Raw genomic sequence first — 144,179 nt, forward strand, 5'->3', positions numbered from 1 at the left:
TCACTACAGAGTGTGGTGTATTCACTACACAGTGACAGAGCGCGTTGTAGTCACTACACAGTGACAGAGTGTGGTGTAATCACTACAAAGTGCAGTGTGCAGTGTAATCACTACAGAGTGTGACAGAGTGCGGTGTAATCTCTACAGGGAGACAGAGTGCGGTGTAATCACTACAGAGTGCGGTGTAATTTACTACACAGTTACAGAGTGTGGTGTAATCACTACAGAGTGTGACAGAGTTCGGTGTAATCACTACAGAGTGTGATACAGTGCGGTGTAATCACTACACAGTTACAGAGTGCAGTCCAATCACTATACAGTTACAGAGTGCAGTGTAATCACTACAGAGCGACAGAGTGCGGTGTAATCACTACAGAGTGCGGTGTAATTTACTACACAGTGACAGAGTGCGGTGTAATCACTACAGAGTGTGACAGAGTGTGGTGTAATCACTACACAGTTACAGAGTGTGGTGTAATCACTACAGAGCAACAGAGTGCAGTGTAATCAGTACAGCATGACAGAGTGCGGTGTAATTACTACAGAGTGACACAGTTTGGTGTAATCACTACAGAATGACAGAGTGCGGTGTAATCACTACAGTGCAACTGAGTTCAATGTAATCACTACAGAACGACAGAATGCAGTATAATCTCTACAGAGTGAGTGAGTGGTGTACTCACTACAGATCGACAGAGTGCGGTGTAATCTCTACAGGGAGACAGAGTGCGGTGTAATCAGTACAGAGTGACAGAGTTTGGTGTAATCAATACAGAGTGACAGAGTGTGGTGCAATCACTACAGAGTGTGACAGAGTGCAGTGTAATCACTACACAGTGTGACAGAGTGCGGTGTAATCACTACACAGTTACAGAGTATGATGTAATCACTACAGAGTGTGACAGAGTGCGGTGTAATCACTACACAGTTACAGAGTGCAGTGTAATCACTACAGAGTGTGATAGAGTGTGGTGTAATCACTACACAGTTACAGAGTGCAGTGCAATCACTACACAGTGACAGAGTGCGGTGTATTCACTGCAGAGTGATAGCGTGGTGTAATCTGTAGAGTGCAACAGCATACTGGGCAGTCCATTTGACTGGTGAATTGCAATCAGTAGATTGGGTTTTTACTTGTACATAGGTCTGACAATGAACTTGAGAGTTGAGAAAAGGCCGGACTCACAGCCAAAGAAGAAGAGGCCCTGTCCCTTGAAGGACGGCATCAGCACACTGCTCTCCTTCACATCATGCACGTAGGAGACATAGTGGTTGCTACAGAAAAGCAGGACCTTGTTGTAGTAGCGAATGTGGCTCTCTTTGCTGTGGCTATTACTGTGCAGTGTGGCGATGGGGTAGATGGTGTATGGGCAGGGCACGTTGCTGCTCTTGCAGCTCTGAGCGTTCAGATGGTAATACGCTGTCCAAACTACCTTCTCAGCCGCATAGAATGAGCTGGTGTACTGGCTGGTCTGGAAGGAGATGGTGGGTGAGGACGGTTGGGTGAAGCTGACCTGACGGATATACTGGTAGCCATTGTAGAAGGAATTAGAGGAGCTGTGGACTGAGCTGCTCTTGTCGACATGGAGTGGCGCGCTCCACTCCAAGGATGTGTAAATTCGTGGCTCAAGCTCAAGGTTGGACATATGTCTCTCTCTGTTCAGCTGTTCCATGGAGACAGAGTGGAACTCAAAGGCTTTCAGGAATCTCTTCAGGAAGAAGCTGTCATGTTCTTCATAAAGTAAAGACTGCAGTTGGATCTTGGAGAGGTCCTCAGGTGAGATCATATGGAAACGAATTTTGTCCATCAGTTCGTGCGTGAGCTCTGCTTTCTTATTATTGATAATCCAGCTCTCCACACCTTTGAACAGGGTCAGCTCATTCCAGATGACAATATCTGACCTCAGCAGCAGGGTGTTGAGCTGATCACTGGTGAGTTCAAACCATGTTGGAGTTTGGATCAAAGTCTCACAGTTCCAGGCAAAGTACTCCAGGCAGATCTCCTTCAGAAGGGGGTCCTTGGCTGCCTCTGCATAGTTGTACAGTTCCAGCTGGTGTTGGAAAGATGGGTCCTGGGGTAGGAGTTTGTAGAAGAGTTTATTGCAGTAATCACGAATAGCAGTCACACCATAGTCTGAAGCTATACTGTGGATACATTTCACTGAAGACAGGTTAATTTCAATACTCCTGGTGTAAAAATATCTGTGGGAAGAAATGGAGAAATTGTGTCAGTCTATGGTACACCAGAGAGCAGACACCAGACAATCATCTTACCATTTGCCACCTCATACCAGTCCATCACACTACTGTTGTCCATCAGACGATCACACTGTTTTTGTCCATCAGACTCCAGACCATCACTCTGATGTTGTCCATCAGACTCCAGACCATCACTCTGCTGTTGTCCATCAGACTCCAGACCATCACTCTGATGTTGTCCATCAGACTCCAGACCATCACTCTGCTGTTGTCCATCAGACTCCAGACCATCACTCTGATGTTGTCCATCAGACTCCACACCATCACTCTGATGTTACAATTTACCACTGTGGCCATTCTGCTCAATAATAAGTATACCACTTTAGATACTGTTAAGGGGATGACCCACTGGGGTGGGGGGGGGGGACCACAGTAAGGCTCAGAAGAGCAGAGAGGTGAAGAGGACAGCATTGACTGAGGAACAGAGACGAGGTAAGAAGCCTGAAGTCTTGGTGCAAATTGACACACATAACATAGGTAGAAGTGAAGAGGTCCTGAAGAGAGATTTTAGGGAACTAGGTGGAGAGCTGGAAAACAAGACCTCCAGTGTAGTAATCTCTGGATTGTTGTCCATGCCACGCCCAGTGAAGGTAAGAAAAAGGATGATTTGGCAGGTGAGTGCATGACTGAAGATCTGGTTCAGGGGGCAGGGGTTTAGAATTATGGATCACTGAGATCTCTTCTGGGGGAGGAATGAAGGTATGACCTGTACAAAAGGTATGTACCTGTACCTGAACCTGAGGGGGACCAAAGTCGTTTTGGGCAGGTTTCTTCGAGCTGTTCAGGATTATTTAAAATAATTTTGCAGGGGGATGGAAACCGGTGTGATAGAACTGAGGCTGAGGTAGTTGGTTTACAGAGGCGGTGTGCAGTGAGATTTCTAACAAGGAGAGGCTAATGATAGGGCAAAATTGCAGTCACCAGGATGAGTTGCAAAGGAAAAGACTGAGAAAATTGAAAAGGGTGAATACAGGACTGAAGGTGTTGTATTTGAATGTGCACAGTATACGGAATAAGGTAAATGAACTAGGAGCACAGTTGCAGATTGGCATCTATGATATTGTGGGCATCACCGAATTGTCACTGAAAGAAGTTATAGCTGATGGATTAATGTCCAAGGATACACATTTTATTGAAAGTTCAGGAAGAGAGGAGGAGGGGTGGTGTGGATATATTGGTAAAAAAAAAATGAAATAAAACGAAGGAACACAGGGAGAAGGAAGGAGGTTAGGGCTGAGAGGGAAAATGATCAGCCATAATGAAATGGCAGTGTAGCCTCGGTGGGTCGTGGCCTATTTCTGCTCCTATATCTCAAGGTCTTATTACTCTGCTGTTGCCCACCAAACACCAGACCAGCACTCTACAGTTGTCCACCAGACACCAAACCGTCACTCTACAGTTGTCCACCAGACACCAAACCGTCACTCTACAGTTGTCCACCAGACACCAGACCAGCACTCTACAGATGTCCACCAGACACCAGACCAGCACTCTATAGTTGTCCACCAGACACCAGAACAGCACTCTACAGTTGTCCACCAGACACCAGACCAGCACTCTACAGTTGTCCACCAGACCGTCCCTCTACAGTTGCCCACCAGACACCAGACCAGCACTCTACAGTTGTCCACCAGACCGTCCCTCTACAGTTGTCCACCAGACACCAGACCAGCACTCTACGGTTGTCCACCAGACTCCTGACCAGCACTCTACTGTTGTCCACCAGTCTCCTGACCAGCACTCTACAGTTGTCCACCAGACACCAGACCAGCGCTCTACAGTTGTCCACCAGTCTCCGGACCAGCACTCTACAGTTGTCCATCAGACACCAGACCATCACTCTACAGTTGTCCACCGGTCTCCGGACCAGCACTCTACAGTTGTCCACCAGACACCAGACCAGCACTCTACAGTTGTCCACCAGACACCAGACCAGCACTCTACAGTTGTCCATCAGACACCAGACCATCACTCTACAGTTGTCCACCAGTCTCCGGACCAGCACTCTACAGTTGTCCATCAGACACCAGACCGTCACTCTACAGTTGTCCACCAGACTCCTGACCAGCACTCTACAGTTGTCCACCAGACACCAGACCGTCACTCTACAGTTGTCCACCAGACCGTCACTCTACAGTTGTCCACCAGACACCAGACCAGCACTCTACAGATGTCCACCAGACACCAGACCAGCACTCTATAGTTGTCCACCAGACACCAGACCGTCACTCTACAGTTGTCCACCAGACACCAGACCAGCACTCTACAGTTGTCCACCAGACCGTCCCTCTACAGTTGCCCACCAGACACCAGACCAGCACTCTACAGTTGTCCACCAGACCGTCCCTCTACAGTTGTCCACCAGACACCAGACCAGCACTCTACGGTTGTCCACCAGACTCCTGACCAGCACTCTACTGTTGTCCACCAGTCTCCTGACCAGCACTCTACAGTTGTCCACCAGACACCAGACCAGCGCTCTACAGTTGTCCACCAGTCTCCGGATCAGCACTCTACAGTTGTCCATCAGACACCAGACCATCACTCTACAGTTGCCCACCGGTCTCCGGACCAGCACTCTACAGTTGTCCACCAGACACCAGACCAGCACTCTACAGTTGTCCATCAGACACCAGACTGTCACTCTACAGTTGTCCACCAGACACCAGACCAGCACTCTACAGTTGTCCATCAGACACCAGACCATCACTCTACAGTTGTCCACCAGTCTCCGGACCAGCACTCTACAGTTGTCCATCAGACACCAGACCGTCACTCTACAGTTGTCCACCAGACTCCTGACCAGCACTCTACAGTTGTCCACCAGACACCAGACCGTCACTCTACAGTTGTCCACCAGACCGTCACTCTACAGTTGTCCACCAGACACCAGACCAGCACTCTACAGATGTCCACCAGACACCAGACCAGCACTCTATAGTTGACCACCAGACACCAGACCGTCACTCTACAGTTGTCCACCAGACACCAGACCAGCACTCTACAGTTGTCCACCAGACCGTCCCTCTACAGTTGCCCACCAGACACCAGACCAGCACTCTACAGTTGTCCACCAGACCGTCCCTCTACAGTTGTCCACCAGACACCAGACCAGCACTCTACGGTTGTCCACCAGACTCCTGACCAGCACTCTACTGTTGTCCACTAGTCTCCTGACCAGCACTCTACAGTTGTCCACCAGACACCAGACCAGCACTCTACAGTTGTCCACCAGACACCAAACCAGCACTCTACAGTTGTCCACCAGACTCCTGACCAGCACTCTACAGTTGTCCACCAGACACCAGACCATCACTCTACAGTTGTCCACCAGACCGTCACTCTACATTTGTCCACCAGACACCTGACCAGCACTCTACAGTTGTCCACCAGGCTCCTGCCCAGCACTCTACAGTTGTCCACCAGACTCCTGACCAGCACTCTACAGTTGTCCACCAGACACCAGACCAGCACTCTACAGTTGTCCACCAGACACCAAACCAGCACTCTACAGTTGTCCACCAGACACCAGACCAGCACTCTACAGTTGTCCACCAGACTCCTGACCAGCACTCTACAGTGGTCCACCAGACACCAGACCGTCACTCTACAGTTGTCCACCAGACACCAGACCAGCACTCTACAGTTGTCCACCAGACTCCTGACCAGCACTCTACAGTTGTCCACCAGACTCCTGACCAGCACTCTACAGTTGTCCACCAGACACCAGACCGTCACTCTACAGTTGCCCACCAGACTGTCACTCTACAGTTGTCCACCAGACACCAGACCAGCACTCTACAGTTGTCCACCAGACTCCTGACCAGCACTCTACCGTTGTCCACCAGACACCAGACCGTTACTCTACAGTTGTCCACCAGACCGTCACTCTACATTTGTCCACCAGACACCTGACCAGCACTCTACAGTTGTCCACCAGGCTCCTGACCAGCACTCTACAGTTGTCCACCAGACTCCTGACCAGCACTCTACAGTTGTCCACCAGACACCAGACCAGCACTCTACAGTTGTCCACCAGACACCAAACCAGCACTCTACAGTTGTCCACCAGACACCAGACCAGCACTCTACAGTTGTCCACCAGACTCCTGACCAGCACTCTACAGTGGTCCACCAGACACCAGACCAGCACTCTACAGTTGTCCACCAGACACCAAACCAGCACTCTACAGTTGTCCACCAGACTCCTGACCAGCACTCTACAGTTGTCCACCAGACACCAGACCGTCACTCTACAGTTGTCCACCAGACTGTCACTCTACAGTTGTCCACCAGACACCAGACCAGCACTCTACAGTTGTCCACCAGACTCCTGACCAGCACTCTACAGTTGTCCACCAGACACCAGACCGTCACTCTACAGTTGTCTACCAGACCGTCACTCTACATTTGTCCACAAGACACCTGACCAGCACTCTACAGTTGTCCACCAGGCTCCTGACCAGCACTCTACAGTTGTCCACCAGACTCCTGACCAGCACTCTACAGTTGTCCACCAGACACCAGACCAGCACTCTACAGTTGTCCACCAGACTCCGGACCAGCACTCTACAGTTGTCCACCAGACACCAGACCAGCATTCTACAGTTGTCCACCAGACACCAGACCAGCACTCTACATTTGTCCACCAGACACCTGAACAGCACTCTACAGTTGTCCACCAGACTCCTGACCAGCACTCTACAGTTGTCCACCAGACACCAGACCGTCACTCTACAGTTGTCTACCAGACCGTCACTCTACATTTGTCCACAAGACACCTGACCAGCACTCTACAGTTGTCCACCAGGCTCCTGACCAGCACTCTACAGTTGTCCACCAGACTCCTGACCAGCACTCTACAGTTGTCCACCAGACACCAGACCAGCACTCTACAGTTGTCCACCAGACTCCTGACCAGCACTCTACAGTTGTCCACCAGACTCCGGACCAGCACTCTACAGTTGTCCACCAGACACCAGACCAGCATTCTACAGTTGTCCACCAGACACCAGACCAGCACTCTACATTTGTCCACCAGACACCTGAACAGCACTCTACAGTTGTACACCAGGCTCCTGACCAGCACTCTACAGTTGTCCACCAGACTGTTTCTATTGTGAAACTACAGAAATGTCTGATATGACGTAACTTCCGGCTCCTTCTTGAACCTTTTTTCCTCTTTTGGGTTCATGACTTTGTATTCTGGTTAACCCTTTATGCACCATATTACTGGTTTTACTATGATGGATAAGATTATTAATTTTGTTGCGTGGAATACAAATGGTTTAAACCATCCGATTAAACAGAATTTTTTTTTCAAAGTTTTCCATAGAATGAATGCCCATATTATCTTTGCACAAGAAACTCATGTGAGGAAAGAGGATAATCAGAGTTTTTTTTAGATTTTGGAAAGATCAACAATACCATTCGAATTCTCAGGCTAAAGTAAAAGGAGTTTCTATTTTTATAAATTCTTCGATTTCATTTATTCACTACAAAACAATTTCAGATCCGAATGGTAGATTTTTGTTAATTACTGGCCTACTCTGTAACAAAAAAGTGGTTATGGTTAATGTTTATGTTCCAAATGCTGACTATCCTGAAATTTTAAACATTTACTTACATCCCTTCCCAATTTAAATGACTATATGTTGATAATGAGTGGAGAATTTAATTGCTGTTTAAATTCTTCAATTGATAGATCTAAGTCTAATCAGGCACTTCCGAACAAATTGGCTACCTTTATTAATTCCTTTATGCTTGATTTTGGAATTTCAAGAATTTGGAGGTTTTTACATCCACAGGATAAAGAGTTTTCATTCTTTTCCCATGTACACCACAGTTATTCTAGAATTGACTACTTTTTTATTGACTCTCGCTTAATTCCCTCTGTTATTGACTGCAATTATGATTCCATTGCCATCTCTGACCATGCGCCCCTGAAACTCTCTATTAAATTAATGGATACACCTAGTTTTGGACAATGGCGATTCAATTCTGTATTACTACAGGACTCAGACTTTGTGAATTTCATTAAGGAACAGATTGATTTCTTCTTTTCAACAAACTCTATGGAAGAAATTTCCATTGGGGTTCTATGGGATACTTTTAAAGCATACATCCATGGGCAGATTATCTCATATTCTGCTGGACTGAAAAAATTAATTAATAAAGAGATTTGTATGTTGGTTGATAAGATTAAAGCAATTGACAAGTAATATTCTATTGCTTCTAGTCAGGAGCTTTATGAAAAGAGGGTCTAACTTCAAATGGAGCATAGTTTACTTTTAACATCCTCGATTGATAATCAATTAATTACGTCTAGGAGTCATTTTTTATTAATGGTGATAAATCTGGTAAACTATTGGCTAGTCAATTGAAATCTGCTTTGGTTGAATGTCAGATTATTAAAATTCATAAACGAGATGGAACTATGATGGTTGATCATGATGAGATAAACAAATCTTTTCAAGAATCTTATACCTCCTTATATCAATTAGAATTTCCTGATGACCTCATTGTGGTCGAAATGGCAATAAAAGTGATTTGACTTGACTTGAATTCTTAAGGAAATTTAATGTTCCAAAATTATCACCTAATGAATGCTTAGTATTAGATGCTCCTATTATGGAACAAAAAGTAAAATATGCTATTTCTTCAATGAATTCAGGTAAAGCACCTGGAACAGATGGTTATACAGTAGAATTTTTAAAATTCTTCTGTACTATACTTTCTCCCTGGTTATGTAGAATATTTAAGGATGCATTATTTATAGGTAAATTACCACAATGTCTTTATGGTGCCTCTATTTCCTTAATTCTTAAAAAGGATAAAGATCCTACTGAATGCGCATCATATAGGCCCATATCCTTATTGAATGTGGATTCTAAGATCTTTTCTAAAATATTGGCAACTACAACATTTGTAGATTGGAGAATGTATTGCCTCAAATTATTTCAGTTGGTCAGACCAGATGTATTAAAAACTGCTATTTGCCCTTTAATATTAGGAGATTAATGAATATTGTTTATACTCCCTCATCTAGAACTCCAGAATGCGTCATCTCATTGGATGCCGAGAAAGTGTTCGATAGAGTTGAATAGCCATATTTATTTAGTACGCTTGAGAAATCTAATTTTAGCCCGCAATTTATATCTTGGATTAAATTAATATATTATACTCCTATGGCTTTGGTACTTACCAATAATATAAGATCTTGTAGTGACCCACTTTCCAGCGCACTCGAACCAGCTCACAAAAGGGCGCGCACCGGCAGAGAGGCTGCCCCCAAAAAGGGCGCCAGGCCTTCTTCACCAGCAAAGGGAAAAGCCCGCACACAGGAAGGGACTGTGAATATGAGCCCCCTACAGCATTCCCGCCTGGGGAGGGTGGAAATGGGAAGGCTTAAAAGCAAGGCCACAAAGTTTGAATAAACCTTTTACACAACTGCAACTTACCATCTGCGTGTCATTATTGTAGCACACCGCTACAATTGGTGACCCCGAAGGCCCAAACGATATTCGGACCGAAGATGACTGACGCCGCATCTGTTCATGCAGTTTCGTTAAAACTGCCAAGCTTCTGGACGCTGCGACCTCACCTATGGTTCCAACAAGCAAAAGCCCAATTCCACATTTGGAAGATAACCTCGGATTCCACATGTTACTACTACATGGTGTGCTCCCTCGACCAGGAGACAGCCGCCCAGGTTGAGGAGTTCATACAGTTGCCCCCGGAGGATGGCAAATACACAGCATTCAAAGCCCTGCTCATAAGGACTTTTGGACTCTCACGGCGCGAGCGAGCTGCTCGCTTACTGCACCTGGATGGTTTGGGAGACAGGCCACCGTCGGCATTAATGAACGAGATGCTGGCCCTGGCTGAAGGACACAAGCCCTGCCTCATGTTTGAGCAGGCGTTCCTAGAGCAGCTGCCCGAGGACATACGCCTGCTGCTGTCCGACGCGGATTTCAGTGACCCCCGGAAAGTGGCGGCCCAGGCAGATGTGCTGTGGAAAGCCAAGAAGGAGAGTGGGGCGTCCGTCGCACAGATCATCAAGCCACGTGCCCAACAGCAGACCAGACCAGGCCCGGCAGCAGAACCCACAAAACCCAGAGGCAGGAGTGCGGAGGCCAACGAACAATGGTGCTTCTACCACCAGCGGTGGGGCACAGAAGCCCGCCCTGCAAATTCCCAGGAAAACGCAAGGGCCAGCCGCTGCTGATGGCTATGGCGACTGGCCATCAGGATAGCCTCCTGTATGTCTGGGACAAGCAGTCGGGACGCTGCTTTTTGGTCGACACCGGGGCTGAGATCAGCATCTTACCTCCAACAGAGATGCCCAGTTCACCTCCAGCCTGTGGTCAGCTATGGCCAGCCTTTTGGGAACACAGCTACACCACACAACTGCCTACCATCCACAATTGAACGGACTAGTGAAGTGTTTCCACCGTCACCTGAAGTCGGCTCTCATGGCCTGCCTGAAAGGGCCTAACTGGGTGGACGAGCTTCCCTGGGTCCTGCTTGGAATCCGCACGGCGCTCAAAGAGGATCTGCACACCTCGTCGGCCGAGTTGGTGTACGACGCACCCCTGGTTGTCCCAGGGGAGTTCATACCTGCCCCAAGGGGGCAAGAGGAAGAACCCGCAGCAGTCCTGGACAGACTACGTGAGAGGCTTGGTAACCTGCCCCCCCATACCCACTTCACAGCTTGGGCAGAACCCCACCTGCGTACACAAAGACCTGCAGAACTGTAAGTTTGTATTTGTACGACAGGGCAAACATTGGGCATCGCTACAGTGGCCCTATGAGGGGCCGCTTAAGGTGATCAGGAACAAAGGGTCCACGTTCGTGCTGGATATTGGGGGGAAAGAGGAGGTTTTCACAGTGGACCGACTCAAACCGGCCCATGTGGACTTGGCACAGCCGGTCGGGGCTCAGGCACCGTGGCACAGAGGCATACCTCCCAAACAGAGACCGACTCAGACTGTGGACATTGGGGGGTGTATCGCCAGTTCTGGGGGGGGGTGGGAGTTATGCGGTGACCCACTTTCCAGCGCACTCGAACTGGCTCACAAAGTGGCAGAGAGGCCGGCCCCAAAAAGGGCGCCAGGCCTTCTTCACCAGCAAGGGGAAAAGCCCGCGCGCAGGAAGGGACTGTGAATACGAGCCCTCTACAGCATTCCCGCTCGGGGAGGGCGGAAACGGGAAGGCTTAAAAGCGAGGCTGTGAAGTTTGAATAAATCTTTTACGCAACTGCAATTCACCGTCTGCGTGTCAACCTGTGCAGCAGCTTTGAGTATCCTATGGAATTAGACCCGAAGATCCCTCTGATCTTCCACACTGACAAGTCTCTTACCATTCTGCCATCATATTTGACCTACCAAAATGAACCACGTCACACTTATCTGGGTTGAATTCCATTTGCCATTTCTCAGCCCAATTTTGCATCCGATCAGAAGGCACAGAAGGGAAGGGAAAGGAAGAGGAAGGAAGTAGTAATAGGGGACTCCATAGTTAGGGGTCAGATAGGCAATTCTGTGGATGCAGTCAGGAGACCCGGACGGTAATCGTCATTTCAGACAAAATGGTAAAGTGCTTAACTGGGGAAGGGCTAACTTTGAAGGGATGAGGCAGGAACTAGCAAGAGTAAATTGGAAACAGATGTTCAAAGGGGAAAGCACAGAAGTAATGTGGGAGAAGTTTAGGGACCACTTGAGCTGGGTTCAGGATAGGTTTGTCCCACTGAAGCAAGGAAAAAATAGTAGGAAAAGGGAACCGTGGCTGACGAAACACGTGAGGCAACTTGTAAAGAGGAAAAAGGAAGCATATGTTAGATATAAGAAGCAGGAAGTAGGAGGGGCTTATGAGCAATATAGGGTAGCCAGGAAGGAGCTAAAGAAAGGACTTAGGAGAGCTCGAAGGGGACATGAGAAGGCCTTGGCATGTAGAATTAAGGAGAACCCCAAGGTGTTCTATGCGTATGTGAAGAATAGGAGGAGGATGAGAACGAAGGTGGGACTGCTAAAGGATAAAGAGGGCAACATGTGCCTGGAAGTGGAGGAGATTGGGGAGGTCCTAAATGAATACTTTGCTTCAGTATTCACAAGTGAAAAGGATCTTGATCAGGATGAGGTCAAAGTAGAGTGGGCCTGTGTGCTGGACAATGTGGAGATTAAGGAAGAAGAAGTGCTGGATCTTCTTAAAAACATTATGATTGATAAATCCCCAGGGCCGGATATGATACAGCCCAGGTTGTTGTGGGAATTGAGAGAAGAGATCGCAGGAGCATTAGCCATGATCTTTGAATCCTCTTTGGCTGCAGGGGAAGTGCCGGAGGACTGGAGAATGGCAAATGTAGTTCCCTTGTTTAAAAAAAGGTAATAGGAAGAAACCTGGGAACTATGGACCGGTGAGTCTTACGTCGGTAGTATGCAAACTACTGGAAAGGATTCTTAAGGTTAGGATCTACGAGCATTTGGAGAAGTACAGTCTGCTCATGGATAGTTAACATGGCTTTGTGAAGGGAAGATCATGCCTCACGAGCCTGATTGAGTTTTTTGAAGAGGTAACAAAAGAAATTGATGAGGGTAGGGCAGTGGATATGGTCTACATGGACTTTACATAGAACATAGAATAGTACAGCACATTACAGGCCCTTTGGCCCACAATGTTGTCCCGACCCTCAAACCCTGCCTCCCATATAACCCCCCACCTTAAATTCCTCCATATACCTGTCTAGTGGTCTCTTAAACTTCACTAGTGTATCTGCCTCCACCATTGACTCAGGCAGTGCATTCCATGCACCAACCACTCTGAGTGAAAAACCTTCCCCTAATATCCCCCTTGAACTTCCCTCCCCTTACCTTAAAGCCATGTCCTCTTGTACTGAGCAGTGGTGCCCTGGGGAAGAGGCATTTCACAAGGTCCCTCATGAGAGACTCATCCAGAAAGTCATGAGGCATGGGATAAGTGGAACCTTGGTTGTTTGGATAAAAAAATTGGCTTAAAGGAAGAAAGCAGAGGGTAGTTGTGGAAGGAAAGTATTCTGCCTGGAGGTCAGTGACTAGTGGAGTGCCACAGGGATCTGTCCTGGGACCCCTGCTATTTGTGATTTTTATAAATGACCTGCATGTAGAGGTGGAAGGATGGGTAAGTTTGTGGATGACATGAAGATTGGAGGAGTTGTGGATGGAGCTGTAGATGGTCAACGATTACAAGAGGATAAAGACAGGCTGCAGAGTTGGGCAGAAAAGTGGCAGATGGAGTTCAATCCGGACAAGTGTGAGGTGGTGCATCTTGGAAGGACAAACCAGGAGACTGAGTACAGGATTAATGGTCAATTACTTAAGAGTGTGAATGAACAAAGGGACCTTGGGGTTCAAATCCATACATCCCTCAAGGTCGCTGCACAGGTTGATAGGGTAGTTAAGAAGGCCTATGGGATGCTAAGCCTCATTAACAGGGGGATTGAGTTCAAGAGTAGAGAGGTCATGTTGCAACTCTACAAATCTCTGGTGAGACCGCACTTAGAGTATTGTGTTCAATTCTGGTCACCTCATTATAGGAAAGATGTGGAAGCTATGGAGAGAGTGCAGAGGAGATTTACCAGGATGTTGCCTGGTTTGGAGAACAAGTCATATGAAGCAAGGTTAGCAGAACTGGGACTTTTCTCTTTGGAGCGTAGAAGAATGAGGGGGGACTTGATAGAGGTCTACAAGATTATGAGAGGCATAGATAGGATGGATAGTCAGTACCTGTTTCCCAGGGCACCAATAGCAAACACCAGAGGGCATATGTACAAAATTAAGGGAGGGAAGTTTAGGGGAGACATCAGGGGTAAGTTTTTTACACAGAGGCTTGTGAGAGACTGGAATGACCTGCCAAGTATGGTGGTGGAGGCTAAAACATTAGGGGTATTTAAGAGCCTCTTGGACAGGCACATGGATGAAAGAAAAATGGAAGGTTATGGGGTAGTGTGGGTTTAGTACTTTTTGTTAAGGATTATATGGGTCAGCACAACATGGAGGGCTGAAGGGCCTGTACTGTGCTGTAGTGTTCTATGGTTCTATGGTACCTAAACTCCCTTCCTCTCAAGAAACAGCAGCTCTTCTCGTCCGCCACGTCTTCCACCTCCATGGAATACCCGCAGACATTGTCTCCGATCGAGGTCCCCAGTTCATCTCGCAGGTATGGAAGGCCTTCTGTCAAGCCTTAAGTGCGTCAGTCAGCCTGTCATCCGGCTTCCACCCCCAGATGAATGGGCAGATGGAACAGGTCACCCACGACCTGGAGGCGATGCTACGTTGTATAATGGCAAACAACCCGTCGACCTGGAACGACCACCTCCCGTGGGTTAAGTATGCCCACAACTCTTGGTGAACTTTGTCATTGGGAGGTCTCCGTTCGAGTGCTTCCTTGGGTACAAACCCCCACTGTTCTCCGTGTAAGAAGAGGAGATTGCGGTACCATTGGTTCAGGACCATATTGATCGGTGCCTTAAGATTTGAGAGGAAACACGCACAGCCCTACTCTGATCAACAAATTGAAGAAAGAAGACAGCTGACCGACACCGGACTCCAGCGCCAGAGTACCAACCGGGGCAGATGGTGTGGCTTTCCTCCAAGGACATCCCACTCAAAAACAAACATAGGAAACTCGCACCTCGCTTCCTGGGACCATTCAAGGTTGAAAGGTTATCAATCCCACAGCGGTCCGCCTAAAGCTGCCATGGTCCATGAGCGCCCACCCAACTTTTCATGTGTCTCAGTTAAAGCCAGTCTCCGTCAGCCCCTTGTGTCTCTTGGCTGAGACTCCCCCCATCGGCCTGTATCATCGACAACCATCCGGCATACACCGTCTGAAGACTATTGGATATGAGCCGTAGGGGCAGAGGTCTCCAATACCTGGTATACTGGGAAGGGTATGGTCCTGAAGAGTGTTCCTGGGTCCCCCACTTCTTCATCCTAGACCCTTCCCTCATCCAGGATTTTCATTGGGACCATCCAGACAGGCCTGGAGACTCCCATTGAGGGAGGGGTACTGTCATGGTCCCTTCTGGCAATCGCCCACCTGGCTATTTACCTCAGGAATTGGGCCTCAATCACCTCATTTGGTTCCAATCATTCCCAGGTTCCACTAACTACAAACACCTGCTTTCCATCAGCAAATGCAGTATAAAAACCCTGTGATCACAACAAGGGGCTGCCAGTTCATTGGTCGACTCTGGTGTGAGTAACCTTGTTTCATGGTTCTTAGGACTACCAGTTTTAGGTCAAGCATCGCTCCTGGATACCGTCTCCACGCTCGCTACGTTAATAATGCCTCCTGACTCTGCCTCCACGCCCATGTTTTGCACTTGGGTTATTTCCACCACCACGTCCTTGCAACAATGAGAAGCATTGATCATATGGATAGCCACAGGCTTTTTCCCAGGGATGAAATGGCTGACATGAGGGAACATAGTTTTAAGGTGCTTGGAAGTAGGTACAGAAGAGATGTTAGGGGTATGTTTTTTACACAGAGTGGTGAGTGCATGGAATGGACTGCCAGCAATGGTGGTGGAGGCAGATACAACAGGGTCTTTTAAGAGACTCTTAACATAGGTACATGGAGCTCAGAAAAATGGAGGGGTATGTGGTAGGGAAATTCTAGTCAGTTTCTGGAGTAGGTTACATGGTCGGGATAACATTATGGGCCAAAGGGCTTGCTGTAGATTTCTATGTTTCTAAATTTCTAAAATACTTATTCAGTCCTTCTGTCATTTCAATGTCCCCATTACTACGACTCCAGTGTCAATTTCCAGTGGTTTTATACCTACTCGTACCTCTCTTTTACACCATATACAGAGGCATGCAAAGTCTGGTCACCCCTGGTCAAAATTTCTGTTACTGTGAATAGTTAAGTGAGTAGAAGATGAACTGATCTGCAAAAGTCATAAAGTTAAAGATGAAACATTCTTTTCAACATTTTAAGCAAGATTAGTGTATTATTTTTGTTTTGTACAAATTTAGAGTGATAAAAAGGAAAGGAGCACCATGCAAAAGTTTTGGCACCCCAAGATTGAGCTCTCAGACAACTTTTACCAAGGTCTCAGACTTTAATTAGCATGTTAGGGCTATGGCTTGTTCACTGTTGTCATTAGGAAAGGCCAGGTGATGCAAATTTCAAAGCTTTATAAATACCCGGACTCCTCATATCTTGTCCCAACAATCAGCAGCCATGGGCTCCTCTAAGCAGCTGCCTAGCACTCTGAAAATTAAAATAAATGATGCCCACAAAGCAGGAGAAGGCTATAAGAAGATAGCAAAACGTTTTCAGGTAGCCGTTTCCTTAGTTTGTAATGTAATTAAGAAATGGCAGTTAACAGGAATGGTGGAGGTCAAGTTGAGGTCTGGAAGACCAAGAAAATTTTCTGAGAGAACTGCTCGTCGGATTGCTAGAAAGGCAAATCAAAACCCCCGTTTGACTGCAAAAGACCTTCAGGAAGATTTAGCAAACTCTGGAGTGGTGGTGCACTGTTCTACTGTGCAGCGACACCTGCACAAATATGACTTTCATGGAAGAGTCAGCAGAAGAAAATCTTTCCTGCATCCTCACCACAAAATTCAGCATCAGAAGTTTGCAAAGGAACATCTAAACAAGCCTACAACACACACAAAATGCTGGTGGAACGCAGCAGGCCAGGTAGCATCTATAGGGAGAAGCGCTGTCGATGTTTCAGGCCAAGACCCTTCGTCAGGACTCAAACAAGCCTGATGCATTTTGGAAACAAGTCCTGTGGACTGATGAAGTTAAAATAGAACTTTTTGGCCACAATGAGCAAAGGTATGTTTGGAGAAAAAAGGGTGCAGAATTTTATGAAAAGAACACTTCTCCAACTGTTAAGCACTGGGGTGGATCGATCATGTCTTGGGCTTGTGTTGCAGCCAGTGGCATAGGGAACAATTCAGTGGTAGAGGGAAGAATGAATTCAATTAAATACCAGCAAATTCTGGAAGCAAACATCACACCGTCCGTAAAAAAGCTGAAGATGAAACTGTAAAAGATGGAAATAAAAAAGGTAATCTTGTTTAAAATATTAAAGGAATGTGTCATCTTTAACTTTATGCTTTTTGGAAATCAGGTCATCTTTTACTCGTTTACTTGTTTAGCTATTCACAGTAACAGAAATTTTGACCAGGGGTCCCCAAACTTTTGCATGTCTCTGTATATCTGAAGAATCTTTTTGTATCCTCTTTAATATTATTAGCTAGCTTACATTGTAGACCACACCCTTATTTATGTTTGGGGTCTGTATACAACTCCCATCAAGGTCCTTTTACCCTTGCAGATCCTTAGCTCTACCCACAATGATTCAGCTTTTCCAACCCTAAGACACCTCTTTCTAATGATTTGATTTCATTTTTTTTTACCAACAGAGCCACACTACACACTCTGCTTACCTGCTTGTCGATAAAATGCGTATCCTTAGATGTTAAGCTTCTAACTATAATTTTTGTTTAGCCATGATTCAGTGATGCCCAAAATGTCACACATGCCAACCTGTAACTGTGTGACAAGTTAATCTACCTTTAAACGTTCAAAGGTTGATTTATTAGCAAAGCACGTTCCATATACTGTACAACCTATGCCTTCATAACAAGGGGAGTTGAGTATAGGAACAAAGAGGTCCTGCTGCAGTTGTACAGGGCCCTGGTGAGACCACACCTGGAGTATTGTGTTCAGTTTTGGTCTCCAAATTTGAGGAAGGACATTCTTGCTATTGAGGGAGTGCAGCGTATGTTCACGAGGTTAATTCCCGGGATGGCGGGACTGTCATATGTTGAAAGATTGGAGCGACTGGGCTTGTATACTCTGGAATTTAGAAGGATGAGAGGGGATCTGACTGAAACATATAAGATAATTAGGGATTGGACATGCTAGAGGCAGGAAACATGTTCCCAATGTTGGGGGAGTCCAGAACCAGAGGCCACAGTTTAAGGGGTAGGTCATTTAGAATGGAGTTCAGGAAAAACTTTTTCACCCAGAAAATTGTGGACCTATGGAATGCTCTGCCTCAGAAGGCAGTGGAGGCCAATACTCTGGATGCTTTCAAGAAAGAGTTAGATAGAGCTCTTAAAGATAGTGGAGTCAAGGGGGGAGAAGGCAGGAACGGGGTACTGATTGTGTATGAGCAGTCATGATCACATTGAATGGTGGTGCTGACTCAAAGGGCCAAATGGCCTTCTCCTGCTCCTATTGTCTATTGTCCACTCTGAAATGTGAATGCTCCAGATAGCCATGAAACTAAGAAAGAATATGCAAATTGTTCAGAGAAACATGAAAACCACTCCCTTGTACAAAAAAGAATGATTTTCTAATTATCAAACCCCAAAAACCTCCTCCTCTGCACATTCAAATTTATGCTGCGCACATTCAAATATAACACATTTGTGTTCATCCTTTTCAATTCTGTCCACCTTTTACATTGCAACTAATGCTATTGATTGCAATTTTGCTCTGCCAACAGCCTCTCCTTGCTTGCTATCTCACTATACACTGCCAGTCTGTAAAGCAACTACCTCATCCTCAGCATTATCACTCCAGTTCCCATCGCCCTGCCGAATTAGCTTAAACCCTCAAAAAGAGCTCTGGGACACTTGCCAATAAAGATATTGGTCCCCCTCGGGTGGGTGTAACCCATCCCTTTTGTATCGGTCATACCTTCCCCAGAAAAGATCCCAATGATCCATAAATCTGAACCAATGCCCCTTGCACCATTTCCTCAGCCACACATTCATCTGCAGAACTATCCTATTCTTACACTTATTGTTGTGTAGCAATCCAACATTCTTCTTTAGCTTTCTATCTAGCTCCCTAAAATCTCTCGAGGATCTCCTGACCTATCCTGCCTATGTCATTAGTTCAAGATGTACAATGCCTTCTGGCTACTCTCCCTCCCCCTTTAGAATGCTGTGCACCCAATACTAGAAATCTCTGACCTGAGCACCTGGGAGGCATCATATTATCTGAGTGTCTCTATCTTGCACACATAATCTCATCTCTGTTCCTCTGATTATCAGTCTCTTATCACCAGTGCAGTCCTCTTCACCTCTCTTCTCTTCTGAGCCACAGCACCAGATTCAGTGCCAGAGACCTGGCTGCTGTGTTCTCCTATGATAGGTTGTCCCCCTCAACAATTTCTAAAGTGGTATACTTATTTTTGAGGGCAACAGCTACAGGGGTATTCTGCACTGGCTGCCCACTTACCTTCCTTCTCCAGACAGTCACCCAGTTACATGTGCCTATAACCTAGGGCCGACTACCTGCCTGGAGCTCCTATCTATCACTGCTGCATTCTCCTGTGTGAGCTGACAGTCAAGGAGCAGCAGCTCCATTTCCTTAATACGTTCTCTGAGGTGCTGCAGCTCAGAGCAGCTGATGCAGATATGGTTATCAGGGAGGCTGCAAGTCTCCCAGAAGTCCAACATCAGACCAGATGTCAAGAAGGCTGGAAATAAGACCATAAGACATAGGGGCAGAATTAGGCCATTAGGCCCACAGAGTCTGCTCCACCATTCAATCATAGCTGATCCTTATTTTCTCCTCCTCACCCTCATTTTATGCTGTATATAGATGATTTATATGATGAAATGGTTGGCTTTGTTGCCAAGTTTGCAGTTAATACGAAGATTGGTGGGGGGGGCAGCTAATGTTGGGGAAAAAGGTAGGATGCAGAAGGACTTAGACAGGTTAGGATAAAGGGCAAGAAAGTGGCAAATGAAATATAATGTTGGAAAGTGCATGGTCACACCTAGGGGCACAGCCTGGTCTCCTTTGTGAGCACACACCGAGGAGCTGAGTCAAAGGGAGTTAACACCTAGGGGCACAGCATGGTCATGCACTTTGGTAGTAGAAATAAATTTGCAGACTCTTTTCTAAATAGGAAGAAAATACAAGAATCTGAGATGAAGAGGGATTTGGGAGCCCTTGTGCAGAGCACCCTGAAGGTTAACTTGTAGAGTTGAGTCTTTGGTGAGGAAAGCAAATGCCATGTTAGCATTCATTTCAAGAGGTCTAGAATACAAGAGAAAGGATGCGATGCTGAGGCTTTATAAAGCACTGGTGATTCCTCACCTTGAGTACTGTGAAGTTTCGAGCCCCTCATCTTAGAAAAGATGTGCTGGCATTGGAGAGGGTACAGATGAGGTTCACAGGGTTGTCCACTCCCACTCTCTGTTTTATATGGACACCCCTCTATACTGAGGCTGTGCCCTCTTGTCCTGGACTCCCCCACCATGGGAAACAACCTTTCCACATCAGAAGGTTTCAATGAGATACTTTTATACTTTACTTTATTGTCACCAAACAATTGATACTAGAGCATACAATCATCACAGTGATAATTGTTTCTGCACTTTGCACTCCCCGAAGTACAAATTGAAGTAAATATAATAAAAAATTTAAATTATAAATCATAATTAGAAAACAGAAAAGGGAAAGTAAGGTAGTGCATGTCAGGTCCAGATATTTGGAAGGTACGGCCCAGATCTGGGTCAGGATCTGTTCAGCAGTCTTATCACAATTGGAAAGAAGCTGTTCCCAAATCTGGCTGTACGAATCTTCATGCTCCTGAACCTTCTCCCAGAGGGAAGTGGGACAAAAAGTGTGTTGGCTGGGTGGGTCTTGTCCTTGATTATCCTGGCAGCACTGCTCCAACAGCGTGTGGTGTAAAGTGAGTCCCAGGATGGAAGATTGGTTTGTGTGATGTGCTGGGCTATGTTCACGATCTTCTGCAGCTTCTTCTGGTCTTGGGCAGGACAACTTCCATACCAGGTTGTGATGCACCCTAGAAGAATGCTTTCTACGGTGCATCTATAAAAATTAGTGAGGGTTTTAGGGGACAGCCAAATTTCTTCAGATTTCTCAGGAAGTAAAGGCACTGGTGGGCCTTCTTGGCAGTGGACTCTGCTTGGTTAGACCAGGTCAGGTCATTTGTGATATTCACCCCGAGGAACTTAAGGCTTTTGACCTGTTCCACCTGCGCACCACCGATGTAGATGGGGTCGTGCGGTCCGCTACTCCTTCTGAAGTCAACAACCAATTCCTTCGTCTTGCTGACACTGAGGGATAGGTTATTGTCTTCACACCATGCCACCAGGTTCTTAATTTCCTCTCTGTACTCAAACTCATCATTACCCAAGATACGGCCTACAATTGTGGTGTCATCAGCAAACTTATATATTGAGTTTGATGGAAACTTGGCTACACAATCATGGGTGTACAGTGAGTACAGCAGGGGGCTGAGTACACAGCCTTGTGGGGCACCGGTGCTCAGAGTGATTGTAGAGGAGCGCTTGTCCCCTATTTTTACAGCCTGAGTCCTGTCTGTGAGGAAGTTGAAGATCCAGCTGCAGATCTGAGTGCTAAGACCCAGGTTCCGGAGCTTAGGAATCAGTTTATTTGGAATGATGGTATTAAAGGCAGAGCTGTAGTCAATGAAAAGGAGCCTTACATATGCATCTTTATTCTCCAGGTGTTCTAAGGAGGAACGTAGTGCCAGAGAGATGGCATCTGCCGTTGACCTGTTGCTCCGGTAGGCGAATTGCAAAGCGTCGAGGTTGACCGGTAGGTTATGGTTGATGTGTGCCATAACCAATCGCTCGAAGCACTTCATAGCAATTGATGTTAGAGCCACAGGCTGGTAGTCATTCAGGCATGCCACCTTACTTTTCTTCAGCACCGGGATTATCGTTGCCTTCTTAAAACACGAGGGGATCTTAGACTGAAGCAGGGAGCAGTTGAAGATGTCAGCAAACACTCCAGCTAGCTCGTTTGCACAGGCCTGGAGAACCCGTCCCGGGACGCCATCTGGGCCCATCGCCTTCCTTGGATTTATCTTCAAGAAGGCTCTTCTAACGTCTTCCTTGGTGATGATGAATCTTGATGCCACCAGGTCAGTTTCATCCAGCTCCTCTTCTGTTCAAATCTTGCGTAGAATACGTTAAGTTCATCAGGATATTCCCAGCCTTTTCTTTGCACCCAGTGATTTCATTTAGACCCTGCCATAGTCTACTGGCATCCCTCTGGTTAGCTTGGGCTTTCAACTTGGCTCAATATTGCCTCTTGGCGCCCTTAATGGATTTCCGGAGTTCACGCCTGGATTCCGTGTAGCAACTGGTATCTCCGAACCTAAAAGCCGCAGCTCTAGCCTTCAAAAGGGACTGGACCTCATAATTCATGCAAGGTTTCCGGTTAGGGAATACCCGGATCGTCTTGCGAGACACACAGTCCTCTGTGCATTTCTAGATAAAGTCCATGACAGCTGAGGTATACTCATCGAGGTTAGCTGCCGAGTCCTTGAATACTAACCAGTCCACCGATTCAAAGCAGTCACAGAGGACCTCATCCGTTTCCTCTGTCTAACGCGACACCACTTTTGACACCGTGACCTTCTGCTTCAGTTTCTGTTTGTAAGCCGGGAGGAGTACGGCCTGATGGTCCGATTTTCCGAAGTGAGGTCGTGGTACAGAACGGTAGGTATCCTTGACTGCTGCGTAGCAGTGGTCAAGTATATTCAGGCCTCTAGTGGAGCAGGTTGATATAATATTGATATAATCTCGGCAGCGCTTTTCTGAGGTTGGCCTGGTTAAAGTCCTGGTTAAGATCCCTCTCATCCTGCGAGTACAGACCCACAGCCATCAAAAATTCCTCGTATGATAACCCTTTCATTCCCAGAATCATCCTTGTGAACCTCCTCTAGACCCTCTCCAATGCTAGCACATCTTTTCTTAGATGAGGAGCCCAAAACTGTTCACAATATTCAAGGTGAGGCCTCATCAGTGCATTATAAAGCCTCAGCATCAAATCCCTGCTCTCATATTCAACTCCTGATATGAATGCAAGGATGCATTTGTCTTCCTCACCACCGACTCAACCTTCAAGTTAACTTTCAGGGTGTTCTGCACAAGGACTCCCAATTCTCTTAGTATCCCACATTTTTGCATGTTCTCCCCATTTAGAAAATAGTCAGCACATTTATTTCTACTACCAAAGTGTGTGACCATGCATTTTTCAACATTGTATTTCATTTGCCACTTCCTTGCCCATTCTCCTAATCTGTTTAAGTCCTTCTACAGCCTACCTTTTTCCTCAACATTGCCCTTCCACCAATCTTTGTATCATCTACAAACTTGGCATCAAAGCCATCGATTCCATCATCTGAATCATTGATATACAGCATAAAAAGAAACGGCCCCGGGGATTCTCCATCTTTGCAGCATATGGAGTAGTTCGCGTTTCTAGCGGCTCTCTCTCTTTTAATATATTTTATATCCCACCAACAGATCCCTTTTAGTTCTAATGACTCACTACTTCTACTGAAGGATTTTACGACTTAATTACAATGGCCAAAAAAAGTCGTTCTGGTATTGAATTAAGAAGCAGCAAGACTTTCCCTGAAATGGAGCAAACGGAACAAACCAAGAAAACGGAGGAATCTGTTACACTAGCGGGAATATTTTCTTCAATACAAGACATGAAGTCGGAATTTGGATCGCTTAATATTAAAATTGATAAGCTGACTGGTTCAAACGGGAAGCTCGAAAAAGCTATTTCTACGATTCAAGGCTCGCTGAAAAACTTGGATTCTCAACTTCAAACACTTCAGCAGGCTACAACCCGAATCGAGAGTGAGCATGATTTATTCAAGCAAATTATTAAAGATCAAGGAATGAAGAAATCTTCGATGGAAAAGAAAATTAATGAAATTACCTCGGAACTATCTAAAATGAAGAAAAGAATGGTTGATTTAGATAGTAGAGGGCGTCGGAGGAATCTGCGTATTCTGGGACTGCCTGAAAATACTGAAGCTGGTGATCTGTTAAAATTCTTCTCAGATATGCTGTACTCACTTTTCAATGAGACTCTCGAAGCTAACCCCTTAATTGACAGAGCTCACAGAATTCCATTCTCTCGGCGTTCAGCCGAATTACGTCCTCGAGCAGTCGTACTTTCTTTGCATTATTATACGACTAAAGAAGCTATTCTTCGAGAAGCCAGAGAGAAACGGAAATTACTCTTTAATTCAACACACATTCCTATAGTTGAAGATTATCCCCTGAAATCTTTGCTGAAAGAAAGAAATATCGAGAAGTTATGAGTGAAATGTATAAATTAGATTTAAATCCCTCCCTTCGCTTTCCAGCAAAGCTGATAATTTTTCCTGAAAAATCTCAACCATTGAGAATCTACTCTCCTCACAAGGGATGGGAGTATATTAAAAACTTTAAAGTTAAGCCTACTGAATAAAATATTAAAGTTACATCGATTATTCAATAGCCAATTTTGAAGCATCTGCTGTATGAGTTGTTTATGGAGCTTTTGAGTTAAGTACATGTTATACCTTTTCACTCTCTGGTATGGGACGTGGTCAATTTAATTTTTTTTACCTTATTAATAATTAATACATATATAACTGTTTTGTAGGGAACCTTTATAGTATTGTACTTTAGTGGTCCGTGTAGGACCTGTTGTGTATTAATCTTTTTATTTTTTTTATTTGTTTCAATACTTATAGTTTTAGGGTCTGTTATATACATATATTCATTTATTTTTATTTTTCGAGAGAAAGAATATTTTTTGTAACATTATTTGCTCGGATTTATTCTTTCTTTTGAATATGTGTTTAAGCTACTTTAGCTGATTCTAAAATGGGCGTTGTTGATTATGTTTTTATTAATGTTAGACACAACATTATAGTAGTTGAATTCTGTTTGTGCCTTTTATTATGGCTATTTTCCGTGGGATTTTTGCTTTTTTTATATATGGAGCTGCAAGTTGGAGAACAGGGTCAAAGGTGATTAGTTAGCATGGGACCAGCCTATCGGTTCCTTCCTTTCTATCTACTGGGTGGGGGGAGGGGGGAAGGGTCTATTAGAGTAGGTTTTTTCTTGATTGGGCAGTTCTTTTGATGGATTTCTCTTTCGTAAATGCGTCACTCCTTCTGGTTGTACCCGCGCCTTTTGGTTTAATCTGTACTTGCGTAACATTTCTTTTATATAATATTAAACTCAATTTTAAACATGAATGTTAATAAAATTAATATAATATCTTGGAATTGGAACGGTGTCAATCATCCCATTAAGCGTAAAAAGATTTTTAAGAAATTAAAAACACTTACTGCTGATATTATTTTTGCGCAAGAAAATCATATACGAAAACAGGATGGGGATAGATTTTTTCCCTTTTGTGAAGGGCCTCTTTTTCACTCACTGTCGGATAGTAAAACAAGAGGCATTTCTATATTTCTTAGTCCCAAAACCCCTTTCGTACACTGCCAGAAAAAGCAGAATCTCCCAGTGGCCACACATTTTAATTCCATGTCCCATTCCCATTCTGATATGTCTATCCATGGCCTCCTCTACTGTCAAAATGAATCCAAACTCAGGTTGGAGGAACAACACCTTATATACCGGCTGGGTAGCCTCCCACCTGATGGCATGAACATTGACTTCTCTAACTTCTGTTAATGCCCCTCTTCCCCTTCTTACCCCATCCCTGACATATTTAGTTGTTTGCCTGTTCTCCATCTCCCTCTGGTGCTTCCCCCCCCCACCCTTTCTTTCTCCTGAGGCCTCCCATCCCATGATCCTTTCCCTTCTCCAGCTCTGTATCACTTTCGCCAATCACCTTTCCAGCTCTTAGCTTCATCCCACCCCCTCCGGTCTTCTCCTATCATTTTGCATTTCCCCCTCCCCCCACTACTTTCAAATCTCTTACTATCTTTCCTTTCAGTTAGTCCTGACGAAGGGTCTCGGCCCGAAACGTCGACAGCGCTTCTCCCTATAGATGCTGCCTAGCCTGCTGTGTTCCACCAGCATTTTGTGTGTGTTGTACACCTTAATACTACTACTGATTTGATTGGAAGATATTTAATTGTTACTGGTTTATTATGCGAGCAAAAGGTAGCTCTGGTGTGTGTGTATACGCACCTAATGTAGATAATTCTGATTTTTTTAAGAAACTTTTTTCAGAATTACCGAATCTCAATGAATATAAGCTGATCATGGGTGGTAACTTTAATTGTTGCTTAAATCTAGCGATTGACAGGTCATCAACCAATCCGTCGCTTCCTAATAAAGTGGCAGCTTGTATTAACTCTTTTTTATTAGAATATGGCCTTGTCGATATTTGGAGATATAAACACCCCAATGATAAAGATTTCTCCTTTTTTTCACATGTCCACCACAAATATTCCCGAATTGATTACTTTTTTTTAGATACACGTCTGTTAAACTCCGTTGTTGAATGTGCGTATGACATCATTGCGCTTTCAGATCATACGCCTTTAAAGTTAACCCTTAAGCTCCCGGATAGATTTTTGAAAATCTCACAGTGGAGATTGAACCCCGTTTTGTTACAGGCTCCAGCTTTTGTTAATTTTATTAAGCAGCAAATTTCTATATTTTTTGAATTTAATATAACTGAAGGAATCTCAAATCTGGTTATATGGAACACCTTGAAATCTTTTCTTAAGGGACAGATAATCTCATATTCAGCAGCCTTGAGAAAAAATACTAAAGTGGAATTGTCAGTGCTTATTAATAAAATTAAACAGATAGATAAAGCGTATTCAGTTAAACCTACTGAAGACCTATATAAAGAAAGGGTTGAACTTCAATCACAGTATGATTTACTTCTGACCTTTCCCATTGAACAGCAATTTTTTTAATGTAAAAGTTTATTTTATATACATGGGGAAAAATCTGCTAAACTTTTAGCGGGTCAGTTAAAGGCTGGGATGGTCAGAAGACAGATTTTAAAAATTCGCCGACCAGATAGAACAGAAACTTTAGATCCTTATGAAATTACTAAGATATTTATGGACTTTTATTCTAATCTTTATAAATCTGAATTCTCTGATAGTAATATCACTACGAATAGATTTTTGCAAAGGTTAAACATACCTCAAATTTCGATTCAAGATGCTGATATGTTAGACGCACCTATTAAACAAGAGGAGATAGCCAAGGCTATATCCTCTATGCAATTAGGTAAAGCTCCAGGACCTGATGGTTATATGGTAGAATTTTATAAGACCTTTCACGAAACGCTTATACCACATCTTCATCAAACGTTCACTGATTCTACATCTTCTGGGAACCTTCCTAAAACTTTTTATGAAGCACTAATTTCATTGATTCCAAAAAAAGGGAAAGACCCACTGGAATGTGTATCCTGTAGACCTATTTCTTTACTGAATGTAGATTTTTAAATCCTCTCTAAGATTCTAGCAAATAGGCTTGAGAGTATCTTGCCTAATGTTATCTCAAACGATCAAACAGGATTTATTAAAAATAGGTACTCACATTTTAATATTCAAAGATTATTAAATATCATTTATTCCCCCTCAACCAAAGAATCTGAATGTATTGTATCTTTGGATGCAGAGAAAGCCTTTGATAGGGTGGAGTGGCCTTATCTATTTCAGGTTTTGAAGAGGTTCAATTTTGGTCCAGGATTTATTTCCTGGATTAAACTGATCTATCATGCCCCGGTAGCTGCGGTTCTAACTAATAATCAAAAGTCTCCTTATTTTAGATTATGTAGAGGTACCCGTCAGGGCTGTCCCCTTAGCCCTTTATTATTTAATTTGGCTTTAGAACCACTTGCTATTGCTCTTAGGGATTCTAATTCTGTGCAGGGTATTAGAAGAGGGGATAAATTACATAAAGTTTCGTTATACGCGGATGATTTATTAGTTTACATTTCAAATCCTAAGAAATCTATTCCTTCTATGTTATCATATTTATGGAATTTGGTACTTTTTCTGGATATAAACTTAATTTACATAAAAGTGAATTATTTCCTATTAATAATTATTTTGATTATTATGATCAAATACCTTTTAATATTGACAAAAACCATTTTATTTACCTTGGTATCAAAATTACAAAAAATTTTAAAGAGCTATATAGGTATAAATTTTCCCCTTTGGTTGAATATACTCAACAGGCACTTTCTAAATGGTCACCTATGTCGATGTCATTGACAGGTCGAATAAATGCTATAAAAATGGTTATTCTACTGAAATTTTTATATATATTTCAAGCAGTTCCCTCTTTTGTTCCAAAAACATTTTTTGATAAAATAGACTCTCTGATTTTGTCTTATGTTTGGAATAATAAAAGCTCTAGAGTGAATAAACTTTTATTGCAAAAATCAAAAAAAGATGGAGGACTGGCTTTACCAAACTTTAGATTTTATTATTGGGCAATTAATATTCGCTATATTACTTTTTGGATTTATGATATAGATGACCAAGATCGCCCTTCATGGTTACAGCTGGAGGAAAATTCAGTAGTGGGGTTTTCGTTAGCTTCTTTATTAGGAGCTCCTCTTCCCTTTCCGTTCTCCAGAATAGGTAGACAAACTCTTAACCCTATTGTTAAACATACTTTAAAAATTTGGGTTCGATTTCGTAGATTTTTTGAATTAAATGATTTTTTACTTTCTAGTAATATTTATTCTAATTTCTTTTTTAAACCATCAACTTTGGATAAGGCTTTGCCAACATGGAAAATTAAGGGAATAAAAACTTTTTTAGATTTGTTTTTACAAGACTGTTTAATGTCTTTTTCACAGTTAATGGATAAATATGATATCTCTAATACACATTTTTTCAGGTATTTACAGGTTAGGAATTTCTTACATGATTTTTTACCAAATTACCTGTTGATCTGCTCTTCAAATTTGGCTTATGTTATTTTTCAGTTTAAACCTTTTCAAAAATGATTAATAGCTATCATTTATAAACAGTTAATGAATGCTCGCACCGCCTAATGATAGGGTTCAACGCTCCTGGGAAGTAGAACTTCAACATTCACTCTCAGATAACCAATGGAGTACAATTTATTATTTAGTTAATAATTCATCTATCTGTGCATGCCATATTTTAATTCAGTTTAAGATAGTACATAGGGCCCATATGTCCAAAGATAAATTGGCACATATTTTTCCTAATATATGCCCTATTTGTGATAGATGTAATGCAGAAGTGGCTACTCTAACCCATATGTTTTGGTCATGTGTAAGTTTAAATGTGTTTGGAATATTATCTAAAGTTATAGATATGGATGTTCAACCTAATCCACTTACAGCAATTTTTGGGATTTTCCCAGAGGAAGCAAGCAAAGTGTCTGCCTCCGCCCAACATGTGATAGCCTTTTCAACTTTACTGGCTAGGAGAGCTATTTTGCTACACTGGAAAGAATCTAACTCACCCACTGTTTTCTATTGGCTCTCCTCCATCATGTCATGTTTAAGCTTGGAGAAAATTAGAAGCCGGACATTTGATACATCTTTTGATTTTGAACATGTCTGGCGACACTTTATTCAATATTTTCACGTTTTAACTTATCTTTATTTATTTATTTTTCTTTATTCTTTTTGGAGAATATCCTTGTCCATGAAGGTTCGGAGATGACTGGATGGATGTGTATTTTTTTTCTCTTTCTTTCTTTTTTAAGTTTATCCTCATTTGGACTGCCCAATCTTTCTTTTTCTTTCTTTTTGTTTCTTTCTCTCATTTTTGTTTTAGTTTAGTTAGTGGGGTTTTTCTTTCTCTATCAATAAAATTTCCAATCTTTTTTTTACGATTGCTATGAGGAGTTGTAATTTCTCTCTGACCATTGTATATATAACAGCATAATATATTACCTATTTGAATTTGATATTATATGCTTCTTATCTTTAATATTGCTGTTTATATGTCTTTTATATTATCTACTTGTTAAACTCCTCTTTCGATTTGTATTTGTATATTCTTTATTTGAAAATCAATAAAAAAAGATTGAAAAATGAAAGAAACGGCCCCAACACCGACCCCTGTGGAACACCACTAGTCACTGGCAGCCAACCAGAAAAGAATCCTTTTACTCCCACTTACTGCCTCCTACCAATCAGCCAATGCTGTAACCATGTTAGTAACATTACTGTAATACCATGAGCTCTCAACTTGGTAAGCAGCCTCATGTGTGGCACCTTGTCAAAGGCCTTCTGAAGTCCAAATATACAACATTTACTACATCCCCTTTATCTATCCTGCATGTAATCTTCTCAAAGAATTCCAACAGATTTGTCATGCAGGATTTTCCCTTAAGGAAAGCATGCTGATGTTGTCCTGTGTCACCATGTAGTCCATAACCTCATCCTTAACAATTAACTCCAACATTTTCCCAACCACTGAGGTCAGGCCAACTGCTCTATAATTTCCTTTCTGCTGTCTTCTTCCTTTCTTAAAGAGTGGAGTCCAGTAATTTTAGACAGATCATTACCAATGCCTCTTCAATCTCTCCTGCTACATCTTTCAGAACCGTAGGGTTGGATTCACCTGGTCCAGGTGACTTATGTAGCTTTAGGTAACTGCACCCATTTCTCTTCCTTCACACACTATATCATCTGGCACACTGCTAGTGCCTTCCACAGTGAAGACTGATGCAAAATACTCATTTAGTTCATTAGTTATCTCCTTGTCCCCTGTTATTATTTCTCCGGCCTCATTTTCTGGCAGTCCTGTATCCACTCTCATTTCTCTTATATTTTTTACATTCTTGAAAAACGTGTTTACTATCCACTTTGATATTGTTTGCTAGCTTGCTTTCATATTTCATATTTTCCCTTCTAATGATTTTTTAGTTGCTCTCTGTAGGTTTTTAAAAGCTTCCAAATCCTCTGTCTTCCTGCTATTTCTTGCTTTGTTGTATGCCCTCTCTTTTGCTTTTACATTAGCTTTGACTTCCCTTGTCAGCCACGGTTGTACACATCTCACACAAAGACCATAACATAACACTTGGAATCATTCTCACTGAACTAACCGTATCCTAACAGACTAGGAATGGAAAAAAAAAGAAAAAGAGAAACTTACCAGATACTTACCTTGCCCAAGCCAGATCTCACCAAAGCCTGATGAGCCAAAGCCACTCCAAAACTGACCCACTCACAACAAAGGCCGTTGCACAAATCAAATCAAATTCATGGTTGATGGCTGCTCCACTTGTGCCTACCTTATCTTTATTCATCCTTCCTAATGAATCTCACTCAGTGATTGATCGCAGTCCAACTCCGTAAAACTACATTGATACTGTGCCTTTTTAATCTTAAATGTACCCAGGGGGACAGTGATGGACACCACATCCCTCCTTCACCCAGGGTGACAGTGATAGACACCACATTCCTCCTGCACCCAGGGGCACAGTGATGGACACCACATCCCTCCTTCACCCAGGGGCACAGTGATAGACACCACATTCCTCCTGCACCCAGGGGCACAGTGATAGACACCACATCCCTCCTTCACCCAGGGTGACAGTGATAGACACCACATTCCTCTTGCACCCAGGGTGACAGTGATAGACACCACATTCCTCCTGCACCCAGGGGCACAGTGATAGACACCACATTCCTCCTGCACCCAGGGTGACAGTGATAGACACCACATTCCTCCTGCACCCAGGGGCACAGTGATAGACACCACATTCCTCCTGCACCCAGGGTGACAGTGATAGACACCACATTCCTCCTGCACCCAGGGGCACAGTGATAGACACCACATCCCTCCTTCACCCAGGGTGACAGTGATAGACACCACATTCCTCCTGCACCCAGGGGCACAGTGATAGACACCACATTCCTCCTGCACCCAGGGGCACAGTGATAGACACCACATTCCTCCTGCACCCAGGGTGACAGTGATAGACACCACATTCCTCCTGCACCCAGGGGCACAGTGATAGACACCACATTCCTCCTGCACCCAGGGGCACAGTGATAGACACCACATCCCTCCTTCACCCAGGGGCACAGTGATAGACACCACATTCCTCCTGCACCCAGGGTGACAGTGATAGACACCACATTCCTCCTGCACCCAGGGTGACAGTGATAGACACCACATTCCTCCTGCACCCAGGGGCACAGTGATAGACACCACATCCCTCCTTCACCCAGGGTGACAGTGATAGACACCACATTCCTCCTGCACCCAGGGGCACAGTGATAGACACCACATTCCTCCTGCACCCAGGGTGACAGTGATAGACACCACATTCCTCCTGCACCCAGGGGCACAGTGATAGACACCACATTCCTCCTTCACCCAGGGGCACAGTGATAGACACCACATTCCTCCTGCACCCAGGGGCACAGTGATAGACACCACATCCCTCCTGCACCCAGGGTGACAGTGATAGACACCACATTCCTCCTTCACCCAGGGCACAGTGATAGACACCACATTCCTCCTTCACCCAGGGCACAGTGATAGACACCACATCCCTCCTGCACCCAGGGTGACAGTGATAGACACCACATTCCTCCTGCACCCAGGGGCACAGTGATAGACACCACATTCCTCCTTCACCCAGGGGCACAGTGATAGACACCACATCCCTCCTGCACCCAGGGTGACAGTGATAGACACCACATTCCTCCTGCACCCAGGGGCACAGTGATAGACACCACATTCCTCCTTCACCCAGGGGCACAGTGATGGACACCACATTCCTCCTGCACCCAGGGGCACAGTGATAGACACCACATTCCTCCTGCACCCAGGGTGACAGTGATAGACACCACATTCCTCCTGCACCCAGGGTGACAGTGATAGACACCACATTCCTCCTGCACCCAGGGGCACAGTGATAGACACCACATCCCTCCTTCACCCAGGGGCACAGTGATAGACACCACATTCCTCCTGCACCCAGGGTGACAGTGATAGACACCACATTCCTCCTGCACCCAGGGGCACAGTGATAGACACCACATTCCTCCTGCACCCAGGGGCACAGTGATAGACACCACATCCCTCCTTCACGCAGGGTGACAGTGATAGACACCACATTCCTCCTTCACCCAGGGCACAGTGATAGACACCACATTCCTCCTGCACCCAGGGGCACAGTGATAGACACCACATTCCTCCTTCACCCAGGGTGACAGTGATAGACACCACATCCCTCCTGCACCCAGGGTGACAGTGATAGACACCACATTCCTCCTTCACCCAGGGCACAGTGATAGACACCACATTCCTCCTTCACCCAGGGCACAGTGATAGACACCACATTCCTCCTGCACCCAGGGGCACAGTGATAGACACCACATTCCTCCTTCACCCAGGGGCACAGTGATGGACACCACATTCCTCCTGCACCCAGGGGCACAGTGATAGACACCACATTCCTCCTTCACCCAGGGTGACAGTGATAGACACCACATTCCTCCTGCACCCAGGGGCACAGTGATAGACACCATGCCCTTCATGAACCCAGGGGAATGGTGAATGTATATGGCTCACTCTGTTCAGACACTACCTAACCTGCTTGCTGCTCTTCCTGCACCCAGAGGGATGGTATGTGGACAGCACTCCCTTCCTGCACCCAGGGGAATGGGGGTGGAGAACTGCTCGCTTCCTGAACTTAAGAGAATGGTGGGTGGACACTGCTTGCTTTGTGCACCCAGGGAGACAGTGAGTGGACACCACTCCTTCTGCACAGACGCTGCCTTACCTCATCATGCTCTTCCTGCTCCCAAGGTGTGGTGGGTATGCACTGCTCCCTCCACACAGCCACTAATCTTCTTCCACCCAAGGGAATGGCAGGAGCTCGACATCTGGGGATGAATGTCTGTTGGACAACACAGGTCAAGGTCTGGGCAGCAGGCAGGAAGTGGTGATAAGGTCAAACTCTGATCAGCCCCATCTATCTGATTGATTTCTTTAGAAATACAGCTTGAAACATGCCTTTTCAGCCCAGCAACACACTGATTTAACTCCTGGGCTCATCCCAGGACAATTTTCAACTATCAATTAACCTACTAACTGGTATATCTGTGGAAGAAAACTGGAGCACCTGGAGGAAACACACATGATCAGCAGGAGGACATACAAATTCATTACAGACAGCGTCGGAATTAAACTCTGATCTCTGGTGGCCCTGAGCTGAAATGGTGTCATGCTAACTACTACACCACTGTTGAATTGTAGATAGTGAAGCAGGGTTGACGGACTAAATGACCTGCTCCAGCTCCTAAGCCTGTTTTTGTTACTTACATGATCTTGCAGGTACCAATCACTGAGCTGGCAAGGTAAACAGGTTACCTGAAGTTCATCACTGTCAACAGGGATTGAGCCTGTGTCTGGCTGTGGCTTAAAGCAGGTTTGGCCAAATCACAGAAAAATATATGGAGTCACAGTGTGAGACCCTTCAGCTGAAGTGGTCCATGCTGACCCAAGGCAATGAGTGGGAATAAAGGGAGCCTTTTCTAGTTGGCTGCCGATGACTAGTGGTGATTCTTAGGGGTCAGTATTGGGACACCTACTGATGGAATTGATGGCTTTGGTGCAAAGTTTGCAGATAATGCGAAGGTAGGTGGAGAGAAGGTAGGTTGAAGAAGTAGAGAGTCTACAGGAGGACTTAGACAGATTAGGAGAATGAGCAAAGAAATGGCAGGTGGAATACAGTGTTGAGAAATGTATGGTCAAGCACTTTGATAGAAGAAATAAAAGGGTTGACTATCAAAAAAAAAACTGACCCGCAAAGGGACGTGCAGGAGTCCCGAAAGGTTAAATTGCAGGTTGAGTCTGTGGTGAGGAAGGCAAATGCATCTGTAATGCCCCGGTTCATATTTTAACTGTTATGCTGTATGTACTTCATTTTGGCAGTTCTGTATGAGCAGTCTGTTCTGTTTTTAAGCTTGCTTGGGTTACTGTTGAAGATAAGAGAGAGGTGACCAGTTCTGGTCACCGAATTATAGGAAAGATGTCAACAAAATAGAGAGAGTACAGAGGAGATTTACTAGAATGTTACCTGGGTTTCAGCACCTAAGTTACAGGGAAAGGCTGAACAAGTTAGGTCTTCATTCTTTGGAGTGTAGAAGGTTGAGGGGGGACTTGACAGAGGTATTTAAAATTATGAGGGGGATAGATTGAGTTGACATGGATAGGCTTTTTCCATTGAGAGTAGGGGAGATTCAAACAAGGGGACATGATTTGACAGTTAGGGGGCAGAAGTTTAAGGGTAACACGAGGGGGAATTTCTTTACTCAGAGAGCAGTGGCTGTGTGGAATGAGCTTCCAGTAGAAGTGGTAGAGGCAGGTTCAGTATTGTCATTTAAAGTAAAATTGGATAGGTATATGGACAGGAAAGGAATGGAGGATTATGGGCTGAGTGCGGGCCAGTGGGACTAGGTGAGTGTAAGCGTTGGCACGGACTAGAGGGGCTGAGATGGCTTGTTTCCATGCTGTAATTGTTATATGGTTAAAAATATACGCCATCCAATTAGGTTGGATTAAGGGGAGGTTTTTCTGGTGAGGGACACTAAGGTTGGGCTTTTGTTCGAGAGGAGATAAAGAGAGAAGACACTAGAGAGAACCAGTTGTAACATACAATCTGGTAGGAGACTCATTTGTTCGAGATGGATTGTAAGTAACTTTCGGAATGTGATGCGTGCTTTCACGTTGACCAAGGTCCCAGCGCATGAGTGACAGAGAAGTTCGAGATGAGCTCCAACTTGTGCATATTTAACTGTTTAATTAGAATGGGCCCTTTTCTTTTTGGTATTCTTTACTAACCCTTCAGTTAAGATTCATAAATATAATTCCTTTAATCATATGCAATGTCCTATCTGTTATTTCATGGCATTAATGTGTAACAGGGCAGCAAATGACACAGCAACCACACAAACTGGGGTTTGGGGTGGGATTGAGTGTGTCTCAATCTCATGAATTTGGCAGGGCTGGAGGTTGTCTTCCCTAGACTTACACAGCCAAGGAAACCAGGAGGTTTCACAATGTTTGCATTCATTTCAAGAGGACTAGAATGTAAAGGATGTAATCTGAGACATTATAAAGCACCAGTGAGGCTTCAGTTGGAGCACTGCGAGCAGGTCTGGGCCCCTTATATTAGAAAGGGTATGCTGAAATTGGAGAGTTATAGGATTATAATAAATAAAGAAAATGTAGAAATGGCTGGCTGCATCAGAAAGATAATGTGTTGATTGCACAAAAAATAGCTGGGTGATGTGTACTGAACAAATTGAACAATATTTTAAAGCAAGTGGAATAGCCACTGAGAAGTGAGTGAGTTTTACTGAGTGCAGTAGGTGGAGGAGCATCCAGCACCTTGCTTAGAAGTTTAACTGCTCCAATCAAACTAGCCAGAATTAGCTCTGCTGATATTGTTATCATAATGAAAAAAATATTTAGAATCCAAACCATTGTTGATTGCAGAACACTTTAGGTTTTGTAAGCAAAATCAAGAGGAAGGGGAGTCCCTTCAGCATATGTGGCTGAATTGAAGAGGTTGTCTGAGCATTGCCAGTTCATTAATGGGCTTAAAGATGCACTGATGTTTGTGGAATCTTATAAAAAAGAATTGAAGATCAGCTCCTAACTGAAGAACAGGTATTATTTAAAATAATATTTAAAATAATATTTTAACAGCTATTATTTAAAAGAGCAGTTGAAATTGCTGTATCAATGTGAACGGCAGACAGAGACACAACTGAGTGGCAGTCAGGAATGAAAGTGAGCATGAACCAAATTGCAACGTCTGGACAGAAACCCGTCTGGCCGAACAAACTGTGTTACCGTTGTGGCAGAGGTTCACATAAACCATACCAATGCAGGTTTAAAAGCAAGACATGCCAAAAATGTAACAAAGTAGGACACAGACAAAGAGCGTACTGGGTAGACAAAAATAAATGGACTTCAGAGGAAAGAGAAAAAAATGAAAAGTCAAGTTTCAGTTTCAAAAAGAGCACTAATCTGCATGCTGTTGATGATCTCAAACATTGAAAACCTCAATCAGAATCAGATTTATTATCACTGGCATGTGATGTGAAATTTATTAACTTAGCAGCAGCAGTTCAATGAAATACATAATATAAAAAAGGAAAAAAAATAATAAATAAGTAAATCAATTACAGTATATGTATATTGAATAGATTAAAAATGTGCAAAAAACAGAAATTCTGTATTTTTTAAAAAGTGAGGTAGTGTCCAAAGATTAAATGTCCATTTAGGAATTGAATGGCAGAGGGGAGGAAGCTGTTCCTGAATCGCTGAATGTGTGACTTCAGGCTTCTGTACCTCCTACCTGATGGTAACAGTGAGAAAAGGGGATGCCCTGGATGCTGGTGGTCCTTAATAATAGAACTCCTTTCTGAGACACCGGTCCCTGAAGGTGTCCTGGGTTCTTTGCAGGCTAGTACTCAAGATGGAGTTGACTGGTTTTACAACCTTCTGCAGCTTCTTTCGGTCCTGTCCAGTAGTCCTCCCACACCAGACAGTGATGCAGCCTGTCAAAATGCTCTCCATGGTACATCTTTAGAAGATTTTGAGTTTATTTGTTGAAATGCCAAATTTTTTCAAACTCCTAATGAAGTATATGATAGCCACTTTCTTGTCCTGGGTGGTGGGGGTCTGTAATGATGGATACTTCCTTAATCACTCCTTGAAGATGCCTTGGTTTCTATAGAGGCTGGTACCCAAGATAGAGCTGACTAACTTTACAATTCTCTGCAGCTTACTTTGATCCTGTGCAGAAGCACCCCCATACCAGGCAGTGATGCAACCAGCCAGAATTCCCTCTAGGTACATATGTTGAAGTTTTTGAGTGTTTTAGGTGACATACCAAATCTCCTTGAACTATGAAATATGGCAGCTGTCTTGCCTACTTTATAGCTGCATTGATATGTTGGAACCAGGTTAGGTCCTCAAAGGTATTAACACCCAGGAATTTGAAATTGCTCACTCTTTCCACTTCTGATCCCTCCATGAGGACTGGTGTGTGCCCCCATCTCATCATTCTTTAAGTCCACAATCAGCTCTTTGGTCTTATTGATGTTGAGTTCAAGGTTGTTGATGCAACACCACTCAACTAGTTGGTATATCTTACTCTTACACGCTCTCTCCTCACCATTTGAGATTCTGCCAACAATGGTTGTATCATTAGTAAATTTATAGATGTCTTTTGAGCACAGTCATGGTTGTAGAGAGAGTAGAGCAGTGAGCTAAACACACATCCCTGAACCATGCCAACACTGATCGTCAGCAATGTTATTACCAATTCACACAGATCATAAGAAGTTGAAGATCCAGTTGCCGAAGCCCTGGTTCTGGAGATTTTTGATCAGGACTGTAGGAATGATGGTGTTAAATGTAGAGCTATAGTCAACAAACAACATCCTGACTTTTGTATTGTCCAGGTGATCTAAGGCTACGTGGAGAGCCATTGAGATTGTGTCTGCCTTAGACCTATTGTGACGATAGGCAAATTGTAGTGGTCCTTGCTAAGCCATGATAAAACAGCCAGTGAGCTAGATGGCAATGGAGGCTGAATGAATTCTTTCCAAAGTTGAATAGAGCCTATGGCAATGCCAATGATCTCAGTAACCAAAAAAAAACCGGTCTGTGAGAAAATGTGGTGACTTTAAGGATATCATCAACACAACACTATTCAATAGCCTCTGCTCAGGATAGGGGATTTGTTGCAAACCATTCTGGAAGGAAACATTTAAGCAAAACAAATATAGCTGCAGCTTACCTACAGACAGAGATAAGCCCATAAGATATAGGAGTAGAATTAGGCCATTTGGTCCATCAAAATGGAAGACGTCCAAAGTGTTTCTCACTATAAACAATCACAAAGGACTTTATTGCTAATATAGGCTTATTTTTGGAGGGGCATCTGCACGTGCGCTCTGACAGAAAGACTCCGACCAGGTGCTACAATGATGCCCAGGCGCTCAGTGTTAGCAGTAAGGATGATAAGGAGCATTAGTGGCAGACCAATTGATTCAGAGAGAGTTTTGCACAGGTTGGGGAGAAAAGTTTTAAAAAAGGACCATTTCATGGGGCTTGGTGCATTAGTGGCAGACCAATTGATTAGAAGAGAGAGACAGAGCTTTGCACAGGTCAGGGAGAAGAGTTTAAAAAAGGAGTGTTTCATGGGACTCGGTGCACCAGAATTGTGGGTATGACTGCGACGCCAGTTTTCCGTCCTGGCTGTCAGAAGTAGGGTGTCTGGGAGACTTCCAGCTTCCCTGATGGCCACATCTGTGCCAGGAGCATTGAGCTGCAACGCCTTAGAGACCGAATTAGGGAACTGGAGCTGTAGCTCGATGACCTTCGGCTTGTTAGGGAGAGTGAGGAGGTGATAGACAGGACCTACAGGCTGGTAATCATCCTGGGGCCACAGGAGACAGATAAGTGAGTGACTGTCAGAAGAGGGAAGGGAGGGCATCGACTAGTGGAAAGCAACTCTGTGACTGTCACCCTTAACAATAAGTACTCCATTTTGAGTTCTGTTGGGGAGGGGACGACCTACCTGGCGAAATTAACAGTGGCTGTGCAAAAAAATAAGGATTGTAATTTGCCTCCCAGGTGCCAGGGTTTGTGATGTTTCTGAGCGCATCCACAATATCCTGAAATGGGAGAGAGTAGCTGGAAGTCGTGATACATATTGGTACCAACAACGTAGGTAGAAAAAGGGTGGAGATCCTGAAAGCAGAATACAGGGAGTTAGGAAGGAAGCTCCTAACTGAAGAACAACTATTATTTAAAAGAGCAGTTGAAATTGCTGTATCAATGTAAACAGCTGCCTGTGCCATCCACGAACATTTGCATGGAGTTCCACTGAGGCAGGGAAAGGATGGTAGGGTTAAACTGCCATGGTGTATGAAGTATGTAGAAAATCTAGAAAAGAAAAGCTAATAAAAGGTTCAAGAAACTAGGTACTGTTCGAGCACTAGAAAATTACAAGGTTGTTAGAAAGGAGCTTGTGAATGGAATGAGGAGAGCTGGAAGGGGCCATGAGAAGGCCTTGACAGGCAGGATTAAAGAAAACCCCAAGGCGTTCCACAAGTATATGAGAGCAAGAGGATGAGCAGTGTGAGGATAGGACCAATCAGGAGCGAGAGAGGAAGCGTGTGCATGGAGTCAGAGGAGGTAGCGGAGGAACTTAATGAATACTTTGCTTCAGTATTCACCAGGGAAAAGGACCTTGGCAATTGTGGGGATGACTTACAGTGAACTGAAATGCTTGAGCATATAGACATTAAGAAAAGGGATGTGCTGGAGCTTTTGAAAAGCATTAAGTTAGATAAGTCACTGGAACTGGGTGAGATATACCCTTGGTTACTATGGGAAGTGAGGGAGGAGATTGCTGAGCCTCTTGTAATGATCTTTGCATCATCAATAAGGACGGGAGAGGTTCCAGAGGGTTGCAGATGTTGTTCCTTTGTTCAAAAAAGGGAGTAGAGATAACCCAGGAAATTATAGACCAGTGAATCTGACTTCAGTGGTGGGCAAGTTGTTGGAGAAGATCCTGAGAAGCAGGAATTATGAGCATTTGGAGAGACATAATCTGATTAGGGATAGTCAGTATGGCTTAAAGGGCAGGTCATGCCTTACGAGCCTGACTGAATTCTTTGAGGATGTGACTAAACACATTGATGAAGGTAGAGCAGTGAATGTCATGTATATGGATTTCAGTAAGGCATTTGATAAGGTTCCCCATGCATGATTCATTCAGAAGGTAAGGAGTTATGGGATCCAAGGAGACCTTGCTTTGTGAATCCAGAATTAGCTTGCACACAGAAGGCAAAGGGTGGTTGTAGATGGTTCGTATTCTGCATGGAGGTTGGTGACCAGTGGTGTGCCTCAGGGATCTGTTCTGGGACCCCTCCTCTTTACGATTTTTTTCTAAATGACCTGAATGAAGAATTAGAAGGGTGGGTTAGTAAGTTTGCTGATGACACAAAAGGTTTGGGGTGTTGTGGATAGTCTGGAGGGTTGTCAGAGGTTACAGCAGGACATTGATAGGATGCAGAACTGGGCTGAGAATTGGCAGATGGACTTCAACCCTAATGAGTGTGAAGTGGTTCATTTTGGTAGGTCAAATTTGAAGACAGAATGTAGTTTTAATGGTAAGACTAATGGCAGTGTGAAAGATCTGAGAAATCTCGCGGTCCATGTCAATAGGACATTCAAAAGTGCTGCACAGGTTGACAGTGCTGTTAAGAAGGCGTATGGTGTGTTGGCATTCATCAACCGTGGGTTTGAGTTCAAAAGCCATGAGGTAATGTTACAGCTATACAAGACCTTGGTCAGACCCCACTTGGAGTACTGTGTTCAGTTCTGGTCACCTCACTACAGGAAAAATGTGGATACTATAGAGAGAATGCAGAGGAGATTTACAAGGATATTGCCTGGATTGGAGGGTGTACTTATGAGAATAGGTTGAGTGAATTTGGCCTTTTCTCCTTGGAGCAATGGAGGATGAGAAGTGACCTGATAGAGGTGTATAAGATGATGAGAGGCATTGATTGTGTGGATAGTCAGAGACGCTTTTTCCCAGGCTGAAATGGCTAACACGAGGGGGCGTAGTTGTAAGGTGCTTGGAAGTAGGTACAAAGGGGATGTAAGGGGTAAGTTTTTCACAGAGAGTGGTGGGTGCATGGAATGCACTGCCAGCAAAGGTGGTAGAGGGAGATACAGAAGGGTCTTTTAAGACCCTCTTAGATAGGTACATGGAGCTTAGAAAAATACAGGCTATGTGCTAGGGAAATTCTAGGTAGTCTCTAGAATAGGTTATATGGTCAGCATAACATTGTGGGCCAAAGGGCCTGTAATGTAAATTTCTATGTTCTATCTCCAAAATCTCAAGACAGAGTTAAAATGATTAGATGATTATGGGCCCAGAGCATGATGCAACAAGTGTGAATTTTTAAAACCAAGCATCACTTACTGTGATCAACAATTGACATACAAGGATATAAGTGTGCCAAGAAAATTCAAGCAGTGATGGCCCCAAAACCAAAGGATGTGTCACGGTTGCGATCATTTTTAGGATTTGTCAATTACTGTAACAGGTTCCTGACAAACCTGGCCACTGTGCTCCATCCCATGAAATCTACTACAGATTGGAAAGAAATCACAATAGATAAAACAGTGTGAGGTGGCTTTCCAAAAGGCAAAGGAAATGGTGATGTCAGACAGCTTACGAAGATTTAGCATGACATCCAAACTTCTATAGAGATGTGGTGGAGACTGTTTTGACTGGCTGTATCACACCCTGGTATGGAAACACGAATGCCCTTGAACGGGAAATCCTACAAGTATTGGATACAGCCCAGTCCATCACGGGTAAAGCCCTCTCCACCACTGAGCAAATCGACAGGAAACGTTGTCATAGGAAAGCAGGGACTTCGCCAATCAGGACATGCTCACTTTGTACTGCTGCCATCAGGAAGAAGGTTCAGGAGTGTCAGGACTTGCACCACCAGGTTCAGGAACAGTTACTACCCCTCAACCATCAGTCTCTTTAACCTGAGGGGTTAATTTCACTTGCCCCATCATTGAAATGCTCCCACAACCTATGGACTCACTTTCAAGGACTCTTCATCTTAAATATTCTTGATATCTATTGCTTTTTTTTTCTTGTATTTGTATAGTTTGTTGTCTTTTGCACACTGATTGAACACCCAAATTGGTGTGGTGTTTCATTGATTCTATTATGGTTATTATTCTATTATGGATTTAATGAGTATGCCTGCAAGAAATTGAATCTCAGGTTTGTATATGGTGATATATACATATGAACTTTGATAATAAATTTACTTTGAACTTTGAATATCCTCCCAAATGCAAACTGAAAGTCTCTTGATTACAGTAGAGATAGTCCAAAGGGAAACCAATAAAGACCCCACACTGTCTCAGGTCAGTGTGGCAACTCAAAATGGCTGGAATATGCAGCCAGATTTCCAGATCACCCATTTTTCACCAGTAACGGAATGAACTTGTCCTCACTGGGGGGGGGGGGGGGGTTGCTTTATGAGGGAATTGAGAATTGCTGTACCATCCAAGCTGAAAGCTAAAGTGCTAGAGGAGCTATGTGCTGGTCAGCTAGATGTGGTCAAATCCAAAGCATTGTCTGGTGGTCTGGGATAGACCAGTAGATTGAGCAGCTTGCTATGCACTGTTTGGAATGCCAACACCAGCGCCTCTCATCCCTGGGAATGGCTTGAATTGCCCTGACAGAAGATTAATATGGATTTTGATAAACCATTCAGGGGCTCAAATTTATTTGTAGTATTGGATGCAGCAGCAAAGTGGCCAGCAGTGTTCTCAATAACCTCCACTACAGCCTCACATGCAGTTGATGTCTTGAGAACCCTCTTCTCAAGGACTCGTGTTCCAGAATGAACAATGAACCATATCTTGTGTCACAACAGTTTCAGTCAGTCCTTCAAATGCATGGAATAAGAGATATTACATCTACACCATACCACCCAATTACAAATGGTTTGGTGGAAAGGTTTGTCCAGAATCTAAAGAACACACTGCGAGCAATGCCAGCAGAACTCCCTACCCTGACATGGAAGCAGCAGCTCACCAATGTCCTCTTTTCATATTGCAATGCAACACACTTCACAACCAACAACTCAACAGTTATGCTGCTCTGAGGTAAGCCACTTGGATCTGCTCAAACTCAGTCTCAGAAGGAGTATCAGGACAAACAGCTGAGACAAATTGAAGGCTTCTCAAACAGGGAGGCTTGATGATTCATTCCTGGGCAAGCAGTCCTGGCGAAGGATTACAGAGGTGATCAAAAGTGGGTACTTGGAAAGATTAAGGACAGAAGTGGACCACTCTCCTACAAAGTGGAGATTGCATCTGATGTCATCTGGAGATGACATATCAATCAGTGGAGTCAATTGTTGGAGAAGAAAGGTGCTCAGAGCTGTCTGAACTATTTCCTGCAGTCTCAGAGTCAACTTCTACAGCCACCACAGGGGGCGGGAGCCTGAGATTGTTTCACAGTCACAAGTCCCGCCAACCAAGCAGGGTGAACACACCCCCCGACCCCCACCTTGTCAGGAAAGATGTTATTCAGAAGAGTAAGAAATACTCACAAGAAAGTGATTCAGTCTTTGCACTTGAATGGGACAATCTGTGCATGTCTATATAGTAATCATATCAAACATGCACTATAAAAATGGGTCTGTGTGTTTGTGTAAGTTAAGACGCATCCTGCATTGAGTTGCAGTTTCCAGCTAAGCAGGGAAAAGTGTTATGTATTTAATATTTCAGTAATATTTGAGTAATATGGTAAATATTTTCAGCACACACAAATGCTCGAGGAACTCAGCAGGCCAGACAGCATCTAGGAAAAGAGTACAGTGAACATTTTAGACCAAAACTCTTTGCCTTGTCAGGGCGACCCTTAAGAACAGAAGTAAGAAGGAATTTTTTTAGCCAGAGAGTAGTGAATCTGTGGAATGCTCTGCCATAGGCAGCTGTGGAGGCCAAGACCATGGGAATAAGTTAATGCGAAAATTGATAGTTTCCTGATTGTCAGGGCATCAAAGGTTATGGCGGGAAGGCAAGTATATGGGGGTGAGTGGGATCTGCAATCAGCCATGATGGAATAGTGGAGCAGACACGAGGGGCTGAATGGTCTAATTCTGTTCCTATGTCTTATGCTCTTTTTGTCTTTTAGGATGAGAATGAGGGGTGGGGGCGCAGGATGAGGGAGAGTATGAGGAGTTGGGGAGAGGATGAGTGGCAGGGGAGAGAATGAGGGGTGGGAGAGAGGGTAAGAGGTGGGGAGGACAAGCCAATGATTAGATACAAATACAGACAGTGCAAAGAGTTAAACTGTACCACAGAGCCAAAATTCAAAAGGGCGAGGAATGCAGGACTGAAGGTGCTTTATTTAAATGTGCAGAATAAGGTGGATGAACTCATGGTGCAATTAGAGATTGGTTGGAATGATGTTGTGGGTATTATTGAGCTATGGCTTAAAGAAGGTTATAGATGGGAGATTAACATCAAAGGATATATTTTGAATCAAAAGGAGAAGCAGGAAGGCAAAGGTGGTGGTATGGCTCTGTTGGTAAGAGATGGAATTACATCTTTAGAAAGAGGTGACATAGGGTCAGAGAATGTTTTATCTTTGTGGGTGGAATTAAGAAACTGTAAGGGTGAAAAAACCATTATGGGAATCATATATAGGCCTCCAAATAGTAGCCAAGATGTGAGATTGACATTGAAAAGGGAGCTGGAAAAGGCATGTAATAAGGGTAATGACACAATTGTAATGGGGGTCTTCAATATGCAAGGGGATTGGGAAAACTGGGCTGGTGTTGGATCGCAAGGGAGGAAATTTGCTGAATGCCTATGAGATGGCTTTTTAGAGCAGCTTGTGCTTGAGCCTACTCAGGGGGACAGGCTGTCTTAGATTGGGTGTTGTGTAATAACCCAGATCTTATTGGGGAGCTTAACTTAAAGGAACCCTTAGGAGACAGTGATCATAATATGATTGAATTCAAACCACAATTTGAGAGGGAGAAGCATAAGTCACATGTATCAGTATTACAATGGAATAAAATAGGGAAAAGCATGGAAGAAATGTGGCAAATGTTCAGGGGATATTTGTGTGGAGTTCTGCAGTACCAATGAGACAGGGAAGTTATGGTAGGGTACAGGAACCGTGGTGTACAAAGGCTGCAATATATCTAGTCAAGAAGAAAAGCTTACAAAAGGTTCAGAGAGCTAGGTAATGTTAGAGATCTAGAAGATTATAAGGCTAATAGGAAGGAGTTTAAGAAGGAAATTAGGAGAGCCAGAAGGGGCCATGAGAAGGCCTTGGTGGGCAGGAATAAGGAAAATCCCAAGGCATTCTACAAGTACGTGAAGAGCAAGAGGATTAGACGTGAAAGAACAGGACCTATCAAGTGTGACAGTGGGAAGTCTGTATGGAACTGGAGGAAATAGCAGAGGTATTTAATGAATACCACTTCAGTATTCACTATGGAAGAGGATCTTAGTGATTGTAGTGATGACTTGCAGCAGACTGAAAAGCTTGAGCATGTAGATATTAAGGAAGAGGATGTGCTGGAGCTTTTGGAAAGCATCAAGTTGGATAAGTTGCCAGGACCAGATGAGATGTACACCAGGCTACTCTGGGAGGCGAGGGAGGAGATTGCCGAGCCTCTGGCGATGATCTTTGAATCATCATTGGGGACAGGAGAGGTTCTGGAGGATTGGAGGGTTACGGATGTTGTTTCTTTTATTCAAGAAAGGGAGTAGACATAGCGCAGGAAATTATAGGCCAGTGAGTCTTACCTCAGTGGTTGGTAAGTTGATGGAGAAGATCCTGAGAGGCAGGATTTATGAGCATTTGGAGAGGTATAATATGATTAGGAATAATCAGCATGGCTTTGTCAAGGGCAGTTCGTGCCTTATGAACCTGATTGAATTTTTTGAGGATGTGACTAAGCACATTGATGAAGGAAGAGCAGTAGATGTAGTGTATATGGATTTCAGCAAGACATTTGATAAGATACCCCATGCAAGGCTTATTGAGAAAGTAAGGAGGCATGGGATCCAAGGGGACATTGCTTTGTGGATCCAGAACTGGCTTGCCCACAGAAGGCAGAGAGTGGTTGGAGTCGGGTCATATTCTGCATGGAGGTCGGTGACCAGTGGTGTGCCTCAGGGATCTGTTCTGGGACTCTTACTCTTCGTAATTTTTAACAATGATCTGGATGAGGAAGTGGAGGGATGGGTTAGTAAGTTTGCTGATGTGACAAAGGTTGGAGGTGTTGGGGATAGTGTGGAGGTCTATCAGAGGATACAGCGGGACATTGATAGGATGCAAAACTGGATTGAGAAGTGGCAGATGGAGTTCAACCCAGACAAGTGTGAAGTGGTTCATTTTGGTAGGTCAAATATGATGGCAGAATATAGTATTAATGGTAAGACTCTTGGCAATGTGGAGGATCAGAGGGATCTTGGGGTCCGTGTCCATAGGACGTTCAAAGCAGCTGCGCAGGTTGACTCTGTGGCTAAGAAGGTGTACGGTGTATTGGCCTTCATTAATCATGGAATTGAATTTATGAGCCAAGAGGTGATGTCGCAGCTGTATAGGAGCCTGGTCAGACCCCACTTGGAGTACTGTGCTCAGTTCTGCTTGCCTCAGTACAGGAAAGATGTGGAAGCCATAGAAAGGGTTCAGAGGAGATTTACAAGGATGTTGCCCAGATTGGGGAGCATGCCTTATGAGAATAGGTTGAGTGAACTCGGCCTTTTCTCCTTGGAGCGACGGAGGATGAGAATTGACCTGATAGAGGTGTATAAGATGATCGGAGGCATTGATCGTGTGGATAGTCAGAGGCTTTTTCCCAGGGCTGAAATAGTAGCCACAAGAGGACACAGGTTTAAGGTGCTGGGGAGTAGTTACAGAGGAGATGTCGGGGTAAGTTTTTTAGTCAGATAGTGGTGAGTGCGTGGGATGGGCTGCTGGCAACAGTGGTGGAGATGGACACGATAGGGTCTTTTAAGAGACTTTTGGATAGGTACATGGAGCTTAGAAAAATAGAGGGCTATAGTAATTTCTAAGATAGGGACATGTTCGGCACAACTTTGTGGACCGAAGGGCCTGTATGGTGCTGTAGGTTTTCTATGTTCTATGTACTATGTTCTAAAGGAAATTACAGAGGCATGGGAGAGGAGCTTGCCCAGGTGGATTGGAGGGGGATACTGGCAGGGATGGTGGCAGAGCAGAGATGGCTGAAGTTTATGGGAATAGCTCACAAGGCACAGGATAGGTATGCCCCACAGGAGAAGTAGTTCTCAAATGGCAGGGATAGGCAACCGTGGCTGACAAAGGAAATTAAGGACTGCATAAAGGCAAAGGGAAGGGCATATAACATAGCAAAAGTGAGAGGGAAGTTGGATGATTGGGAAGTTTTTAAAATCTAAAATGATACTGAAAAAGCAATAAGAAAGGAAAAAGATGAAATATGAGGGCAAACAAGAGAAAATCTGCAGATGCTGAAAATCCAAGCAACACACACAAAATGCTGGAGGACTCAGCAGGCCAGGCAGCATCTATGGAAAAGAGCACGCACAACGTTTCGGGCTGAATCCTGCTGAAGATTCTCTCCCGCAATGTCAGCTATACTCTTTCCCAAGTATAATGTCAAACTAACCAATAATATAAAGCAGGATACCAAAGTTATACAAAGAGTAAAAGGAAGGTGAGAGTTGATATTGGGCCACTGGAAATTGATGCTAGTGAGATAGGGGGACAAAGAAACAGCAGATGAACTTAATAAGTACTTTGCAGCGGTCTTCATTGTAGAAGACACTAGCAGTACGCCAGAGGTCCTTGAGTGTCTGGGAGCAGAGGTGAATGCCATTGCAATTACTAAGGAAAAAGTGATAGCCAACTGAAAGGTCTGAAGGTGAATAAGCCACCTGGACTAGATGGAATACATCCCAGAATCCTGAAAGAGTGCTGAAGAGATAACAGATGCATTGGTCATGATAGAACATAGAACATAGAATAGTACAGCACATTACAGGCCCTTCGGCCCACAATGTTGTGCCAACCCTCAAACCCTGCCTCCCATATAACCCTCCACCTTAAATTCCTCCATATACCTGTCTAGAAGTCTCTTAAACTTCACTAGTGGATCTGCCTCCACCACTGACTCAGGCAGTGCATTCCACGCACCAACCACACTCTGAGTGAAAAACCTTCCTCTAATATCCCCTTTGAACTTCCCTCCCCTTATCTTAAAGCCATGTCCTCTTGTACTGAGCAGTGGTGCCCCGGGGAAGAGGCGCTGGCTGTCCACTCTGTCTATTCCTCTTAATATCTTGTACACCTCTATCATGTCTCCTCTCATCCTCCTTCTCTCCAAAGAGTAAAGCCCTAGCTCCCTTAATCTCTGATCATAACCCATACTCTCTAAACCAGGCAGCATCCTGGTAAATATCCTCTGTACCCTTTCCAATACTTCCACATCCTTCCTATAGTGAGGCAACCAGAACTGGACACAGTACTCCAAGTGTGGCCTAACCAGAGTTTTATAGAGCTGCATCATTACATCGCATCTCTTAAACTCTATCCCTTCACTTATGAAAGCTAACACCCCATTAGCTTTCTTAACTACCCTATCTACCTGTGAGGCAACTTTCAGCTATCTGTGGACATGTACCCCCAGATCCCTCTGCTCCTCCACACTGCCAAGTATCCTGCCATTTACTTTGAACTCTGCCTTGGAGTTTGTCCTTCCAAAATGTACCACCTCACATTTCTCTGGGTTGAACTCCATCTGCCACTTCTCAGCCCACTTCTGCATCCTATCAATGTCTCTCTGCAATCTTTGACAATCCTCTACACTATCTACAACACCACCAACCTTTGTGTTGTCTGCTAACTTGCCAACCCACCGTTCTACCCCCACACCCAGGTCGTTAATAAAAATCACAAAAAGTAGAGGTCCCAGAACAGATCCTTGTGGGACACCACTAGTCACAACCTTCCAATCTGAATGTACTCCCACCACCATGACCCTCTGCCTTCTGCAGGCAAGCCAATTCTGAATCCACCTGGCCAAACTTCCCTGGATCCCATGCCTTCTGACTTTCTGAATAAGCCTATCGTGTGGAACCTTGTCAAATGCCTTACTAAAATCCATGTAGATCACATCCACTGCACTACTGTCATCTATATGCCTGGCCACCTCCTCAAAGAACTCTATCAGGCTTGTTAGGCACGACCTGCCCTTCACAAAGCCATGCAGACTGTCCCTGATCAGACCATGATTCTCTAAATGCCTATAGATCCTATCTCTAAGAATCTTTTCCAACAGCTTTCCCACCACAGACGTAAGGCTCACTGGTCTATAATTACCTGGACTATCCCTACTACCTTTTTTGAACAAGGGGACAACATTCGCCTCCCTCCAATACCATTCCCATGGACAACGAGGATATAAAGATCCTAGCCAGAAGTTCAGCAATTTTTTCCCTTGCCTCGTGGAGCAGCCTGGGGAATATTCCGTCAGGCCCCGCGGACTTATCCGTCCTAATGTATTTTAACAACTCCACCACCCTCTCTCCCTTAATATCAACATGCTCCAAAACATCAACCTCACTCATATTGTCCTCACCATCATCAAGTTCCCTCTCAGTACTGAATACCGAAGAGAAGTATTCATTGAGGACCTCGCTCACTTCCACAGCCTCCAGGCACATCTTCCCACTTTTATCTCTAATCAGTCCTACCTTCACGCCTGTCATCCTTTTGTTCTTCACATAATTGAAGAATGCCTTGGGGTTTTCCTTTACCCTACTCACCAAGGCCTTCTCATGCCCCCTTCTTGCTCTTCTCAGCCCCTTCTTAAGCTCCTTTCTTGCTACCCTATATTTCTCAATAGACCCATCTGATCCTTGCTTCCTAAACCTCATGTATGCTGCCTTCTTCCACCTGACTAGATTTTCCACCTCACTTGTCACCCATGGTTCCTTCACCCTACCATTCTTTATCTTCCTCATTGGGACAAATGTATCCCTAACATCCTGCAAGAGATCCTTAAATATCTTACAAGAATCTTACAAGGATTAAATGATCTTACAAGAATCACTTGATTCTGGCATGGTCCTGGAGGACTGGGAAATTGCAAGTGTCATACCACTCTTTAAGAGGGGAGGAAGGCAAAAGAAAGGAAATTATAGGCCAGTTAGCCTAATCTTGCTGGTTGGGAAAGTGTTGGGAGTCCATTATTAAGGATGAGGTTTCGGGGTACTTGGAAATTAATAATAAAATAAGTCCAAGTCAGCATGGTTTCTGTAAAGGGAAATCTTAAATGACAAATCTATTAGAGTTCTTCAAGGAAGTAACAAGCAGGGTTGACAAAGGAGAGGCAATGGATGTCATTTACTTGGATTTTCACAAGGCATTTGATAAAGTGCCACACACATGAGACTGCTTAAGAAGATAAAAATCTCATGGTGTTACAGGAAAGATACTGGCATGGATAGAGGAATGGCTGACAGGCAGGAGGCAGCCAGTGGGAATAAAGGGAGCCTTTTCTTGTTGGTTGCCAGTGACTAGTGGTTTTCTTCAGGGGTCAGTATTGGGACCACTACTCTTCACATTGTTTGTCAATGATTTAGATAACGGAATTGATGGCTTTCTGGCAATGTTTGCAGATGATACGAAGATAATTCCCTAATTCCCTAAAAGTGGCGTCACAGGTGGATAGGGTCGTAAAGAGAGGTTTTGGTACATTGGCCTTTATAAATCACAGTATTAAGTATAAGAGTTGGAATGTTATGGTGAGGTTGTATAAGGCATTGGTGAGGCCGAATTTGGTGTGCAGTTCTGGTCACCAAATTACAGGAAGGATATTAATAAGGTCAAAAGAGTGCAGAGAAGGTTTACAAGGATGTTGCCAGGACTTGAGGAACTGAGTTACAGAGAAAGGTTGAATAGGTTAGGCCTTCATTCCCTGGAGCGTAGAAGAATGAGGGGAGACTTGATAGAGGTATAATCAAATTATGATGGGTATAGATGGAGTGAATGCAAGCAGGCTTTTTCCACTGAGGCTAGGGGAGAAAAAAACCAGAGGACATTGGTTAAGGGTGAAGGGGGAAAAGTTTAAAGGGAATATTAGTGGGGGGGGGTGCTTCTTCACACAGAGAGTGGTGGGAGTGTGGAATGAGCTGCCAGATGAAGTTGTAAATGAGGGCTCACTTTTAACATTTAAGAAGAACTTGGACAGGTACATGAATGAGGGGTGTATGGAGGGATATGGTCTAGGTGCAGGTCAGTGGGACTAGGCAGAAAAATGGTTCAGCACAGCCAAGAAGGGCCAGAAGGCCTGTTTCTGTGCTGTAATGGGTGGAGGGTAGGTAGTGCTGAAGAAGCAACGTGATTGTAGTGGGACTTGGAAAAATGGGCAAAAAATTGGCAGATGGAATACAGTGTTGGGAAATGCATGATAATGCATGTTAGTAAAAGAAACAATATTGTGGACTATTATCTAAATGGGGAGAAAAGTCAAACAGGAGAGGTGCAAAGGGACTGAGGAGTCCTCATGCAAGACTCACAGAAGGTTAATTTACAGGTTGAGTCAGTGGTAAAGAAGGCAAATGCAAAGTTGGCATTACCTTCAAGAGGTTAGAATATTAAAATAAGGAGAATATTAAAACAAAATATGATGAGGCTTCATAAGATACTTGTTGGGCCACACTTGGAGTATTGTCAACTGTTTTGGGTCCCATATCTCAGAAAGGATGTGTTGTCATTGGAGAGAGTCCAGAGTAGGTTCACAAGGATGATTATGGGAATGAAGGGGTTAACATATAAGGAGTGTTTGGCAGCTTTGGGCCTGTACTCACCGGAATTTAAAAGAATGCTGGGGAATCTCATTGAAACCCACCTAATGTTGAAAGGAATAGATGTGGACAGGATGTTTCCTGTGGTGAGAGTCTCCAGAACTAGACGACACAGCCTCAAAATTGAGGGGCAACCCTTTAGAACAGAGTTAAGGTGGAATTTTTTCGGCCAGAGTAGTGAATCTGTGGAATGCTCTGTCACAGACAGCTGTGGAGGCCAAGACCGAAGGTACATTTTAAATCAAAAATTGATAGTTTCCTGATTGGTCAGGGCATCAAAGGTTATGGTGGGAAGGCAAATGTATGGGGTTGAGTGAGATCTGGAATCATCCACGATGGAATGACTGAGCACTCCTCTGTTTGCGAAGAAGTTGAATTGTTTGTATGTATATTGTATACACTTCTCTGGCATTAAATGTACCTATTGAAATCTATTGAGCAGATTCGACAGGCTGAATGGTCTCCTATGTCTAATGGTCTTATGGTAAGAGGATGAGGGGTGGGGGAGAGGGTGAGGGGTGGGGGAGAGGATGAGGGGTTGGGAGAGGGTGAGGGGTGGGGGAGAGGGTGAGGGGTTGAGAGAGGGTGAGGGGTGGGGGAGAGGGGGAGGGTAACCATTCCCTCAGGCCATTCCTTGGGACTCCCTCACTGGGCCTGAAGTGTATGGAGGTACCCTCCATTGCCAGGGCCCCATTTTTGGAGACAGCCTCCCTTTGCTGGGGCCTCACTCAGAAGGACAGACGGAAGTGGATCTCCCTACCTGATGAAGTCCTCAACGTAGGGCAGACACTCTTGTCTCACAGTGATCTGGACGCCGCTGCTCCTGTTCTCACTAATGAGGTTTCCGTCGTTGCTCAGACCCAGGATGAGGCGGTGGGCACACAAATGCAGCTTCACAGGGCCGCTGCTTGCCGTCTGCACCAGGATCTTCACCTGACAGTTTTTTTGGCTCAGGTACAACTTGTTGAGGGATTGGTGCAGATCCGACATCTGGTCCAGGCGATAAGTTGGCAGCTCTCCTGCCTGTCCTGTCAAGTCCAATGTGACCCCATTACACTTAGTCACAGCCCAGCATTTCCACCTCCCAACCTGGGCTCCCACCCGTCTGTCCCATCCATATCCCCTCCCCTTGTCAGGAGTCACAGCAAACTCTAACATCTTCTGACACACTTTCCCCTGTTCCCATTCCCACCTCACTCCCCCAGGCCAGTGCCCACGGGGGTCACATCGAACTCCAGCACCCCATTCCCACCCCCCCCATTCACAGGCTGCTGCTCACGGGGGTCACATCGAACTCCAGCACCCCATTCCCACCCCCCATTCACGGGGGTCACATCGAACTCCAGCACCCCATTCCCACCCCCCCCCCATTCACAGGGGTCACATCGAACTCCAGCACCCCATTCCCACCCCCCCCATTCACGGGCTGCTGCTCACGGGGGTCACATTGAACTCCAGCACCCCATTCCCACCCCCCCATTCACGGGGATCACATCGAACTCCAGCACCCCATTCCCACCCCCCCATTCACGGGGGTCACATCGAACTCCAGCACCCCATTCCCACCCCCCCATTCACGGGCTGCTGCTCACGGGGGTCACATCGAACTCCAGCATCCCATTCCCACCCCCCCCATTCACGGGCTGCTGCTCACGGGGGTCACATCGAACTCCAGCACCCCATTCCCACCCCCCCATTCACGGGCTACTGCTCACGGGGGTCACATCGAACTCCAGCATCCCATTCCCACCCCCCCATTCACGGGCTGCTGCTCACGGGGGTCACATCGAACTCCAGCACCCCATTCCCACCCCCCCATTCACGGGCTGCTGCTCACGGGGGTCACATCGAACTCCAGCACCCCATTCCCACCCCCCCCATTCACAGGGGTCACATCGAACTCCAGCACCCCATTCCCCCCCCCATTCACGGGGATCACATCGAACTCCAGCACCCCATTCCCACCCCCATTCACGGGGATCACATCGAACTCCAGCACCCCATTCCCACCCCCCCATTCACGGGCTGCTGCTCACGGGGGTCACATCGAACTCCAGCACCCCATTCCCACCCCCCCATTCACGGGCTGCTGCTCACGGGGGTCACATCGAACTCCAGCACCCCATTCCCACCCCCCCATTCACGGGCTGCTGCTCACGGGGGTCACATCGAACTCCAGCACCCCATTCCCACCCCCCCCATTCACAGGGGTCACATCGAACTCCAGCACCCCATTCCCCCCCCCCCATTCACGGGGATCACATCGAACTCCAGCATCCCATTCCCACCCCCATTCACGGGGGTCACATCGAACTCCAGCACCCCATTCCCCCCCCCCCATTCACGGGGATCACATCGAACTCCAGCACCCCATTCCCCCACCCCCATTCACGGGGATCACATCGAACTCCAGCACCCCATTCCCACCCCCCCATTCACGGGCTGCTGCTCACGGGGATCACATCGAACTCCAGCACCCCATTCCCACCCCCCCATTCACGGGGATCACATCGAACTCCAGCACCCCATTTCCACCCCCCCATTCATGGGCTGCTGCTCACGGGGGTCACATCGAACTCCAGCACCCCATTCCCACCCCCCCATTCACGGGCTGCTGCTCACGGGGGTCACATCGAACTCCAGCACCCCATTCCCACCCCCCCATTCACGGGGATCACATCGAACTCCAGCACCCCATTCCCACCCCCCCATTCACGGGGATCACATCGAACTCCAGCACCCCATTCCCACCCCCCCATTCACGGGGATCACATCGAACTCCAGCACCCCATTCCCACCTCCCCATTCACAGGGGTCACATCGAACTCCAGCACCCCATTTCCACCCCCCCATTCACGGGGATCACATCGAACTCCAGCACCCCATTCCCACCCCCCCATTCACGGGGATCACATCGAACTCCAGCACCCCATTCCCACCCCCCCATTCACGGGCTGCTGCTCACGGGGGTCACATCGAACTCCAGCACCCCATTCCCACCCCCCCATTCACGGGGATCACATCGAACTCCAGCACCCCATTCCCACCCCCCCATGCACAGGGGTCACATCGAACTCCAGCACCCCATTTCCACCCCCCCATTCACGGGCTGCTGCTCACGGGGGTCACATCGAACTCCAGCACCCCATTCCCACCCCCCCATTCACGGGCTGCTGCTCACGGGGGTCACATCGAACTCCAGCACCCCATTCCCACCCCCCCATTCACGGGCTGCTGCTCACGGGGGTCACATCGAACTCCAGCACCCCATTCCCACCCCCCCATTCACGGGCTGCTGCTCACGGGGGTCACATCGAACTCCAGCACCCCATTCCCACCCCCCCATTCACGGGCTGCTGCTCACGGGGGTCACATCGAACTCCAGCACCCCATTCCCACCCCCCCATTCACGGGCTGCTGCTCACGGGGGTCACATCGAACTCCAGCACCCCATTCCCACCCCCCCATTCACGGGCTGCTGCTCACGGGGGTCACATCGAACTCCAGCACCCCATTCCCACCCCCCCCATTCACAGGGGTCACATCGAACTCCAGCACCCCCATTCCCACCCCCATTCACGGGGATCACATCGAACTCCAGCACCCCATTCCCACCCCCCCATTCACGGGCTGCTGCTCACGGGGATCACATCGAACTCCAGCACCCCATTCCCACCCCCCCATTCACGGGCTGCTGCTCACGGGGATCACATCGAACTCCAGCACCCCATTCCCACCCCCCCATTCCCACCCCCCCATTCACGGGGATCACATCGAACTCCAGCACCCCATTCCCACCCCCCCATTCACGGGCTGCTGCTCACGGGGGTCACATCGAACTCCAGCACCCCATTCCCACCCCCCCATTCACGGGCTGCTGCTCACGGGGGTCACATCGAACTCCAGCACCCCATTCCCACCCCCCCATTCACGGGCTGCTGCTCACGGGGATCACATCGAACTCCAGCACCCCCATTCCCACCCCCCCCATTCCCACCCCCCCATTCACGGGGATCACATCGAACTCCAGCACCCCATTCCCACCCCCCCATTCATGGGCTGCTGCTCACGGGGGTCACATCGAACTCCAGCACCCCATTCCCACCCCCCCATTCACGGGCTGCTGCTCACGGGGGTCACATCGAACTCCAGCACCCCATTCCCACCCCCCCATTCACGGGCTGCTGCTCACGGGGGTCACATCGAACTCCAGCACCCCATTCCCACCCACCCATTCACGGGCTGCTGCTCACGGGGGTCACATCGAACTCCAGCACCCCATTCCCACCCCCCCATTCACGGGCTGCTGCTCACGGGGGTCACATCGAACTCCAGCACCCCATTCCCACCCCCCCATTCACGGGCTGCTGCTCACGGGGGTCACATCGAACTCCAGCACCCCATTCCCACCCCCCATTCACGGGGATCACATCGAACTCCAGCACCCCATTCCCACCCCCCCCCATTCACAGGCTGCTGCTCACGGGGGTCACATTGAACTCCAGCACCCCATTCCCACCCCCCATTCACGGGGGTCACATCGAACTCCAGCACCCCATTCCCACCCCCCCCATTCACAGGGGTCACATCGAACTCCAGCACCCCATTCCCACCCCCCCCCATTCACAGGGGTCACATCGAACTCCAGCACCCCATTCACACCCCCCCATTCACAGGGGTCACATCGAACTCCAGCACCCCATTCCCACCCCCCCATTCACGGGCTGCTGCTCACGGGGGTCACATCGAACTCCAGCACCCCATTCACACCCCCCCCATTCACGGGCTGCTGCTCACGGGGGTCACATCGAACTCCAGCATCCTCTGAGTGTTGGCAGTCGTGGATCTTCCAGCCTTTTGTCTTGCAGTCGGCGAGAGACGTCTCGGTTCCAGTACAGGACACATCATCCAGCAGGATTGGGCCTGATCCTGGGGAAGAGGCAGATTGGAGTCAGCATAGTCTCAGGGTCACCCCGGTCCACAGGCCTCGAGACCTCAACACATAACAATCAATGATCACAGTGACTGAGACCTGAGAGAGACTGGTGGCGTTTCATAGAGGTCAGTGCCAGACCCAGCTGTTTGTAGGGTATGTAGACAAGTTAGATTTTGAACATAGGAAGCAGGGTCAGTATGTTCACACACTGGAGCTGTGTGGAAGGAGAGATTATTACAATGGAGGCCCACTGATGGGCTGAATGGCCTGTTGCCCTGCTGTGTGACTCTAGAGAGACACCCAGAAGAAGGCAGCCCTGTACGGTCATCACTCCCTCACCCTGAGGGATCTCTTGGCTATTGGTCCACGTTGAATCTCGCTCTACCTATCTGTATATACAGTACACATCCACATATATAATCCTGAGGGATCTCATCTCCTGGGTACCAGTCCATGTTGAGTCTCGCTCTCCTTGCATATGTACCCATGTATATAGTTCACATTCTATACATATTCTGCACCTCACATTCAGGACTGATGAAGGCTCTCGGTCCAAAACGTTGACTGCTCCTTTCAATGGATGCTGCCCGACCTGCTGAGTTCATCCAGCTTGTTTGTACGTGTTAATTTGACCACAACATCTGCAGTTTACTTTGTGTTTTCACCAGAGTGCAGTCTAGATTAGAGGGTATGAGTTATAAGGAGACACTGGACCTGGGTTGTTTACTCTGAAACAGAAAAGGCTGATGGGAGATCTGATAATAAAGGTTTATCAGATTATAAATAGGATAGACAGAATCTCTTTCCCAGGGTGAGAATGTCCAACACTCCAGACCACAGGTTGAAGGTGATAGAGAGAAGTTTAAAGGTAATGTGTGAAGCGAGTTCTTCCACACGGAGTGATAGGTGAGATTGTAAAGTTGTATAGAATAGAATCACCTCATCTATGCCAACCATCTTTACTAGTCCCATTGCCTACATTATTTCCTTATCACTCTGTGTCCTGTGCATTCAAGAACATATCCAGATACTGTTACCGTCCCTTCCTCCACAGGTAGCTCATTCCACATCCAAATTATTCTGTGTGTGAAACATTTATCCCTAGCTCCACTTTAAACCTCCTCCCTCTCACCTTCAACCTGTGCCTTTTTGTTTCCTACGCCCGTACCGTGGGAAACACACACACTATCTACCCTTTCTGTGCCTCTCGTCATTTTACACATCCATCGTGTCACCTTTCAGTCTCCTTTGCTCCAGGTAAAACAGTTCCTGCCCACCCATTCTCTTCTGATAATTCAAACCCTTCAGACCAGAACACTCTTCTGCATTATCACATCCGTCCTTTAGAGAGGGGAGTGGACTTCCATGTGGTATTCCAAATGTGCTCACACCAACATTTTATATGGCTGCAGCATGACTTCCAAATTCTTACACTCATTTCCTCAGCTCATTTTTACACTATTATTTATTTTGTAATTTTCCATCTTTACACTGTACCATTGCATGTAAGGGAGTGATAATACTGTAGTGAGCAGTCGGTGACAGACAAGGAAGCTTGTACACCTCAACGACAGTTTTACAGACCAGCCGCTATGACTCAGAGAAAGAACAGCTCAGTCTCATACAGACAGCTGAGGTGATTATTACACACCCCAGTTGCAGTAAGGGTGATGCACAAATACACAAGTGAATAATTGTATAACCCAGGCTAAAATGTAACAATAAATGAACTGGAAGTTCCCACTATAATCCCATAAAAGCATTTTAACAAAGAACAATAAACAGTACAGGTTATTAGAAATGCAGGGGCGTGTTGTCAACCATGTCCCCTCCACACACCCCGCCTCCACCCTGCATTTGATTCTGTTTCTCTTGAGGAATGAGGCAGGGCCGATAACTATGATGGCAATCACAGAGCACTTTGGCTTTAGTGACCATATTCTATTAGTTTTATAAGTGTGATGCAAAAGGATAGACCAGTTCCACAGGTTAGGGTCCTAAACTGCAGCAGGGTTAACTTTGAGGGAATTATGAAAGATCTAGAAAATCGATTGGGTGAGGCTGTTTGAAGGGAAAGGAATGAATGGCAAGTAGGAGGTTTTTAAGAGTGTGATTAAATGCAGGAGATTCTGTAGATGCTGAATTCCAGAGCGACACACACAAAATGCTGGAGGAACAAGCAAGTCAGGCAACATCGATGGAGAGGAATTAACAGTCAGCGCTTTAGACTGAGGCCCTTTCTTCGCAGACTTGAAGAATGGTCTCTCTATCGATGCTGCCGATGTCCTCCAGAATTTTGTGTGTGTTTTTAAGAATCTGATTTAAGTGTCCAGGAACAGCATGGTCCTGACAGGGTGAAGGATAAACCTGGCAAGTTTCGAGAATGATGAAAGAAATTGAGGCTCTGGTCAAGGATAAAAAGCATACATTGTGTTTAAGTGGTTGGGGACGAGTGAATTCCTTGCAAAAGAACAAACATGCTCTTCAAAGAGAAATCAGGAGAACAAAGAGAGCATAGAGATGGATCTTCAAATCCCAAGAGTGAAAGGGTGGCGATGGAGTGAGTAGGTTCTCTTAGAAATCAGCAGGTCTGCCTTGGCCCAGGTGGATGGTACTTTGCAGGGTAGGGAATCCAAAGCTAGGGGGCAAAGACCTAGCGTGAGAGGGGAAAGGCTTAAAAGGAACCTGAGGGCATCTTTTTCATGCAGAGGATGCTGAGGATATGGAACAAGTGTCAGAAGTGCTTGAGGCAGCTACAGTAGTTTCAGTTAAGAATCACTTGATTCTTAAGATTATAGCCAGGAGCTTAATGTCCAAGGATGCACATTGTATCAAAAGTATAGATGCATAGCAGATAAATGCATGGCTGAGAAGCTGGTGCAGGGGACAGGGCTCCAGATTCCTGCATCAGTGAGATCTCTTCTGGGGAGGTATGACCTGTTCAAAAGGGATGGGTTACACCTCAATCCCAGGGGGACCAATGTTATCATGGACAGGTTTGTTAGCACTGTTGGGGAGGGTTTAAACTAATTTGGCTGGGGGGGGGTGGAACGGGAGTGATGGAACTCAGGATAGGACGGATGGTAAAAAAGTAAAAATAGCATGCAGTCAGACTGACAGGGTGAGTATCAGTACATTAAGCATGCAAATATAGTACTCAAGATGAACATTGACTTCTCTAACTTCCATTAATGCCCCTCCTCCCCTTCTTACCCCATCCCTGACATATTTAGTTGTTTGCCTGTTCTCCATCTCCCTCTGGTGCTTCCCCCCCCCCTTTCTTTCTCCTGAGGCCTCCCGTCCCATGATCCTTTCCCTTCTCCAGCTCTGTATCACTTTCGCCAATCACCTTTCCAGCTCTTAGCTTCATCCCACCCCCTCCGGTCTACTCCTATCATTTCGCATTTCCCCCTCCTCCCACTACTTTCAAATCTCTTATTATCTTTCCTTTTGGTTAGTCCTGACGAAGGGTCTCAGCCCGAAACTTTGACATCGCTTCTCCCTATAGATGATGCCTAGCCTGCTGTGTTCTACCAGCATTTTGTGTGTGTTGTTGTTTGAATTTCCAGATTTCCTCGTGTTTACTCAAGATGTTATATCTCAATGCATGGAGTATAAGAAATAAGGTAGATGATCTTGTTCCAGTATTACAGGTTGCCAGGTATGATATTGTACCCATCACTGAATCGTGGCTGAAGGACGGTTGTAGTTGGGAGCTGAATGTCCAAGGTTACACGTTATATCGGAGGAATAGGAAGGTAGACAGGGGGGTGCTGTAGCTCTACTGGTAAAGAATGGCATCAAATCAGTAGAAAGATGTGACATAGGATTGGAAGATGTTGAATCTTTGTGGGTTGAATTAAGAAACTGCAGGGTAAAAGGACACTGATGGCAGTTATATACAGGCCTCCCAACAGTGGCTGGGAGGTGGACCACAGATTACAACAGGAAATAGAAAAGATGTCTAAAGGGCAATGTTATGGTAGTCATGGGAAATTTTAACATGCAGGTCGATTGGGAAAATCAGGTTAGTAATGGATCTCAGGAGTGATTTTGTTAAATGCCTAAGAGATGGCTTTTTAGACCAGTTTGTTGTTGAGCCAACTAGGGGATCAGCTATACTGGATTGGGAGTTATGTAATGAACTGGAGGCGATTAGAGAGCTTAAGGTAAAAGAACCCTCAGGAGACAGTGATCACAATATGATTGAGTTCAACTTGAAATTTGATAAGGAGAAAGTAAACTCTGATGTAGCAGTATTTCAGTGAAGTAAGGGAAATTACAGTTGTATGAGAGAGGAGCTGGCCAAAGTAAATTGGAAGAAGCTACTGGCAGGATGTCAGCAGAGCAGCAATGGCGTGAGTTTCTGGGAAATAAGATGAAGGTGGAGGACATATTCCAAAAACGAAGAAATACTCAAATGGTAAAATAGTCCAACCATGGCTGACAAGGGATGTCAATACTATTGTAAAAGCAAAAGAAAGGGCATACAACAAAGCAAATATTAGTGGGAAGAGAGAGGATTCGGAAGTTTTTAAAAACCTACAGAGAACAACAAAAAGAATCATTAGAAGGGAAAATATGAAATATGAAAGCAAGCTAACAAATAATATCAAAGTGGATAGTAAAAGCTTTTTCAAGTACATGTATAGAAACATAGAAAACCTACAGCACAATACAGGCCCTTCAGCCCACAAAGTAGTGTCGAACATGTCCCTACATTAGAAATTACTAGTCTTACACATAACCCTCTATTTGTCTAAGCTCCATGCACCTATTAAAAAGTCTCTTAAAAGACCCTATTATATCCGCCTCCACCACTGTTGCCGGCAGCCCATTCCACGCTCTCACCACTCGTTGAGTAAAAAATGTACCCCTGACAACTGCTCTGTACCTACTCCCCAGTGCCTTAAACCATAGAACCATAGAACACTACAGCACAGTACAGGCCCTTCAGCCCTCCATGTTGTGCTGACCCATATAATCCTTAAAAAAATTACTAAATCCACACTACCCCATAACCCTCCATTTTTCTTTCATCCATGTGCCTGTCCAAGAGGTTTTTAAATACTCCTAATGTTTTAGCCTCCACCACCATCCCTGGCAAGTCATTCCAGGCAATCACAACTCTCTGTGTAAAAAACTTACCCCTGATGTCTCCCCTAAACTTCCCTCCCTTAATTTTGTACATATGCCCTCTGGTGTTTGCTATTGGTGCCCTGGGAAACAGGTACTGACTATCCACCCTATCTATGCCTCTCATAATCTTGTAGACCTCTATCAAGTCCCTTCTCTTTCTTCTACGCTTCAAAGATAAAAGTCCCAGCTCTGCTACCTTGCTTCATATGACTCGTTCTCCAAACCAGGCAACATCCTGGTAAATCTCCTCTGCACCCTCTCCATAGCTTCCACATCCTTCCTATAATGAGGTGACCAGAAGTGAACACAATACTCTAAGTGCGGTCTCACCAGAGATTTGTAGAGTTGCAACATGACCTCTCTACTCTTGAACTCAATCCCCTTGTTAATGAAGCCTAGCATCCCATAGGCCTTCTTAACTACCCTATCAACCTGTGCAGTGACCTTGAGGGATGTATGGATTTGAACCCCAAGGTCCCTTTGTTCATCCACACTTTTAAGTAACTGACCATTAATCCTGTACTCAGTCTTCTGGTTTGTCCTTCCAAAATGCATCACCTCACACTTGTCTGGATTGAACTCCATCTGCCATTTTTCTGCCCAACTCTGCAGCCTGTCTATATCCTCTTGTAACCTTCGACAACCTACAGCTCCATCCACAACTCCTCCAATCTTCGTGTCATCCGCAAATTTACTCACCCATCCTTCCGCCTCTTCATCCAGGTCATTTATAAAAATCACAAATAGCAGGGGTCCCAAGACAGAACCCTGCGGCACTCCACTAGTCACCGACCTCCAGGCAGAATACTTTCCTTCCACAACTACCCTCTGCTTTCTTCCTTTAAGCCAATTTTTTATCCAAGCAGCCAAGGTTCCACTTATCCCTTGCCTCATGTCTTTCTGGATGAGTCTCTCATGAGGGATCTTGTCAAATGCCTTGCTGAAGTCCATGTAGATCACATCCACTGCCCTACCCTCATCAATTTCTTTTGTTACCTCTTCAAAAAACTCAATCAGGCTCATGAGGCACGATCTTCCCTTCACAAAGCCATGTTGACTATCCATGAATAGACTGTACTTCTCCAAATGCTAGTAGATCCTATCCTTAAGAATCCTTTTCAATAGTTTTCAGACCACTGACGTAAGACTCACCAGTCTATAGTTCCCAGGTTTCTCCCTAATACCTTTTTTAAACAAGGGAACTACATTAGCCATTCTCCAGTCCTCCGGCACTTCCCCTGTAGCCAAAGAGGATTCAAAGATCATAGCTAATGCTCCTGCGATCTCTTCTCTCAATTCCCACGACAACCTGGGGTGTATCATATCCGGCCCTGGGGATTTATCATAGAAACATAGAACATAGAAAATAGGTGCAGTAGTAGTCCTCTCAGCCCTTCGAGCCTGCACCGCCATTCAGTACGATCATGGCTGATCATCCAACTCAGAACCCTGCACCTGCTTTCTCTCCATACCCCCTGATCCCTTTAGCCACAAGGGCCATATCTAACTCCCGCTTAAATATAGCTAATGAACTGGCCTCAACTGTTTCCTGTGGCAGAGAATTCCACAGATTCACCACTCTCTGTGTGAAGAAGTTTTTCCTCATTTCGGTCCTAAAAGGCTTCCCCTTTATCCTTAAACTGTGACCCCTTGTTCTGGACTCCCCCAACATCGGAAACAATCTCCCTGCATCTAGTCTGTGCAATCCCTTTAGAATTTTATACGTTTCGATAAGATCCCCCCTCAATCTTCTAAATTCCAGTGAGTATAAGCCTAGTCGATCCAGTCTTTCTTCTTATGAAAGTCCTGCCATCCCGGGAATCAATCTGGAGAACCTTCTTTGTACTCCCTCTATGGCAAGAATGTCTTTCCTCAGATTAGGGGACCAAAACAGCACACAATACTCCAGCTGTGGTCTCACCAAGGCCTTATACAACTGCAGTAGAACCTCCCTGCTCCTGTACTCGAATCCTCTTGCTATGAATGCCAACATACCATTTGCCTTTTTCACCGCCTGCTGTACCTGCATGCCCACTTTCAATGACTGGTGTACAATGACACCCAGGTCTCGTTGCATCTCCCCTTTTCCTAATCAGCCACCATTCAGATAATAATCCGTTTTCCTGTTCCTGCAACCAAACAGGATAACCTCACATTTATCCACATTAAATTGCATCTGCCATGAATTTGCCCACTCACCTAACCTATCCAAGTCACCCTGCATCCTCCTAGCATCCTCCTCACAGCTAACACTGCCGTCCAGCTTCGTGTTGTCTGCAAACTTGGAGATGCTGCATTTAATTCCCTCATCTAAATCATTAATATATATTGTAAACAACTGGGGTCCCAGCACTGAGCCTTGTGGTACCCCACTAGTCACCGCCTGCCAATCTGAAAAGGTCCCATTTATTCCCACTCTTTGCTTCCTGTTTGCCAACAAATTCTCTATCCACATCAATACCATACCCCCAATACCGTGTGCTTTAAGTTTGCACACTAATCTCCTGTGTGGGACCTTGTCAAAAGACTTTTAAAAATCCAAATATACCACATCCACTGGTTCTCCCCTATCCACTCTACTAGTTACATCTTCAAAAAATTCTATAAGATTCGTCAGACATGACCTTCCTTTCATAATTCCATGCTGACTTTGTCCGATGATTTCACCTCTTTATAAATGTGCTGTTATCACATCTTTGATAACCAACTCCAGCATTTTCCCCACCACCGATGTCAGGCTAACCGGTCTATAATTCCCCAGTTTCTCTCTCCCTCCTTTTTTAAAATGTGGGGTTACATTAGCCACCCTCCAATCCTCAGGAACTAATCCAGAATCTAAGGAGTTTTGAAAAATTATCACTAATGCATCCACTATTTCTTGGGCTATTTCCTTAAGCACTCTGGGATGCAGACCATCTGACCCTGGGGATTTATCTGCCTTTAATCCCTTCAATTTACCTAACACCACTTCCCTACTAACATGTATTTCCCTCAGTTCCTCCATCTCACTAGACCCTACTATTTCCGGAAGATTATATATGTCCTCCATAGTGAAGACAGAACCAAAGTAGTTATTCAATTGGTCTGCCATGTCTTTGTTCCCCATGATCAATTCACAGGGAACATCAATCTTAATGTTTTTAAGAAGATCCAGCACTTCTTCCTTAATCTCTACATTGTCCAGCACTCCAGCCCGCTCAACTTCAACCTCATCCTGATCAAGATCCTTTTCCCTTGTGAATACTGAAGCAAAGTATTTATTTAGGACTTCCCCAACCTCCTCCACTTCCAGGCACATGTTGCCCTCTTTATTCTTTAGCGGTCCCACCTTCGTTCTCGTCATCCTCCTATTCTTCACATACGCATAGGGTTTGGGGTTCTCCTTAATCCTACATGCCAAGGCCTTCTCATGCCCCCTTCGAGCTCTCCTAAGTCCTTTCTTTAGCTCCTTCCTGGCTACCCTATATTTCTCATGAGCCCCTCCTACTTCCTGCTTCTTATATTTAACATATGCTTCCTTTTTCCTCTTGACGAGTTGCCTCACATGTTTCGTCAGCCATGGTTCCCTTTTCCTAGATATATAGATAGATAGATACTTTATTCATCCCCATGGGGAAATTCAACTTTTTTTCCAATGTCCCATACACTTGTTGTAGCAAAACTAATTACATACAATACTTAACTCAGTAAAAAATATGATATGCATCTAAATCACTATCTCAAAAAGCATTAATAATAGCTTTTAAAAAGTTCTTAAGTCCTGGCGGTAGAATTGTAAAGCCTAATGGCATTGGGGAGTATTGACCTCTTCATCCTGTCTGAGGAGCATTGCATCGATAGTAACCTGTCGCTGAAACTGCTTCTCTGTCTCTGGATGGTGCTATGTAGAGGATGTTCAGAGTTATCCATAATTGACCGTAGCCTACTCAGCGCCCTTCGCTCAGCTACCGATGTTAAACTCTCCAGTACTTTGCCCACGACAGAGCCCGCCTTCCTTACCAGCTTATTAAGACGTGAGGCGTCCCTCTTCTTAATGCTTCCTCCCCAACACGCCACCACAAAGAAGAGGGCGCTCTCCACAACTGACCTATAGAACATCTTCAACATCTCACTACAGACATTGAATGACGCCAACCTTCTTAGGAAGTACAGTCGACTCTGTGCCTTCCTGCACAAGGCATCTGTGTTGGCAGTCCAGTCTAGCTTCTTGTCTAACTGTACTCCCAGATACTTGTAGGTCTTAACCTGCTCCACACATTCTCCATTAATGATCACTGGCTCCATATGAGGCCTAGATCTCCTAAAGTCCACCACCATCTCCTTGGTCTTGGTGATATTTTTTCCTTGCCTCAGTGGGACAAACCTATCCTGAACCCAACTCAAGTGGTCCCTAAACTTCTCCCACATTACTTCTGTGCTTTCCCCTTTGAACATCTGTTTCCAATTTACTCTCGCTAGTTCCTGCCTCATCCCTTCAAAGTTAGCCCTTCCCCAGTTAAGCACTTTACCATTTCGTCTGATTTTATCCCTTTCCATAGCTATGCTGAAGCTAAGGGAGTTGTGGTCACTCTCACCAAAATGCTTCCCCACCAAGAGGTCTGTCACCTGACCAGGTTCATTACCCAGAACTAGATTCAGTATAGCCTCTCCTCTCGTTGGCTGGTCCACGTACTGTGTCAGAAATCCTTCTTGAACACAACTGACAAATTCAGCCCCATCTATCCCCCTTGCACTCAGGAGGTGCCAGTCAAGATGAGGGAAGTTGAAATCACCCATAACTACTACCCTGTATTTCCTGCACCATTCTAAAATCTGCCTGCTTATCTGCTCCTCGGTGTCCCGAGGGCTATTTGGGGGCCTATAGACTACTCCTAGCACAGTGATTGATCCCTTGCTATTTCTGACTTCCACCCAGACTGACTCCAAGGACACTCCTTCTGTAGCGCCCTCCCTTTCTATAGACGTGATACTATCCCTGACCAGCAATGCCACTCCCCCCCCACCCTTTTCTACCTCCCGTCCTATTCCTTTTAAAACACCTGAACCCCGGGACCTGCATCATCCAATCCTGCCCTTTCTCCAACCAAGTTTCAGTAACGGCCACAACATCGTAGTTCCACGTACTAATCCATGCTCTAAGTTCATCCTCTTTGTTTCTAATACTCCTAGCATTGAAATAGACACATTTCAACCCCTTTAACTGGCTACAATTATGTTCTGTCCCCTGCCTGTCCTTCCTCATCAACTCAGAACTCTTAGCATCAAGCCCTTGTCCTTCTACCTTAATCCCTGCACTCACATTCTGATTCCCACCCCCCTGCCAAACTAGTTTAAACCCTCCCCAACAGCTCTATCAAACCTGCCCGCCAGGATATTGGTCCCCTTGGGATTCAAGTGCAACCCATCCTTTTTGTACAGGTCACACCCACCCCAAAAGAGGTCCCAATGATCCAGAAATCTGAATCCCTGCCCCCTGCTCCATTCCCTCGGCTACGCATTTATCCTCCACCTCATTCTATTCCTATTCTCACTGTCGCGTGGCACAGGCAGTAATCCCGAGATTACTACCTTTGAGATCCTGCTTTTCAACTTCCTTCCTAACTTCCTGTAGTCTTCTTTCAGGACCTCTTCCCTCTTCCTACCTATGTCATTGGTACCAATATGTACCACGACCTCTGGCTGTTCTCCCTCCCACCGCAGGATATCTTGGACATGATCAGAAATATACCGGTCCCTGGCATCTGGGAGGCAAACTACCATCCGAGTTTCTTTCCTGCATCCACAGAATCGCCTGTCAGACCCCCTAACTATAGAGTCCCCTATCACTACTGCCTTCCTCTTCCTTTCCCTGCTACCCTTCTGAGCCACAGGGCCAGACTCCGTGCCAGCGTCACGGCCACTCTCGCTTCCCCCAGGAAGGCTGTCCCCCCCCAACAGTACTCAAACAGGAGTACTTATTGTCAAGGGGTACAGCCACTGGGGTACTCCCTAGTACCTGACTCTTCCCCTTCCCTCTCCTGACTGTGACCCATTTCTCTGTCCCCCATAGCCCCGGAGTGACCACCTGCCTGTAACTCCTCTCTAACACCTCCTCACTCTCCCTGACCAGATGAAGGTCATCGATCTGCAGCTCCAGTTCCCTAACACGGTCCCTTAGGAGCTGCATCTCGATGCACCGAGTGCAGATGTGGCCGTCCGGGATGCCGGGACACTCCAGGACCTCCCACATCTGACACCGACCACAGAAAACTGGCCTCATACACATACTACTTCCTTTTGCAATTAACAACTGCCTCAACTCGTCCCGTTACCGCCAAAACCCATGGAGCCAAAGCCCTTTCACTCTGCTGCCCCTCACTCCGCTGCCCGCTCCCAACATAGCCCGCTGGAAACGCTCAAATGTAAACTGTTCATGCTCAACTGGCTGATGTCACACGCCTGTGCAGTCTGGCCTCTCTTTTCCCCTGATAACTGAAAATGTCTTCCCGCTGGAAATCCTTAGGTGCTCTCCCGCTGCCTTCTCATTCTGAATCTGTGTCCTGTTCTGGCAATCATTTGCAAGGGATGATTAAGGATAGTTCACATGGCTTTGTGCATGGTAGATCATGTTTAACGAATCTTGTAGAGTTTTTTGAGGAGGTTACCAAGAAAGTAGATGAAGGAAAGGCTGTGGATGTTGTCTACATGGACTTTAGTAAGGCCGTTGACAAGATCCCACATGGGAGGTTAGTTCAGAAGGTTCAGACACTAGGTGTCCATGGAGAGGTTGTAAACTGGATTCAAAATTGGCTGTGTGGGAGAAGACAGAGTGTTAGTGGATGATTGCTTATCAGACTGGAGGCCTGTGACTAGTGGTGTGCCTCAGGGATCTATGCTGGGACCATTGTTGTTTGTTGTCTAGATCAATGATCTAGATGATAATGTGGTAAATTGGATCAGTAAGTTTGCTGATGACACTAAGATTGGAGGCATTGTGGACAGCGAGGAAGGCTTTCAAAGCTTGCAGAGGGATCTGGACCAACTGGAAAAATGGGCCAGAAAATGGCAGATGGAATTTAATGCAGACAAGTGTGAGGTGTTGCATTTTAGAAAGACAAATCAAGGTAGGACATACACAGTAAATGGTAGGGCATTGAGGAGTGCGGAGGAACAAAGGGATCTGGGAGTTCAGATACATAATTCCCTGAAAGTGGCGTTACAGGTAGACAGGGTTGTAAAGAAGGCTTCTGGCATCCTGGCATTCATAAATCAAAATATTGAGTATAGGAGTTGGGATGTTATGGTGAGGTTGTATAAGACATTGGTGAGGCCAAATTTGGAATATTGTGTGCAGTTCTGGTCACCTAAAGGATATCAGTAAGATTGAAAGCGTGCAGAGAAGATTTACTAGGATGTTGCCTGATCTTCAGGAGTTGAGTTACAGGGAAAGATTGAACACGTTGGGACTTTATTCCTTGGAGCATAGAAGAATGAGGGGGATTTGATAGAGGTTTACAAAATTATGAGGGGTATAGACAGAGTAAATGTGAGTAGGTTCCACTTAGATTAGGAGAGATAAATATGCGAGGACATGGCTTCAGGGTGAAAGGGGAAAGGTTTAGGGGGAACATTAGGGGGAACTTCTTCACTCAGAGAATGGTGGGACTTTGGAACGAGTTGCCATCTGATGTAATAAATGCGGGCTTACTCTTAAGTTTTAAGAATAAATTGGATAGATACATGGATGGGAGAGGTCTGGAGGGTTATGGACTGGGTGCAGGTCAATGGGACTAGCAGAATAAAGTTTCGGCACAGACTAGAAGGGCCTGTTTTCTGTGCTGTAGTGTTCTATGGTTGTATGGTTCTATGGTTCATCTCCATCCTAAATCTTCTCCCCTGAATCTTGAGGCAAGGTCCCCTAGTTCTAGTCTCACTTACCAATTTAAAAAACCCCACCTGGTCTCCTCCCCTGACCTGGCCCTCCCTCTGGTGACCAGAGAGATACACAAATCCACTATCCCCACCCACCAGGCCCCCTCCCACCTAATCTGGCACTGCCTCTGGTGACCACAGGGATAAACAAATCCCCACCCAGATCCCTCACCTGATCCGAAGACGCCTCCGATTGCAGCCTCCGTGGCATTGAGGTAGCCAAGGCTGCGGCAGACAACGTGAGCATCAGTGAGGTCCCAACCATCATCACACACGGTGCCCCACTCTCCATCGTAGTAAACCTCCACACGGCCCTCGCTGGGCAGTCGGCCGCCGGACAGACGCAGATCTCCGGACTCCAGCCCTGGGAACAAGCACACGTCAGCTTGAGAAACCAGTACTGTGTTCTCGTCCAAGTCCCATGTCAGTGTTAATGTTCCAAATCCACATCCCAGTACCTATGTCTGGGCCCCAGTCTCACGTCTATGCTCACGCCCCAGATCCTGCATCAGTTGGCCAAGTCATTGGGTGCATTTAAGGCAGAGATAGATAGGTTCTTGATTAGCCAGGAAATCAAAAGTTATGGGCAGAAGGTAAGGGAGTGGGGATGACTGGAAGAATTGGATCAGCCCATGACTGAATGGCAGAGCAGTCTCGATGGGCTGAATGGCCTACTTCTGCTCCTATATCTTATAGTCTTATGCTCTTATGGTCCCAGTTCCCGTGTCCGTGCCCCACTTCGCACGTGTGTCCGTGCTCCAGTGACACTCCCTATGTCATCACATCATATCTGTGTCCATGGCCCAGTTCCTGCGTCCATGTCCCAGTTCCTATGTCCATATCCCGGTTCCAGTGTCCGTAGTCCAGTCTCATTTCTTTGTCCCATGTCCCAGTCTCATGTTCATGCTCCAGTTCACACATGTCAATGCTCCAGTTCCTGTGTCTGTGTCCCGGTTCCCGGTCCGTGTTCTAGTTCCCGCGTTCGTGTCCCTGTTTCCCACGTCCGTGTCCCAGTTCCCGCATCCTGTTTCCCGTGTCCATGTCCCGGTCTTGGTGTGTGTAGCCCAGTCTCAATGCATGGAGTATAAGAAATAAGGTGGATGATCTTGTTGCACTTCTACAGATTGTCAGGTATGATGTTGAGGCTATTACTGAATCGTGACCGAAGGATGATTGCAGTTTGCAGCTGAATGTCCAAGGTTACACGTTGTATCAGAGGGACAGGAAGAAAGGCAGAACAGGTGACGTGGCTCTGCTGGTGAAATATGATAGTAAATCAGTAGAAAGATGAAGCAGAATCAGAAGATGTTGAATCCTTGTGGGTTGAATTAAGAAACGTAAAGGGTAAAAGGGCCCTGATGGCACTTACATACTGACCTCCCAACAGCAGCAAAAAACAACACAGGGACAAGATTCACTCAGCTCTCCACCAACAACACACAGAGCTTATAGCAAGGTCTGCACATCATTGCAGTCTTTAAAGCTAAATGCAATGGAGTTTCTAACATCGCTGCCTCTCTCCCAGATGAACTAAATATTTTTTTACGCTTGATTCGATGTTCCCAGCACTGAGCCCCTGAAGAGAGCTACAGATGATGTGAACTGCAGCTTGGTCATCTCTGAGGCCAAAGTACGCAGGTGTTTCCAATGAATGGACAGCCGCAAGGCTGCTGGTTTTGGACTACAGGAGCAATGAACATAAGAACATAAGAAATAGGAGTAGGAGCAGGCCATCCGGCCCATCGAGCCTGCCTCATCATTCAATAAGATCATGGCTGATCTGTCCGTAAACTCAGCTCCATCTACCTGCCTTTTCCCCATAACCCTTAATTCCCCTACTATGTAAAAATCTATCTAACTGTATCTTAAATATACAAGGGGTGATTGATAAGTTTGTGGCCTAATGTAGAAGGAGATGAGTTATACAGCTCTCGTTACATGCACGTGTAGTTCAACTGTTTGAATGATTATGCAGAAAGTTTGAAGTTAATAACTTTTGTGGTATTTCTGTTTCAGATAATTGAAAATTGCAAGTAAGCACCATCTGAGAAAATGGACCTTAGGCTACGAACTTATCAATCACCCCTCGTATTATAGTGAACAAGCCTCAACTGCTTCCCCGGGCAGAGAATTCCACAGATCCACCACTCCCTGGGAAAAACAATTTCTCCTCATTTCCATCCTATTTCTTCTCCCCTGAATCTTGAGGCAATGTCCCCTAGTTCTAGTCTCACCTACCAATGGAAACAACTTTCCTACTTCTATCTTATCTATCCATTTCAAAATTTTGTATGTTTCTATAAGATCCCCTCTCATTCTTCTGAATTCCAGTGAGTATAGTCCCAGGCGACTCAATCTCTCCTCATAAGTTAACCCCTTCATCTCTAGAATCAACCTGGTGAACCTCTTCTGCACTGCCTCCAAAGCCAGTATATCCTTCCTCAAGTATGGAGACCAGAACTGCACACAGTACTCCAGGTGCGGTCTCATCAGTACCCAGTATAGTTGCAGCATGACCTCCCTGCTCTTGAATTCAATCCGTCTAGCAATGAACGCCAACATTCCGTTTGCCTTCTTAATAACCTGTTGTACCTACAAGCCAACATTTTGCGATTCATGTACAAGCACTCCCAAGTCCCTCTGCACAACAGCATGCTGCAATCTTTTACCATTTAAATAATAATCTGCTCTTCTGTTATTCCTTCCAAAGTGGATGATCTCACATTTGCCAACATTGTATCCCATCTGCCAGACCTTGGCCCACTCACTTAACCTATCTATATCCCTCTGCAGACTCTCCACATCCTCTGTACAATTTGCATTTCCACTCAGTTTAGTGTCATTAGCAAATTTTGCTACGCTACACTCAGTCCCCTCTTCCAAATCATCAATGTAAATGGTAAACAGCTGTGGGCCCAGCACTGACCCCTGCAGCACCCCACTCACCACTGACTGGAGAAATTATACCAACTGGAGAATTTATACCAACTCTCTGCCTTCTATTGGTTAACCAAGTGTATCCATGCCAATACACTTCCTCCAACTCCATGCATCCGTGTCTTATTTATAAGTCTGTGTGTGTGGCAACTTATTGAATGCCTTCTGGAAATCCAAGTATATGACATCCACCTGCTCCTCTCTGTCCACAGCACTCATTATGTCCTCAAAGAACTCCAGTAAGTTTGTCAAACAGGACCTGCCCTTTATGAATCCATGCTGTATCTGTCTAATGGAACCACTCCTTTCTAAATGTTTCAATATTTCTTTCTTAATGACAGTTTCAAGCATTTTCCCCGACTACAGATTTTAAGCTAACTGGCCTCTAGTTGCCTGTCTTTTGCCTACATCTTTTTTTAAAAAGTGGCGTGACATTTTCTGTCTACCAATCCGCTGGGACCTGCCCAGAGTCTAGAGAATTTTGGTAAATGATTACCAATGCATCTACTCTAACCTCTGCCAATTCCCTCAGCACCCTGGGATGTATCCCATCAGGACCAGGGGACTTATCTACCTTTAGGCCCCTAGTTTGCTCATCACTATCTCTTTAGTGACAGTGATTTTATCGAGGTGCTCACCTCCCATTTCGTCCATAACATCATTCTTTGGCATATCAGACATATCCTCCACCGTGAAGACTGACACAAAATAGTCATTCAATATCTCAGCCATTCCCTTATCACCCAATATCAATTTCCCCTTCTCATCTTCCAAGGGACCTACGTTGACTTTAGCTACCCTCTTCCGCTTTATATATTTTTTTTTAAATTAATTTTTTAAATGAGTTTCTACAATACAACTACAAAAAACCATCAACAAAATGGAGATTCATACAGTGCAAATCAAACATGTCTAATACATAATTCATAACAATAAGGAAAAAGCATGCAAAATAAAATCATATGAAGTAAATATCCTCCCCACCCTCCCACTACAAAACTCCAGGCCAACCATTTCAAAAAGAAAAATTAATTGGAGCATTTGAACCCACAGAGCTGTAAATATATATAAAAAAAGAAAATATAATGCCTACTGTCATGGTTCCAGTTGGCTGTTCCCCTTTAATGCTCCTTTCTCCCTGATTATGTCCTAATTTCAGTCATTAGATCTCCAATTACTGCTAGTTTACTCAATTACAGTACACCTGGCTTTCATCAGAAACTGTGAAATAAATACGATGGTGTCACTATCACAGGTTGCTAGTTTGTTGGTCTATTCCTATGTGATAACTTCATTTCTCGACTGCTTAGAACTGTTTGTTCTAAGTTCAGATCCAGTTTCAAGATATTCCATGAAAACCCTATCTCCGTGTCAAGACTCCATATCAGAGCTCTGTGTCAAGATTCCTCCAGTTTGCTGTTCAACGTTCACATCTGCGCCAGCATCCCCAACTCAATCTCCACGCCTGTGTCCTGCACTTGGGTTCTGCTCAGTCGCTCCGGACAACAGAACAAACTGGCCATAACGAACCCAGTGGACACGAATCCCCTGCAACAAGCCCTCACCAGCCAGGGCTCCCGACTGGGCCTGCATGATCAGCTGCTCCGGGATGTCATGGAGAACCTCCGTTCTCATCAGTGAACGTAAGAAAGGTCAGTGAATAGGTCGACCGAGTATCCACCCATCTTACCCCGTCGACTCCGGGAACTCTGTCTGACCAGTTTAGACAGCCTGTAGGGGCAATGCCCGATGCGTCAACAACACATCCGTTAAGAGAGCCGCACATACCTGAACCAGAACCCTATGCCGGAGATCTGGGGAAGTGCTGGCCTTTTCTACTGCAATGCTCCTTGGTGTTCGAGCAGCAGCCATTCACGTCCGTCACGGACAGATCGAAAATAGCTTACATTATGGGGTTGTTGCAAGGAAATGCCTTAGTTTGGGCCACCATGATTTGGGATAAGCAGCCAGAGACCTGCTCTTCCTTCCCCACATTCATTTCAGAAAAAAGGAAGATTTTTGACCATTCCGTCCACGGTAAAGATGCTGCTAAGCATCTACTCACCCTCCGTCAAGGCTCACGCAGTGTTGCCGAATACTCTGTGGAGTTCCGGACGCTAGCGGCCGACTCGGGCTGGAATGATGAGGCACTCCAGGAGGTATTCCGGCAAGGCCTCTGTGACAAGGTAAAGGACGAGTTGGCAGCTAGGGATGACACCAACAGCCTGGATTCGGTGATCTCCCTAGCCACCAGGCTGGACAACCGACTCTGAGAACGGTAAAGAGAGAGAACCAGTCGTCCTACTCCTTTGGCCACCCCACAACACACTTTACCATCTACTCCCAGCCCTAACCTCTCTCCTCCTCCCGTTCCTAGAATAACACCCGGCCCGGCCGTTTCCACCGCCCCGGGAGAGGACCCAATGCAGCTGGGACGGAGCCGTCTTTCTCCCACAGAGCGACTCCGGAGATTCAGAGCCGGGGATTGTCTCTATTGTGGTCAGTCTGGCCATTTTCGTGCTACGTGTTCCCTTCGGCCAAAAGGGAGGGCGGACCAGTAGAAAGGGGGACCCTGGTGAGTCAGACAACATTCTCTTCTGTTCCCCAATCCCAGATGCAGATCCAAGCTACTGTAAGCTACAACCAACAGTCCCTGTCCTTGTCTGCCTTGATAGACTCCGGTGCTGAGGGAAATCTGTTGGTTGAAAACATAGCTTCCCAGGCCGGAATTCCTCGGGAGCCGCTGAGTACCCCTCTAGAAGCCCTGGCACTGGACAGATGATTCCCGCCCGAGTCACTCACTGTACACCACCACTGTCTTTGATCCTCTCTGGGAACCATCAGGAACAGGTACAATTTAACCTAATTTCCTCTCCTCAAGCTCCAATAGTCCTTGGGTACCACTGGTTAAGCCGCCATAATCCTTACATTGATTGGTCCACCGGGAAGATATCCAGCTGGAGTCCATTTTGTCACTTCACTTGTCCACAGTCGGCCCTTTCTCCTGTAAGAACCACCCCCCCCCCCCCCGACTTGTCCAGGGTTCCAACGGAGTACCACGACCTGGGACAAGTGTTTAGTAAACAACGGGCCCTTTTCCTGCCTCCACACCAACCATATGATTGTGCTATCGACCTTCTCCTCGGAGCTCCTCTACCCACCAGTCGGCTGTATAACTTGTCCCGACCAGAGAGGGGAGCAATGGATGGTTACATCAGTGAATCTCTCACGGCAGGCATTATCCGACCCTCATCCTCCCCGGTGGGCGCAGGGTTCTTTGTGGGGAAGAAGAATGGTTCTCTCTGTCCCTGCATCAACTACTGAGGCCTAAATCATATAACCATAAAGAACAAGTACCCACTGCCACTTCTGCGTTCGAACCACTTCACGGAGCCACCATCTTCTCGAAGTTGGACCTACAAGCGCCTACCATTTGGTCTGGATAAGGGAGGGGTACAAGTGGAAGACGGCATTCAATACCCCTTTAGGCCACTTCAAGTACTTGGTCATCACTTTTGCCCTCACCAATGCCCCCGCAGTTTTTCAAGCCTTGATTAACGATGTATTAAGAGACTTTATTAGCCGCTTTGTGTTTGTCTACCTGGATGACATCCTGATCTTTTCCCGCAGTCCCCAGCAACACGTGCACCATGTCCGTCAAGTCCTGCAGAGGCTGGGGGGAGAATAAATTATTCATAAAGACAGAGAAATGCGAATTCCATGTCCCCTCAGTCAGCTTCCTAGGTTATATAATCGAGAGGGGACGGGTGAGAGCCGATCCCGAGAAGATCAGACCTGTGGCAGAGTGGCCCAAACCCACGGACCGCAAGCAACTCCAACGGTTCCTGGGGTTTGCGAACTTCTATCGCCGGTTCATCAGAAACTACAGTCAGGTGGCGGCTCCCCTTATCCGACTTGCCTCACCTGCCACCCCTTTCCGTTGGAACTCCGAGGCAGACTCAGCATTCGCTGAATTTAAGAGGCGTTTCACGTCTGCTCCCGTTCTGATTCAACTGGAACCCTGCTGTCAGTTCATTGTGGTGGTTGACGCCTCTGACTCTGGGATGGGGGCAGTACTGTCCCAAAGTTCGGGCCCGGATCAGAAACTACATCCCTGTGCCTTCTTCTCTCGCCAACTGTCTACCACTGAACGAAACTATGACCTGGGGAACAAGGAGCTACTAGCGGTCAAACTGGCGTTGGAAGAATAGAGGCACTGGTTGGAGGGGGCGGAACACCCATTCATCATCTAGACAGACCACAAGAATCTTGAATATATCCAGACTGCCAAACGCCTGAATTCCTGCCAGGCCCGTTGGGCATTATTTTTTGGCCGGTTCAGGTTCTCCCTCACCTAGCATCCGGGGTCCAAGAACGGGAAGCCCGATGCCCTCTCCCGCCAATACGTTTCCGAGGAGGATCTTCCCAACCCCGAGACCATTCTTCCACCATCCTGTGTAGTGGCTGCACTCAGCTGGGAGATGAGTCCAGAGTCAAAGAGGCCCAACGGACTCAACCTGACTCAGGCATCGGACCTCCCAATCGCCTCCTTGTACCCAATTCTGTTCGATTACAGGTTCTCCAGTAGGGGCACACTTCTCGTTTCGCCTGCCATCCCGGAGTCGATCAGACCCTGACCCTCTTGAAGAGGCATTTCTGGTGGCCCTCCATGGACGCTGACACCCGTTCCTATGTCTCTGCGTGTTCCATCTGCGCCCATTGAAAAGCCTCCCATCGGCCACCTGCAAGATTACTTCATCCCCACCTGTCCCTGGTCATCCCTGGTCACACATCACTCTAGATTTTGTCACCGGTCTACCCCCTTCACATGGAAACACTGCCATACTCACTGTGGTGGACCGTTTCTCCAAGTCAGTACATTTTGTAGCCCTTTCTAAACTACCTTCTGCACAGGAGACCGCAGACTTTCTCATCACCCACGTTCTCCAACTTCACGGAATCCCTTCGGATATTGTCTCCGACCGGGGACCTCAATTCATTTCACAAGTTTGGAGATCCTTTTGTCGAGCCCTTGGTGCCTCAGTTCGCCTGTTGTCCAGGTTTCACCCACAGATGAACGGGCAAACGGAACGGGTCAACCAGGAGTTGGAGGCGGTGTTACGTTGTATAACAGCCAACAACCCGTCTACCTGGAGCGACCATCTCACATGGGTAGAATACGCCCACAACTCTCGTCAGCACCGCTACCGGGAAATCTCCTTTTGAATGCTCTCTTGGGTATCAACCCTGCTGTTTCCCACCCAGGAAGAAGAGATTGTGGTACCGTCAGTCCAGGCCCATATACACAGGTGCCAAAAAATCAGGGAAGACACACGCACGGCCTTGCTTCGCTCAGCCAACCATAACCGAAAAATTGCCGACCGCCATCATACCCCTGCTCCTGAGTATCGACCTGGGCAGATGGTGTGGCTCTCATCTAGAGATATTTCTCTCAAGAACGAGCCCAAGAAGCTTGTCCCCCGCTTCCTAGGACCCTTTGAGATTGAGAGCATTATCAATCCCACGGCAGTGTGGCTCAAACTACCTACATCTATGCAGCTCCATCCTACATTTCATGTCTCCCAGTTAAAACCGGTTTCTGTCAGCCCCTTGCGCCCTCCAACCGAACCCCCTTCACCCCCTCCCGGATCATCGAAGACCATCCAGCATACACCATCCGGTGGTTATTGGATGCCTGCTGTCAGGGCAGGGGTCTCCAGTACCTGGTCGACTGGGAGGAGTACAGCCCAGAAGAACATTCCTGGATTCCCTGCTCTTTCATCCTGGACCCTTCTCTCATCAGGGATTTCCATCGGGACCATCCAGACAAGCCTGGGAGGTCGCCTGGAGGCTCCCGTTGAGGGAGGGGTTCTGTCATGGTACTGGTTGGCTGTTCCCCTTTAATGCTCCTTTCTCCTTGATTATTCCCTAATTTCAGTAATTAGATCTCCAATTGCTGCTAGTTTATTCAATTACAGTACACCTGGTTTTCATCAGAGACTGTGAAATAAATACGATGGTGTCACTATCACAGGTTGCCAGTTTGTTGGTCTATTCCCTTGTGATAACTTCGCTTCTTGACTGCTTAGAACTGTTTGTTCCAAGTTCAGCTCCAGTTTCAACATATTCCATGAAAACTCTTCCTTTCTCCTTTCTTTCCTTAAATATCTATATCCATAACAGTTCATATGAAAGGTAAAATAAACATTATCAAGAACATACATAGTATTAATCTAATAGTATATGATAAAAAATATGATAATCGATTATCCTCTTATCATAACATGAAAAGAAGAAAAAAGATAAAGAAACCAATAATTTTTATGTAACAAAAAAAAGGAGAAAAAAAGGAACTGGGCAGCTGATTGTCCAACTGATTGATTGTCTGCTTGTACATAATATTTATTATAAATTACTATAAATTGCCTATTACACATTTAGATGAGCAGTAATGTGAAGATTTTTACTCAGTATATGAAAAATGTAAATAATAAAGTCAATTTAAATTCAAAATAGAAAAGGTATGTCAAAAGGGAGATTTCAACATGCAGGTCGATTGGGAAAATCAGGTTGAGAACGAATCTCAAGAGTGATTTTGTTGAATGCTAAGAGATGGGTTGAGTTAGGAAATTGCAAGGGTAAAAGGACGCTGATGGCAGTTATATACAGGCCTCCCAACGGAACTATAATCTCAGCTATACTGGATTGGGTGTTATGTAATGAACTGGAGGTGATTAGGGAGCTTAAGGTAAAAGTACCCTTAGGAGCCAGTGATCACAATATGATCAAGTTCAACTTGAAATTTGACAAGGAGAAAGTAAGGTCTGATGCAGCAGTATTTCAGTGGAGTAAAGGAAATTACAGTGGTATGAGAGAGGAGATGGCCAAAGTAAATTGGAAGGAGATGCTGGCAGGGATGACAGCAGAGCAGCAGTGGTGTGAGTTTCTGGGAAAAATGAGGAAGCTACAGGACATGTGTATTCCAAAAATGAAAAAGTGCTCAAATGGCAAAATAGTACACCCATGGCTGTCAAAGAAAGTCAAAGCTAATGTAAAAGCAAAAGAGAGGACATGCAACAAAGTAAAGATTAGTGGGAGGACAAAGAATTGAGAAGCTTTCATAACCCTACAGAGAATAACTAAAATAACCATTAGGAGGGAAAAGATGAAATATGAAAACAAGATAGTAAACAATATCAAAGTGGATAGTAAAATCTTTTTTTTTGTAATTTATTTTTTTATTGAAGTTCATCAAACAAACATTTCCATAAGATGTATTTCAGACATTGTACATATATATCATATAATCATATATATCACAAAATCTCCACAAAGTATTTATCTGGGTATACACTTATAGAAAAGAGTGAAAAGAAAAAACAAGCAAAAGGAAAGAACTATGTACAAGTAGGGAGTGATTTTTTTTTACAACAGATTCATTGATTTGTGAGAATAAAATCAGGCCTATGAGGCATTACGTAGTTAAACCATTTTTCCCAGTATGAATCAAATTGTTCCAGCTTATGATTAACAGATGCTGTTATCTTCTCCATTTTGTAAATGTCCATTGTAATTTTCATCCATGTATTTAAAGTTGGGCTCTCCTGTGATAACCATTTCCTAGTAAGAGTCTTTTTACCAGCCACCAACAGTATATTCATTAAATATTTATCTATTTTCAACCATTCTTGAGGTATATATCCAAAATATATGGTCTTACTCTCCAAGGGTATTTCACATTTAAAGATGTCTTGTAGGGCAAGTATGTAAAAAATAAAAGACAGATGCGAGTGGATATAGGACTGCTAGTAAATGAGGCAGGAGAAATAATAACAGGGGACAAGGAGATGGCTGATGAAATAAATGAGTATTTTGCATCAGTCTTCACTGTGGAAGACACTATCAGTGTACCAGGAGTTAAGAGTAGGATGGAAGAGGGGTGGGCGCAGTTACAATTACAAGGGAGAAGATGCTCAAAAAATTGAAAGACCTGAGGGTATATAAGTCACTCAGACCAGATGAACTGCACCCTTGGGTTCTGAAGGAGGTAGCAGTATAAATTGTGGTGGATAGCAATGATCTTTCAGAAATCATTGGGCTCTGGCACGGTGCCAGAAGACTGGAAAATTGTAAATGTCACTCCACTCTTTTAGAAAGTGGGGGAGGTAGCAGAAAAGAAATTATAGACCAGTTAGCCTGACACCAATGGCTGTGAGGATGTTGGAGTCAATTGTTAAAGATGAGGTGATGGAGTACATGGTAACACAGGACAAGTTAGTACGAAGTCAGCATGGTTTCCCTCATGGAAAATCCTGCCTGACAAAGCTGCTGGAATTCTTTGAGGAGAGTACAAGTAAGCTAGATAAAGGGGATGGAATGGATGTTTTATATTTGGACTTTCAGGACGCCTTTGACAAGGTGGCACACATGAGGCTGCTTACCAAGTTAAGAGCTCGTGGTATTACAAGAAAGTTACTGGGATGGTTAGAGCATTGTTTGATTGCTAGGAGGCAGCGAGTGGGAATAAAAGGAACCTTTTCTGGTTGGCTGCCGGGGTTCTGCAGGGGTTGGTGTTTGGTAGGCTGCAGAAGGACTTAGACCAGTTAGGAGAATGGGCAAGAAAGTGGTAAATTAAATATAATGTTGGAAAATGCATGCTTATGCACCTTGGTAGTAGAAATAGACATGCAGAATATTTTCTAAATGGGCAGAAAATCCAAAAATCTGAGATGCAAAGGCACTTAGGAGTTCTTGTGCAGAACAACCTAAAGCTTGACTTGCAGGTAGAGTTGGTGGTGAGGAAGGTAAATGCAATGTTAGCATTCATTTCAAGAGGTCTAGAATACAAGAACAGGGATGCAATGCTGTGGGTTTATAAGGCAATGGTAAGAACTCACCTTCAGTATTTTGAACAGTTTTGGTCTCCTCTTCTGAAAAAAGATGTGCTGGCATTGGAGAGGGTACAGAGGAGTTCACAAAGATGATTCTGGGAATGAAAGGGCTGTCATATGAGGAACGTTTGATAGTTCTGGCTCTGTATTCGCTGGAATTCAGAAGGATGGGGGGGGGATCTAATTGAAACCTTTCAAATGTTGAAAGGCATAGACAGAGTAGATGTGGAAAGGATGCTTCCAATGGTGGGGGAGTCTAGGATAAGAGGGCACAGCTTCAGGATAGAGTGGTGTCCATTTAAAACAGAGATACAGAGAAATTTCTTTAGCAAGAGGGTCGTGAATTTAGAAATTTAGAAAACCTACAGCACAATACAGGCCCTTCAGCCAACAATGCTGTGCAGAACATGTACTTACTTTAGAAATTAACTAGGATTACCCAAAATGCTCTATTTTTCTAAGCTCCATGTACCTATCCAGAAGTCTCTTAAAAGACCCTATTGCATCCAAATTTGTGGAATTTATTACCACATTGGGTCATTGGGTAAATTTAAGGCAGAGCTTGATAGGTTCTTGAATGAACACAGCACCCAAGGTTACGGGGAGAAGGCCGGGAAATGTGGCTGAGCTGGTGAAAAAAGTATCAACCATGATTGAATGGTGGACCAGACTCAATGGGCTAAATAGCCTAAATCTGCTTTGGCCACATCTGGAGTATTACATACAGTATTGCAGGAGGGTGTGACTGCAAGTGAGGTGGGTAGTGGGATCCAAGAGACAGTGCTGGAGGAGCCTCAACCCTTGGGCTTGTCCAACAGGTCTGAGATTCTTGCTCCCTGTGTGGATGAGAGTGGGGGCTGTAGGAAGACTGAGCAACCTAACTGAGGCACTATAGTTCAAGGGGCCATTCAAGAGAGGGGATAGCAAAGAAACGTAGTGGTAATTAGGGATATTATAGTCAGGGGAATAGACAGTTCTCTGTCACAGGGATAGAGTGTCCCGAAGGCTATGTTGCCTGCCTGGTGCCTGGGTCAAGACATCTTATCTGACCTGCAGAGGAATTCACAGTGGGAGGGGAAAGATCCAGTTGTTATGATCCAATGACATGAGTAGAATGAGAAAAGCAGTTCTGCTGAGGGGATTGGAACAGCTAGGGACTAAACAAAAAAGCAAAATGTTGGTGATCTCTGGATTACTGCCTGAGACATTTGCAAAGTGGCATAGGGTCAAGAATATTAGAGAGTTAAATGCGTGGCTCAAGGATTGGTGTGGGAGAAGTGGGTTTGATTGCAGGGGAAATTGGCATTGGTATTGGGGAAGGAGGGAACTGTACCAATGGGACGGGCTTCACCTGAATCATGATGGGACCTGGATCCTGGCGAATTGCATAACTAGGGCTGTGGATAGGGCTTTAAATGAAATAGTAGGGGGGGTGGGGTCACAGATTGGAGAAGTAGAGATAAAGTAAAAAAAGAAAAGTGTGGATAAAGATAAAGAAGAAACAAAAATTTAAAAAGACTTTAAAGTCAGGGTGGAGTAAAGGAAAGTCAAGTGCATGAGAGACAAAGATTACTAGATTATAAAAGCACAATGAATGCAAGGGCACTTTATCTGAATGTCCATAGTATTGAAACAAGGTCAGTGAACTTGTGGTGGCCATTACAGAAATGTGGTTACAAGGTGGAGAGGATTGGGAATTAAAATCCAAGGATATCAGGTAATACGGAAGGATAGGCAGGAATGTAAGGGAGGTGGGGTAGCACTCATAATTAAGGATGAGATCAGGGTGATAGTAAGAGACGAAATAAGATCTAGGGAGCAAAATGTTGAATCCATCTGGGTAGAGATTAGGAATAGTACTGGTGGGAGTTGTCTATATAATAATATTACAGTGGCATGGGTAATAAACTGAGAAATACCTGAGGCATGTAAGAATGGAACAGCAATTATAATGGGGGACATTGACTTGCACATAGATCAGGTGAATCAAATTGGTCGAGGAAGTCTTGAGGAGGACTTCATACAATTCATCCATGACAGCTTTCTTGAACAGCAAGTTACTGAACCTTCAAGGAAACATGTTATCTTGGATCTGGTCCTGTGCAATGAGACAGGTAAAATTAGCAACCCTGTAGTTGGGGATCCTCTTGAGATGAGAAAGTCCGGCCCTGTAGCTCAGAAGGGTAGGGAAAGGAAGAGGAAGGCAGTAGTAATAGGGGACTCGATGGTTAGGGGGTCAGATAGGTGATTCTGTGGACGCAATCAGGAGACCCAGATGGTAGTTTGCCTCCCTGGTGCCAGAATTTGGGATGTTTCTGATCGCGTCCAAGATATCCTTAAGTGGGAGGGTGAGGAGCCAGAGGTCGTGGTACATACAGGTACCAATGACATAGGCAGGAAAAAGGAAGAGGTCCTGAAAGGAGAATATAGGGAGTTAGGAAGGCAGTTGATAAGAAGGACAACAAAGGTAGTAATCTCGGGATTACTGCCTGTGCCACACAACAGTGAGAGTAGGAATAGAATGAGGTGCAGGATAAATGTGTGGCTGAGGGATTGGAGCAGGGGGCAGGGATTCAAGTTTGTCGATCATTGGGACCTCTTTTGGGGCAGGTGTGACCTGTACAAAAAGGACAGGTTACACTTGAATCCTAGGGGGACCAATATCCTGGCGGGGAGATTTGCTAGGCTACTGGGGAGACTTTAATCTAGAATGGTTGGGGGGTGGGAATCAAATTGAAGAGACTAGGGGAGAGGAGGTTAGTTCACAAATAGAGAAAGCTAGTAGATAGTGTGTGAGGGAGGATAGGTAGGTGATAGAGAAGGGGAGTGCTCAGACTGAAGATGTAGAGGAGAAGGAAGAAAAAGATAATAAAGTTGATCGCATCATTAGGGATAAACAGAGAGTAAGAGGTGGAGAGTTTCTTAAATACATCTATTTTAATGCTAGGAGCATTGTAAGAAAGGTGGATGAGCTTAGAGCATGGATTGATACCTGGAAATATGATGTTGTAGCTATTAGTGAAACATGGTTGCAGGAGGGGTATGATTGGCAGCCAAATATTCCTGGATTTTGTTGCTTCAGGTGTGATAGAAACGGAGGGACAAGAGGAGGAGGTGTTGCATTGCTTGTCAGAGAAAATATTACAGCGGTGCTTTGGCAGGATAGATTAGAGGGCTCATCTAGAGAGATAATTTGGATGGAATTGAGGAAAGGGAAAGGTGTAGTAACACTTATAGGGGTGTATTATAGGCCACCTAATGGGGAGCGAGAATTGGAGGAGCAAATTTGTAAGGAGATAGCAGATATTTTTAGTAAGCACAAGGTTGTGATTGTGGGAGATTTTAATTTTCCACACATAGACTGGGAAGCCCATTATGTAAAAGGGCTGGATGGTTTGGAGTTTGTAAAATGTGTGCAGGATAGTTTTTTGCAGCAATACATGGAGGTACCGACTAGAGAAGGGGCAGTGTTGGATCTCCTGTTAGGGAATGAGATAGGTCAGGTGACGGACGTATGTGTTGGGGAGCACTTTGGGTCCAGTGATCACAATACCATTAGTTTCAATATAATTATGCAGAGGATAGGACTGGACTCAGGGTTGAGATTTTTGATTGGAGAAAGGCTAACTTTGAGGAGATGCAAAAGGATTTAGAAGGAGTGGATTGGGACAATTTGTTTTATGGGAAGGATGTAATAGAAAAATGGAGGTCATTTAAAGGTGAAATTTTGAGGGTACAGAATCTTTATGTTCCTGTTAGGTTGAAAGGAAAGGTTAAAAGTTAGAGAGCGCCATGGTTTTCAAGGGATATTGGAAACTTGGTTCAGAAAAAGAGGGAGATCTACAATAAATATACGCAGCATGGAGTAAATGAGGTGTTCGAGGAATATAAAGAATGTAAAAAGAATCTTAAGAAAGAAATTAGAAAAGCTAAAAGAAGATACGAGGTTGCTTTGGCAAGTAAGGTGAAAATAAATCCAAAGGGTTTCCACAGTTATATTAATAGCAAAAGGATAGTGAAGGATAAAATTGGCCCCTTAGAGAATCAGAGTTGACAGCTATGTGTGGAGCCAAAAGAGATGGGGGAGATTTTGAACAATTTATTTTCTTCAGTATTCACTAAGGAGAAGGATATTGAATTGTGTAAGGTAAGGGAAACAAGTAGGGAAGTTATGGAAACTATGACAATTAAAGAGGAGGAAGTATTGGCACTTTTAAGGAATATAAAAATGGATAAATCTCCAGGTCCTGACAGGACATTCCCTAGGATCTTGAGGGAAGTTGGTGCAGAAATAGCAGGGGCTCTGACAGAAATATTTCAAATGTCATTAGAAACAGGGATGGTGCCGGAGGATTGGCATATTGATCATGTGGTTCCATTGTTTAAAAAGGGTTCTAAGTGTAAACCTAGCAATTATAGGCCTGTCAGTTTGACGTCAGTGGTGTGTAAATTAATGACAATATTCTTAGAGATGGTATATATAATTATCTGGATAGACAGGGTCTGATTAGGAATAGTCAGCATGGAGTTGTACATGGAAGGTCATGTTTGACAAATCTTATTGAATTTTTTGAAGAGGTTATGAGGAAAGTTGACAAAGGTAGAGTAGTGGATGGTGTCTAAATGGACTTCAGTAAGGCCTTTGACAAGATTCCACACAGAAGGTTAGTTAGGAAGGTTCAATCGTTAGGTATTAATATTGAAGTAGTAAAATGGATTCAACAGTGGCTGGATAGGAGATGCCAGAGAATAGTGGTGGATAACTGTTTGTCATGTTGGTGGTCAGTGACTAGTGGTGTGCCTCAGGGATCTGTATTGGGTCCAATGTTGTTTGTCATATACATTAATGATCTGGATGATGGGGTGGTACATTGGATTAGTAAGTATGCAGATGATACTAAGGCATGTGGCGTTGTGGATAATGAAGTAGGTTTTCAAAGTTTGCAGAGAGATTTAGGCCAGTTAGAAGAGTGGGCTGATCAATGGCAGATGGAGTTTAATGCTGATAAGTGTGAGGTGCTACATTTTGGTAGGAATAATCCAAATAGGACATACATGGTAAATGGCAGGGCATTGAAGAATGCAGTGGAACAGAGTGATCTAGGAATAATGGTGCATAGTTCCCTGAAGGTGGAATCTCATGTGGATAGGGTGGTGAAGAAAGCTTTTGGTATGCTGGCCTTTATAAATCAGAGCATTGAGTATAGGAGTTGGTATGCAATGTTAAAATTGTACAAGGCATTGGTAAGGCCGAATTTGGAGTATTGTGTACAGTTCTGGTCACCAAATTATAGGAAAGATATCAACAAAATAGAGAGAGTACAGAGAAGATTTACTAGAATGTTATCTGGGTTTCAGCACCTAAGTTACAGGGAAAGGTTGAACAAGTTAGGTCTTTATTCTTTGGAGCGTAGAATGTTGAGGGGGGACTTGATAGAGGTATTTAATATAATGAGGGGGATAGATCGAGTTGACGTGGATAGGCTTTTTCCATTGAGAGTAGGGGAGATTCAAACAAGAGGAAATGATTTGAGAGTTAGGGGGCAAAAGTTTAAGGGTAACATGAGGGGGAATTTCCTTACTCAGAGAGTGGTAGCTGTGTGGAATGAGCTTCCAGTAGAAGTGGTAGAGGCAGGTTTGGTATTGTCATTTAAAGTAAAATTGGATAGGTATATGGATAGGAAAGGAATGGAAGATTATGGGCTAAGTGCGGGCCAGTGGGACTAGGTGAGTGTAAGTGTCGAGATGGCCTGTCGAGAAGTGCCGAGATGGCCTGTTTCCGTGCTGTAATTGTTATATGGTTATATGGTTATAAAGTATGATAAAGTATGATTATATCTCTCATCATGAGAAAGTATGATAATTTCTCATGCAAATGGAGGGTGCAATAGTTCAATCTAAACCAATGTATTATGCATAAACAATGGAGACTACAATGAGATGAGGGAGGATAGGATAGACTGGGAACATGGGCTGTATGGTGGGATGGTTGAGGAACAGTAAAAGACTTTCAAAGAGATTTTTCACAGTGCTTAACAAAAATATATTCCAGTTAAAAACAAGGACAGTAAGGACGGGGAGAGTCAGCCATGGATAACTATGGAAATAAAGGAAGGCATCAAACTAAAAGCTAGTACGTACTAAGTCGCCAAGAGTAGCAGGAAACTGGAAGACTGGAAAAACCGTATAAAGCAACAAAGAACCACTAAGTGATGAATAAAGAAAGGGAAGATAAATTCTGAAAATAAACTAACACAAAATATAAAAACAGATAGTAAAAATCTTTATATATAAAGCAGAAAATGATGGCTAAAATGAATGTAGATTCCTTGGAGGACAAGAAGGGGGAATTGATATTTGGTAATGAGGCTTTGGTAATATTTGGTCGAGGCTTTGCATGACTACTTTGTGTTGGTCTTCACAGTGGTGAACCCAGATAACATGCCAAAGAGAGATGATATTGATGTGATGGGAGGTGAGGACCTCAATACAATGGTTATCACTAAGGAAGTAGTGCTGAGCAAACTTGTGGGCCTGAAAATAGAGAAGTTGCCAGGTCCTGAAGGAATGCATCCCAGGAAACTGAAAGAAACGGTAGAGGTTATAGTAGAGGGTTTGGTGATAATTGACCAAAATTCTCTGGACTTTGAGCAGGTCTCGACAGATTGGAAGCAGGTGAACATCATGTCACTGTTCAGAAAAGGATGTAGGGCTTCCGGTGATGTCATCGTCGAGAATGGCAGCTTAAGTCACTAGCTCCTCCGGAAAAACGTGTATTAAGCCCCGTTAACCCATCAAATATAATATGTTTTGAAAGTATTTGAACTGCTAAGAGGGGCAAGAATGGGGAAAAAGAATGGAAATTTAAAAAGCGACACTGCGGAGCCTGCAGCCGAGAGGAGTGCAGCGAGCGGCTCTCCTACCCAACCCCATGCTAGTGAGGCGGACACTGGGCCTCGTTCAGGCGAAGCAGCAAGTATGATCGAAATTTTGAAAGAGATAAAGGAGTTCCAGAAAGATATAAAACAGCAGCTACATGATATTAAGTTAGAGCTCACCAACATCAGTCAAAAAATAGCGGTGGCAGAGACTCAAATTGAGAAGGTGGAAGATCGCGTTCAAAATGTGGAATGGATACTAAGGAAGACGATAAAAATATTAAATCAACAAGAAGGTAAACTGCTTGACCTGGAGGGAAGATCACAGTAGAAAAATATCAGAATATACAACGTTCCCGAAGGAGCAGAGGGCTTGACTATGATGGAGTTTGTCGGAAAGTTGCTATGGGACAGGTTGGAGCTTCCATCGACTATGGAGCTTGGAAATTGAGAGAGCGCATCGTGCGCTCGTCCCGAAGCCTACCCGAGACAGAGCAGATAAGCCACGCTCAATAATAATTAAATTCCTTCGATACAGTACCAAGGCGGAGATACTACGAAGGGCCTGGGGTAAGAAGAGGTTGTTTTTAGATGATAAATTAATATATTTAGACCAAGATTACCCCCCCCCCCGCAGTCCTGCAGAAACGTAAAGAATACTCTGAAGTAAAGCAAATACTAAAACAAGGAAGGATTAGATTTCAAACTCCGTACCCTGCTAAACTTCAAGTGTTTTATCAAGATGGGATCCAACTGTATCAGACAGTGGAAGAGACGACTACAGACATGAAGGCCAGAGGGTTGCCCGTCAGTGTGATCAAACCGAGGGAAAGCCTGGCAGAGGAATTATCCTGCTCTGCTTGGGAAATAGTGCGAGAATCGAGAAGGCAGGAGACGGGAGGAGGACGAGAGAAATATATCAGGAAGAGACTGGGAGTTTTTCAAAGACAGTCCTCACCCCCTCCAGTAGAGCCATAAGGTTTGGCTAACTTTAAAAATGTTGATAAGCTAAATGGAAGCAAAAATAGATGGTGATATACCTATCTCGAGAAATACTTGTTATAATGTGGATTTTATATTACTTAGTTGTTATTCTTTATTCGCTCACTTACTCCTTTTTACCCACCAAAATGAGAATATATATATGGTATGTATGTAATTTATATATATATATAGTAGGAGTACACAGGGAAATCTTTTCTGTGTAATGGATTTGTTTACTGACTTTTATGAATACTGCAATGGGGACCCTCAACTCACAAGTAGGAGGAGTTATCCCCCACAGTTGGACATTTCCTCTAGCTCAACGCAGGGTCATTTACCAGAGACCTCAGCCTTGGAATCACACATTCGTTGCCATTTTTGTTATTATTTGCGTTTCTTGGTTCTTATTTGTTCAGGGAGTAGATCGATTAAGTTTTATTCTGCTAATTTCAATGATACATTGACAGATAAATACAGATGGCTAAGGACAAAGTAAAATTCATTTCTTTTAATGTCAATGGGCTATTAAATCCAATTTGTAATTTTGTAATTACCTTCAAAATGTAATAGAATTTAATCCAAAATGAAAAAAGAACAAGCCCATGTAGTATATTTACAGGAAACTAATTTAAGTGATAATGAGCATAGAAAACTAAAGAGAATGGGCTTCACTAATCTGTTTTTCTCCTCATATAAATCAGGACATAGGAGAGGAGTTGCTTTTCTTATCTCAAGTAAGCTAAATTTTGAAAAAGTATTCGAAATGGGAGATAAAGAGGGCAGATATATTCTGGTAAGGGGGAATATAGATGGCAATTCAGTTACTCTATTGAATATATATGCACCCCCAGGAAGTGATATTGGTTTCTTTCAGAAAATTACTGATATTATGGTAGTGGAAACAGAAGGTCTCCTGATATGTGGGGGAGACTTAAATTTACAATTACAACCAAACTTAGACTCTTCCAATCGAAAAGCCTATGAAACAAAATCCTTACATAAGAAAGTTAATACACTTTTTGAGGATGTTGGTTTGATGGATATATGGAGGGACCTTTTCCCCGACAGAAGGGATTACACTCATTATTCTGCTTCCCATTCTGTATATACAAGAATAGACTATTTCATAACATTTGGAAAAGACAAAGACAAAATAAACACCTGTGGAAATGGGACAATAGATGTAAGTGACCATGCACCTATATATTTATCTGTTGATTTTGACCTACAACCAAAGAATACTATTTGGAAACTAAGCTCAAGTCTAATCAATGATCCGTACTTTAAGGAACAAATTAAAAAAGAAATTGGTCTCCACTTAGAATTTAATGATAATGGAGAGGTTTCACCTCCCATTTTATGGGATACTATAGTGATATCTTTATATAAGAAAAAAATAAGGAATAAATCATTAGAGGAATTACAAAATAGGCTGAAGGAACTAGAGAAAAAACACAAATCGAATTTGGCAGAGGATACATTAGGGGAAATTTAAAAAATTAGGAATGAAATTAATAGTTTGGCTATTAAATCAGGAAAATTTTAATGTTTCTGAAACAGAGACATTATGAGAGTGGATCAAAGTCTATGAAAATACTGACGTGAAAACTGAAAAAAGATAGTAGAAAATACAATTCATAGAATTAGGGATCCAAGAACGCCTGAGTTGCAGTATTGTGAGCAGTTCTGGGCCCCTTATCTTAGAAAAGATGGGTTGAAGCTGGAGAGGGTACAAAGGAGATTCATGAAAATGATTCCAGGATTGAATGGCTTGTCATATTAGGAACAGTTAATAGTGGTTTTAGCTGTGAGGAGGATGCTAAGAGGATGCAGGGTGACTGGATAGGTTAGGTGAGTGGGCAAATTCATGGCAGATGCAATTTAATGTGGATAAATGTGAGGTTATCCACTTTGGTGGCAAGAACAGGAAAACAGATTATTATCTGAATGGTGGCTGATTAGGAAAAGGGGAGGTGCAACAAGACCTGGGTGTCATTGTACACTGGTCATTGAAGGTGGGCATGCAGGTACAGCAGGTGGTGAAAAAGGCAAATGGTATGTTGGCATTCATAGCAAAAGGATTTGAGTACAGGAGCAGGGAGGTTCTACTGCAGTTGTACAAGGCCTTGGTGAGACCTCACCTAGAGTACTGTGTGCAGTTTTGGTCCCCTAATCTGAGGAAAGACATTCTTGCCATAGAGGGAGTACAAAGAAGGTTCACCAGATTGATTCCTGGGATGGCAGGACTTTCATATGAAGAAAGACTGGATCAACTAGGCTTATACTCACTGGAATTTATAAGATTGAGGGGGAATCTTATTGAAACGTATAAAATTCTAAAGGGATTGGACAGGCTAGATGCAGGAAGATTGTTTCCGATGTTGGGGAAGTCCAGAACGAGGGGTCACAGTTTAAGGATAAAGGGGAAGCCTTTTAGGACCAAGATGAAGAAAAACTTCTTCACACAGAGAGTGGTGAATCTGTGGAATTCTCTGCCACAGGAAACAGTTGAGGCTGGTTCATTGGCTATATTTAAGAGGAAGTTAGATATGGCCCCTGTGGCTAAAGGGATCAGGGGGTATGGAGAGAAAGCAGGTACAGAGTTCTGAGTTGGATGATCAGCCATGATCATACTGAATGGCGGTGCAGGCTCAAAGGGCTGAATAGCCTACCCCTGCACCTATTTTCTATGTTTCTATGTTCTGGGCCTCTACTCACTGGAATTTAGAAGAATGTGGGATGACCTAATTGAAACCTATTGAATGTTGAAAGGCCTCAACAGAGTGGATGTGGAGAGGATATTTCCTATGGTGGGGGAATCTAAGGCCAAAGGTCACAACCTCAGAATAGAGGTGCATCCTGTTAGAAGGAAGATGAGGAGGGATTTCTTTAGCCAGAGAGTAGTCAATCTGCAGAATTTATTGCCATAAGCAGCTGTGGCAGCCACGTTATTGTATTTATTTAAGGTTGATAGATTCCTGATTAGTCAGAACATGAAGGGATACGGGGAGAAGGCAGGAGATTGGGGCTGAGAGGGAAAATGGATCAGCTATAATGAAATGGTGGAGCAAACTTGATGGCCAAGGGGCTTAATTCTGCTCCTATCTCTTATGGTCTTTTGTCCGTGTGTTATCCCGACAGATGGTTTCATACGTAAGCACGCCAAGGTAGTAGAAAGGGAAAAAGAATTCAGAATTTGTTGTTACAGGTGCCTACACTTCTGCTCCTCAATCTCTTCTGGTCTGTTGGGGAGCCTGTAGTCTCAATATTGCTCTTTACTATTTGTGAACTCTACCCATATGGACAATTTGAAGGTCCTCCAAGGCATGTTTCTCTGTTGCCGTGGTGATGGATGTTCTGATTGATAGGTGTGACATGAACAGTGAGATAAGGGCAGGACATACACCATGACTGCTAATTACCAAGGCACTACTGACAAACAGCTTAAGATTCTCTGAAGATGGGAAGCATTATCAATGAGGTGGTGAAGACAGATATTTCCCATCATTAGTCGGGACAGTAAAAATCAGAGCAGGGAATTTACAGCTAGTTAGGAACTTTCTGAGACCTCGTTGTACATTACTGGTCAATACAATGAGTGGGATGTGATAGTTCTGGAGAGGATGCAGCAGAGATTCACAGGGACCATGCCTGATATCGAATGCTTCAGTTATGAGGAGTAAATGAAGGCATATATCTGAAAGTATAGCTAAGGCAGAGTTTCCACACAGTAGGCTTATTCAGAAAGTCAGAAAGAATGGGATCCAGGGAAGGTTAGCTATGTGGATTCAGAATTGGCTTGTCTGCAGAAAGCAGAGGGTCGTGGTGGAGGGAGTACATTTGGATTTGAGGGTTGTGACTAGTGGTGTCCCACAAGGATCAGTTCTAGGACCCCTACTTTTCGTGATTTTTATTATCGACCTGGATGTGGGGGTAGAAGGGTGGGTTGGCAAGTTTGCATTAGGGTTAGGGTTAGGGTTTGCAAATGACACAAAGGTTGGTGGTGTTGTGGATAGTGTAGAGGATTGTCGAAGATTGCAGAGAGACATTGATAGGATGCAGAAGTGAGCTGAGAAGTAGCAGATGGAGTTCAACTGGAGAAGTGTGAGGTGGTACACTTTGGAAGAACAAACTCCAAGGCAGTGTATAAAGTAAATGGCAGGATACTTGGTAGTGTGGAGGAGCAGTGGGATCTGGGGGTACATGTCCACAGATCCCTGAAAGTTGCCTCACAGGTAGATAGGGTAGAGAAAGGGGTGTTAGCTTTCATAAGTCGAGGGATAGAGTTTAAGAGTTGCGAGGTAATCATGCAGCTCTATAAAACTCTGGTTAGGAGTATTGTGTCCAGTTCTGGTCGCCTCACTGTCGAAAAGACGTGGAAGCATTGGAAAGGGTACAGAGGAGATTTACCAGGATGCTGCCTGGTTTAGAGAGTATGCATTATGATCAGAGATTAAGGGAGCTAGGGCTTTAATCTTTAGAAAGAGAGAGGATGAGAGGAGACATGATAGAGGTATACAAGATATTAACCATATAACAATCACAGCATGGAAACAGGCCATTCCGGCCCTCCTAGTCCGTGCCGAACTCTTAATCTCACCTAGTCCCACCTACCCGCACTCAGCCCATAACCCTCCACTCCTTTCCTGTCCATATACCTATCCAATTTTACCTTAAATGACACAACTGAACTGGCCTCTACTACTTCTACAGGAAGCTCATTCCACACAGCATTCCGCACATGTTAAGAGGAATAGATAGAATGGACAGCCAGTGCCACTTCCCCAGGGCACCACTGCTCAATACAAGAGGACACACACAAAATGCTGGTGGAACACAGCAGGCCAGGCAGTATCTATAGGGAGAAGCGCTGTCGACATTTCAGTCTGAGACCCTTCGTCAGCGGTGAATAGGTGTTTCTCGGAATGGCAGGTGGTGACTAGTGGGGTGCCACAGGGCTCGGTATTGGGACCACAGCTGTTTACAATTTACGTCAATGATTTAGATGAAGGCATTGAGAATAACATCAGCAAATTTGCTGATGATACTAAGCTGGGTGGCAGTGTGAGATATGATGCGGATGTTAGGAGAATTCAGGGTGACTTGGATAGGCTGGGTGAGTGGGCAGATGCTTGGCAGATGACGTTTAATGTGAATAAGTGTGAGGTTATCCACTTTGGGAGTAAGAACAGGAAGGCAGATTATTATCTGAACGGTATAGAGTTGGGTAAGGGAGTAATACAAAGAGATCTCGGAGTCCTTCTTCATCAGTCACTGAAGGTGAATGAGCAAGTGCAGCAGGCAGTGAAGAAGGCTAATGGAATGTTGGCCTTTATTACAAAGGGAATTGAGTACAAGAGCAAGGAAATCCTCTTGCATTTGTACAGAGCCCTGGTGAGACCACACCTGGAGTATTGTGTACAGTTTTGGTCTCCAGGGTTAAGGAAGGACATCCTGGCTGTAGAGGAAGTGCAGCGTAGATTCACGAGATTAATTCCTGGGATGTCTGGACTGTCTTACGCAGAGAGGTTAGAGAGACTGGGCTTGTACACGCTGGAATTAAGGAGATTGAGAGGGGATCTGATTGAAACATATAAGATTATTAAGGGATTGGACAAGATAGAGGCAGGAAATATGTTCCAGATGGTTTGAGAATAAGGGGTAGATCATTTAGGACAGAGTTAAGGAAAAACTTCTTCTCCCAAAGAGTTGTGGGGGTCTGGAATGCACTGCCTCGGAAGGTAGTGGAGGCCAATTCTCTAGATGCTTTCAAGAAGGAGCTAGATAGGTATCTTATGGATAGGGGAATCAAGGGATATGGGGACAAGGCAGGAACCGGGTATTGATAGTAGATGATCAGCCATGATCTCAGAATGGTGGTGCAGGCTCAAAGGGCCGAATGGTCTACTTCTGCACCTATTGTCTATTGTCTATTGAAATGTCGACAGCGCTTCTCCCTATAGATGCTGCCTGGCCTGCTGTGTTCCACCAGCATTTTGTGTGTGTTGTTGTTTGAATTTCCAGCATCTGCAGATTTCCTCGTGTTTGCTCAATACAAGAGGACATGGCTTTAATTTAAGGGGTGGGAAGTTCAAAGGGGATATTAGAGGAAGGTTTTTTACTCAGAGAGTGGTTGGTGCATGGAATGCACTGCCTGAGTCAGTGGTGGAGGCAGATACACTAGTGAAATTTAAGAGACTACTAGACAGGTATATGGAGGAATTTAAGGTGGGGGGGATATATGGGAGGCAGGGTTTGAGGATCGGCACAACATTGTGGGCCACAGTACATACTGTGCTGTACTGTTCTATGTTCTAAATTATTGAGCAATCAGGCACAAAGGGATACAGGGAGAAGGCCAAAGATTGGGGCTGAGAAGGAAATGGATCAGCATGTTGAAAAGGCAGAGCAGACATCGTGGGCCAAATGGCGTAATTCTGCTCTAACAGTTTATGGTCTTCTGGATAGGGTCTGTTCTACCATCAGTGGAGAAGAGGAAACATAAATGATGTCTATAAATAGGGGCAGACTGCAGGGTACCTTTCCCCAAAACAGTGAGTTATGGGCACATAGACTATGGTAAGCGGGGGCAGGGGCGAAGAGGGCACCTGAGGGTAAGGGTGGGAGGAGAGGGAGCCTTGGGAAGGCCTTTCTCACTCAGAGAGTGGTGAATACCTGGAATGCACTGCCAGAGAGAGTGATAGAAGGAGGGCATCTGAGGGCACAGGAACTGAATGGATGAACACTGGAATCACTCAGGCAGAAAACGCTGGAACCTGGGATTAATGTGGAAAGGTGCTCACTGGTCAGCATGGATCAGTTGGGCCAAATGGCCTGTTTTCATTTTGTGTAATCATGACTCTACACACTATAGCAGATAACAAGATAAATTCAACATGTGGAGGCAAAGGCAGCCAACGTTTATTCAAATGGTTTGTAGACATTGAAGACACAGGAGAGGATGTAAAATGGTACAAAGCGTGTGAGAACCGGCAAATGGATATCGTATGGAATTGTTCAGATGCCTGAACTCCCCGTCCCCCATGGTCGTTTCCCTTCCCACTGGCGCTGACCCACTGAGTGTTTCCAGAACTTTCTGCTTTATCTCAGATATACTACAGTTGAACTGGTTTTGAGTTTGATTTTGTTGTTAAATATTTCTGGACGTGGCGAGTGTGGAGAGGGTCCCCGCTGCAGTGTTTGAGGGTGGGCCTTACCTGTGGCGAGTGTGGAGAGGGTCCCCGCTGCAGTGTTTGAGGGTGGGTCTTACCTGTGGCGAGTGTGGAGAGGGTCCCCGCTGCAGTGTTTGAGGGTGGGTCTTACCTGTGGCGAGTGTGGAGAGGGTCCCCGCTGCAGTGTTTGAGGGTGGGCCTTACCTGTGACGAGTGTGGAGAGGGTCCCCGCTGCAGTGTTTGAGGGTGGGCCTTACCTGTGGCGAGTGTGGAGAGGGTCCCCGCTGCAGTGTTTGAGGGTGGGCCTTACCTGTGACGAGTGTGGAGAGGGTCCCCGCTGCAGTGTTTGAGGGTGGGCCTTACCTGTGGCGAGTGTGGAGAGGGTCCCCGCTGCAGTGTTTGAGGGTGGGTCTTACCTGTGGCGAGTGTGGAGAGGGTCCCCGCTGCAGTGTTTGAGGGTGGGTCTTACCTGTGGCGAGTGTGGAGAGGGTCCCCGCTGCAGTGTTTGAGGGTGGGCCTTACCTGTGGCGAGTGTGGAGAGGGTCCCCGCTGCAGTGTTTGAGGGTGGGCCTTACCTGTGGCGAGTGTGGAGAGGGTCCCCGCTGCAGTGTTTGAGGGTGGGCCTTACCTGTGGCGAGTGTGGAGAGGGTCCCCGCTGCAGTGTTTGAGGGTGGGCCTTACCTGTGGCGAGTGCAGAGAGGAGCAGGGACAGACACAGTGTCAGGCATCTCTCCATGTTCAGCGCCCCAGTCAGCCTGTGGGAAGTTGGTACTCGGTTACGCGACACTGTCAGGATGGGGAGAGACTCCCTGCACCCTGCCCCACTACCTCCCCTTGCCTCCCTTTCCCCTTCCCCGCCACATCCCAGAACGAGAGGGAGAAGCTGCCCGCAGCCTGGGAAACCCCCCTCGCCCATTGCCTGGGACACTCTCCCCCTTCTTTTTCCCACATATGAGATCCCCGGACTTTCCCTGCCTTTCCTCCCTTCCCATCTCCCCTCGCTTTCCTCTTCCCTTCACACCCCACCACAACTTCCACCTCACGTCAGAGTGAGATTGAAGGTCACGATTCCTGAGGGTTCCGACTGTGTCCTAAAGAGGCAGCGATACAGTAGCTCAGCCTGGTGTCCATGTCTGCTGTCTCCGGCTCCTCACCAGAGTCTGCCATTTCTGCCCGATGTATGTTCTTGGAAAGACAGTATGAATCTGCAGCAGGTTCCTGGCTCTGGTTACTGTACAGTGAGCGTTGGGAGCCTCAGCGTTGACCAAGATCCATGGCGACTGCCTTAAGGAAATGTCAGAAAACTTATCTTAGTCGGCTGTAAACTTGCAGATGATGAGCCGGGCTTTGGTCACATCCCTGTGGACCTCCTGTTCCACAAACAGCAGGAATGGAGGTACTGCAGTGACTCGGTAATTCACTGGATGTCAGGGCATCAGATGGAACATGACCAAGGACCCGTCTCCCTGAAACCGCCCTCCCTCAGTCCTTATCGTGACAGAGCTCTAGGAGTAGCAGGGGAACGGAAGGTCCCCATGTGGGGACCAACGTCCATCAACAAGAGGGGCTTCGAGAATCCAGTACGGACTGAGCTGTCCGAGACTGGAAGGGCACTGTGTCAGAAAGTGCGTGACCATTTTCTAGGGCATTAAAGCTATGACAACAATGAAGGGTTCTATCACCTGCCTTCTCATCACCAACATCCTGGGAGAACATAGAACATAGAACAGTACAGCACATTACAGGCCCTTCAACCCACAATGTTGTGCCAACCCTCAAACCCTGCCTCCCATATAACACCCCCCACCTTAAATTCCTCCATATACCTAATAGTCTCTTAAACTTCACTAGTGTATCTGCCTCCACCACTGACTCAGGCACTGCATTCCACACACCAACCACTCTCTGAGTGAAATTCCTTCCTCTAATATCCCCCTTGAACTTCCCTCCCCTTACCTTAAAGCCATGTCCTCTTGTACTGAGCAGTGGTGCCCTGGGGAAGAGGCGCTGGCTGTCCACTCTGTCTATTCCTCTTAATATCTTGTACACCTCTATCATGTCTCCTCTCATCTCCATTCTCTCCAAGAGTAAAGCCCTAGCTCCCTTAATCTCTGATCATAATCCATACTCTCTAAACTAGGCAGCATCCTGGTAAATCTCCTCTGTACCCCTTCCAATGCTTCCACATCCTTCCTATACTGAGGCGACCAGAACTGGACACAGTACTCCAAGTGTGGCCTAACTAGAGTTTTATAGAGCTGCATCATTACATCGCGTCTCTTAAACTCTAACGCTCGATTTATGACATCTAATACCCCATAAGCTCTCTTAACTACCCTATCTACCTGTGAGGCAACTTTCAGGGATCTGTGGACATGTACCCCCAGATCCCTCTGCTCCTCCACACTACCAAGTATCCTGCCATTTACTTTGTACTCTGCTTTGGAGTTAATCCTTCCAAAGTGTACCATCTCACACTTCTCCAGGTTGAACTCCATCTGCCACTTCTCAGCCCACTTCTGCAACCTATCAATGTCTTTCTGCAATTTTCAACAATCCTCTACACTATCTACAACACCACCAACCTTTGTGTCGTCTGCAAACTTGCCAACCCACCCTTCCACCCCCACATGCAGGTCGTTTATAAAAATCACAAAAAGTAGAGGTCCCAGAACAGATCCTTGTGGGACACCACTAGTCACAACCCTCCAATCTGAATGTACTCCCTCCACCATGACCTTCTGCCTTCTGCAGGCAAGCCAATTCTGAATCCACCTGGCCAAACTTCCCTGGATCTCATGCCTTCTGACGTTCTGAATAAGCCTACCGTGTGGAACCTTGTCAAATGCCTTACTAAAATCCATGTAGATCACATCCACTGCACTACCCTCATCGATATGCCTGGTCACCTCCTCAAAGAACTCTATCAGGCTTGTTAGACATGATCTGCCCTTCACAAAGCCATGCTGACTGTCCCTGATCAGACCATGATTCTCTGAATGCCCATAGATCCTATCTCTAAGAATCTTTTCCAACAGCTTTCCCACCACAGACGTAAGGCTCACTGGTCTATAAATACCCGGACTATCCCTACTACATTTTTTTAACAAGGGGACAACATTCGCCTTCCTCCAATCCTCCAGTACCATTCCCATGGACAACGAGGACATAAAGATCCCAGCCAGAGGCTCAGCAATCTCTTCCATCACCTCATGGAGCAGTCTGGGGAATATTCCGTCAGGCCCTGGAGACTTATCCGTCCTAATATATTTTATCAACTCCGACACCTCCTCTCCCTTAATATCAACATACTCCAGAACATCAACCTCACTCATATTGTCCTCACCATCATCAAGTTCCCTCTCAGTGGTGAATACCGAAGAGAAGTATTCATTGAGGACCTCGCTCACTTCCACAGCCTCCAGGCACATCTTCCCACTTTTATCTCTAATCAGTCCTACCTTCACTCTTGTCATCCTTTTGTTCTTCACATAATTGAAGAATGCCTTGGGGTTTTCCTTTACCCTACTCACCAAGGCTTTCTCATGCCCCCTTCTTGCTCTTCTCAGCTCCTTCTTAAGCTCCTTTCTTGCTACCCTATATTCCTCAATAGACCCATCTGATCCTTGCTTCCTAAACCTCATGTATGCTGCCTTCTTCCACCTGACTAGATTTTCCACTTCACTTGTCACCCATGGTTCCTTCACCCTACCATTCTTTATCTTCCTCACCAGGACAAATTTATCCCTAACATCCTGCAAAAGATCCTTAAACATCGACCACAAGTCCATAGTACATTTCCCTGCAAAAACATTATCCCAATTCACACCCGCAATTTCTAGCCTTATAGCCTCATAATTTGCCCTTCCCCAATTAAAAATTTTCCTGTCCTCTCTGATCCTATCCTTTTCCATGATAATGCTAAAGGTCAGGGAGCAGTGATCACTGTCCCCCAGATGCTCACCCACTGACAGATCTGTGACCTGACCCAGTTCGTTACCTAATACTAGATCTAATATGGCATTCCCCCTAGTTGGCCTGTCAACATACTGTGACAGGAATCCATCCTGGACACACTTAACAAACTCTGCCCCATATAAACCCTTGGAACTAATCAAGTGCCAATCAATATTAGGGAAGTTAAAGTCACCCATGATAACAACCCTGTTATTTTTGCACCTTTCCAAAATCTGCCTCCCAATCTGCTCTTTGGTATCTCTGCTGCTACCAGGGGGCCTATAGAATACCCCCAGTAGAGTAACTGCTCCCTTCCTGTTCCTGACTTCCACCCATACTGACTCAAAAGAGTATCCTGCTACATTACCCACCCTTTCTGCAGCTGTAATAGTATCCCTGGCCAGTTATGCCACCCCTCCTCCCCTTTTTCCCCCTCTCTATCCCTTTTAAAGCACTGAAATCCAGGAATATTGAGAATCCATTCCTGCCCTGGTGCCAGCCAAGTCTCCGTAATGGCCACTACATCATAATTCCATGTATGTATCCAAGCTCTCAGTTCATCACCTTTGTTCCTGATGCTTCTTGCATTGAAGTACACGCACTTTAGCCCTTCTACCTTACTACCTTTATACCCTTTATTCTGCTTCTCTTTCCTCAAAGCCTCGCTATATGTTAGATCTGGCTTTACTCCATGCACTTCTTTCACTGCTCTATTGTTCCGGGTCCCATCCCCCTTGCAAATTAGTTTAAACCCTCCCGAACCATGCTAGAAAACCTACCAGCAAGGATATTGCTCCCCCTTGAGTTCAGGTGCAACCCATTCAATCTGTACAGGTCCCACCTTCCCCAGAAGAGATCCCAATGGTCTAAAATCTAAAATCCTGCCCCCTGCACCAACTCCTCAGCCACGCATTCAACTGCCATCTCCTCCAATTCTTACCATCACTATCACGTAGTACTGGCAGCAATCTTGAGAACGCCACCCTTGAGGTCCTGTTCTTCAGCCTTCTGCCTAGTTCCCAAAACTCACACTTCAGGACCTCATCCCTCTTCCTGCCTATGTCTTTGGTACCAACGTGAATCACGACTTCTGGTTGCTTTCCTTCTCATACCAGGATGTCATGCACCCGATCAGAGTCATCCTGGACCCTGGCACCCGGGAGGCAACAAACCAGACGGGTTTCCTTCTCACGTCCACAAAATCTCCTGTCTGCTCCCCTGACTATAGAGTCCCCAATGACGACAGCTCTCCTCTTCTCCATCCCATCCTTCTGCATCACAGGGTCAGACTCAGTGCCAGAGGCCCTGCCACCGTGGCTCACACCTGGTCGGTCGTCCTCACCAACAGCATCCAGGATGGTAAACTTATTATTCAGGGGAATGGCTACAGGGGTGCTCTGCACTACCTGTCTACTCACCTTCGCTTTCCCCCCTCGGACTATCACCCAACGGCCTGCTTCCAGCAGCCTAGGTGTGACTACCTCCCTGTAGCTCTCATCTACGACTGCCTCATTCTCCCTTATGAGTCGAAGGTCATCCAGCTGCTGCTCCAGATTCCTCACACGGTCTTCCAGATCGCCCAGCCGCAAGCACTTCTGGCAGATGTGACTCTGCAGGAGAGAGGAGTTCCCCCAAGACTGCCACATCTCGCAGGAGAGGCACATCACCGTCTCAGGAGGCATTGTAAAGACTAACTGGGAACAAACTTGTCCTCCGCCTCTTCTCATCGAAGCCTCTCGAGTCAAAGCCTCAAATCTCCACTCACTCACTGGTCGCTTTCCATCAGTGAGGGGGAGAACCACCATTTACCAGAAACATTGTACCAGCCACATAAACAGCATGCAGAGGTGCACGGCCTGAAGTTCATGAACCACCTCCAATGGCCACTCGACAGGATACAAATCAGACCACCTATGGAACACTCGGCCTTTGTCTGGGAATGCAGACCCAACCACTCTCATTGACATCAACAGCATCAAGGACACATGGAGCCATTCATTCTCTCCATCGCCAGCATACAGTGTTCATCACACAGATTACACCATCGGAACATCCTGAGAAGTTGTAAATACACAGACTACAACATCAGCACCTCCCGATACCCTGTGTTTACTCACGCAGTCTACACTATCAGCACCTCCCGACCCTGTATTTATTAATATACACTGCACCATTGGCATCTCCCCAGACTGTGTAGTCACACACACTACAAGATCTGAACCTTCCGAGACCCAGTAGACACTTACAAAGAATACACCTTTGGCACATCCCGAGAACATCCAGTTACTCACACAGACTACACCATCGGCATCTCCCGAGACCCCGTCATCACACAGACTACACCATCGGCATCTCCCGAGACCCTGTAACCACACAGACTACACCATCGGCATCTCCCGAGACCCCGTCATCACACAGACTACACCATCGGCATCTCCCGAGACCCTGTAACCACACAGACTACACCATCGGCACCTCCCGAGACTCTGTAATCACACAGACTACACCATCGGCACATCCCGAGACCCCGTCATCACACAGACTACACCATTGGCATCTCCCGAGACCCTGTAACCACACAGACTACACCATCGGCATCTCCCGACACCATGTAACCATACAGACTACACCATCGGCACCTCCCGAGACTCTGTAACCACACAGACTACACCATCGTCACCTCCTGAGACTGGATAAGTCACCAGGACTGGGCAAGATGTACCCCAGGCTACTGTGGGAGGCGAGGGAGGAGATTGCTGAGCCTCTGGCAATGATCTTTGCATCATCAATGGGGACGGGAGAGGTTCAGGATGATTGGAGGGTTGTGGATGTTGTTCCCGTATTCAAAAAAAGGGAGTTCAGATAGCCCAGGAAATTATAGACCAGTGAGTCTTACTTCAGTGGTTGGTAAGTTGATGGAGAAGATCCTGAGAGGAGGGTTTATGAACATTTGGAGAGGAATAATATGATTAGGAATAGTCACCATGGCTTTGTCAAAGGCAGGTCGTGCCTTACAAACCTGACTGAATTTTTGAGGATGTGACTAAACACGTTGATGAAGGTAGAGCAGTAGATGTGATGTATATAGGTTTCAGCAAGGCATTTGATAAGGTACCCCATACAAGGCTTATTGAGAAAGTAAGGAGGCATGGGATCCAAGAGGAAATTGCTTTGTGGATCCAGAACTGACTTGCCCACAGAAGGCAAAGAGTGGTTATAGACGGGTCATATTCTGCATGGAGGTCGGCGACCAGTGGTGTGCCTCAGGGATCTGTTCTGGGACCCTTACTCTTTGTGATTTTTATTAATGACCTGAATGAAGAAGTGGAGGGATGGGTTAGTAAATTTGCTGATGACACAAAGGTTGGGGGTGTTGTGGATAGTGTGGAGGGCTGTCAGAGGTTACAGCAGGACATTGATAGGATGCAAAACTGGGCTGAGAAGTGACAGATGGAGTTCAACCCAGATAAGTGTGAGGTGATTCATTTTGGTAGGTCAAATATGACGGCAGTATATAGTATTAATGGTAAGACTCTCGGTAGTGTGGAAGATTAGAGGGATCTTGGGGTCGGAGTCCACAGAACACTTAAAGCTGCTTGCAGGTTGACTCTGTGGTTAAGAAGGCATACAGAGCATTGGCCTTTATCAATTGTGAGATTGAGTTTAGGAGCTGAGAGGTAATGTTGCAGCTATATAGGACCCTGGTCAGACCCCACTTGGAGTACAGTGCTCAGTTCAGGTCGCCTCACTACAGGAAGGATGTGGAAACCATAGAAAGGGTACAGAGGAGATTTACAAGGATGCTGCCTGGATTGGGGAGCATGCCTTATGAGAATAGATTTAGTGAACTCGGTCTTTTCTCCTTGGAGTGACGAAGGATGAAAGGTGACCTGATAGAGGTATATAAGATGACGGGAGGAATTGATTTGTGGATAGTCAGAGGCTTTTCCCAGGGTTGAAATGGCTGGCATGAGAGGGCATGGTTTTAAGGTGCTTGGAAGTAGGTACAGAGGAGATGTCAGGGTTAAGTTTTTTACGCAGAGAGTGGTGAGTGCATGGAATGTGCTGCTGGCAACTGTGATGGAGGCTGATACGTTAGCGTCTTTTAAGAGACTCCCAGACAGGTACATGGAGCTCAGAAAATTAGAGGGCTATGGGTAACCCTAGGTAAATTCTAAGGTAAGGATATGTTCAGCACAACTTTGTGGGCCGAAGGGCCTGTATTGTGCTGTAAGTTCTGTATGTTTCTCTATTTCTATGTTTCTATCGGCACCTCCTGAGATCCTCTAACCACACAGACAGCTCCATGCGCTCCTCCTGAGACCCTATATTTGTTCACACAGACCACTCTGTAGGCTCCTCCTGAGACCTAGTAATCACAAGACTGGGCCATTGTACCCTCTGAAATTGGATCCTCTGCTTCCTAACTGGGAGAGCACAGTCTGTGCGGATTGGTGATAACATATCCTCCTCGCTGACTATCAACACTGGCGCACCTCAGGGGTGTGAGCTTAGCCCACTGCTCTACTCCCTATATACACCTGATTGTGTGGCTATGCATAGCTCAAAAACCATCTATAAATTTGCTGATGATACAACCATTGTTGGTAGAATCTCAGGTGGTGACGAGATGGCGTACAGGAGTGAGATGTGCCAACTAGTGGTGGACTTTAGGAGATCTAGGCCTCGTATGGAGCCAGTGATCATTAATGGAGAATGTGTGGAGCAGGTTAAGACCTACAAGTATCTGGGAGTACAGTTGGACGAGAAGCTAGACTGGACTGCCAACACAGATGCCTTGTGCAGGAAGGCACAGAGTCGACTGTACTTCCTTAGAAGGTTGGCGTCATTCAATGTCTGCAGTGAGATGCTGAAGATGTTCTATAGGTCAGTTGTTGAGAGCGCCCTCTTCTTTGTGGTGGCGTGTTGGGGAGGAAGCATTAAGAAGAAGGACGCCTTGCGTCTTAATAAGCTGATAAGGAAGGCGGGCTCTGTCGTGGGCAAAGTACTGGAGAGTTTAACATCGGTAGCTGAGCGAAGGGCGCTGAGTAGGCTACGGTCAATTATGGAAAACCCTGAACATCCTCTACATAGCACCATCCAGAGACAGAGAAGCAGTTTCAGCGACAGGTTACTGTCGATGCAATGCTCCTCAGACAGGATGAAGAGGTCAATACTCCCCAATGCCATTAGGCTTTACAATTCAACTGCCAGGACTTAAGAACTTTTTTTTAAAGCTATTATTAATGCTTTTTGAGTTAGTGATTTAGATGCATATCATATTATTACTGAGTTAAGTATTGTATGTAATGAGTTTTTGCTACAACAAGTGTATGGGACATTGGAAAAAATGTTGAATTTCCCTATGGGGATGAATAAAGTATCTATCTATCTATCTATCTAGTGGAATGGTGCCACAGCAACAACCTGGCACTCAACGAAAGAGCTGATTGTGGACTTCAGGAAAGGTAAGATGAAGGAACACTTACCAATCCTCAATAGAGAGATCAGAAGTGGAGAGAGTGAGCAGCTTCAAGTTCCTGGGTGTCAATATCTCTGAAGATTTAACCTGGCCCCAACATATCGATGTAGTTATAAAGAAGGCAAGACAGCAGCTATACTTCATTTGGAGTTTGAAGAGATTTGGCATGTCAACAAATATACGCAAAAACTTTTATAGATGTACCGTGGAGAGCATTCTGACAGGCTTCATCACTGTCTGGTATGGAGGGGCTACTTCACAGGACTGGAAGAAGCTGCATAAGGTTGTAAATCTAGTCAACTCCATCTTGGGTATTAGCCTACAAAGTATCCAGGGCACCTTCAGTGCGGTGTCTCAGAAAGGCAGCGTCCACTATTAAGGACCTCCAGCACACAGGGCATGTCCTTTTCTCACTGTTACCATCAGGTAGGAGGTACAGAAGCCTGAAAGCACATACTCAGCGATTCAGAAACAGCATCTTCCCCTCTGCCATCCGATTCCTAAATGGACATTGAATCTTTGGACACTACCTCACTTTTTTTAAAATATACAGTATTACTGTTGTACATTTTTTAAAATTATTCAATACTGTACACATATACTGTATTTGATTTACTTGTTTATTTATTATTGTTATATATTATTAATTTTTCTCTTCTATATTATGTATTGCATTGAACAGCTGCTGCTAAGTTAACAAATTTCACGTCACACGCCGGTGATAATAAACCTGATTCTATTCTGACCCTACTCCATCTGTGCCTCCAGATACTCTGTAATCACACGGACTACACCATCAGCTCTGCCCAAGAACCCATAGTCACACAGACTGCACCATTAGCACCTCCCAAGACCCATAGTTACTCACACAGACTACACCATTAGTACCTCCCGAGACCCTGTCATCACACAGACTACACCATCAACAGCTCGAGAGACCCTGTCATCACAGAGACTACACCATCAACACCTCGAGAGACCCTGTCATCACACAGACTACACCATCGGTACTTCCCGAGACCCTGTCATCACACAGACTACACCATCAACACCTCGAGAGACCCTGTCATCACACAGACTACACCATCAACACCTCGAGAGACCCTGTCATCACACAGAATACACCATCAACACCTCGAGAGACCCTGTCATCACACAGACTACACCATCAACACCTCGAGAGACCCTGTCATCACACAGAATACACCATCAACACCTCGAGAGACCCCGTCATCACACAGACTACACCATCGGTATCTCCCGAGACCCTGTAACCACACAGACTACACCATCGGTACCTCCCGAGACCCTGTCATCACACAGACTACACCATCAGCACCTCTAGAGACCTTGTAACCACACAGACTACACCATCGGCACCTTCCGAGACCCTGTAACCACACAGACTACACCATCGGCACCTCCCGAGACCCTGTAACCACACAGACTACACCATCGGCACCTCCCGAGACCCTGTAACCACACAGACTACACCATCGGTACCTCCCGAGACCCTGTAACCACACAGACTACACCATCGGTATCTCCCGAGACCCTGTAACCACACAGACTACACCATCGGCACCTCCCGAGACCCTGTCATCACACAGACTACACCATCAACACCTCGAGAGACCCTGTCATCACACAGAATACACCATCAACACCTCGAGAGACCCCGTCATCACACAGACTACACCATCGGTATCTCCCGAGACCCTGTAACCACACAGACTACACCATCGGTACCTCCCGAGACCCTGTCATCACACAGACTACACCATCAGCACCTCTAGAGACCTTGTAACCACACAGACTACACCATCGGCACCTTCCGAGACCCTGTAACCACACAGACTACACCATCGGCACCTCCCGAGACCCTGTAACCACACAGACTACACCATCGGTACCTCCTGAGACCCTGTAACCACACAGACTACACCATCGGTATCTCCCGAGACCCTGTAACCACACAGACTACACCATCGGTACCTCCCGAGACCCTGTAACCACACAGACTACACCATCGGCACCTCCCGACACCCTGTAACCACACAGACTACACCATCGGCACCTCCTGAGACCCCGTAACCACACAGACTACACCATCGGCACCTCCCGAGACCCTGTAACCACACAGACTACACCATCGGCACCTCCCGAGACCCTGTAACCACACAGACTACACCATCGGTACCTCCCGAGACCCTGTAACCACACAGACTACACCATCGGTACCTCCCGAGACCCCGTCATCACACAGACTACACCATCGGTACCTCCCGAGACCCTGTAACCACACAGACTACACCATCGGTACCTCCCGAGACCCCGTCATCACACAGACTACACCATTGGTACCTCCCAAGACCCTGTCATCACACAGACTACACTATCGGTACCTCCCGAGACCCTGTCATCACACAGACTACACTATCGGTACCTCCCGAGACCCTGTCATCACACAGACTACACCATCGGTACCTCCCAAGACTCTGTCATCACACAGACTACACCATCAGCATCTGCGATGTTTGTAACCAGATGGACCACTCAATCAGTACCGTCCGAGACCTTGTAATTACACAGACAACACTATTGGCACTTCCTGAAACCCAAAAGTCAAAGGTTTCAAAGGTACTTTTAATGCCAGAGAAATGTATGTATTCAATATACATCCTGAAAAACTTTTTCTTTGCAACCATACATGAAAACAGAGGAGTACCCCAAAAAAATGAATGTCAGTTAAACATTAGAACCCCAAAGACTCCCGCAGCTCTCCCCTCCCATGTGTAAGTGGTAGCAAAGCAACAATCCCCCCTCCTTCACCAGCAAAAAATAGCATCGGCACCCACCACCCAGCACTCCAGCGTGCAGCAAAGCATCAATAAAGACACAGACTTGCAGTACCCCGAGGACTACCCATTCACCAGGTATTTGACATACCACAGGCTCCCTCTCCTAATAGGGGAAAAGGGGTGTCTCTGTTTTACAGCGATAGGGGAGACATGACAAACTTGCTAGTTTACGATGTTAAAAGTCCACTGCGTCACTTTTTCCGAGTTCTGCGCCCAAAGAGCTCGGGTCTCTGGGCACACAGCCAGCAGCCAGCTCGCTGCTTCTGATCTTCGGCCTCCCACATCAGAGTGCACCATTGTGCACACCTATATCATTCATACTCACACTGCGCATTACCATTGTGCACACCCATATCATATATACCCACACTGTGCACTACCATTGTTCACACCCACACTGTGTACTACCACTGCACACACCCATATCATACACACCTACACTGCGCACTACCACTGTGTACACCCCTCACTGTGCACACCTACATGGTATATATCCACAATGCACACATCCGGAGAGCATACTACCACTGTGGTTGACCACTGTGCACATTTATACCGTGCACTACCACTATACACATCCACATCATACACACCTACACTATGCACACTACAATCTGCACTTATGATGTGCATACCCACACCATGCCTGCACTGTATGAACTCATGTCAAGCATATTCATACACAACACACTTACATTGTGCACACCTGCTGTTCACACTCATAGTCAGTGATCACTCAATGAAAAAATATTCACACACTCCCGCACTGAGCACACAATCAATCCTATTCTCTTATAGTAAATATCTCTGCACGCATTGAACACGCAAAGGGAGAAAGCACACACACACGCACCACACACACACTCGCACAGACACGCGCACGCACGCGCGTACACGCACCACACACACACACACTCACGCGCCCTGAAGGCTCACACTCTCCTCAGTTACAGCGGATTAGCTTGGACACTCACCGAACACGGAAAGAAATTCCCCTCTCAGATGCTCAGTTGCCGCTATCCCTGCTTGCTGTCGGCCAGCCTGGCACTGTGTGATATTCATACGCCTGACCCTCCTCTCTCTGATTGACAGTCCCGAGCCAGCCCAGTCCACAAACCCCATTCCAGCTCTCGGCCAATAGGTGTCCATCCCCTGACCCCGCCCGGTTCCCAGACTTTCCCAGTCGGACCCAGTGAGAGACACACACACAGATACACACACACACACACACAGATACACACACACACACACACACACACACACACACACACACACACACACACACACACACACACACACACACACACACACACACACATACCTCAGCACCGCCATATCTTAGGGCTCCCTAACCATCTGTCCACCCTCCAGTCCTGGGCAAACGGTTCTCTGCTCTGGGCTCAGGTCTGCGATCTGAGGTCGGGCAGGTGGGACGATTGGTTCAGATTTATTTCTTTATCACACGTACATCCAGACGGGTAGTAAATTGCATCGTTTGCGTTAACAACGCACACAACTGAAGCCCGCAATTTCGGCAGCAACACGACATGCCCACCATGTTCGGCAGAAACTCTGGGAACGAACGGGAGTGGGATTATTCTGGCAGTTGTGGGGAGGGGTGGTCAGTGAGGAGGATGGTATTTGGTGACGACTGGACGTGTGTGGGAGAGAGGACTTGGGCGGTGGGGTAGGGGCTTCGCTCTCTCTCTCTCTCTCTCTCTCTCTCTCTCTGACCTTTTCAGGGGCAGTTCCTCCTGGAATTGATAGACCAGCGGGCTCGTCAACATCCTGTCACTCCATACTATCCTATTCCCAGACAACCGGACTGTAACGCTGTCTCCTATGCGGGTCCTGATAATGGTGTGGGAGTGTCTGCCTTCGCCACCCCTCGGGCAGTGGGTTCTGGACTCAGCTGCTGGCAGGAGAACCTGTTCTTCAAATCCACTCGGATCCTATCATTCCCCCCCCCCCCCCCCAAACCCCGGGATGGTAGCGTTCCCACCTTCTGAAAGCTAAACTGAGGTGACCAGACCTGTGCATAGCAAGGCAGAACGTAATCTTCCCTCTTGCTCTCCACCAAATTCTTCCTCCCCCCCCCCCCCCCCCCACCATTTCCTTAGCCCGGAGCTTGTGTTAGTGTCATTAGTACACGCGTCCGTGTGCCAGTCGGCGTTGCAGGCGGGGTTGAGTTAACACAGGAGTTTCTGCAGATTCTAGAAATCCAGAGCAACATGCACAAAACACTAGACAATTGCGAGATCCTTCTCCCTGTCTCGCCGAACCGGCCCGGACTCAAGTTTGCCTGAAACGATTTGTCTCGCTAGATGCTGCCAGCCCGGCTCATTTCCTCCAGGATTTTGTGTGTTACTTGAAAAGAGAGCAGGAACTCTGTCTGAAAGAAGTGATCCATGTGAGAAGGGCCTGGAAGGCTGGCCGGTCGGCCTGTGCCTAGGAGAAGGGCCACGCTGTTTACAGGGTGAGGGAGGAGACTGTGGGGAGCCCGTTCCCGAGCGAGGACACGCGTTCCTCTCCCCGCGCTGGATAACTTGTTGCCGGTGCTGATTCCGGCCGCAGCTTCCGGAAGGATAATCCCTGTTACACAAACACACACAGGAAGAACAGAGCCTGCTGCTGGGATTGCTACGAGGCCACCGAGAGGGAGATCTTTCAGACCCTGATCCGCGGGGTCCGTCATTGAGACTGTGTTCTCAGGCCCTGAGCTGGATGCCAAGGATGACTCACTTCCACCACCCCTCCGCACCATTCGTGATCAGAGACCGTTCCCTCCCTTCCCAAACCCTATCCAGGGTCAGCACCAGCCCCCATCTGCTCTACCCCACTGGGGATCGAGATAGTCCTTTCCCTTCCCAAACCCCACACCTCTCCTCCTGCCCTCTTCCATGCTGGGGTCAGGAACAGTCACCTCCCCTCCCCACCCCACGGTTGTCAGGGACAGTTCTTTCTCTTTTCACCCCACCCCGGGGTTAGGGGTAGACCCCTCCTCCCAATTTCTCCCCGGGGTCAGGGTCAATTACCAAATGTCACAACGTCAGCCGGCCAAGTAGTATCTATGGAAAAGAGTAAACAGTCAACTTCGGGCCAAGACCGTTCATTCGGGCTGGAAAGGGAGGGAAATGGAGTCAGACTAAGAAGGGGGGAGGGGGAGGAGGATGTACAAGCTGGCAGGTGACAGGTGAAACCGGGAGACGGTCTCAACTATCTGCCACCATGTACTTCTTCCTCTGCTCCGAACACCTTCTTTGCATCATCAATTAGGATGGGAGCAGTTCCGCAGGATTGGAGTGTTGTGGATGTTGTTCCCTTATTCAAGAAAGGGAGTAGAGATAGCCCAGGAAATTATAGACCAGTGAGTCTTACTTCATTGGCTGGTAAATTGATGGAGAAGTTCCTGAGAGACAGGATTTCTGAACATTTGGAGAGGTATAATATGATTAGGAGTAGTCAGCAAGGCTTTGTCAAGGGCAGGTCGTGCCTTACGAGCCTGATTGGATTTTTTGAGATGCGACTAAACACATTGATGAAGGAAGAGCAGTAGATGTAGTGTATATGGATTTCAGCAAGGCATTTGTTAAACTACCCTATGCAAGGCTTATTGAGAAAGTAAGGAGGCATGGGATCCAAGGGGACATTGCTTTGTGGATCCAAAACTGGCTTGCCCACAGAAGGCAAGGAGTGGTTATAGACGGGTCATATTCTGCATGGAGGCCGGTGACCAGTGGTGTGCCTCAGGGGTCTGTTCTGGGACCCCTACTCTTCGTGATTTTTATAAATGACCTGGATGAGGAAGTGGAAGAATGGGTTCATAAATTTGCTGATGACACAAAGATTGGAGGTGTTGCGGATAGTGTGCAGGGCTGTCAGAGGTTACAGCAAGACATTGATAAGATGCAAAACTGGGCTGTGAAGTGGCAGATGGAGTTCAACCCAGATAACTGTGAAGTGGTTCATTTTGGTAGGTCAACTATGATGGCAGAATATAGTATTAATGGTAAGACTCTTGGCAGTGTGGAGGATCAGAGGGATCTTGGGGTCTGAGTCCATAGGACGCTCAAAGCAGCTGCGCAGGTTGACTGTGTGGTTAAGAAAGCATACGGTGCATTGGCCTTCATCAACCGTGGGATTGAGTGTAGGAGCCGAGAGGTAATGTTACAGCTATATAGGACCCTGGTTAGACCCCACTTGGAGTACAGTGCTCAGTTCTGGTCGCCTCACTACAGGAAAAGGATGTGGAAACTATAGAAAGGGTGCAGAGGAGATTTACAAGGATGTTGCCTGGATTGGGGGCATGCCTTATGAGAATAGGTTGAGTGAACTTGGTCTTTTCTTCTTGGAGCGACGAAGGATGAGAGATGACCTGATAGAAGTGTATAAGATGATGAGAGACATTGGTCGTGTGGATAGTCAGCGGCTTTTTCCCCAGGGCTGAAATGGCTAGCACGAAAGGGTACAGTTTTAAGGTGCTTGGAAGCAGGTACAGAGGAGATGTCAGGGGTAAGTTTTTTTTACGCAGAGAGTGGTGAGTGCGTGGAATGGGCTGCCGGCGCTGGTGGTGGAGGTGGATATGATAGGGTCTTTTAAGAGACTCCTGGATATGTACACGGAGCTTAGAAAAATAGAGGGTTATGGGTAAAGCCCAAGTAGTTCTAAAATAGGGACATCTTAGCTTTGTGGGGCCGAAGGGCCTGCATTGTGCTGTAGGTTTTCTATATTTCTATGTTTGTTTTTATTTAGTCTGACGCGTTCTGCTTTCCTTTCCAGTCCTGATGAAGTGTCTCGGACAAAAACGTCGACTGTTTACTATTTTCATAAATGCTGCCTGACCTACTGAGTTGCTTCAGCATTTTGTGTGTGTTGTTTTGGATTTCCAGCATCTGCAGATTTTCTCGTGTTTGATCACATCAGCTCATCCACAAACTCCAGAGACTCAGGACTGTCCACCCCACCCCCACCCCAGAGCCCAATTCTCAGCGACGAAGCCCCAGGACACAAGGTTCCCCAATCCCCACTCATATCAGTCCCTCTCCCGTAATCTGTCGCTCCATCCTGTTTTATGCTCGTTCCAGAATGCGCTGAGCTGATTCTGAGCACAGGGTCACTCTCCCTCTTCCGAAAAACTACCCACAGTGACAGTCAGAGCCACCTGCTCCCAGCCTTCACATCCATTTCACCCGTCCTTCACCATACCCCTTTTTCCGCTGTCTCCCATCTGTCTCCCCCTCCCTCTGGAGCACCCCGACACCTACATTGACCATCTGCCGCCAACCCTTTCCCATTGACACCCAACCGTCTCCCTGCGATGCCTTACTGCTGACGAACAGCTGTCTTCCTCCGACCCCGTTCCAATGAGACAGTCTCCCACCGACTCGTATCTCCGACAGCCGACGCGTTCCTGCCCACATCCGCATCCCACTGGCATCCGACTGACAACCCTCGACCCAGTCTCACTGACACCTGACCGTCTTCATCCGACCCCGTTTCTCTAATAACTGAATGTCTCCACCCCCACCCGGTCTCCCCGAAACCCAACCATCTCCACGAAATAGAGACTCACTGACACCCAACAGTGCCTCCCGACTGCGTCCCGCAATCTACACCAATCCCAACGCAGCAATTGTCACCCCGACACTCGTCCCTGCCTGCCTGCCGGCACACGACCATCTCCCTCCCACGACCACATCTCAATGACACCTGACAGTTTCCACCCAGCATCTGAAGGTCTCCACTCGCCCCTTTATTCCCGACACTCAACTGTCTCCCACCGAATATTACTCCGGGCATCAGACGATCTCAGTCCGACAGCCGGCCGTCTCTCTTCCCCAAAACCCGTCCCACTGATACTCGACCGTCTTGAGTGGTCTCTACTCGCCCCTGTCTCTCCAGTCTCTCCCAGATCCCGGCCTAATGGCGTCCGACCATTTTCCCCCGATCCCGTCGCACATACAACCGAGAGATTCCCCACCCTCATCTTCGAGCCGTCCCCCGATACCAAACAGCCGACCGTCTCGCCCACCCTCCATAGCTTTCCGCATCCAACTCCTTCCCCACCATTCCTGTATGCCTGGCCACCCACCTCACTCACCCTCCCATTGTAAACTCAAGTGTACCCCGCTATTGTCACACCGACACTTCAAAGGTTTCAAAGATACATTTAATGTCAGAGAAATGTATACGACATACATCCTGAAATTCTTTTTCTTCCCAACCAACCACGAAAACAAAGGAGTGCCTCAAAGAATGAATGAGAGTTAAATGTTAGAACCCCAAAGCCCCTCCAGCTAGCTCCTCCCATGCATAAGCAGCAGCAAAACAACGCTCCCTCTCCCCCAGCAGCAAAAAAACATCGGCATCCCCCACCAAGCACGCAATAAAGACACAGACTTGCAATACCCCAAAATCTATTCATACATGCGTCTCCCTGCGATTCCGTACCAGTGACACATGACCGTGTCCCCCTGACCCCATCCCACTGACACCCTATGGCCTCCCCCCGTCCCAGTCATACCTGACCGTATCCCCCAACGCTGTCCCACTGACAACCAGCAGTTTCTCACCCATGCCCATCCAAACGTCTGCACATGCCATTGCCCTCCAAACACAATGTGTCCAAACTGAGTACCTGGCCAAGCACTGAAGACCTGTGCCGACCAACTGACAGGTGTATGCGCAGATACCTTCAACTTCTCGCTCCGGCAGTGTTTGGTACCTATTTGCTTCAAGCAGGCTTCAATCATACCGGCACTCAAGAAGAGCGCAGTAACCTGTTTAAATAGCTAACGCCCAGGGTGCTTACGTCCACAGTGAGGAACTGTTTTGAGAGGCTGGTGTTGAAGTTTATCAGCTCCTGTCCGAATGACAACTTGGATCCATTCCAATTCGCTTGCCAAATGCAACAGATCTACAGCATATACTATCTCATTGGCTCTTCACACCACCCTGGAACACCTGGACAGCAAAGATACGTAGAGGTGGATGATGTTTATCGATTACAGCTCAGCATTTAACTCCATCACTGCCTCAAAACTGATCAGTAAACTTCAAGCCCCTTGTGTAATTGAATCATGGATTTCCTCACTTGTAGACCCCAGTGAGTTCAGATTTTCAAGAAACATCTCCTCCACAATCTTCATCAGCACAGGAGCAGGTATGGATGTGTGCTTAGCCCCCTGCTCCACTCGCTTTACACCTATGACTGTGTGGCTAAGTACACCTCCAAAATCAAATAGAAGTTTGCTGTGAACTGTATCCAAGGGAGTGATGAATTAGCATACAGGAGGGAAATTGAAAACTTGACTGAGTGGTGTAATAACACTACCTCTCACTCAATGTCAATAAGACCAAGGAACTTATTGTAGACTTCAGGAGAGGGAAATCAGAGGTCATGAGCCAGTAATCATCAGAGGTGAAGAGGGCAAGTAATTTTAAATTCTTAGGTGGCACTATTTCAGAAGACCTTTCCTGGACTCATCATATAAATATAATTGTGAAGAAAGCACAACAGCACCTCTACTTCCTCAGGAGCAGGCAGAGGTTTGGCAAACTTCTGTAGATATATGGTGCAAAATGGGCTGCATTACAGCCTGGTATTGGAACACCAATGCCTTTGAGCAGAATATCCAATAAAAGGTACTGGAATCAGCACAGAACATCATGGGTACAACCCCCTCCCCCCAACCCAACCATTGATCATATTGTTACGTACCCATGGGTATCTTGTGACTGTCACATGACCATGATGTAATTGAGGCTCTGCTGGGCATGATGTAATGGTCTTGTGATGGTAGAGTGATGTAATTTTCCCGCCAGTGAGAGGTCATGTGATGGCCTGTTTCAACAGGTATAAAAGGAGCATGCCTTGCTGTGATGCAGGTCAGTTCATGGCTCAATTCATCAGTGACTCTGTTCTGCTGCGTATTTGATTTCATGATGCAGTTTCATTTTAAAGTGGAGTTTTAATTTCTACTGTAAGAATCGTTGTGCCGTCAGATCTGAAAATCGCTGCCAGTTAAAGTCCAGTCAGAGAGTAAAGAATCATCGAAGTTCAGGAAGCTGAAAGCTCGAGTAAAGTTGGTGTTGGTGGTATTATAGGAGCGACCTTATGGAACCTTCATTCAGAAGGTGGTGTTCTGCACCCACGATAGTCCCTGCTGTGAGAGTAAAAAACACTGTGGCAGTGAGTTATTTGCCAAAAGGAAAAGGTCAGTCCATTTAAGCTGTTTTATTTCCTTCGTTGTAAATCCTTCATGCAAGACATATTTCGACTGGGATCGGCAGTGATGTCGGGATGTCGAGGAATTCATTACTTCTAGGAAAATCTCTCCTAATTGACTGTGTAAATCATTTGGACTTTTGCAGTTAATACTTTTAAGAACTGTGTTCACATTTCTCGTTTTAAGAACTGTTCGAGCTGCCATATAGCAGCTAACTTCCGGTTAAGTTAGTTGTTTGTTTACTTTTGGTTTTTTTTGAGCAGTGTCAAATAAATGTTTTATTTGTTTATAAAAGAAGCCTGTCTCAATTCTATATTCATTGTTACCCAATCATAACAATATCTACATGAAATGTTATGGAAGAAAAGCAGCATCCATCATCCTCACCACTCAGGTCATGCTTTTTTCTCACCACTGCCATCAGGTAGAAGATACAGATGCCTCAGGACTCGCACCACCAGGTTCAAAAACAGTTACTACCCCTCAGCTATCAGGCTCTTGAACAAAGGGGGATAGCTCCTCTCATTTAAGGAGTCTGTTATATTGTTATTTCATGCTCGTTATTTATTGCTATTTAGTGATATCTGCATTTGCACAGTTGGTTTACAGTTACTGTTCAATAGGTTTGCTATGTATGCCCTCAGAAAAACAATCTCAGGGTTTATGTGGATTATGTATGTACTCTGATAATAATTTTACTTTGAACTTTGACCCAGCCCCACTGATACCTGACCCCGTCTGTCACCCGACTGTCTCCATGACCTCTCCCCGTCGTCAGTCTGCATTCACCCCAACTCCATCCCATTGCGATCATCCATTTCCACACGCCCTGTTTCATTGACTCCCAACATTCTCCTGCTTAAACCATCACACCGAAACCTGACTGTGTCCACCTGCCCTCGCCCCCAACACCAGACTGTTTTCCCTGGATATCCCATAAGAACACAAGAAATGGGATCAGGAGTAGGCCATCTGGTCTGTCAAGCTTGCTCTGCCATTCAATTAGATCATGGCTGATCTGGCCATGGACTCATCTCCACCTACCTGCCTTTTCCTCATAACTTTGAATTCCCTTTCTAAGCAAAAATGTATCCAACCTTGTCCAAAATATATTTACTGAGGTAGCTTCCACTGCTTCATTGGGCAGGGAATTCCACAGATTTACCACTCTGCAGAAAAGGCAGTTCCTCCTCATCTCTGTCCTAAATCTATTCCCCCAAATCTCGAGGTTATATCCCCTCCTTTCTAGACTCACCTACCAATGGAAATAACTATTCTGTTGCTATCTTATACATCCCTTTCATAATGTTATGTGTAACACTCACATGACAAAGGCAAACCACTGCTGTAACCTGCCACAAACATGATTTCCCAACATGTCGGAGCGGCGTGGAGGGAAATAGTCCGCCCAATGGAAATTCCAGATGCGACCTAATGACAACGACGAACACTCTGTAATGTTTCCCTGCTAATGTAATGGTTTCTCTATAGCTGCAATATTTGGGTTATGACTGGAGATAACGGGGCTTGGAATGTTGGGGCTATCCAATGAGAGAAATGTTCTATCTTGTGAGTCTGGAAGAGAGATTTTCACGGTCTTTTGTCGGCAAGAGAAGAAGGAAGACACATGTGGAGAGAGCTGGTAGACCACCGGATGGAGTGGGCCGGGAGCAAGAGTCCAAAGGTCAACGGCGCTCGGAGGAGGTCGATGGTTGATGAATGGCCATACCAGAGAGCTCCAACATGCACTTTTGACTTTTTCCTTAAAATGACCTTTGTCTTTTTATCTTCTTTACTAACCCTATATTCAGATTAAAATTTATAAAGTTCAATCATTTAATTTCATATGGTGTACTGTCTGATATTTTGCGGTGCGGATTTGTAACTGAGCAATGCATCACGCAGCATCCACACGAATGAGATTTATCAGTTTGGCGGAGCCAGAAGTTGTCTTCCCCTAGACAAACATGTGCTGGCCGAGCCTGAGGGTTACAATTGTGGGGGCTCATCCAGGATTGATAACATTGGATGCTGTGTGATTGCCCTGAGCATTGAACCATTGGGCTGTGTGTTTAAGTCTGTGCTGGTATGGATGCTGCTGGGGTGGGGCGATGGTGAGCCTCCATGGGTTACCAGCAACTAATACATGTGGGTTGAGTGGGGTGGATATTTGTACCCCGGATGAATTGTTAATTCGATTTTCGAGTACGGTTAAAGTTATTGGCAAAGTTGAGATTGTAGCATGGCATTAAGATAAAACGGCAGGCTCAGACCTTGTTTTAGTTCAGATTAGTGCTGATGTAACGGCGGTGGGACTACCAGCGTCTATTGGTGCCCCAGGTGAGGTGGGGCTATGGCCTGTCCATACTGTCAGGGGGAGGAGAAGGTAGCAGAGTAGGCTGAGTCACCAGTTGAGTTTCCCATAGCTGGGGGGTGGAGATTTCAAAGACAGGGTTCTATCATTTCTGACGCGTGAGAGGAAAGAGTGGTCGGATTTGGAATGTCCTTGATACATTAGTGCTGGTGTGTCCGGACCCTTTTGAGAAAGGCGGCATTTCAGTTCTGGTGGGGACCAACACCCCTCTTGTGAGGAGTGCAAAGAGAAGGCTGGTGAGCGCTTTCTGGCGACATTGTCCATGCACCCTCAGTTTTGAGCTGCTTTTGAGGAAGTGCATGGCTGCAGTGGGCCAAATACCAGATTTAAACGAAGGGCTATATGGTTCACCCAATTGAAGCAACTGGTGGTCAGGTCTGAGGAAGTAGCGAGAGAGATACGGACCCCCAAATTTCCAGGAGTGCCTGAGGGTGAGGCCCTCTTTGTGGATGCTCCGGAAGACCATGAGGGGGAGATGGGATTTCCTGCTGGGGTACTGATGAGCCCTGAGCTGCAGAAGCCCTCGGTTGTACAGGCGAGCAGGATGGCAGTGATCGTCAGGAACACTACAAGAGGGAGGTCACCCTCAGCAGGGGATGCCCCTGGCACATTTGCTCCCAGTGACGGTAATATCTGGTGTCACTGTGAGACAAGCCGGGGAGAAACTATTGGAAAAGGGGGGAAGTTGACAGCTGAGTCATTCAACTTTGGGGACTCCCCAGATGGTTCGGCCCCCACCCCGAGAGGGATACTGATTCGGAGGATGAGGACCTGGATGTGTGGTATATGCTGCCTTTTGCAAACGAGGAAGAGACCCCGGCCCTTCGCCTGGTGAAAAGGGGGGGGGCTATCTGTGGGCAGCCTGGCTTGTAGCGGGACTCTGCAGGGGAGAAAGCGGGGTTTGGCCATGGGACAGAGACTCTGAGTTGCAGGTGGGCTCGAGTGATAGATCAAGGGGGGCCTTCCAGGTAGATCGGGAGTATCCCCAGTAGTGTCTGAACCTGAAGAGTTAGATGAGGGGGTGAAGCAGTCTCAGAGAGTTAGGAGACCACCAGATAGTCTGGCCTATGTAGCACCTGGGGAGCAGAGTGTGACCCCTATCATTTTGGGGAGCTATGTCACTGCCTTTCACACTTGGATTGGGCTTTGTGTTTTGCAGGAAGTGTTGGCGACTTATCTCAACGTCATGGGAAATGACTAAATTTGGTGGGGCGGGGGGAGAATGTAACACACTGTAATGATTCACTGCTAATGTAATGGTTTCTCTGTAGCCCCAATGTTTGGGTTATGACTGGAAATAACGGGGCTTGGAATGTCGGGGCTATCCAATGAGAGAAATGTTGTACTTTCTTGTGAGCCTGGAAGAAATTTTCACGGTCTATTGTCGGCGAGAGAAGAAGGAAGACGCTTGGGGAGACCACCGGATGGAGTGGACTGGGAGCGAGGGTCTTATGGTTGGCTCCGCACAGAGGAGGTCGAAGGTTGATGAATGACCATATCAGGAGTTCCAACGTGCACTTTTGACTTTTCTCTTAAAATGGGCCCTTTTTCTTTTAAATTTCTTTGCTAACCCTATATTCAGATTAAGATTTATAAAGATCAATCATTTAATTGCATATGGTGTTCTGTCTGATATTTTACAGTGTGGATTTGTAACCAGGCAACACATCACGTAGCATCCACATGAACGAAACCTTACTAGGCAAACTTTACTAGTGTATTTCTTAAAAGACCATAAGATATAGAAGCATAAGGCCGTAGGACTAGAAGACGTAGGAGCAGAATTAGGCCATTCAGCCCACAGTGCATGCTCCGCCATTTCATCATGGCTGATCCTGAATCCCATTCAACCACATACTTCTGCCATCTCACCATACCCCTGGATTCCCCGACCAATCAGGAATCTATTGTAACATACCCCGTGAGTATCTTGTGACTGTCTTATGACCATGATGTAATTGAGTATCTTGTGAGCATGATGTAATGGTCTTGTGATGGTGGGGTGATGTAATTTTCCCACCAGTGTGAGGCCACATGATGACATGTTTTTAACAGGTATATAATGGGAAACCCTTGTTGTTACGCAGTTGATTCGTCGTTTAATTCGTCAGTTACTCCATTATGCTGCGTATTTGTCTCATGACGCAGTTCTGTGTTATAGTGGAATTTTACTTTCTACTGTAAGGTACAGAATCGTTGTGCTGGCAGTTTTGCCGGTTGCTGCTAGTTTTGTTTGGTGTATCTTTGAGTGAATTTTAAAGTCTAAGTATTGGAGAGTGAAGACCTTACTAAAGTACAGGAACCTGAAGGATCGAGTAAAGTTGGTGTCATTTGGTGGTTTAATACTGGATCGACCTTATTGAACCTTCGTTCAGAAATAGTGACCTGAATCTGAGATAACCCCTGTAATATCAGGAAGGTTTGTGCAGTGTTCATTCGCCAAGAAAAAGGTTAGTTCCTTTAAGCCGTTTTTATTTCCTTCGTCGTGAATCCTTTGGACAAGGCATCTCTCAACTGTGATCAGCAGATTCATCATTTTCTTCGGAGAAATTGTTGCAGTCAAATCTCTCCTTACTGACTGTATAAATCACTTGGACTTCTGAATTTACCACCTTAAGACTGTGTTCGAATTTACCACTTTAAGAACTATTCCAGAGTTTGGCTGTTTGCTAAGTTGCTGTATAGCAGTTAACTTCCAGTTAAGTTAGTCATTTGTTTGCTTTTCATTTTTTTGTTGAGCAGAGTTTAATAAATGCTTATGTTTGTTTATAAAACTTGACTCAATTCTATATTCATTGTTGCCAGACACGCAACATAAAAATTGGGGGTTAGTCCTTAATATGTGCTGTTTTGACCTTAAGTGCTTGTTTAATTATCAATCTGATTTGGAAAAAGGAAATACCGGTTTTCCAGTGACAGCATCGTCAAGAATGGCAGCTTAAGTCACTAGCTCCTCCAGAAAAACACGTATTAAGCCCCGTTAACCCATCAAATATATTTTTCAAAAAATACTTGAACTGAAAAGAGGGGCAAGAATGGGGAGAAGAAATGGAAATAAAAAAGTGACACTGCGGATCCTGCGTCCGAGAGGAGTGCAGCGAGCGGCTCTCCTACTCGACCGCATGCTAGCGAGACAGCTGCTGAGCCTCGTTCAGACGAAGGTGCAAATGTCTTTGAAATCTTGAAAGAAATAATGGAGGTCCAGAAAGATATAAAGCAGCAGCTCCATGATATTAAGGCAGAGCTCGCCAGTGTTAATCAAAAAATAGCGGTGGCAGAGACTCGAATTGAGAAGGTGGAAGATCGCATTCAAAACATGGAATGGATACTGAGTAAGACAATAAAAATAATACATCACCAAGAAGGTAAACTGTTTGATCTGGAGGGAAGATCACGGCGGAAAAATATCAGAATCTACAAAGTTCCTGAAGGAGCGGAGGGCTCGTCCATGACGGAGTTTGTCAGAAAGTTACTGCAGGACGCGCTGGATCTTCCCCCGGCTATGAAGCTGGAAGTCGAAAGAGCCCACCACGCGTTAGACCCAAAACCTACCCAGGATAGAAAGCCACGCTCAATAATAATTAAATTCCTTCGGTACAGCACCAAGGCGGAGATACTACGAAGTGCCTGGGGTAAGAAGAGAGTGTTCTTAGAGGATATAATGCTCTTAATATATTATTAATATATTTCGACCAAGATTACCCCCCCCCCCCCCCCCCGTGGTCCTCCAGAAACGCAAAGAATACTCCGAAGTAAAGCAAGTACTAAAACAAAATAAGATTAGATTTCAAACTCCGTACCCTGCTAAATTCTGAGTGTTTTATGACAACGGGACGCAGTTGTACTAGACAGTGGAAGAGGCGACTACAGACATGAAGGCCAGAGGGTTGCCCGTCAGCGTCACCAAAACGAGGGAAAGCCTGGCTGAGGAATTATCCCGCTCCACTTGGGAAATAATGCGAGAATCGAGAAGGCAGGAGATATATCAGGAAGAGACCGGGAGTTTCCCAAAGACAGTCCTCACCCCCTTCAGAAGAGTCATAAGGTTTGGCTAACTTTAAAAATGTTGAGAAGCTAAAGGGAAGCAAAAGTACACGGTGATATACCTATCTCGAGGAATACTTATTATAATGTGGATTTTATACTACTTAGTTGTTATTCTTTATTCGCTCACTTGCTCCTTTTTCCCCACCAAAATGAGAATATATAGGTGTGCATATATGTGTATGTGTGTAATGTGTGTGTATATATGTGTGTGTGTGTGTGTGTGTGTGTGTGTGTGTATGTATGCATATGTGTGTGTGTGTGTGTGTGTGTATATATATATATATATATATATATATAGAAGGAGTACACAGGGAAATCTTTTCTGTGTAATGGATTTGTTCACTGACTTTTATGAATACTGCAATGGGGGCCCTCAACTCACAAGTAGGAGGGGTTATCCCCCACAGCTAGACATTTCCTCTAGCTCAACGCAGGGTCTACTAGAGACCTCAACCTTGGAATCACACGTTCATTGCCATTTTTGTTTGTTACGTATTCAGGCAACAATAAATATATACGAGTTAGGCAAGGGTTTTTATAACAAATAACACGTTTATTAAACACTGAAAAACAAACCCCCTCAAAAGTAAACAAACTCAAACGTAACCAGAAAACAGCTGCTGTGCGACAGCGTAAACAGTTCTTAGTAGCGTTGCAGTCCAAACAGTCTTTAAAGCGGTATTGGGAAAAAAAACAGTTCTTTAAAGCGGTATGCCGAAAGTTCAAAAGCTCACAGTCCTTTTAAAAGGAGAGACTTTTTAAAATGATTTAAATTCTCTTCCACGTCGTTGTCCTTCGATTCCCCGGCGTCGAACTTTCCCACGAAGAATTTTATGAAAATATAATGGCTTAAAGGTACTAACCTCTTCTTCCACACTCTGTCCTCAATCTCCCGCTATCTCAGCGGAGATTAACACGAGAACAGTCAACGAAATCCTTCCGAATGAGGATCAAATAAGGTCGTAACCAATCCACCGTCGAAAATCGATTCTCCTGGATTTTTTATCTTCCAAACTTTTATCTTCACTCTCCACAGTAAAGAAACTGTTGGCGATGACCTTTTAAACTTTAGGCATTATATAAAACTTCATTTTTCAACTAAACTGCGTCATCACATTAAATCACGCAGGGACATGAAGTCAGCTTGGCAAATCCCGCCATGAACTGCCCCACCTGACAGGGTGGGTCTTCCTTTTATACCCTGTAAAAAAAAACCTGTCACATGACCTCTACTGGCAAGAAAATGACATCACTCCACCATCACAAGACCATTACCTCAAGTCCAGTATAACTTCAACCCCAGTCACGTGACAAGGGTACCACTGTCACGTGTCACGGGTACGTAACATGTTATTATTTGCGTTTCTTGGTTCTTATTTGTTCAGGGAGTAGATCGATTAAGTTTTATTCTAATTTCAATAATACATTGACAGATAAATACAGATGGCTAAGGACAAGGTAAAATTCATTTCTTTTAATGTCAATGGGCTATTAAATCCAATCAAACATAAGGGAATTTTATCCAAAATGAAAAAAGAATAAGCCCATGTAGTATATTTACAGGAAACTCATTTAAGTGATAATGAGCATAAAAAACTAAAGAGAATGGGCTTCACTAATCTGTTTTTCTCCTCATATAAATCAGGACATAGGAGAGGAGTTGCTAGTCTTATCTCAAGTAAGCTAAATTTTGTAAAAGTATTCAAAATGGGAGATAAAGAGGGCAGATATATTCTGGTAAGGGGGAATATAGATGGCAATTCAGTTACTCTATTGAATATATACACACCCCTGGGAAGTGATATTGGTTTCTTTCAGAAAATTACTGATATTATGGTAACAGAAACAGAAGGTCTCCTGATATGTCGGGGAGACTTAAATTTACAATTACAACCAAACTTAGACTCTTCCAATCGAAAAACCTATGAAACAGAATCTTTACTTAAGAAAGTTAATACACTTTTTGAGGATGTTGGTTTAATTGATATATGGAGGGACCTTTTCCCTGACAGAAGGGATTACACTCATTATTCTGCTCCACGTTCTGTATATACAAGAATGGACTATTTCATAACATTTGGAAAAGACAAAGACAAAATAAACACCTGTGGAATTGGGACAATAGATGTAAGTGACCATGCACCTATCTATTTATCTGTTGATTTTGACCTACAACCTGTTACGTACCCCGTAACTGGGTGTCTTACCAGCAAAGATAGAAGTGTCCGTTGGAGTCTGGTACTAGTTTCAAAACAGTGTTTATTAGTAAAATATACAAATCATTATCAACAATGCAAATATACAGATAATACACTTTAGCAATACTAAACCTAAAAGTGTGGGTATAATAATAATCAATAATAAACAAGCTCTATCGTTGTCTAGGGGATAAGGAATTATCATGGGAAAGTATAAAGTTCAGTTCAGTTCATGCAGGCTGAGGTAGTTGTTGGTCGATGTGTTGTAATTGTTGGAGAGAGAGAGAGGGCGATCAAACAGTGACAGCTATTGTCTTGCAAACCTTCCTTTACTTTCTTGATCCGTCGATGTGTTGTTGTGGCCATTCAAGCATGACCCCTCTGTCCTTTAGCTAGACCGTTCTTCCGTGGTGGACACACACACAAGCCCCCACCGGCCTTGCTATAAACACTGTGAGTGAAATTGACCGATCCTTCGTTCGGTCTCCGATGTCCCACACTTTCTTGTGGGTTTCTGATGCTCACTAGTGTGTCTCCTGGTGTGCATGAGGGGTGTCACCCCAGACCTCACTTTTATCCCCACTCACGGGGTCTCAGGTGTCAATCAGTTTTGAATGGCTTAACCCATCAAACCAGCCCACTCTGGCTGTCCACTGAGGAATTCTAATGAGCAGGATGGTACCACATAAACAGCCCTCTCCGCAGCCATAAGTCTTTCAGGAGTCATAACATGGTGGATAAACATAACTCTCTCTCAGCCTGTTATCAGTAACAGATGTCCTGGCCTGTTTTCTTTTGTCTCTCTTACTCTCTCGTTAGCAGCATCGAAATAGTAACAGTTTGTGATTCTCCAAAAGGGGGTGCATGGGCAACCTTGCACCCTTCTGCCCATCAGAGCTGTTCATCCTTCGTAACAAACCAAAGAATACTATTTGGAAACTAGGTTCAAGTCTAATCAATGATCCATACTTTAAGGAACAAGTTAAAAAAAGAAATTGGTCTCTACTTAGAATTTAATGATAATGGAGAGGTTTCACCTCCCATTTTATGGGATACTCTGAAGGCGGTCTTAAGAGGGAAAATTATAGTGATATCTTCATATAAGAAAAAAATAAGGAATAAAACATTAGAGGAATTACAAAATAGGCTGAAGGGACTAGAGAAAAACACAAATTGAATTTGGCACAGGATACATTAGAGGAAATTAAAAGAATTAGGAATGAAATAATTTGGCTATGCAAGAAATCAGGAAAAACTTAATGTTTCTGAAACAGAGACATTATGAAAGTGGATCGAAATCTATGAAAATACTGACATGTAAACTGAAAAAAAAGATAGCAGAAAATACAATTCATAGAATTAGGGACCCAAGAACGAAAATGATAAAAAAATAAGCTAAGTGAATTTCAAGAAGTTTTTGAACTGTTTTACAAAACTCTATATTCCAAAGTTCCAGGGGGAAGCATAACCCAAATTGACACCTTCTTGAATTCTCTAGAGTTACCCACTTTAAGCGAAGAACAAAATTGAACGATGACTGCTGACATAACTGAAGTTGAATTAAAAGCTGCAATTAGTAGGCTTAAATTAAGCAAGTCACCAGGATCAGATGGGTATACAGCAGAGTGGTACAAAGAATTTAAAAATGAGTTAATTCCTGTTTTACTCCCCATACTGAACTGGTCTCTAAAAAAGGCACAAATGCCACCCAGTTGGAAGGAAGCAATAATCTCAGCTATACCAAAAGAAGGCAAGGATAAAATGAAATGCGGGTCATTTAGACCAATATCCATTCTTAATGTAGATTATAGGTTATTTACCTCCATCATGGCCGAACGATTAGAGGAGTTTCTACCCATACTGATCCGTAATGATCAGACAGGTTTTATACAACAACGCCAGACTCAAGACAATATATGAAGGACACTTCACATTATGAATCATATACAAAAAAATAAAATTGAAGCACTAGTGATAAGCATGGACGCTGAAAAAGCATTTGATTCGGTTAATTGGAATTTTCGTTACAGAGTTTTACATAGATTTGGTTTCCAAGACACAATTATTAAAACTATACAGACACTATATGACAATCCTACTGCTAGGATTAAAATCAATGGATATTTATCAAATAGTCTTACCCTAGAAAGGGGCACAAGACAGGGTTGTGCATGATCACTGCTACTCTTCGCGTTGTATCTGGAACCATTAGCTCAATACATCAGACAAAATGAAGATATCAGGGGAATTACTATTAAAGGGACAGAGCATAGATTGGTTTGTTACGCGGATGACATTTTGATCTATCTAGGGCAACCAACGTACTCTTTACCTAAATTGATGCAATCCTTTGAACAATATGGTCAATTATCAGGATACAAGATCAACATAGATAAAACCCAATTACTTTCATATTACTATAGCCCACCAAGAGAAATTGAAAGTCGATACCCCTGGGCATGGCACACAGAGTCTTTCAAATATTTGGGCATCATTATGCCAAAAGATTTGGCAAAATTATCAGAATGTAATTATCAGCCTTTATATAAAAAAATTAAGGAAGATCTGGCAAGATGGAACCTGATTCCTTTTTTCAGTCTCAGTTCAAGGATTGAGTCTATTAAAATGAATATACTGCCCAGACTGTTATATCTCTTTCAGACCCTACCAATAGAGATTAATCAAAATCAATTCAATGAATGGAACAAGATGCTATCAAGGTATATTTAGCAGGGTAAAAGGCCTAGAGTTCATCTCAAAACTTTGCAATTAGCAAAGAAAAAGGAGGGATGGGGCCTACCTTCTCTCAGAGATTATTATTTTGCAGCACAGTTGAGAGCTGTGATATGTTGGTGTAACCCATCATATGACGCTCAATGGAAAAACATTGAGGAGCAGGTACTTCCCATCCCCATACAAGCAATTTAGGCTGATAACAACCTGCAAAGGTACATAAATACTATTGATAACCCATGGGTGAAATTGACTCTTAAAATATGGAAAACTACTATAAAAGAATATAATCTAGAGGGAGATATTGCAATTCTTAAATGGTGTGCATATGACTCAGATTTTACATCAAATAAATTGGATGCTAGATTTAAGGACTGGACAGCTAAATTAATAACAGTTCTTTGCAATATAATGAAAGAAGGAACACTTCAGTTTTGAAATGCTTAAAGAGAAACACTTATTAGAAAAACAAGATTTTTATTGGTATTTACAGATGCGACAATATGTTAATAAGACGCTTAAAAATGTAACCAAGGCAAGTACAAGCTTGATAGAGCTCTTTAGAAAAGCATATAATTCAGATAATGGTAGTAGGGTGGCGACCCACTTACTAGCACACTCGAACCGGCTCACAATTAGCCAGCGTGCAGGCACAAAGGCCAGGTCCGCAACAAAGGGAAAAAGCCTGCGGGTGTTTGTGAGTACGTGTCCCTTGGACCATCCGTGCCTGGGGAGGGCGGGATGAGGGAGGCTTTAAAGCAAGGCTGTGAAGTTCGAATAAAACATTCTTTGATTGCAGTTTACCGACTCCGTGTCGTTATTTTAGCGCTGCGTGTAGCACACCGCTACAGTAGAATCATTTCAAGCATGTATAACGGGTTGTCAAATCTTAAAACACATTCAACTTCATACATTAAAACAAAATGGGAGAAGGAAGGAGGGATAATTATATCTGAGGAAGAATGGACAACAATATGGAGATATCAATGGAAGTGTACCAGTTCACAGAAATTGAGGGAGTTTGGATGGAAAAACTTGATAAGATATTTTATTACACACTCTCAGAAATCCCATTATGATTGTAACCTCCCTGTTTGCTGGAGAAATTGTGGAAATCAAAATGCAAATCATTATCATATTTTTTGGGACTGCCCTGTTAGCAAAAACTATTGGAAGGGGATACACAATGCCCTACACAACATCTTAAATGTGAAATACCCTTAGAGAGTAAGACCATATATTTTGGATATATACCTCAAGAATGGTTGAAAAGAGATAAATATTTAATGAATATACTGTTGGTGGCTGATAAAAAGACTCTTACTAGGAAATGGTTATCACAGGAGAGCCCAACTTTAAATACATGGATGGAAATTACAATGGACATTTACAAAATGGAGAAGATAACAGCATCTGTTAACCATAAGCTGGAACAATTTGATCCATACTGGGAAAAATGGTTTAACTACATAATGCCTCATAGGCCTGACTTAATTCTCACAAATCAATGAATCTGTTGTAAAAAAAAAAGATCACTCCCTACTTGTACATAGTTCTTTCCTTTTGCTTGTTTTTTTCTTTCCACTCTTTTCTATGAGTGTATACCTCAGATAAATTGTGGAAATTTGTGATATATATGATTATATGATATATATGTACAATGTCTGAAATACATCTTATGGAAATATTTGTTTGATGATGAACTTCAATAAAAAATAACAAAAAAAAAAAATAAATTACAAAAAAGGTAGTAGTGAATTTAGAGCATCATGGTCTGGTCAGGGACAGTCAGCATGGCTTTGTGAAGGGCAGCTCATGTCTAACAAGCCTGATAGAGTTCTTTGAGGAGCTGACCAGGCATATAGCTGAGGGTAGTGCAGTGGGTGTGATCTACATGGATTTTAGTAAGGCATTTGACAAGGTTCTACACGGTAGGCTTATTCAGAAAGTCAGAAGGTATGGGATCCAGCGAAGTTTGGCCAGGTGGATTCAGAATTGGCTTGCCTGCAGAAGGCAGAGGGTCATGGTGGAGGGAGTACATTCAGATTGGAGGGTTGTGACTAGTGGTGTCCCACAAGGATCTGTTCTGAGACCTCTACTTTTCGTGATTTTCATTAACAACCTGATGTAGGGGTAGAAGGGTGGGTTGGCAAGTTTGCAGATGACACGAAGGTTGGTGGTGTTGTAGATAGTGTAGAGGATTGTCGAAGATTGCAGAGAGACATTGATAGGATGCAGAAGTGGGCTGAGAAGTGGCAGATGGAATTCAACCCGGAGAAGTGTGAGGTGGTACACTTTGGAAGGACAAACTCCAAGGCAGAGTACAAAGAAAATGGCAGGATACTTAGTAGTGTGGAGGAGCAGAGGGATCTGGGGGTACATGTCCACAGATCCCTGAAAGTTGCCTCACAGGTAGATAGGGTAGTTAAGAAAGCTTATGGGGTGCTAGAAGTCATAAGTCGAGCGTTAGAGTTTAAGAGACGCGATGTAATGATGCAGCTCTATAAAACTCTGGTTAGGCCACACTTGGAGAATTGTGTCCAGTTCTTGTCACCTCATTATAGGAAGGATGTGGAAGGGTATGGAGATTTACCAGGATGCTGCCTGGTTTAGAGAGTATGGATTATGATCAGAGATTAAGGGAGCTAGGGCTTTACTCTTTGGAGAGAAGGAGGATGAGAGGAGACATGATAGAGGTGTATAAGATATTAAGAGGAATAGACAGAGTGGACAGCCAGCGCCTCTTCCCCAGGGCACCACTGCTCAGTACAAGAGGACATGGCTTTAAGGTAAGGGGAGGGAAGTTCAAGGGGGATATTAGAGGAAGGTTTTTTACTCAGAGAGTGGTTGGTGCGTGGAATGCACTGCCTGAGTCAGTGGTGGAGGCAGATACACTAGTGAAGTTTAAGAGACTATTAGACAGGTATATGGAGGAATTTAAGCTGGGGGGGTTATATGGGAGGCAGGGTTTGAGGGTCGGCACAACATTGTGGGCCGAAGGGCCTGTAATGTGCTGTACTATTCTATGTTCTATGTTCTTGTGTTTCTCCCTCCTCTCCCCCAACTTTTTAACTCTGCTCCTCATCTTTGTTTCTCCAGTCCTGTTGAAAGGTCTCAGCCCAAAGCATCGACTGTACTCTTTTCCATAGATGCTGCCTGGCCTGCTGAGTCCTCCTGTATTTTGTGTGTGTTGCTTGGATTTCCAGCATCTGCAGATTTTCTCTTGTATGTGAAAGAGATTCCTCCTCAGCTCTGTTCTGAAAGTTTTCCGCTCTATTCTGAGGCTGTGTCCTCTGGTCTTAGTCCCTCCCACCACAGGAAACATCCTCTCCACATCCATTCTGTCATTGCCTTTCACCATTCGATAGGTTTCAATTCTTCTGAATTCTAGTGAATACAGATCCAGAGCCATCAAACGCTCTTCATATGACAAGCCATTTAATCCTGGAATCATCTTCATGAACTTTCTTTGAACTTTTTTTCATTTCAGCACATCCTTTTGAAAATAAAGGGCCCAAAACTGCTCACAATACTCCAGGAGATGCCTAACCAGTGCTTCATAAAATTTCTACATTACATCTGTTACGTACCCCGTAACTGGGTTTACAGACCAGCAGAGACAGAAGAATCCGTTGGAGTCTGGTGGTACTACAACCAAAGGTGTTTATTAGTAAAACAAGCAGAACAATACCAATAATTCAAATATACATATAACACAGGTTAGCAATAATAAACCTAAAAGTGTATGAATAATAATCAATAATAAACAAGCTCTATCAAGGTCTAGGGGTAAATGACTTGTCATAGAAGAGTATAAAGTTCAGTTCAGTTCATGCGTGCTGAGGTAGTTATGGTTGTTGTGTTGTAATCGTTGGAGAGAGAGAGAACGAGCAAGAGATTAGGCAGCTGCAACAGGCAAATCTTCTGTTGCTTTCTTATTCTGTCGTATCGTTGTGGTCATTCAACTATGACCCCTCTGGTCTTCATCTAGACCATTCTTCTGTGGTGGACTCGTCACTCTGGCATGAGTGGACACACACACAAGTCCCCATCGGCCCTGCCGTTACACTGAGAGCTTTACTGACCGATCTCCTGATTCGGTCCTCGAAGCCCCCACCTTCCTGTGGGTGCACAACACTCAGTCAGTGTCCACTGGTGTGTCTGGAGGGTGTCTCTCCAGACCTGTCTTTTATCCCTACTAACGGGGTCTCAGCTATCCATCAACTCTGAATGACTGTGTCCATCAAATCAGGCCACTCCTGCTGTCTCCTGAGGAATGTTAACGAGCAAAGTAAAATCCTTGTAGTGAAAGATAAATAATCCAGGAAGAGTCAAAACACAATAAATCAACAGTCTCTCTCTCTTATCTGTAGCAGATGTCCCTGCCTCTGTGCTTCATCTCTCTCTCTCATTAGCAGCATAGCAATAGCAATAGTTCATAGTTCTCGGGGGGGGGGGGAATGGTTAACTCTTCACCCCATTTCCATCAGGTTTGTCCATCACTGATAACACATCCTTGATTTTATATTCTAGTCCTCTTGAAATTAATGCTAACATTGCATTTGCTTTCCTCACCGCAGACTCAATATGCAAGTTAACCTTTAGAGAATCCTGGAGGGGTGGTGGTGCTAGTGAGATGAGTGCAGTATAGATGTGTTTTTTCCAGCTCCTCATGGCACACCAAATTTTACGAGTTAAAATGGCCTTTTTGAACACTTGACTCTCAGTTTTTGTTGCAAGATCTCCGTTGTTTGTTTCTCCTTTACCCCATCAAAAAGTGTAACATAAACATGTCCAGTAAAACAGCACGAGGTGGGAAGGGAGCAGTTCGCCCGCTAGCTGATGCTGCAGCTGATGTTAGCCGGGACCAAGCTCGCAAGAACCCTCCAGAAATGTCGCCAGCCGAAGAGGAAGAAGAGCTTCCTCTTATTTGGCAGAAAATGTTAAACAAACTCTTGCAATCCTTCAATGAGCGATTTGACAAGTTTGAGTACAGTTTCCAGAGTCTGTTGTCTGCCCAGCAAGCTCACTGAGAGACTGTCGAACACCGAAAATCAGACCGCCGACTACGAGCAGTGAATCCACGTCGTGGAAACTTCAGTCGCCGAGCTGCAGCAAGAAAATAAAAGGCTGCAGGCCAAGCTTTCAGATCTGGAAGGGAGATCCAGACACAATAACATAAAGATTGTTGGCAACCCAGAAGGTGAGGAGAAAGGGAGGCCGACTGAATTTGTTGCTAACCTGATCCCCAAGCTTCTGGGGATGATAACTTCACCAAGTCAGTCGTTATCGATAGAGCGCACCACTTACAACGGCCCAAACCACCGGAATGCTCAAGGCCCCGCATGATAATTGCAAGGGTACATTTCACACAGGAGAAAGAAAAGATTCTGCGACTCGGGAGGCAACACTTGATGGATTATGGAGGTCATCGAATCTTAATCCATCCCGACTACACTGTGGAGGTTATGGAGCAATGGTGGAGTTTCCGTGAGGTGCTACAACTGCTGAGAGAGAAGCAGGTCCGGCATTTGCTACGGTTCCCGACCAGGCTCCATGTTCATCACCAAGGGCAAGTGAAAGTATTCAGCAACCTGGCTGAAGCCAAGACTTTTGTAGACCAAAAACTTTGAAAGGCTATTTTTCACAACATAAATGAAGAGTCTGAACGTGCCCTGAGCAGACTTTAATTAGCAGTTCTTTTTTCTGCCCTCAATTTGTTCTTTACTATGTGTGCTAATGAGGGGCTGTTAGTTGGAGGTGTTTTTCTCCGCTTTTGTCCGGCAGTCCCAGATTAGGATGAGGGCAACTCTGCTTCATTTGGGGAAGCAATGGGTAGGGGTTTTGTTCCTATATTTGTTAACTGGTCATGTTATTTTTTGTTGGTTTTTGCTGGCTGCCAGATTGAATGTTAAATTTGTGTTTCATTATAATGCAAAAGGTACCACAAATGAATACTCTTAACCATAGAACCATAGAACACTACAGCACAGTACAAGCCCTTCAGCCCTCCATGTTGTGCTGACCCATATAATCCTTAAAAAAAGTACTAAGCCCACACTACCCCATAACCCTCCATTTTTCTTTCATCCATGTGCCTGTCCAAGAGGCTCTTAAATACCCCTAATGTTTTAGCCTCCACCTCCATCCCTGGCAAGTCATTCCAGGCAATCACAACTCTCTGTGTAAAAAACTTACCCCTGATGTCTCCCCTAAACTTCCCTCCCTTAATTTTGTACATATGCCCTCTGGTGTTTGCTATTGGTGCCCTGGGAAACAGGTACTGACTATCCACCCTATCTATGCCTCTCATAATCTTGTAGACCTCTATCAAGTCCCCTCTCATTCTTCTATGCTCCAAAGAGAAAAGTCCCAGCTCTGCTAACCTTGCTTCATATGACTTGTTCTCCAAACCAGGCAACATCCTGGTAAATCTCCCCTGCACTCTCTCCATAGCTTCCACATCCTTCCTATAATGAGGTGACCAGAAGTGAACACAATACTCTAAGTGTGGTCTCACCAGAGATTTGTAGAGTTGCAACATGACCTCTCTACTCTTGAACTCAATTCCCCTGTTAATGAAGCCTAGCATCCCATAGGCCTTCTTAACTACCCTATCAACCTGTGCAGTGGCCTTGAGAGACGCATGGATTTGAACCCCAAGGTCCCTTTGTTCATCCACACTCTTAAGTAACTGATCATTAATCCTGTACTCAGTCTTCTGGTTTGTCCTTCCAAAATGCATCACCTCACACTTGTCTGGATTGAACTCCATCTGCCATTTTTCTGCCCAACTATGCAGCCTGTCTATATCCTCTTGTAACCTTTGACCTGCTACAGCTCCATCCACAACTCCTCCAATCTTCGTGTCATCCACAAACTTACTCATCCATCCTTCCGCCTCTACATCCAGGTCATTTATAAAAATCACAAATAGCAGGGGTCCCAGGACAGTTCCCTGCAGCACTCCACTAGTCACCGACCTCCAGGCAGAATACTTTCCTTCCACAACTACCCTCTGCTTTCTTCCTTTAAGCCAATTAAGCCAATTCTTGACTCCATATCTTTGGTCTCTTGGAATGTGCGTGGTTTAGGTCACGCAATAAAGCAAGGTAAAGTTTTTGCACATTTGAAGTCATTGAAATCTGATACTATATTCTTACAAGAAACTCACATTAAAGCCTCTCAGCATAGGAAACTCAGGGCTAATTGGATTTCACAGGTCCCTCAAGCACCTTTCACTTCCAAAGCCAGAGACGTTGCCATCCTCTTCCGTCAGACTGTGCCTGGGCATATCAATTCACTTCCCATTGCACTGGTAAACATTTACGGGCCGAACTCGGATGATCCAGGTTTTTTCCGTAAGATGTTTGACTCTCTCACCTAGAGGGGGTCAGTTGTACTGTGAGGATTACATTCCTTGACTTCTCTAGTGCCTTTAACACCATCCAGCCCAAGATCTTAAGGCACAAACTAACGGAGATGGGAGTAGACTCTCACATGGTGGATTGGATAGTGGACTACTTGAAAGATAGACCTCAGTATGTGCGGTTGGGAGACTGTAGGTCTGACACGGTGGTCAGCAGCACAGGGGCGCCGCAGGGAACCGTACTCTCTCCGGTCCTGTTCACCCTGTACACATCAGACTTCCAATATAACTCGGAGTCCTGCCATGTGCAGAAGTTCGCTGATGACATGGCCATAGTGGGGTGTGTCAGGAATGGACAGGAGGAGGAGTATAGGAAACTGATACAGGACTTTGTGATATGGTGCAACTCAAACTACCTGCGTCTCAATATCACCAAGACCAAGGAGATGGTGGTGGACTTTAGGAGATCTAGGCCTCATATGGAGCCAGTGATCATTAATGGAGAATGTGTGGAACAGGTTAATACCTACAAGTATCTGGGAGTACAGTTAGACGAGAAGCTAAACTGGACTGCCAACACAGATGCCTTGTGCAGGAAGGCACAGAGTCGACTGTACTTCCTTAGAAGGTTGGCGTCATTCAATGTCTGTAGTGAGATGCTGAAGATGTTCTATAGGTCAGTTGTGGAGAGCGCCCTCTTCTTTGTGGTGGCATGTTGGGGAGGAAGCATTAAGAAGAGGGACGCCTCACGTCTTAATAAGCTGGTAAGGAAGGCGGGCTCTGTCGTGGGCAAAGTACTGGAGAGTTTAACATCGGTAGCTGAGCGAAGGGCGCTGAGTAGGCTACGGTCAATTATGGAAAACTCTGAACATCCTCTACATAGCACCATCCAGAGACAGAGAAGCAGTTTCAGCGACAGGTTACTATTGATGCAATGCTCCTCAGACAGGATGAAGAGGTCAATACTCCCCAATGCCATTAGGCTTTACAATTCAACCACCAGGACTTAAGAACTTTTTAAAAGCTATTATTAATGCTTTTTGAGATAGTGATTTAGATGCATATCATATTTTTTACTGAGTTAAGTATTGTATGTAATTAGTTTTGCTACAACAAGTGTATGGGACATTGGAAAAAAAAGTTGAATTTCCCCATGGGGATGAATAAAGTATCTATCTATCTATCTATCTATCTATCTATCTATCTATCTATCTATCTATCTATCTTGATCCCAGATAACGATTCAAGCCACATATTGATTGGGGGTGACTTTAATTGCTACCTGGACCCGTATTTAAATAGGCTTTCCTCTGCCCCCACCGGCCAATATTCTTGCTGTGCAAACTCTTAACAATTTGATGAAGTCAAAGAAGGTGGTGGATATTTGGAGACTACAACACCCATCTGACCATGATTATTCTTTTTATTCTCATGTACACAGATCATATACACGGATTGATTATTTTTTAGCTGACTCTAGATTAATCTCTAATATTGACCACACCAAATATCACAGCATAATAATATCTGACCATAGTCCTGTCAATCTCAATCTTCAATTGTCCCTCCCTAAGCAAGCCTATAACTGGTGCTTTAATCTCTTTTTTGCTCAAGGATCAGGCATTTAAAGAATATATTACGATGCACATCTTGCAGTTCCTTGAGACCAATGGCAATGGCGAGGTGAATGACTCAACACTCTGGGAAACAAAGTGTATATCAGAGGACAAATTATTTCTTATGAAGCAACACTGAAAAGGGCTAAGCAAGGTAGATTGGAAGTGATTGAGAAAGAATTACCAGCAGCTGAACAGGCTTACAAAAACTCTTTGCTCCAATCAGATTATAATAACATTCTCAAAAAAAAATATGAATACGACTCCATTCTAGGGGAACAAATTGACAACGTACTACTTAAACTTAAACAGCGACATTTTGAGTTTGGTGACAAACCACAGAAGTTATTGGCAAGGCAGTTAAAAGGAGAACAAGCAAAACGAGCCATTTACAAAATAAAATCCAAATCTGGCCTGATGCTTACGGACTTAAAGGATATTGATAAACAATTTAGTGAGTTCTATTCAGAAATTTACAACTCCAAATCAACAGCTGCACAGAAAGATTTTGATAAGTTTTCTGATCCGCTCTACTTCCCACAATTAGATGCAGCTTTCAGGGAGAATTTGGATCTGGATTTTTCACTATCTGAGTTACAGGATGCCATCAAAGCATTTCCCACTGGTAAGGCAGCTGGACCTGATGGGATCAGGCCAGAGTTCTACAAAGCCTTCCAAGATGTCCTTACACCGAATTTGCTGAGAATGGTTCGGGATACCTTTAAAAACACGAGGATCCCACTCTCTCACAGTGAAGCAAATATCTGTGTTTTATTAAAAAAAGATAAAGACAAAATGGACCCTGGAAGCTATAGGCCCATTGCACTACTAAATTATGATCTGAAAATAATTACAAAAGTATTAGCGAATTGGCTCAGAAAGCAAATAGCAAATATCATTCACCCGGACCAAACGGGATTTATCCCGGGCAGGTACTCCTTTTGTAATGTCCGCAAAATTCTCAATATTTTGTATGCCGATTATGAGAAAGATGATAGAGCTGCTATACTGTCCATAGATGCCCACAAGGCATTCGATATGATAGCGTGGCCCTATCTGATTGCAGCACTCAAGAAGTTTGGATTCAGTGACACTTTTATAGAATGGGTTAAAATATTATATACTAATCCAAAATCCTTCATTTTCACAAATGGGGATAAATCCAATCTGTTCTCCCTGCAATGTGGCGTTCGCCAAGGGGACCCATTGTCCCTCCTGCTGTTTAACATAGCACTGGAGCCCCTGGCAATTGGTATTAGGGGCCACTCACACACTAAAGGTATTAAGTTGGGCAATATTGAGACCCGCGTGACCCTGTACGCAGATGACCTCCTTGTTTGTCTAGCCGACCCAGCGGTCTCTATTCCCATCATACTAGAATATATAAATTCCTTCGGGAGTATTTCAAGCTATACCATAAATTGGGGAAAGAGCGAATTCATGCCCTTAGTGGATCGATTTCCTGAAGACTTCCTGAAAGAATTGCCTTTTAGAGTAGAGAAGGACTGTTTCACCTATTTGGGGATTAAACTGACTAAGAACCCAAAGCATCTTTTCAAATTTATCTTTACAGAATCCTTAGAAAAACTCAGAACAAATATCGAGTCCTGGAGGATACTGCCCTTATCCATGATTGGATGGGTAAATGCGATCAAAATGGTGACCCTACCCAGGTTTCTATACCTTTTTCAAAACCTGCCTATATACTTAAATGCATCCTTTTTAAAGAAACTTGACTCTATCATATTGCCCTTTGTGTGGGGCTATAAATCACACAGGATACCTAAGGCTCACCTACACAAACCTCTTAAGAAGGGCGGCCTTGGTCTGCCAATTTTCAAACATTACTATTGGGCAGCTAACTCCAGGGCTGTTGCACACTGGAAACGTGGAGGTGCTGAGACTGAAGAAAATCCTTCATGGCTACAGCTGGAAGCCTCTGTTGTTAAATATTCTTCACTTCCTGCTCTTCTGCTTTCCACTTATACCTCAACAGATAAGCTAATCCAACAAAACTTTACCTTAAAGAATTCTTTACGAATATTAAACCAGATAAAAGTGGCTCACCAACTTCCCAGTGTTTCTATACACGCTCCCATTTGTCAAAGTCACTCATTTAAGCCTGGACAGTTAGATTGGTGTTTGCAGTCTGGAGAGAGAGGGGTATCAAAACTCTCTTAGATCTGTACATTGATGGCCAATTTGCATCATTCACACAATTAAGCACTAAGGTCAACCTTCCAAATTCACAGTTTTTTCACTATCTCTAAGTTAGACACTACATTAAAGGAAAGTGCCTGCACTTCGAGCCTATTTCCACCACCCATCCCTTTCTTGAAAACCTCTTGTTCCTTCCAGACTCCAAACAGTTAATATCAAAATTTGTGAATTGCTCTACTCCTTTGGTTTCTACAGACTTCATTAGGGAAGCCTGCGCTAAGGACTTGAACTCAGAGATATCCTGGGAACTTTGGGAGGAGACAATGTCCCGGGTTCACTGTTGTTCTATTAACTCACACTACAGGTTAATCCAGTACAAGGTGATGCATCGATTGCATTATTCAAAAACAAAACTGAATGCGACAGGTGCCGCTCTGCTGAAGGCTCACTAGCACATCTTTTCTGGTTTTGCCCTACATTATACAACTTCTGGACTGCAATTTTTGAGTGGCTCTCAAAAGCCTGTTCCAGAGACATTCAGCCCAATCACGACCTCACCATCTCTGGATGTTCTGCAGTGACTCTTGAGTTGCCGCACGACATGCAGATTGCTCTGCATCTAGGAATGGTGGTGGCTGAGAAACTTATTCTTCTGACCTGGAAGTCTACTACTCCACCTACCTTTGCACATTGGCTCAAGGAGATGTTGTCCATTATACAAATGGAAAGACTGCATCTGCACAAACCCAATACACAGAATATATTTGAGAGAATATGGGGACCTTTCTTGGCTCAGTGTCATATTACCTCACATACATAGTGACCTTGATCTGTCTAGTCTCATGAGTGGGTGTGGTGCCTAACCGGATTCCTTTACTCATTTTATTTTACATTGCTTCCGTGATGCCACTATTGTGTCAACTTTTTTTTGAAAGTCTGTTTATGTAATCTTGTAAGTTGTCTGGCACCTTCTTGTTTTTGTTTTTGATTTGTTTTGTCTGTCCTCCACCTGGATTGTTTTGTTTTGTATTGTGGCATTGTTTTGTACGTCTTCAATATATTTTGTCTTTGTAAAACTGAAAATTGTAAATAAAGCATTCAAAAAAACCTTTAGAGAATCCTTCACAAGGATCCCAAGTCCCTTTGCACCTCAGATTTTTATATGTTCTCTCCATTTAGAAAATAGTCAACCTGTTCATTTCTTCTGCCAAAGTGCATGACCATACACTTTCCAACATTGTATTCCATCTCAAGTCAAGTCAAGTCAAGTCAAGTCAACTTTTATTGTCATTGCGACCATAACTGCTGGTACAGTGCATAGTAAAAATGAGACAACGTTTTTCAGGACCATGGTTTACATGACACAGTACAAAAACTAGACTGAACACAGTGAAGAATGATGCAAAATACTTATTCAGTTCATTTGTTATCTCCTTGTCCCCCATTACTACCTCTCCAACATTGTTTTCCAGTGGTCTGACATCCACTCCTGCTTCTCTTTTACACTTAATATATCTGAAGAAACTTTTGATATCCTGTTTAATATTATATGCTAGTTTACTTTTGTATTCTACCTTTACCTTCTTTTTGACTTTTTTAGTTGCCTTCTGTTGGATTTTAAAAGCTTTCCAATCCTCTAACTTCCCATTAATTTTTGCTCTATTTTATGCCCTCTCTTTGCATTTATGGTGGATTTGGCTTCTCTTGTTAGCCACGGTTGTGTCATCTTTCCCTTAGAATACTTTTTCCTCTTTGGGATATATATATATATATCCTGTGCTTCCAAATAGCTTCCAGAAATTCCAGCCATTGCTGCTCTACCAACATTCTGCCAGTGTTCTTTTCCAATCAATTCTGGCCAACTCTTCTCTCATACCTCTGTAATTCCCTTTACTCCACTGTAATGCTGATACATCTCACTTTAGCTTCTCCTTCTGAAATTTCATATTATGATCACTTGCCCCTAAGGGTTATTTTCCCTGAAGCTAACTAATCAATTCTGGTTCATTGCACAACACCTAATCCAGAATATCTGATCCCCCAGTGGGCTCAACCATGAGCTGCTCTAAAAAGTCATCTCATAGGCATCTAGAAATTTGCCCTCCTGGAATCCAGCACCAACCTGATTTTGCCAAGCTACCAGTATATTGAAGTCCCCCATGACTATTGTAACATTGGTTCTTTGGCATTGGCCGTTTTCAATCTCCCGTTGTAATCTGCACACCATAATTTTACTACTGTTTGGAGTTCTATATACAACACCTATCAGGGTCTTTTTACCTTTGCAGTTCCTTAGCTCTATGACTTCCTGCTTATGCTTTCAATACAATGTATATCTTTGGACATTAAGCTCCCAGGTATAAACTTCCAGCAATGATTCAGTGATGCGTCCAATATCATACCTGCTAATCTGCAACTGTGCTGCAAATTCATCTACCTTATTCCATATGCGCGCACAATCAAATATGACACCTTCAGTCCTGTATTCCTCCTTTTTAAAATTTTGTTCATGTTTTACATTACAACTCATCCTGTTGACTGCAGTTTTGTCCTATCAACAGCCTCTACTCACTATACATTGCCTGTGTTTGTACACCAGCTATCTCATCTTCAGCACTAACATACTCCATTCCTACGATATTTCTTGCATTGAAATATACACTGCTCAGAACACTAATTGCACCAATCTTAACCTTTTAAGTCCTAACTTTGTCTGAGGTCTTACCGACATCTGTCTACACAACCTCTCCACTATCTCCACTGTTCTGGCACTCTGGTTCCCATCCCCCTACAACTCTATTTTAAACCCCACCGTGCAGCATTAACAAACCTTCCCATTAGGATATTAGTCACCCTCCAGTTCAGGTGCAAACTGTCCCTTCTGTACAGGTCCCATCTTCCTTGGAAGAGAGCCCAATGATCCAAAAAGCTTATGGCCTCCCTACTACATCAACTCCTTAATCACATACTAAGTTATATAATCATTCTAGCTCTGCCCTCCCTGGCATGTGACATGGGTAGCAATCCTGAGATCATAACTCTGGAGGTCCTGCCCTTTAACTTAGCACCTACCGTAGATTCCGGACTACAGAGCGCACCTGATTAAAAGCCGCTGGCTCTAATTTTAGAAAGAAAATCAATTTTTTACTTGTACAGGCCGCACCGGATTTTAGGCCGCACTGGATTTTAGGCCGCACCGGATTTTCGGCCGCACCGGATTTTCGGCCGCAGGTGTCCCACGTTGTAATATGAGATATTTACACAGAAAGATATTACACGTGAGGATTTTTTAACTTTTAATTAAATCCATATGGTAACATAAACAAATACATATTGCAAATGCTTTTTTTCGAACCGTGCCTGTAACGCGGCTACTTTTAAATATACGTTGCGTATACTTTTTTACTGAACAACATTCCAATATCTCCTAACGACTGGTAAAAAATATATATACTGCAGCCTACCAGGAAAAGTTATTGATCGCCTTTAACTTAAAAGCAGCGTTCGCTCAGATCTAATGCCGCTCCGCCGCTCGCCCCCGCCGTCCCGTTTATCGCAAACGGCATTTTTCCCACAAGACGCGGCGAAACCGGGTGTGACGTCATAGCATCCCGCGATGTAGTACAGAAAACAAATATAGTTTAAACACTTCTAACTTTAACTAGAAAATGAATTACTAAGCGAAAATATTATAAACTAAATAACTGCCATAAAGGCAGCACAATGCTTTTCTTCGAGTGTTTTCCATGTTGATGAGGGTGAGTACAAATGACTGATTTACAATAATTTAATTGTGAAAGTG

The 144,179-nt window shown here is 45.1% G+C and overlaps 1 protein-coding gene across 1 annotated transcript; it reads right to left on the reverse strand.

The window, feature by feature from the left end:
• Window positions 1-1,001: 1,001 nt before the first annotated feature.
• LOC140725863 (galectin-3-binding protein-like) lies at window positions 1,002-75,062 on the reverse strand. The gene is made up of 6 exons (XM_073041808.1): window positions 74,958-75,062; window positions 72,081-72,171; window positions 70,663-70,854; window positions 57,302-57,433; window positions 53,265-53,532; window positions 1,002-2,202 (listed from the first exon to the last, which is right to left on the reverse strand). Exons 1-6 carry the CDS (start codon window positions 75,060-75,062, stop codon window positions 1,131-1,133), a joined length of 1,860 nt encoding a protein of 619 aa, XP_072897909.1. The 3' UTR covers window positions 1,002-1,130.
• Between the last annotated feature and the right edge of the window lie 69,117 nt (window positions 75,063-144,179).

The sequence above is a fragment of the Hemitrygon akajei genome, chromosome 4, assembly GCF_048418815.1.
Source record: "Hemitrygon akajei chromosome 4, sHemAka1.3, whole genome shotgun sequence".
NCBI lineage: Eukaryota > Metazoa > Chordata > Chondrichthyes > Myliobatiformes > Dasyatidae > Hemitrygon > Hemitrygon akajei.

What these genes read in the sequence shown, in the direction of transcription:
- LOC140725863 (XM_073041808.1), bottom strand. Translation starts at nt 75,062, where the DNA reads ATGAGAACGGAGGTTCTCCATGACATCCCGGAGCAGCTGATCATGCAG. An exon ending in TGGAGTTCGATGTGACCCCC is followed by an intron (nt 53,533 to 57,301) that starts GTGAGCAGCAGC and finishes TGGACTTGACAG; the next exon opens with GACAGGCAGGAGAGCTGCCA. An exon ending in TACGTTGAGGACTTCATCAG is followed by an intron (nt 2,203 to 53,264) that starts GTAGGGAGATCC and finishes TTCTTCCCACAG; the next exon opens with ATATTTTTACACCAGGAGTA.